This window comes from Hyperolius riggenbachi, chromosome 6, assembly GCF_040937935.1.
Source record: "Hyperolius riggenbachi isolate aHypRig1 chromosome 6, aHypRig1.pri, whole genome shotgun sequence".
NCBI lineage: Eukaryota > Metazoa > Chordata > Amphibia > Anura > Hyperoliidae > Hyperolius > Hyperolius riggenbachi.
In genome coordinates, this window is record NC_090651.1 from 66,307,295 (window position 1) to 66,451,473 (window position 144,179).

Below are 144,179 nucleotides of genomic sequence, written 5' to 3' on the forward strand. Positions count from 1 at the left end.
TATATCCACCACCCCTATAACCTTCACTACTCCACCCACCAGTTTTACAACCACCACTGCACCCGCCACCACCTCTACATCTACCACTTCTCCTTTTACCAGCCCTGCATCCACCACCTCTACATCCAACACTGCTTTCACTACCACTACTCCAACCACCAGCTCGATAACCACCACTGCTCCCACTGCCAGCTCTATATCGTCCGCTTCCCTATCTACCACCCCTATAACCTCCACTACTCCACCCACCAGCTCTACATCTATCACTTCTTCCTCTACCAGCCATGCATCTACCACCTCTACATCCAACACTCCTTTCACTACCACTGCTTTAACCACCAGCTCTATAACCACCACTTCTCCCACTACCAGCTCTACATTTACCGCTGCTCTATCTACCGCCTCTATAACCTCCACTACTTTATCCACCAGCTCTACAACCACCACTGCACCTACCACCAGCTCTACAGCTACCACTGCTCCCTCTACCAGCCCTGCATCCACCACTTCTGCATTTAACACTGCTTCCACTACCAAAGCTCCAACCACCAGCTCTACAACCACCACTGCTCCCACTACCAGCTCTATATCTACTGCATCTCTATCTACCACCCCTAAAATCATCACTACTCCACCCACCAGCTCTACAACCACCACTGTACCTACCACCAGCTCTACATCTACCACTTCTCCCTCTACCAGCCCTGAAACCACCCCCTCTACATCCAACACTGCTTCCACTACCAATGCTCCAACCACCAGCTCTATAACTACCACGGCTCCCACTGCCAGCTCTATATCGTCCGGTTCTCTATCTACCAGCCCTATAACCTCCACTACTTCACCCACCAGCTCTACAACCACCACTGCACCTACCACCAGCTCTACATCTACCACTTCTCCCTCTACCAGCTCTACATCTACCGCTTCTATATCTATCACCCAGATAACTTCCACTACTCCACCCACCAGCTCTACAACCACCTCTGTGCCTACCACCAGCTCTACATCTGCCACTTCTCCCTCTACCAGCCCTGCAACCTCTTCATCTGCATCTAACACTGCGTCTACTATCATTTCTCCAACTACCAGCTCTACAACCACCACCACTTTGACTGCCAGCTCTACATATACCAGTTCTATATTTACCACCCCTATTACCTCCGCTAATCCACCCACTAGTTCAACAGCTCCCACTACGAGCTCTACATCTACTGCTTCTCTATCTATTACCCCTATAACCTCCACTACTTCACCCACCACCTCTACAACCACCACTGCTTCTACCACCAGCTCTACATCTACCACTTCTCCCTCTGCCAGCCCTGAAACCACCCCCCCTACATCCAACACTGCTTCCACTACCAATGCTCCAACCACCAGTTTTATATCCACCACTGCTCTCACTTCTAGCTCTACATCTACCGCTTCTCTATCTACCACCCTTATAACTTCCACTACCCTACCCACCAGCTCTACAACCACCACTGTTTTTACCACCAGCTCTACATCTACCACTTCTCCCTCTACCAGCCTTGCATCCACCACCTCTACATCCAGCACTGCTTCCACTACCACTGATTTAACCACCAGCTCTACAACCACCACTGCTCTCACTGCCAGCTCTACATCTACCGCTTCTCTATCTACCACCCCTATAACCTCCACTACTCCACCCACCAGCTCTACAACCACCTCTGCACCTACCACCAGCTCTACATCTACCACTTCTCCCTTTACCAGCCCTGCATTCACCACCTCTACATCCAACACTGCTTCCACTACCACTACTCCAACCACCAGCTCTATACCCACCACTGCTCCCACAACTAGCTCTATATCTACCGCTTCTATATCCATCACCCCTATAACCTTTACTTCTCCATCCACCAGCTCTATAACCACCACTGCACCTACCACCAGCTCTACATCTACCATTTCTCCATCTACCAGCCCTGCATCCACCACCTCTACATCCAACACTGCTTCCACTACCAATGCTCCAACCACCAGCTATATAACCACCACTGCTCCCACTGCCAGCTCCATATCGTCCGGTTCTCTATCTACCACCCCTATAACCTTCACTACTCCACCCTCCAGTTCTACAACCACCACTGCGCCTACCACCAGCTCTACATCTACCACTGCTCCCTCTACTAGCCCTGCATCCACTACCTCTACATCCAACACTGCTTCCGCTACCACTGTTCCAACCACCAGCTCTACATCTACAGCATCTCTATCTACCACCCCTATAACTATCATTACTTCGCCCACCAGCTCTACAAATACCACTGCTCCCACCACCAGCTCTACATCTACCACTTCTCCCTCTACCAACCATGCATCCTTCACCTCTACATCCAATACTGCTTCCACTACCACTGTTCCAACCACCAGCTCTACAACCACCACTGCTCTCACTGCCAGCTCTACATCTACCACTTCTCTATCTACCACTCCTATAACCTCCACTACTTCACCCACCAGCTCTACAACCACCTCTGCACCTACCACCAGCTCTACATCTACCACGTCTCCCTTTACCAGCCCTGCATCCACCACCTCTACATCCAACACTGCTTCCACTACCACTACTCCAACCACCAGCTCTATACCCACCACTGCTCCCACAACTAGCTCTACATCTACCGCTTCTATATCCACCACCCCTATAACCTTCACTACTCCACCCACCAGCTCTATAACCACCACTGCACCTACCACCAGCTCTACATCTACCATTTCTCCATCTACCAGCCCTGCATCCACCACCTCTACATCCAACACTGCTTCCACTACCAATGCTCCAACCACCAGCTATATAACCACCACTGCTCCCACTACCAGCTCTGCATCTACCGCTTCTCTATCTACCACCCCTACAACCTCTACTACTCGACCCACCAGTTCTACAACCACCACTGCACCTACCACCAGCTCTACATCTACCACTGCTCCCTCTACTAGCCCTGCATTCACCACCTCTACATCCAACACTGCTTCCACTACCACTGTTCCAACCACCAGCTCTACATCTACCGCATCTCTATCTACCTCCCCTATAACTATCATTACTCCTCCCACCAGCTCTGCTACAACTACCACTGCTCCCACCACCAGCTCTACATCTACCACTTCTCCCTCTACCAACCATGCATCCTTCACCTCTACATCCAATACAGCTTCCACTACCACTGTTCTAACCACCTTCTCTACAACTACCACTGCTCTGACTGCCAGTTCTACATCTACCACTGTTTCCAGATTGAATTCTAAATCTACCATTTCACCATTAACCAGCCCTACAACAATGACTGCTCCAACCTCAAACTCAATATCAACTACTTTTCCCACTACAAGCTCAATATCTATTACTTCTGTATCTAAAAGTCCTACATCCGCCAGTGCTCCAACCACCACTTCTACATCCAACACTTCTCCAACCGCTAGCTCAACATCTACCATTGCTCCCAGTATCAGTTCTATATCTATCATTTCTCCATCTAACAGTCCTATGACCACAATTGCTCCAGCCTCCAGCTCTGCAAGCACTGCTGCCTACTTTGCCAGCTCCATATCTACCATTTCTTTATCTACCAGTCCTACAACCACCAGCTCTACAATCACAACTGCTCCATCCACCAGCTCTACAACTACCACTGAAGGCAAGTTCTAAGTAGCATACATGCTATATGTTCATGTGCTAATCTCATCCTGCCACCTTTCACTCAGGTACCTGTTAGTTGTGGTTTAAGGGGACAAATGGCTACCTGTATTTTGTATCTGGGGGACACATGGATATTTAAATCTGGCATTTGAAGGCCACACAGCTACTTAATTATTGTGTATCAAGGGATATGGCTATCCAATTATTTTATCTACGGGAAACATGGCTACTTTATTCTGTCATCCTGGAGGCAAATGGCTACTTAATTCTGGATTAGGGGTGGGGCACACAGCATGTTATTTGTTGTATCTGGAGGCAGGTAACTGCATTATCCTTCTATCTGGAGATGGCACATAGATACTTAATTCTAGTATCTGGGGAACTAAGCTGTTTATACTAAGGGAAAGATGTATGTGATCCCCTGCTAATTTTGTTTGTTTGCTATCTGACCACTGAAAAGTAGTCAAATAATCAAATAAAAGGTAATAAATCAAATTCTCTATTAAGACCCCTCGGTTCCATTGTGTCCAGCTTTTTGATCCAAAATGCTTCTCTATATAACAATTTCCTAACTCTATCACCCCCTCTCCTCAATGGGCCAACTTGTTCAATGATCATAAATCTAAGTTGACTAACATGATGTTGGGCCTGCTGAAAATGATAGGCTACCGCTTGGTCAGTCAGGGATTCTCTAATCGCATGCTTATGCGACGACAGTTGGTGAGATGGGTGAGGCGGGGAATGCACTGTTTGAATTCTCCAATAGCAGAACCAGAAACACAGTCACCCATCAGGTCCGCATAAGGTGAGACTACAATGATTGGTTAGTTTGATAGTGGGATTTACTGATTGGCTGTTCTGGTGGGCTGCTGGGGTATATAAGGATGGTGATATCCATTGATAGATTGTCTCTTGTACAGCATAGCTTGATAAAGGGGCGGTTGCCCTGAAACGTCGCTTTTACTGCTGTTATGCCTTTGAAGAGCTAATAAAAGAGCTTTATTGCATACTGAATGGATGGTGCCGGTCTTCTTGCTTTTTGCTATCTGACCAAGAAATGATTAGTCCATAATTGTATTGGTAGGTTTATTGTAGCTGTGAGAGACAGAATAACAAGAGAACCCTCAAAAACCCAGTGCCTCCAAAGTCAGAGTTTGAAGTGCATTGTATTGAGTGAAATAGGAATTTGATCAAAAGATCACTTAGTACTTGGGGGCAAAACTCTTGTTGGCAGTCACAAAGGTCAGATTTTTCTAGTAGTTATCCACCAGGTGTGCACATATCTCAGGAGGGATTTTGTCAATCTTAACTTTGCAGACCATCACCAAGTCAGTAAGGTTTAAGTCTGTTATTTGGCAACTTAAGCTCTCTCCTCTGATTTGCTATTGTATTAATGTCTAAAGACTGGCTAGGCCACTCCAGGACCTTCATGTGCTTCTTCTTGAGCTACTCCTTTGCTGCCTTAACCATGTGCTTTGAGTCATAGCCATGCTGGAATACCCCTTTCAATCTATTTTGAATGCACTGGGAAGGAGGTGGTCACCCAAGATTTGACAGTACTTGTCCAACTCCATTGTCTCTTCAATGGGGTGAATGCCCTGTCTCCTTATCAGAAAAAAACACCAAAAGCAAAATGTGTCCACCTCTATGTTTGGCGGTGGGGATAGTGTTCTTGGGGTCATCTTGGCATTCCTCTTTCAAACACGGTGGGTTGAGTTGATGCCAAAGAGCTCAATGTTGGGTTCATCTGACCACAACATTTTAACCCAGTTTTCCTCTGGATTATTCAGATGTGCTTTAGCAAACTGCAGACAGGCCTGTACCTGAACTGTCTTGGGGGGACCTTGCAGGCTTTGTAAACTTTTACGTCCTTTACGGTGTAGTGTGTTACCGATTGTTTTCTTGGCGACTATGGTCCCAGCTGTTCTGAGATCACTTACAAGTTCCCCCAGTAAGGGGATGGCTTTGTCACTATTCTTATGATCATTTCAACTCAACGAGGTGAGATCTCAGATCTTGCATAGAGCCTCAGGCTCAGACCAAGGGAGATTAAACATTTTGGGCTTGATTTACAAAGCTGTGCTAACTGTTAGCACGCTGGTGAAAGGCCCATTATCACGCCTAAACTGAGCAAAGTTTACGCGCGTAACGCCATTAAACCCTATGCGACATTTCCCGTGCACCGGACTTTGCGCGCAAAACTTTTCGCTGGAGTTTTTCCCTCAAAGCGGTGCTAACCTACTTAGTCGTCTCGGTGGCAATCTTTGTGTAGTATGACGGTCGCCATGCTTGTGCGCACGTTTGTGGGAGTGCAGACGATCGCAGACTGGTTTTCTAGCCTCTATGATTGGGTTGAGGTAGTTCAATAACATTGTGGAGTGCCCATATCAGGAAGATGAGGATGTTGTGGCAAGGTTGCTAGCAGAAGCGGTAGAATATTGGGGGTGCTGCTGTGTAAGCCAGTCAACTACTTCTGTGGCATTTTGTGAGTTCAAGGTACGTGGTCTCTGAACACTGGGAAATATGCTAGGGCCACAGGAAATCACAGCAGCACGACCCCTACGACCCCTGCGGTGTGGCCTGCCCCTGCCTGTCATTTTTTAAGTTGTTTTCAATATTAATATTAAAAAAAACTCTGCCAGGGAGGAACTGATTGTCACTTCACACTGGTCAGGTGACAGGTTTATGCTATGTGCAACAACTACCTCAAAATATAGGCCCTACCAGTGAGGCTGTCTGCAGGGCAGTAGTGGATATTAGGTGCCAGTAGTGGTAGTGATGGATTTTTGCAAGACCGAGACAAGCTTCTCCAGCACTAGAGGCTGAGATTCCACAATGCGCCAAGCCCCCCCCCCTCCCCCGAACTGTGCTTGCACCAGTATTAGCCACCTCATTAGAACAATAGCCATATGTGCCCCCTATAGTATTAGGCAGCCCCTCTGACCAATATAATAGTATTAGGCAGCAGCGCCTGTAGATGTAGCATTAGCAACAGCAAGGGTTAGTATAATAGCCATATGTGCCCCACCTTCTCCAGTACAAATGCCAGATGTACCCCCTAATTTATCTTCCCCAGTATAGTGGCCAAATGTCTCCCCCCTCCCTCCCCCATATAGTAGCCAGATGTGACCCCCTAGCAACCCCCCCCCCCCCAGTATAGTAGCTAGATGGGTTCCCCCTACCTCCCAGTACAGTAGCCAGATGGTCTTCCCCTTCCTTCTCCCAACACACTACAATAGCCAGATGGGCTTCCTCTCCCAACCCACTACAATAGCCAGATGGGCTTCCCCTCCCCTCTCACAACCCACTACAATAGCCAGATGGGCTTCCCCTTCCTTCTCCCAACACACTACAATAGCCAGATGGGCTTCCCCTCCCCCCTCACAACCCACTACAATAGCCAGATGGGCTTCCCCTCCCAACTCACTACAATAGCCAGATGGGCTTCCCCTTCCCTCTCCCAACCCACTACAATAGCCAGATTGGCTTCCCCTCCCAACCCACTACAATAGCCAGATGGGCTTCCCCTTCCCTCTCCCAACCAACTACAATAATAGCCAGATGGGCTTCCCCTCCCAACCAACTACAATAGTGTGGTCGGGGGAGGACAAACTCCAACTCCAAGCCTGCTTCGACGGCACAGACTGGAAAGCCCTGGATGCACCAGACCTGGATGAGTGGGCGGACAATGTCTCCTCATACATCAGATTCTGTGAAGACTCCTGCATTCCATCCAAGTCCTTCAAGGTCTTTCCAAATAACAATCCCGGGTTCTCCAACAAACTACGGCAACTGAGGAGAAGCAAGGAAGCCGCACAAAACTCCGGCAACCAGGAGGATTTCAAGATGGCAAGAAACAACCTGAAGCGTGAGCTGAGAGCCGCCAAGAGGGAGTATGCGGAGAAGATGCGACACAACCTTCGCTCAAATGACCTACGCACTGTCTGGAAGGGTCTAAAAGCTGCCACAAACTACAAACCTCCCCCACAACATGTGACGCCCAGCCAGGGGCGGCGCTACACTGGGGCTTGCCGGGGCTGAAGCCCCAGCTGACAAACTGTAAGCCTCCCCCAGAGCTGAGTGTACTTTAAAAAAAAAAACCTTTCCCTCATGCTGCTGCTGCTTAAATGTTCTGCCCTCATCAGTGTCGTTGTTAAGCTCAATTTATTTGTAGCACGTGCCGGTATCAGCCCCATTGTGCCCCGAACGGGCATTTCCACTGTACAAAATAGTCCCGATCGCTGCATATTTACACTAGCTGACTCAAAGGCGTAAGGATACAGGATTTTGCAGCTGCAGGGCGGAAGGATACAGTTTCAGCTGACAGCGAGCGCGGGTGTTTGAAAAGCTTTTAATAGGAAGTAGAGATGGGAAGTTCGGATCTTTTCAATGATCCGGATGATTCGAATCGGATCATTGAAAAGATCCGGATCTTTGATCCGAATCTCGGATCATTTTACAAGGGAAGCATTCGGGGGGTGAAATGACTAGCAGGACAGGAGAAGGGGAGGGGGGTGGACACACAGAGAAGGGGAGAAGATGGACAGAGGGCAGGGAGTGGACAGAGAAGGGAGGAGGGACGAGCAGAGAGCAGAAATGTTTGCACACAATACCCACATGCTGCAATAATATGCTTTACATGTATTTCACCTATATGTTCATCTGTACACTCTGAATGAAAACGTCGCACAGTGAAAGAAAGCATTTCCCAAAGCATTCCCAGAAGTTACAGTGTAGCTGTTTAGAGCGGGTGCAGAAGGATCATCACAGTGCATCTGGCAGTGGCACCCATGTCCCCTCTCTCTGATCTACGGTAGATCATCTACCTGTCTCCCTGCAAGGCTGGCTCCCCTCCAACTCAGCGATCCATCCCTGCTCTGCTTCCAGGACCCCGCTGCCCGCTGAGAGGGGGGCGTGTCGCTCCTGGTCCCGCCCCTTTTGCGATCCGAATCGTTCATTTTGATGATTCGGATGATCGACTCATAAAATAGATTCGGATCAAAGATCCGAATCGTTCATGATCCGGACAACACTAATAGGAAGGAAGAATTGAAGAGAGGAGGAGGAGAAGCAGGAGGCTGGAGGAATGTCTGATGCTGCAGTAGTCAGAAATCAGCGGTGTCTGTGAGTGTTTCTCCCCCACGACTTCACTCACACCACCAGTGGACTAAAGGGCAGTTCATGGATGTCTGATAGCTGACACCACGGAGAGAAGCAGACACGGAGGGATTACTAGTGAAAAGTGTGAGTCTATGACGTCTAGGGGAAAGCAGCAGCAGGATAGATACTGTGAAAGCAAGCAGGGATTCTGGGCATACATTAGAATAGATGACAGATCACCAAGTACATTTCTCTTAGCATGCAGGGAACTTGGTTACTCTGCTGTGCAGGGAACGCAGTCACACATCCTCACCATACACTGAAAATAATGCACTTTACCTGACTGCTTAAAGGGAAGGTTCAGGGAGGGTGGGTAAAAAATAGAAATCAATTTCCACTTACCTGGAGCTTCCTCCAGCCCGTGGCAGGCAGGAGGTGCCCTCGCCGCCGCTCCGCATGCTCCCGGTGGTCTCCGGTGGCCGACCCGACCTGGCCAGGCCGGCTGCCAGGTCGGGCTCTTCTGCGCTCCAAGGCCCGGAACTTCTGCGTCCCACGCCGGCGCGCTGACGTCATCGGACGTCCTCTGGGCTCTACTGCGCCTGCGCAGTAGAGCCCGGAGGATGTCCGATGACGTCAGCGCGCCGGCGTGGGACGCAGAAGTTCCAGGCCTTGAAGCGCAGAAGAGCCCGACCTGGCAGCCGGCCTGGCCAGGTCGGGTCGGCCACCGGAGACCACCGGTGGCCGACCCGACCTAATTGCTGTGTGCTCTGCTTCCTTTCTACTTCCTACTATCCTACTTCCTACTATCCATCTGCTACCTTGCTATGTGACGGATGCCTAATTACTGTACTATGTGGGACATATGCAGATGTATTACTATGTGGTAGATGTAGTGCCTAACTGCTAAATGGGGGATTTGCTGCCTATAAATTGCTATGTGTGAGATATTTTGGCTGTTATGTGGGAAGATTCTATAGGAGACTTCGGAGCTAGTCTACTTTAGGAGACCCAGCAGGAAATCTAGCTAACGTGATTGGGTGGACGGCATGCTCTTGAACTTATAGGTTTCAGATAGGTTGTAATAAACTACACCCACGTTGTTCAGCCAATCACAATGCTCTGTGCGGTAAAGGGTGCTGTGATTGGAGAGCTGTTCCCTATGAGGTTTCCTGCGGGGTCCCCTAAAGTAGACTAGCTCTGAGACTTCTAGCCTTATTCTTTTTTATTATGGTGACATATAACCTGTCATTGCCATGCCCACAAACACCACAGCATGTCACACGGTTTCGTTTTATTGGTGCCCAGAAGTGCCCCGAATCTTTTGGGATGCTGGCAACGCACCTGCCCTATTCTCCCCTGTGGTGGTGCTGCGGCCACCGCTAACACACCTCAGATCAGTAGATAGGAATCAGCCAGACCAGCGCATAGCAGCCGCACGGTGGACTTTAAATGCTGGACGTGACCGATGATGTCACTTCCTGCATTTGATTTCACCGCGTGGCTGCAATGCGCTGTTCTGGCTGACTCCTATCTCCTGCTCGCCGCCGATCTGAGGTGTGTTAGCGTCAGCAGCAGCACCACCACAGGGGAGAATGAGGGTGGGGGGTATATTTAAGCAGCGATGCAACAGCAGTAGATGGCTTCTTCCTCCTCCACACCCCCAGACGGACCCAGGACCATGGGAGCCACATACTTCTCTCGCTGCCACTCAAGTACCAGCTGCTCTGGAGTCCTGGGCTGAAGGATGGGGTCAGTGCTAGAGGGAGGAATGAGATGTGCTGCTGGGGTTACAGAGGGACAGGGGTGTGATATTCTGGGGGAGGGGGGTGGCTGGAGCGTGATGTTTTTGGGGGGACTGGAGGGGACAGGTGTGTGATGTGCTGGAGGGGACAGTGAAGTGAGGTGCTGGAGGGGACTGGGGTGTGATGTGCTGGATGGGACTGGGGTGTGATGTGCTGGAGGGGACTGGGGTGTGATGTGCTGAGAGGGACAGTATTGGCATGTTCTGGAGAGGACAGGGGTGTGATTTTCTGGGAGTACAGGGGTTTTGTGCTGGAGGGGACATGGGTGTCGTGCTTGGGAGACAGGGGTGTCATGACACCCCTGTCTCCCCAGCTCACAATACCCCCTGTCCTCCCAGCATGACACCCCTGTCCCTCGATTTCCTCAGCATACATTTACTGGTGAAAAGCTGTCTGTCATAATGTGCATTTACTGGTGAAAAGCTGTCTCTTATGTGCATTTACTGGTGAAACGCTGTCTCTCATTACGTGCATTTACTGGTGAAGTGCTGTCTGGGGAAACGCTGTCCCTCCTTACATGCAGTTACTGGTGAAAGGCTGTCTGTCATTACGTGCATTTACTGATGAAACGCTGTCTCTTATTACATGCATTTACTGGAAAAACCCTGTCTGTCATTACGTGCATTTGCTGGGGAAACGCTGTCTGTCATTATGTGCATTTACTTTATATTTTTTTTTATGCAACTACATTAGCTGGTACAAATACATTACAGTTAGCCCCTCCCACATGATGTCATGACCACGCGCGAGGCGCGCCGCAAATTCCCCCCATGAGCCCCGCCTGCCATCCATTGTGCCCCTCTTGAGCCCCCCCAAAAATCTGAAGCTGGAGCCGCCACTGCGCCCAGCACTGAGCCAGCCGAGAACCTCAGCAATTTCTATTGCAGGTTCGAGAACCAGGAGGTACTGGGGGGGCTAGCAACACCTTCAGTTGCTCAGCCCTCATCTGACATGATGATAATGACCGAGGGCTGAGCATACCACCTCCAGCTGTGAGCGAGGCAGTTGTCCTACGCCATCTAACAACTCTGAACGCCGTAAAGCCTCCGGCCCGGATGGCGTGTCACCAGCCTGCCTAAAAACATGTTTACGGCAGTTCGCTCCCATTCTCTCCTCCATCTACACCAGGTCCCTCCAGGAAAGCAAAGTCCCTGTGTGCTTCAAAAGGTCCACCATCATCCCTGTCCCCAAGAAGCAGGGAATCTCCGACCTGAACAACTACAGGCCCGTGGCACTAACATCGGTCATCATGAAAACCTTTGAGAGGGTGGTCCTGTCCCACCTTAAGATTTCTACCTCGGCGCTACTGGACCCGCTACAGTTTGTGTATAGAGCGAACAGATCCACTGATGATGCCATCAACATCTGCCTGGAGCTTACAAACAACCACCTGGACAAACCGAACTCATATGTCAGAATCCTCCTGCTGGACTTCAGCTCAGCATTTAACACCATCTGCTCCCGCATACTCCAAAACAATCTTATGGCACTGAATGTCCACCCCATACTTCACTTATGGATTACACACTTCCTGACCAACAGGTCCCAAGCAGTCAAACTGGGGGATATCTCGTCTCATCCCAGGACAACAAACACAGGGGCTCCACAAGGCTGTGTCCTGTCACCGATCCTCTTCTCCCTCTATACGAACAATTGCAGATCCACTCTGGACTCGGTAAAAGTCATCAAATTCGCTGATGATACCACAATTGTTGGCCTTATAACAAACAATGACGAGCAGGACTATTGTCGTGAGGTCGACAGAATTTGCCAGTGGTGTAAGGAGAACAGGCTGGTCCTCAACACAGCCAAGACTGTGGAGCTGATAGTGGACTTCAGGAAGAAGGCGCCCACTCCACCACCAATCTACATTGATGGCACAGAGGTCGAAAGAGTGGGCACTACCATCTCTAAGGACCTGAACTGGAAGGCAAACACCACCTTGACCCAGAGGAAAGCACAACAGAGGCTGTTTTTCCTCCGCCAACTGAAGAAGTTTGGCATGGCCCAGGAGCTGCTGATGAACTTCTACACAGCTACCATTGAGTCCGTCCTCTGCTCAACCATCCCAGTCTGGTACGCTGGCTCCTCCAACAGCGACAGATACAAGCTCCAGAGGGTCATTAGATCGGCGGAGAGAATCATCAGTAGACCTCTCCCCTCGCTCGACCTCCTCCACAACTCCAGATTACGATCTAGAGCACTGAGAATTGCCAGTGATCCCTCACACCCGGGACACCGCTTTTTCAGCCGGCTCCATTCAGGCCGCAGGTTTCGAGCCATTTACACCAGAACTTCGAGGCATAGAGACTCCTTTTTCCCCTCTGCCGTCAACCTTCTGAACTCCCTTCATCTCTAACGCCACCCCCCCACCCCCCCCCCACCCCAAATGCTACAGTTGCCGACTGAAGATCTGTCTAGTGTAAATCTGTTTAAACTGCACCCTGCAGATGACCACTATACCACTGCACATCTAACTATTAATATGTACTACTGATTATACTGTGTGTTTTTGTATGACTATGCCCTTATACTGTATGATTGTATGACTACCTTTTTTTTTTCTTATGTTGATACTATGCTAATTTCTTATGTTGATACTACTCTCAATCTCTCTCTGAGCAATTGTATGTGCCAAACCCAATTCCGTATACAACCCAGTCGTGCATGGCGATTAAAAGATTTCTGATTCTGATTCTGATAGCCAGATGGGCTTCCCCTTCCCTCTCCCAACCAACTACAATAGCCAGATGGGCTTCCCCTTTCCTCCTCCCAACCCACTAAAATAGCCAGATAGGCTCCCCCTTCCCTGTACCCCCATCCCTACTCCCTTCCCATTATGGAGAGCAGTGGGGAGGATGACAACCCCCCCCCCCCCTCTGCAAGTGTGAGGAGAGGAGGGTCGACATGTACATCTAACTTCTCCCTCTCATTGGACCCCTTCTGCAGATTGAGCAGTGTGTCATCGCCGCCTTCTCACCCAACCCCCTGGCAGTGTTAAGTAGTGCCATAGTGGGGAAGATAACAAGGAGCCCACATACAGTACACTCACCTCTCCTAGGTTCCAGGTGCTGGAGGCTCCACCGGTCTGCTCTGCAAAACCACTTCTCAGTATTTGAAGCAGAGCAAAAGTGTTGCAGGGCAGAGAGGTGGAACCTCCTGCGCCCGTAACCTAGGAGAGGTGAGTGTGTGTGGGCTGCTTGTAATCCTCCCCGCTGCTGCGCTGTGCTTTGGAACACTGCCAGGAGGAGGGGGGGGGGTGGTAAGCGCACCACACACAAACTGCTGGAGAGGGGCAGAGGAGAGGGAGATATTAGATAAAGATGTTGCCCCCCCTCCCCTCCACTCCCTTGCAGGTGTGTGCTCATAGGCTGGATCCTCGGAACATAGACGCTGAAGGTATGGAAAAATAGTACAATGAATTTACTTAGTTCTGTATTGTGGGGAAAGAGGAAGAGGCTGCTAAATACGTAATATTCAGTGGTGTAGCAATAGGCGATGCAAAGGTTGCGACCGCATCGGGGGCTTGGGCTAAAGGGGCTCCAATTCAAACACAGTATTAGTTCTTTATTGGTCCTGGGCTGGTAAAAATCACTTCTATAGATGCTTTGAATAGCAGTAATCATTAACCAACTGTTGTTGTAGTACTGTTCCCCATCCCCTCCTTGCACCTCTGACACTGTGGTTGACTTTGGCAGGTTTTGGTACGTCACATCACTTATGTATAGAATGCTTGGGGATCAAAAAGTAAAATTTGCACTGGGGCCCATAGCTCCTTAGCTACACCACTCGTAATATTACTGCATTTAACCACTTAAGGACCAGCGGTCTCTGGGCACTTAAGGACCAGAGATCGCTGGTCCAATCCTGACGGAATCCCGAAGAATCGCCGCACATACCCGCTGCAACCGCCGTCACCGCTGCTCGCCGAGACCCCCAGGACATAGACTGTGCTGTCTCTATGACGGCAGAGTCATGTGAGCCAGTCAGGAGCCGCTTTCATTGGCTCCTGACCCTGTTTTTCAATGTAAGCCAATGGGAACGGCTTACATTAAAAGACAGGGCCAGGAGCCAATGAAAGCGGCCAGTGCAGTTTCTAGGCTAAAATGCACCCAGGGCGAGGGTGTAAAAATTGCGCCCCCCCCTCTCCCCCCGAAGCAAGGTATGGGTGCCCACAGTGTAGGTTAGCCAGGTCTAGTTGCACTCAGTATAGATTCCCCCAGAATAGGTACCCCAGTATAGGTAGCCAGCTATAGGTCCCCCCAGTATAGGTAGCCAGGCATAGGTGAGCCAGTATAGTTGCCTCCGGTATAGGTTAGCCAGATAGGTGCCTCCAGTATAGGTAGCCAGTATAGTTGCCCACAGTATAGGTTAGATAGGCAGGCGTCCCCGTTATAAGTTAGATAGTTAGGTGCCCCCAGTACAGGTTAGCTAGGTGGGTGCCTCTAATATAGGTAGCCAGAATAGTTGCCCCCCGCATAGGTTAGATAGGTAGATGCCCCCAGTATAGGTTAGTTAGGTAGGTGCCTTCAATATAGGTAGCCAGTATAGTTGTCACCTGTATAGACTAGCTAGGTAGGTAGGTGCCCCCAATACAGGTTAGATGAGTTAATGCTCCCACTATAGGTTAGATAGGAAGGTGCCCCCCAGTATAGGTTAGATAGGTAGCTGCCCCCCAGTATAGGATAGGTAGGTGCCCCCCAGTATAGGTTAGATAGGTAGGTGCCCCCCAGTATATGTTAGATAGGTAGCTGCCCCCCAGTATAATTTAGATTAGGTAGCTGCCCCCTCAGTATAGGTTAGATTAGGTAGCTGCCCCCCAGGTTAGATAGGTAGCTGCCCCCCAGTATAGGTTAGGTAGGTGCCCCCAGTATAGGTTAGATAGCTAGCTGCCCCCAGTATAGGTTAGATAGGTAGCTGCCCCCCAGTATGGGTTAGATAGGTAGCTGCCCCCCAGTATAGGTTAGATAGGTAGGTGCCCCCCAGTATAGGTTAGATAGGTAGGTGCCCCCCAGTATATGTTAGATAGGTAGGTGCCCCCCAGTATAGGTTAGATTAGGTAGCTGCCCCCTCAGTATAGGTTAGATTAGGTAGGTGCCTCCCAGTATAGGTTAGATTAGGTAGGTGCCCCCCAGTATAGGTTAGATTAGGTAGGTGCCCCCCAGTATAGGTTAGATAGGTAGGTGCCCCCCAGTATAGGTTAGATTAGGTAGGTGCCCCCCAGTATAGGTTAGATTAGGTAGGTGCCCCCCAGGATAGGTTAGATAGGTAGGTGCCCCCAGTATAGGTTAGATAGGTAGGTGCCCCCCAGTATAGGTTAGATAGGTAGGTGCCCCCCAGTATAGGTTAGATTAGGTAGCTGCCCCCTCAGTATAGGTTAGATTAGGTAGCTGCCCCCCAGTATAGGTTAGATTAGGTAGCTGCCCCCCAGTATAGGTTAGATTAGGTAGGTGCCCCCCAGTATAGGTTAGATTAGGTAGGTGCCCCCCAGTATAGGTTAGATTAGGTAGGTGCCCCCCAGTATAGGTTAGATTAGGTAGGTGCCCCCCAGTATAGGTTAGATTAGGTAGGTGCCCCCCAGTATAGGTTAGATTAGGTAGCTGCCCCCCAGTATAGGTTAGATTAGGTATCTGCCCCCCAGTATAGGTTAGATTAGGTAGGTGCCCCCCAGTATAGGTTAGATTAGGTAGGTGCCCCCCAGGATAGGTTAGATAGGTAGGTGCCCCCCAGGATAGGTTAGATAGGTAGCTGCCCCAGTATAGGTTAGGTAGGTGCCCCCCATGATGGAGGGGGGAGCCGCAGCCGCGGGGAGGGCAGCCCGACCTCTCCCTCCCTCTCCCCGGGCCGCCCTCCATGCGATCCCCCCTCGGACGGAGTGCAGAGTAATGCACAGGGAAGCTCTATAGAAAACTACTCACCTCGCTGGCTCCACGTGCTGCTCTCTCGCCGCCAGTCTCATCTCTGCCTACACGCTGATACACACACACACGCTGCTAAACAGGAAGCAGCGTGTGTGTGTATCAGCGTGTAGGCAGAGATGAGACTGGCGGCGAGAGAGCAGCGCGTGGAGCCAGCGAGGTGAGTAGTTTTCTATAGCGCTTCCCTGCGCATAATAACTCTGCACTCCGAGTCCGTCCGAGGGGGGATCGCATGAAGGGCGGCCCGGGGAGAGGGAGGGAGAGGTCGGGCTGCCCTCCCCGCGGCTGCGACTTCCCCCTCCATCACAGCGCCCTCCTCCCAGCAGCGCCCCGGGCCGTAGAAACGGCCATGAAAGCGGCTCCTGACCGGCTCACATGACTCTGCCGTCATAGAGGCAGACAGAGCCTGTGAGATGCGGCGAGAATCGCCCGGTTTTAGCGGTGCGATCGTCGGGGAGCAGCGGAAACGGTGGATGCGCGCTGCTGACAGTGATTGAGATCTACGCCCTGCCAGGCACTGCAGCCAGGAGCCCACCAATACAGGGCGTAGATCTCAATCACTGCAGTCCTTATCTAGTTAAATTCCATCAATTGATTAACAGGATCACCGCTGGTTTAAAAGCACACAGGAATTCGATAAGGATACATCTTTGGGCTCCGATTCCACTTTTACATTAATCAGTTTCTCCACCTCTTGCACTTTTTCTCTATTATTAACTGCTAGAGTCTATGTTGTCTAAAGTAGTGTTGGTGTTCAAATTCATTTTATTGAAATTCAGAAGCCTGTATTCGCCCATCAGCACAATTCAGCACCCAGAAATGTGGACAGTGCCAGGGAGAGTTCACTTATCTGTGTTTCACATTGCGCTTCATGTGACTTGCGTGAATAGTAGCTACGTAAAGCGCAGATAAGTGAACTCTCCCGACACACTGTCCACATCTTCGGGTGCTGAAGTGTGCTGATGGGCGAATTCAGGCTTCTAAATTTCAGTAACATGATTCAAACCAGTGCTGGTCGTAATGGAAAAAGCTACGCTTACGGATCATTACGCGTAATTTTACGCTATTACGCATTACGAAATTACGCTTACGGCATAGACATTCAATTTCGGTACTTGTCTGTAATTACGCATTACGCGTAAGAATACCGTAATTCAAGTTGTTACGTTATAGGCTTACGTGTAAATTCCTACTTGCAATTAATGCGTAAGGTCATGCTGCCAAGCGGAAAAGTTGACGCATGGATCAATGTTAGGTAGCCGCCGACTTTAAGGGTTAATAGCAAAGCCCCCTTAAGTGCTAAGAGCCTCAAATTTGGAGAATATATTAAGGAGATCAGAAGGAATAAGAGGAAAATTTTTTTTTTCAAAAAGACCTTATAGTTTTTGAGAAAATCGATGTTAAAGTTTCAAAGGAAAAATAGATACATTTAAAAACCCGCCGACTTTAACGGTTAATAGCAAAGCCTGCTTAAAATTTAGAAACACCAAATTCACAGGGTATATTAAGGGGATCCGTGGGAATAAGAGGAAAAATTTTTTTTTCAAAAAGACCTTATAGTTTTTGAGAAAATCGATTTTTAAGTTTCAAGGGCAAAAATGTCTTTTAAATGCGGAAAATGTCAGTTTTTTTTGCACAGGTAACAATAGTGTTTTATTTTCATAGATTCCCCCAAGTGGGAAGAGTTTTACTTACTTCGTTCTGAGTGTGGGAAATATTAAAAAAAAAACGACGTGGGGTCCCCCCTCCCAGACCTCTTTAACCCCTTGTCCCCCATGCAGACTGGGATAGCCAGAATGCGGAGCACCGGCCGCGTGGGGCTCCGCACCCTGACTATACCAGCCCGCATGGTCCATGGATTGGGGGGTCTCGGAAGGGGAGGGGCAGCCAAGCTTTCCCCTCCCCCTCCGAGCCCTTGTCCAATCCAAGGACAAGGGGCTCTTCTCCACCTCCGATGGGCGGTGGAGGTGGAGGCCGCGATTTCCTGGGGGGGAGGTTCATGGTGGCATCTGGGAGTCCCCTTTAAAAAGGGGTCCCCCAGATGCCCACCCCCCCTCCCAGGAGAAATGAGTATAGAGGTACTTGTACCCCTTACCCATTTCCTTTAAAAGTTAAAAGTAAATAAACACACCGACACTTTGAAAAAGTATTTTAATTGAACAAAAAACATAACCACGAAAAAAGTCCTTTAATATTCTTAATTAACCATTAATACTTACCTGTCCCTTTAAAAGCCAGTTCCCACGCAATATCCTCGGATATATACTAATCAGTTACAATGTAACAAAGTTATTACAATGTAACAACTTAGTTACTTTGTAACACCACCGCACCCGACGTCACTCGCCGCCACCGCCGCACCCGCACGCACCCGACAGAGCTCTGAGCTATATAGCTCAGAGCTCTCTTAGCATCTTTGTATTTGGGCTCCAAGGAGCCCCATTGGTCCTTAGCAGACCAATGGGGTTCCTTTAAATCAGAAGGAACCCCATTGGTCTGCTAAGGACCAATGGGGCTCCTTGGAGCCCAAATACAAAGATGCTAAGAGAGCTCTGAGCTATATAGCTCAGAGCTCTGTCGGGTCCGTGCGGGACGCTAAGTCCCCGCCGCCTCCCGCTGTCAGCCCCGCCCACATCTGTCACCCACATGTCACCCACATGTGGGTGACATGTGGGTGACATGTGGGAGAGGCGGGGTGGACAGCGGGAGGCGGCGGGGACTTAGCGTCCCGCACGGACCCGACAGAGCTCTGAGCTATATAGCTCAGAGCTCTCTTAGCATCTTTGTATTTGGGCTCCAAGGAGCCCCATTGGTCCTTAGCAGACCAATGGGGTTCCTTCTGATTTAAAGGAACCCCATTGGTCTGCTAAGGACCAATGGGGCTCCTTGGAGCCCAAATACAAAGATGCTTAGAGAGCTCTGAGCTATATAGCTCAGAGCTCTGTCGGGTGCGTGCGGGTGCGGCGGTGGCGGCGAGTGACGTCGGGTGCGGTGGTGTTACAAAGTAACAAAGTTGTTACATTGTAATAACTTTGTTACATTGTAACTGATTAGTATATTTCCGAGGATATTGCGTGGGAACTGGCTTTTAAAGGGACAGGTAAGTATTAATGGTTAATTAAGAATATTAAAGGACTTTTTTCGTGGTTATGTTTTTTGTTCAATTAAAATACTTTTTCAAAGTGTCTGTGTGTTTATTTACTTTTAACTCTTAAAGGAAATGGGTAAGGGGTACAAGTACCTCTATACTCATTTCTCCTGGGAGGGGGGGTGGGCATCTGGGGGACCCCTTTTTAAAGGGGACTCCCAGATGCCACCATGAACCTCCCCCCCAGGAAATCGCGGCCTCCACCTCCACCGCCCATCGGAGGTGGAGAAGAGCCCCTTGTCCTTGGATTGGACAAGGGCTCGGAGGGGGAGGGGAAAGCTTGGCTGCCCCTCCCCTTCCGAGACCCCCCAATCCATGGACCATGCGGGCTGGTATAGTCAGGGTGCGGAGCCCCACGCGGCCGGTGCTCCGCATTCTGGCTATCCCAGTCTGCATGGGGGACAAGGGGTTAAAGAGGTCTGGGAGGGGAGACCCCACGTCATTTTTTTTTTAATATTTCCCACACTCAGAACGAAGTAAGTAAAACTCTTCCCACTTGGGGGAATCTATGAAAATAAAACACTATTGTTACCTGTGCAAAAAAAACTGACATTTTCCGCATTTAAAAGACATTTTTGCCCTTGAAACTTAAAAATCGATTTTCTCAAAAACTATAAGGTCTTTTTGAAAAAAAAAATTTTCCTCTTATTCCCACTGATCCCCTTAATATTAGTGTTGGGCGAACATCTAGATGTTCGGGTTCGGGCCGAACAGGCCGAACATGGCCGCGATGTTCGGGTGTTCGACCCGAACTCCGAACATAATGGAAGTCAATGGGGACCCGAACTTTTGTGGTTTGTAAAGCCTCCTTACATGCTACATACCCCAAATTTACAGGGTATGTGCACCTTGGGAGTGGGTACAAGAGGAAAAAAAAAATTAGCAAAAAGAGCTTATAGTTTTTGAGAAAATCGATTTTAAAGTTTCAAAGGGAAAACTGTCTTTTAAATGCGGGAAATGTCTGTTTTCTTTGCACAGGTAACATGTTTTTTGTCGGCATGCAGTCATAAATGTAATACATATAAGAGGTTCCAGGAAAAGGGACCGGTAACGCTAACCCAGCAGCAGCACACGTGATGGAACAGGAGGAGGCGCAGGAGGAGAAGGCCACGCTTTGTGAGACACAACAACCCCAGCCTTGCATGAGGGCAAGAAGCGTGCGGATAGCATGCTTTGTACCGCCATGCAGTCATAAATGTAATAAAGATAAGAGGTTCCATAAACAAGGACCGGCAACGCTAACCCAGCAGCAGCAGCAGCAGCACACGTGATGGAACAGGAGGAGGCGCAGGAGGAGAAGGCCACGCTTTGTGAGACACAACAACCCAGGCCTTGCATGAGGACAAGAAGCATGCGGATAGCATGCTTTGTACCGCCATGCAGTCATAAATGTAATAAAGATAAGAGGTTCCATAAACAGGGACCGGCAACGCTAACCCAGCAGCAGCAGCAGCAGCACACGTGATGGAACAGGAGGAGGCGCAGGAGGAGAAGGCCACGCTTTGTGAGACACAACAACCCAGGCCTTGCATGAGGACAAAAAGCGTGCGGATAGCATGCTTTTTACCGCCATGCATGCAGTCATAAATGTAATAAAGATAAGAGGTTCTATAAACAGGGACCGGCAACGCTAACCCAGCAGCAGCAGCACACGTGATGGAACAGGAGGAGGCGCAGGAGGAGAAGGCCACGCTTTGTGAGACACAACAACCCAGGCCTTGCATGAGGACAAGAAGCGTGCGGATAGCATGCTTTGTACCGCCATGCAGTCATAAATGTAATACAGATGAGAGGTTCAATAAACAGGGACCGGAAACGCTAAACCATCCCAGATGTTCATTGGTCATGTTACTTGGTTGGGGTCCTGGAGTGTTGCGTAGTCGTTTCCAATCCAGGATTGATTCATTTTAATTTGAGTCAGACGGTCTGCATTTTCTGTGGAGAGGCGGATACGCCGATCTGTGACGATGCCTCCGGCAGCACTGAAACAGCGTTCCGACATAACGCTGGCTGCCGGGCAAGCCAGCACCTCTATTGCGTACATTGCCAGTTCGTGCCAGGTGTCTAGCTTCATGCCCGGTTTCAGGTCCAGCGGTGCCAGCCACAAATCTGTCTGTTCCTTTATTCCCCTCCAAATTTCCTCCCCTGTGTTCTGCTTATCCCCAAGGCAGATCAGCTTCAGCAACGCTTGCTGACGCATGCCAACAGCTGTGCTGCACTGCTTCCACGATCCTACTGCTGCTGGTGCTGGGTTAGCGTTTCCGGATGAGGTACAGCTTTGAGATGCGTTGGAGGAGAAGGAGTCAGAGAGGTAGGTGCTGCTGTTGTTATCCAGTGGGAGGGACGGCGGTGCAGCTGTTTGCGGCGTGGGCAACACCCGCGCCGTAGCAGGTGAGGAATCGCTGCCAGGCTCCACAAGGTTCACCCAGTGCGCGGTAAGGGAGATGTATCGACCCTGGCCGAACGCACTCGTCCAGGTGTCAGTGGTGAGGTGAACCTTGCAGGCAACGGCATTCTTCAAGCTTCGGGTTATTTAGCTGACCACGTGCTCATGCAACTCAGGCACTGCAGAGCGCGCAAAGTGGTAGCGGCTGGGAACCACGTAACGTGGGATGGCCACTGACATCATGCCCTTGAAGCTGTTTGTCTCCACCACTCGATATGGCAGCATTTCGCAGGCCAGAACCTTGGCTATGCTGGCTGGCTGTTACTGCCACGGCCCGGGGGTCATTTGCTGGCAATTTCCTCTTGCGCTCAAACATCTCAGAGACAGACAACTCAACCGTAGGGCTGCACACCGAAGGGCTGTTGGTTGTTGTGTTTGATGAACACTGGGAGACCTCAAGAGCACTAGTCCGGAAAGTGACAGTGTCAGCATCGTCTGATGTTTGTGAATGTTGTGAACCACGCAATGGCTGGACTACTGCTGCTGCTGAGGCGGGTCTGGTGGTGAGTCTGGTGAACCCAAGGGAGGCAGTGTTGCTGGTGGTACCCTGTCCTGCCGCGTTTGCCCACAGTGTGGGATGTTTGGATAGAATGTGGCGGCTCATGCTGGTGGTGGAGAGGTTGTTAATACTTTTCCCCCTGCTCAGGCGGGTCTTGCACACCTTGCAAATCGCCATGGTAACATCCTCAGTGCAGTCTTCAAAGAAAGCCCAGACTTTGGAGCACCTGCCTTGCTGGCGATTTCTGTTTGCGCCTCTTTTGCCTCTCACTTGAACCATGCTTGCGGTGCCTGAAATTGCGCGCCGCCTACCTTGTGGCACAAGGCGAACTCGTGCAGCAGTGGGTTCCTCAACAGACTCATCTGTGCTGCTGCTACGACGGCGATGTTCTCGTTCACAAACAAAATCTGGGTCTATGTCCACATTGTCCATACCCTCCTCTTCCATCTCCTCAAACTCGTCATATGTCATTGTGGGGGGCCGCCGCCGTGGAGTAGAGCTCCCCAGAACAACCTCTGCGCAGCTCACTCCAACGTCGTCTGGTTATCTGGCAGTTGTGTGCGTGGTGTCGCTGCCGGTTGTGTCAGCTTTGTGCCCACTGGCTCCTTGTAACTGGCTGAGGACTCGGACCTCGTGCGTGATGTGCTGGTGCTGCTTAACCCACTGCTGGACGCTTGAGAGGTCATCCAAGTAATTATCTGGTCCTGTTCTTTTGGATCTGTGAGGGTTGTTGTCCTGGACAACACGGGCGGTATTGAGTGGGTTTTCTTGGGTGCTCCCCTGTGGCCTGTACGTGAACCGTCAGGGGAAACACCTCTTCCCTTGCCCCTCCCTCTTTCACCGGATTTCTTCCTCATTTCACTTATCCTTAAAGTACACGCTGACTGGCAGCAGTACAGTGGCAGTACAGAAATGCTATACAGTGGTGGGTGAGCGGTGTACCACTTTTGTCAGCAGCGACACAGAGCACAATGCTATACAGTGGCGGGTGAGCGGTGTACTACTGTTCCCAGCAGACACAGGGTGGAAGTAAACACAATGCTATATAGTGTGGCTGAGCCGTGTACACAGAGTGGCATTAAACACAATGCTATATAGGCTGCTATATAGTCACCCCGAACAGGGTGATGTTCTGCAGAACCCGAACAGTGGCAAACACTGTTCGCCCAACACTACTGGGAGGGAACGCAGATTTTAGTACCTAAACACACGATACAACATGTTTTCCGGGGTCAGACTCTGAGGCACATACAGATGGTCCCGATCATCATCCTCATCATACAACTCTTCTCCTGAGTCTGAACCACCCACCACCTCTGCCACCCCAACATCCCCAGACACAGACCCCTCATCGTCCTCAACATTAACTTGGGATGCTGGCCTGAGCCAGACCTCCTCCTCCACATCAGGCCCCATCATCTCCTCAATGGCAGCCCTCATTAATCGCTCTGGCGCCGGACCGATGGACACAACGTTCTCCTCCGGGGAGGGCTGCTGCTGACCACTGGCTGCTGGGGTGGATGTTATAGCTTGCGTGGGGCGTTGGCTGTTGCTGTTGTTGGGAGTGCTGCTCACAGCGGAGGTCTCTGGGGAACTCATGTTGAGCTCATATAGTGGTTGACGGTGAGTGGAGTATTACTGATCCCAGCAATATACACACTGACTGGCAGAGTACGCAATGCTATATAGTGTGGCTGAGCGGTGTACACAGAGTGGCAGTAAACACAATGCCATATAGTCTGGCTGAGCGAGCGGTGTACTACTGTTCCCAGCAGAATCAGAGTGGCAGTAAACAATGGTATATAGTCTGGCTGAGCAGTGTACACAGAGTGTCAGTAAACAATGGTATATAGTCTGGCTGAGCGGTGTACACAGAGTGTCAGTAAACAATGGTATATAGTCTGGCTGAGCGGTGTACACAGAGTGTCAGTAAACAATGGTATATAGTCTGGCTGAGCGGTGTACACAGAGTGTCAGTAAACAATGGTATATAGTCTGGCTGAGCGGTGTACACAGAGTGTCAGTAAACAATGGTATATAGTCTGGCTGAGCGGTGTACACAGAGTGTCAGTAAACAATGGTATATAGTCTGGCTGAGCGGTGTACACAGAGTGTCAGTAAACAATGGTATATAGTCTGGCTGAGCGGTGTACACAGAGTGTCAGTAAACAACGGTATATAGTCTGGCTGAGCGGTGTACACAGAGTGGCAGTAAACACAATGCTATATATAGCGTGGCTGAGCGAGGTGCACAGTGGCAGTACACACAATGCTATATTAGTCAGGCTAAGCCGTGTACACAGAGTGTCAGAAAACACAATGCTATATATAGCGTGGCTGAGCGAGGTGCACAGTGGCAGTACACACAATGCTATATATAGCGTGGCTGAGCGAGGTGCACAGTGGCAGTACACACAATGCTATATTAGTCAGGCTAGCCTAAGCCGTGTACACAGAGTGTCAGAAAACACAATGCTATATATATAGCGTGGCTGAGCGAGGTGCACAGTGGCAGTACACACAATGCTATATATAGCGTGGCTGAGCGAGGTGCACAGTGGCAGTACACACAATGCTATATATAGCGTGGCTGAGCGAGGTGCACAGTGGCAGTACACACAATGCTATATTAGTCAGGCTAGCCTAAGCCGTGTACACAGAGTGTCAGAAAACACAATGCTATATATATAGCGTGGCTGAGTGAGGTGCACAGTGGCAGTACACACAATGCTATATATAGCGTGGCTGAACGAGGTGCACAGTGGCAGTACACACAATGCTATATATAGCGTGGCTGAGCGAGGTGCACAGTGGCAGTACACACAATGCTATATATAGCGTGGCTGAGCGAGGTGCACAGTGGCAGTACACACAATGCTATATATAGCGTGGCTGAGCGAGGTGCACAGTGGCAGTACACACAATGCTATATATAGCGTGGCTGAGCGAGGTGCACAGTGGCAGTACACACAATGCTATATTAGTCAGGCTAGCCTAAGCCGTGTACACAGAGTGTCAGAAAACACAATGCTATATATATAGCGTGGCTGAGCGAGGTGCACAGTGGCAGTACACACAATGCTATATATAGCGTGGCTGAGCGAGGTGCACAGTGGCAGTACACACAATGCTATATATAGCGTGGCTGAGCGAGGTGCACAGTGGCAGTACACACAATGCTATATTAGTCAGACTAGCCTAAGCCGTGTACACAGAGTGTCAGAAAACACAATGCTATATATATAGCGTGGCTGAGCGAGGTACACAGTGGCAGTAAACAATGCTATATATAGTGTGGCTGAGCGAGCGGTGTACTACTGTTCCCAGCAGCGACACACAATGACTGGGGGGGACCCTGGCTAGCGTGGCTGGAGAGCGAACTACCCTGCCTGCCTACCCAAAGCTAAACCCACAGACAAATGGCGGAGATATGACGTGGTTCGGGTATTTATTTACCCGAACCACGTGACCGTTCGGCCAATCAGAGCGCGTTCGGGCCCGAACCACGTGACCCGTTCGGCCAATCACAGCGCTAGCCGAACGTTCGGGGAACGTTCGGCCATGCGCTCTTAGTTCGGCCATGTGGCTGAACGGTTTGGCCGAGCACCGTCAGGTGTTCGGCCGAACTCGAACATCACCCGAACAGGGTGATGTTCTGCAGAACCCGAACAGTGGCGAACACTGTTCGCCCAACACTACTTAATATACCCTGTGAATTTGGTGTTTCTAAATTTTAAGCAGGCTTTGCTATTAACCGTTAAAGTCGGCGGGTTTTTAAATGTATCTATTTTTCCTTTGAAACTTTAACATCGATTTTCTCAAAAACTATAAGGTCTTTTTGAAAAAAAAATTTTTCCTCTTATTCCTTCTGATCTCCTTAATATATTCTCCAAATTTGAGGCTCTTAGCACTTAAGGGGGCTTTGCTATTAACCCTTAAAGTCGGCGGCTTTTTTATATTATACGGGAGCGTAATATTACGCAATTACGGCAGACTGTGTAATTTCAATGGGAGTTTACTGTCTTACGCGTAATTTGTTACGCGTAAAATGTAACCCACGGTCTACGCGTAATTAATTACGCGTAATACCGTAACCTTACACGTAACGCTTACGGTGCATTTGTAGTGAATTACGATGCGTAATTACGCTAATGCGTAATTTCGGCCCAGCACTGATTCAAACACCAACACTAGTCTAAAGTCTCCCATCCACTTTATCATTTCAAAAATGATTATGTACTTGATTGATTTTAGATTATCTCTAAAATTAAATTAATATAAACTTTTAGTGTGTCATTTATTTCAGATCAGCCTGTGTTGTACTGAATATTTTTGTTACTACAATTTTACTACCATATTATTATGGACTGTGAAAGAACAGTGTGTTTTCACTTTCTAAGAAACCATAATATCATTGATGAAAAATGATTGCCTCTACCCATTAAATTCCAGTTGATTATTTGGCATATTGTAGATCAAAATCCACATGGGGCTTGATTCACAAAGCGGTGCTAACTGTTAGCATGCCTGTGAAAACCCCCTTAGCACGTCTAAACGAGCTTTTCGCGCGTAAAACTTTACGAGCGTAAAACTTTATGCACGCACTGCACAGAGCGCAGGGCGCTCCGCGCGAAGTGCTCATTAAAGCCTATGGGACTTAGCGTGCGCATAGGACTTTGTGCGCGCAAAACTTTGTGCACAAAACTTTGTGCACAAAACTTTGTGCGCGATCTGATTGAGAAATCTGGTGCTAACCTACTTAGCACCCTGGTTAGCACGTCTGAAGACTTTAGGGGCTTGATTCACAAAGCGGTGCTAACCTACTTAGCACGTCTAAAGTCTTTAGACGCGCTAACCAGGGTGCTAAGTAGGTTAGCACCGGATTTCTCAATCAGATCGCGCGCTAACTTTGCGCGCGTAAAGTTTTACGCGCGCAAAGTTTTACGCGTGATAAGTCCCATAGGCTTTAATGGGCACTTCGCACGGTGCGCCCTGCGCGTAAAGTTTTATGCGCGAAAAGCTTGTTTAGACGTGCTAAGTGGGTTTTCACAGGCGTGCTAACAGTTAGCACCGCTTTGTGAATCAAGCCCAAGACGTACTAAGTAGGTTAGCACCGCTTTGTGAATCAAGCCCCATGACTTATACTGATCAATGAGAAAATACCACCTACCTCAAAGAACTCACAAGGTTTAACCACTTCTGGACCAGCCTAAATGAAATCTATGCCTTGTGTGGGACCTGTTATCTCTGCCAGGGCATACATTTCAATTACCATACCACACGTAATTGCCGCTACCACCTATCATGCTGATCTTCCACTGCTGCAGCCCACTCAATCTACCATCACTGTGACAAGAGAGTGCCATGAGCTGGTCAAGAGCTGATTTCACTGGCTCCAATCACATTGGCTCACAGTGATCACAGGGTCAGGAACCAATGTAATCGGCTCCTGACCTGCTCACAGAACTCTGCTGCCATAGCAATGGCAGAGTGAGTGAGCATTAGTTATGGGAGAGCGCCGCCAACGGTGAGGGTGATGGGTCCTGCAGGGTAATGTCGATGAACCCTGTTTTTGCACCAGCAGTTTCTGGTCCTTAGGGGTGCGACCACCTTTCAGTAGTGGTAACCATTAACATAATGTTCTCCTCTCCTGCTTAAATAACTGCAGCTGTCCTTGTCAGGTTTAGATGGTCCATTTCAATTGTATAAACTAGTAAAAAAGCCCATCCATTAAAAAACGGGCGCTAGGCTACGGGCGCTTCCCCCCAGCAACGGGAGCACAGATGCGTCTCGCTCACCTGTCCTCCACCACTGTCTGCAGTATATGCACACAGGGAGATGTTGCTTGCTTGGCAGTTGGAAAAAGCCAAGTTATTTCCCACAATGCAATGAGGTTCACAGACAGCAAACTGTCAAGTCTGGAAGCACGGATACACACACACACATGGACAGGATGCAGAGACACAGGGGTTTTATTATATAGGGTGATGGCTCTGATCCTGTTGACGATACCAAAGATATATTTAGTAACAACAGGTGGCGGTACCACAAATGAGGGGTCACCCACAACCAGTATAGTAGTTACTGGTGTAAGTACTGATGTTAAGGATGAGCCACTTGATCATAAGTCTAGATAAGTGTACTTTGTGAAGGAAGGGAATAGAAGGCTTCTCTGCCCCCTGTTTACAAAGTAAACCTCAATCTTAAAGGAAGCATAAAGCAAATTTGGCTGTCCCGTGATATACTTACCGGAGGCTTCCTCCAGCCTCTTGAAGCCAACATGTCCCACACAGCATCTCCGCTCGCAGTTGCCGGCCCGGGGTCCCCGCTGATGCAGAGGCCGACCTCCTTCACTGTGTATGGGCAGTACGCTGCAGACAATATGGACTTGATTGACAGCGGCGCTTTACACAGACGCAGTAAGGACGACCATGAGGTCAGCCTCTGCACCATTGGGGACCCTGGGCTGGTGGCTGCGAGTATAGATGCGGCAAGTGACATGTCGGCTTCAAGGGGCTGGAGGAAGCCCCCAGTAGGTATATCATGGGGCAGCAAAATTTGCTTTATGTTTCATTTAACCTCCCTGGCGGTAAGCCCGAGCTGAGCTTGGGCTATGCCGCGCAGGGAGATATTTCAGCCCCTGGTGGGGCGATTTTGACCATGTAAAGTGCTGTGCGCGCAGCTAGCACTTTGCTAGCTGCGCGCACAGCTTGATCGCCGCCGCTCTGCGGCGATCGCCCGCATGCAGCGGCAGAAGAGGGCCCCCCCACCAGAGCCCTGCGCTGCCCGAACCAATGAGTTCCGGGCAGCGCTATGGGCTGGATCGAGTGCGCCTGACGTCAGGAAGTCGGCTGACGTCCATTACGTCATGCCGATCGTCGCCATGGCGACAGGAGAAGCCAAACAGGGGAACGCGTTATATACACGCTCCCCTGTTTGCTATTGATGCCGGCGACGATCGCACTAGAGAGCCACATGCGCCCTCTAGTGGTGTTTCATGTAGCTACCACACTGGTAGCTTTACATGAAACTAAAAAAAAATAATTAAAAAAAAAATTTTTTTGCCGAGTTGAAAAAAAAAATTAACCGCCAGGGAGGTTAAGGGTGACTGAAATGATGTAATCCATGCTCTCAATATTTTATAATGTGTGCTGAATTGCATTTTTTTAATCACTTTAATTATAAAAGTTTCCCGTTTGACTAAAACCTGTATTCCACTTTATAAAATAAAAAGTATTTTGCTATATTTTGATGAATTTCACTGAACTGAAAGTAAAAATTATAAAATGAAATTTAATATTACATTTATGAAAATTAAAAGTATACTAACTCAATGTTTTAATACTTCAGGAGATAAGCTAACATTGAATACAACTACTGCATCACCAACCCCAAATTATACCAGTACAACCCCCATAGCTACAACACCAACAGTCAGCACAGCACCCGCATCCAGTACTACCTCTGGAAGCAGGACAACACCTGAGGCCACTACAGCATTTGAATCAGGAACCACAGCGGAGACCAGCACATCACCAAAAGGCAGTACAACACCTGGATCCAATACAACACAAGGAGTCAGTAAAACTTATGAAACCAGTTTGTCACCAGAATCATCCAGTACAACAACTTTAATCAGTACATTGTCAGAAGCCAGTACAGCACCAGAAGAAACTACTACACTTGCAGAAACCAGTACATCACCTGTAATCAGCACATCAGTTGTAGCCAGTTCATCTTTGGGGGCCAGTACAACACCTGTACTCAGTACAACACTTGCAGGCAGTTCCACTTCTGGAATTAGTGCAACATCAGAAGCCAGTACCACAACTGATGTCAGTACCTCTTCTGGGACCACTCCAATGCCTGTGCCAAGTACAACAGCTGGCACCAGTTCCACTACTGGAATCAGTACAACACCAGAGATTAGAAGCATACCTGGAGCCAGTACCCTTTCTGGAATCACTTCAATACCTGTATCTAGTACAATGCTTGAAACCGCGTCCACTCCTGGAAAAACTACCCCTTCAGAAACCAGTGCCACAGCTGTAATCAGTCCAACTACCCCTTCTGGGACTGCTACAACACCTGTACTCAGTACAACACCTGGAACCAGTTCCACTACTCGACCTAGTACAATATCAGAGGTTAGTAGCACACCTGGAGCCAGTACCCCTTCTAGGACCACTTCAGGAACTAGTACACCTACAGCAGTCAGTACCACAACTGGTGCCAGTACCCCTTCTGTGACCAATACAACACCTGTTCTAAGTACATTTAAAACACCAGAAGCCAGCACTGGGACCACTCCAGGAACTAGTACACCAACAGGAGTCAGTACTACAACTGCAGTCAGTACTCCTTTTGTGACTACTACAACACCTGTTCTTAGTACAACATTTGAAACACCCGAAGCCAGTACTATATCTAGGACCACTACTTCAACACCTGCTCTCAGTACAATACTTGAAACTAATTCAATTTCTGGTATTAGTTCCATACCTGAAGTCAGTACCTTTTCTGAGACCACTGCAGCACCTGCACCTAGTACAATGCTTGAAACCAGTTCCGCTCTAGGAACTAGTACACCTGCAGGAGTCAGTACCACAACTGGAGCCAATACCCTTTCTGTGACCAATAAAATACTTGTTCTCAGTACAATTCTTGAAACTAGTTCAATTTCTGGTAATAGTACAACACTTGGTGCCAGTACTTCTTCTGAGACCACTACAGCATCAGTACCCAATACAACGCTTGAAACCAGTTCCAATCCAGGAACTAGTACACCTGCAGGAGTCAGTACCACAACTGGAGCCAGTACCCCATCTGGGACCACTACACCTGTACTCAATACAAAACTTGAAACTAGTTCAATTTCTGGAACTAGTACAACACTTGGTGCCAGTACTTCTTCTGAGACCACTACAGCATCAGTACCCAGTACAACGCTTGAAACCAGTTCCATTACAGGAACTAGTACACCAGCAGGAGTCAGTACCACAACTGGAACCAGTAATTCTTCTGTGACCACTACAACACCTGTTCTTAGTACAACATTTAAAGCACCTGAAGCCAGTACCATATCTGGGACCACTACTTCAACACCTGTTCTCAGTACAATACTTGAAACTAGTTCAATTTCTGAAATGAGTTCCACTCCTGAAGTCAGTACCTCTTCTGAGACCACTACAGCATCAGTACCCAGTACAACGCTTGAAACCAGTTCCACTCCAGGAACGAGTACACCAGCAGGAGTCCGTACCACAACTGGAGCCAGAACTGCTGAAGTCAGTATCTCTTCTGAGACCACTACAGCATCAGTACCCAGTACAACGCTTGAAACCAGTTCCAATCCAGCAACTAGTACACCAGCAGGAATCAGTACCCCAACTGGAGCCAGTACCCCTTCTGTGACCACTACAGCATCAGTACCCAGTACAACGCTACAAACCAGTTCCACTCCAGGAACTAGTACACCTGCAGGAGTCAGTACTACAACTGGAGCCAGTACCACATCTGGGACCACTACTAGAACACTAGTACTTAGTACAATACTTGAAACTAGTTCAGTTTCTGAAATGAGTTCTACACCTGAAGTCAGTACCTCTTCTGAGACTACTACAGCATTAGTATCCAGTACAACGTTTGAAACCAGTTCCACTCCAGGAATTAGTACACCTGCAGGAGTCAGTACCACAACTGGAGCCAGTACTCCTTCTGTGACCACTACAACACCTGTTCTTAGTACAACGTTTAAAACACCCGAAGCCAATAGCATATCTGGGACCACTTCTTCAACACTTGTTCTTAGTACAATACTTGAAACTAGTTCCATTTCTGAAATTAGTTCTATACCTGAAGTCGGTACCTCTTCTGAGACCACTTCAGCACCTGTACCTAGTACAATGCTTGAAACCAGTTCCGCTCCAGGAACTAGTACACCTGCAGGAGTCAGTACCACAACTGGAGCCAGTACCCCTTCTGTGACTAATACAACACCTGTTCTGAGTACAATACTTGAAACTAGTTCAATTTCTGGAAATAGTACAACACTTGGTGCCAGTACCTCTTCTGAGACCACTACAGCATCAGTACCCAGTACAACGCTTGAAACCAGTTCCACTCCAGGAACTAGTACACCTGCAGGAGTCAGTACCACAACTGGAGCCAGTACTCCTTCTGTGACCACTACAACACCTGTTCTTAGTACAACGTTTAAAACACCCGAAGCCAATAGCATATCTGGGACCACTACTTCAACACTTGTTCTCAGTACAATACCTGAAACTAGTTCCATTTCTGAAATTAGTTCCATACCTGAAGTCAGTACCTCTTCTGAGACCACTGCATCACCTGTACCTAGTACAATGCTTGAAACCAGTTCCGCTCCAGGAACTAGTACACCTGCAGGAGTCAGTACCACAACTGGAGCCAGTACCCCTTCTGTGACTAATACAACACCTGTTCTGAGTACAATACTTGAAACTAGTTCAATTTCTAGAAATAGTACAACACTTGGTGCCAGTACTTCTTCTGAGACCACTACAGCATCAGTACCCAGTACAAGGCTTGAAACCAGTTCCACTCCAGGAACTAGTACACCAGCAGGAGTCAGTACCACAACTGGAGCCAGAACTCCTGAAGTCAGTATCTCTTCTGAGACCACTACAGCATCAGTACCCAGTACAACGCTTGAAACCAGTTCCGCTCCAGGAACTAGTACACCTGCAGGAGTCAGTACCCCAACTGGAGCCAGTACCCCTTCTGTGACCACTACAGCATCAGTACCCAGTACAACGCTAGAAACCAGTTTCACTCCAGGAACTAGTACACCTGCAGGAGTCAGTACTACAACTGAAGCCAGTACCACATCTGGGACCACTACTAGAACACTAGTACCTAGTACAATACTTGAAACTAGTTCAATTTCTGAAATGAGTTCTACACCTGAAGTCAGTACCTCTTCTGAGACTACTACAGCATTAGTATTCAGTACAACGTTTGAAACCAGTTCCACTCCAGGAACTAGTACACCTGCAGGAGTCAGTACCACAACTGGAGCCAGTACCCCTTCTGTGACCAATACAACACCTGTTCTGAGTACAATACTTGAAACTAGTTCAATTTCTGGAACTAGTACAACACTTGGTGCCAGTACTTCTTCTGAGACCACTACAGCATCAGTACCCAGTACAACGCTTGAAACCAGTTCCTCTCCAGGAACTAGTACACCTACAGGAGTCAGTACCACAACTGGAGCCAGTACTCCTTCTGTGACCACTACAACACCTGTTCTTAGTACAACGTTTAAAACACCCGAAGCCAATAGCATATCTGGGACCACTACTTCAACACTTGTTCTCAGTACAATACTTGAAACTAGTTCCATTTCTGAAATTAGTTCTATACCTGAAGTCAGTACCTCTTCTGAGACTACTGCAGCACCTGTACCTAGTACAATGCTTGAAACCAGTTCCGCTCCAGGAACTAGTACACCTGCAGGAGTCAGTACCACAACTGGAGCCAGTACCCCTTCTGTGACCAATACAACACCTGTTCTGAGTACAATACTTGAAACTAGTTCAATTTCTGAAAATAGTACAACACTTGGTGCCAGTACCTCTTCTGAGACCACTACAGCATCAGTACCCAGTACAACGCTTGAAACCCGTTCCATTCCAGGAACTAGTACACCTGCAGGAGTCAGTACCACAACTGGAGCCAGTACCCCTTCTGTGACCAATACAACACCTGTTCTCAGTACAATTCTTGAAACTAGTTCAATTTCTGGAAATAGTACAACACTTGCTGCCAGTACCTCTTCTGAAAACACTACAGCATCAGTACCCAGTACAAGGCTTGAAACCAGTTCCACTCCAGGAACTAGTACACCTGCAGGAGGCAGTACCACAACTGGAGCCAGTACCCCTTCTGTGACCACTACAGCATCAGTACCCAGTACAACGCTTGAAACCAGTTCCGCTCCAGAAACTAGTACACCTGCAGGAGTCAGTACCACATCTGAGACCACTACACCTGTGCTCAGTACAATACTTGAAACTAGTTCGATTTCTGGAAATAATACAACACTTGGTGCCAGTACCTCTTCTGAGATCACTACAGCATCAGTACCCAGTACAACGCTTGAAACCAGTTCCAATCCAGGAACTAGTACACCAGCAGGAGTCAGTACCACAACTGGAGCCAGTACCCCTTCTGTGACCACTACAGCATCAGTACCCAGTACAACGCTTGAAACCAGTTCCACTCCAGGAACTAGTACACCTGCAGGAGTCAGTACTACAACTGGAGCCAGTACCACATCTGGGACCACTACTAGAACACTAGTACTTAGTACAATACTTGAAACTAGTTCAATTTCTGAAATGAGTTCTACACCTGAAGTCAGTACCTCTTCTGAGACTACTACAGCATTAGTATCCAGTACAACGTTTGAAACCAGTTCCACTCCAGGAACTAGTACACCTGCAGGAGTCAGTACTCCTTCTGTGACCACTACAACACCTGTTCTTAGTACAACATCTAAAACACCAGAAACCAGTACCATATCTAGGACCACTACAACACTTGTATTCAGTACAATACTTGAAACTAGTTCAATTTCTGGAACTAGTACCACACCTGAAATCAGTACCTCTTCTGAGACCACTGCAACACCTGTACCCAGTACAACGCTTGAAACCAGTTCTGCTCCAGGAACTAGTACACCTGCAGGAGTCAGTACCACAGCTGGAGCCAGTACCCATCCTAGGACTACTTTAATACCTGTATCCAGTGCAATACTTGAAACCACTTCCTTTCCTGGAAAAAGTACCCTTGCAAAAAACAATACCTCAAATGAAATCAGTACATCACCTGGAGCCAGCATGCCACCTCGGACCACTGCAAAAACTGTACCCAATACAATTCTTGAAACCAGTTCCACTCTAGGAACTAGTACACCTGCAGGAGCCAGTACCACACCTGGAGCCAGTACCTCTTCTGGGACCACCACAAGACTCATTACAACATTTGAAACCAGTTCCAGTCCTGGAACTATTACAACACCACAAGCCAGTACCCCATCTGGGACCACTACAACACCTGTACTCAATGCAACACTTGAAACAAGTTCCGCTTCTGGAACTAGTGCAACACCAGGAGGCAGTACCACACCAGGAGCCAGTACCCCATTTGGGATCACTACATTATCTGTACTCAGTGCAACACTTGAAACAAGTTCCGTTCCTGGAACTAGTACAACACCAGAAGGCAGTACCACACCAGGAGCCAGTACCCCATATGGGACCACAACAATACCTGTAACCAGTACAACACTTGAAACCAGCTCCACTCCGGGAACCAGTACACTTGCAGGGGCCAGAACCTCTACTCTAATCAGTACACCAACTAAAAGCAGTTCAACTTTGACGGGTAGAACAACACCTGGAACCAGTACAGGTTTTGAGCCCAGTACAATGTCTGGGGAAAACACACTTGTAACTAGTACAATTTCTAGTACCAGAATTCCTTTGGCCAGAACAGTTCCAGAGACCACTGTAACCACATTGCTAACCACAAGTGCTGAAACTCTAACAAGCAGCATGATAACAACAAGCAGTGTAAAGCTTCCAACCAGTATAACTGCACTCTCCAGCACTAATCTCTCAACCACTAAAACTCCTACCACAACCACAAAGCCTCATATAATACATCTCAGTTATAAAATAACAAACATGGAATTCAAGGAGGCCTTTGGAAATAAAAGTACAGAAGAATATAGAACTCTATCCTCAATAATGAAAACTGACGTGAGTAACTATAAGCTGCAGACAAGTTAATTTCTGCTTATCCTGCACAGCTTTACACCTCATTCCTGTCTCTTGTTTTTCTCAACAGACCATGAATGCCCTACAGCCCACATTTCCTACCCTTATGGATGTACAAAATGTAACATTTAGGTAAGTGATTTATGACTGTCCATAGAGCGCACACAAATAAATCATGTATACGGGATCAGTGAATAATGGCGCACAGAGCCTATGCATAAAAATGGCTCCGCATTAAAAAGATACGCTTATCGCTATTTATCGTTAGTACTGCATAATAATGACGCACAGGGAAAAAAGAAGAAAACGGCACACACTAACGTTATTTATCAATAGTGGCACGCACTAACGTTATTTATCAATAGTGGCACACACTAACGTTATTTATCAATAGCGCCCTACATAAGCCAAACTGCAGACGTTATTTAACTGCAAAACGGTGAATGGATTTAATGTAAAACTGTCAAGGTTAGGGTTAGGCACCACTGGGGGGGTCTTAGGGTTAGGCACCACCAGGGGGGGTCTTAGGGTTAGGCACCACCAGGGGGGTCTTAGGGTTAGGCACCACCAGGGGGGGGTCTTAGGGTTAGGCACCACTAGGGGGGTGGTTAGGGTTAGGCACCACCAGGGGGGTCTTAGGGTTAGGGATAGGTACAGGGAGGGTTCTGTGTGAGAGTAGGGTTAGGTATACAGTACAATATACACCACCAGGGGGTGGTTAGGGTTAGGCACCACCAGGGGGGGTTTGGGGGTTAGGGATAGGTACAGAGAGGGTTCTGTGTGTTAACGCTAAATAACGATAAGGCTTTAACGCTAAATAACAATAAGGCTTTAACGTTAAATAGCGATAAGCGGCAAACGGATTAGCGGCAACACTGTGCGCCATTATTCACAGGCGCCATTTTCAGATGGAAGCCATGTATACATCCTCCTATCAGGAGTTTGCAGACTGTTGAAAAAAAGAAATTCAATGATCTATTCCAACAAACAAAAACACATTAGATCTGATAGTCCATATTAATTGATAAACTGGTTTAAAGGGAATATATACATACAATATATTCTGTATATATATATATATATATATATATATATATATATATATATATATATATATATATATATATACATACATTATTAGGAAATAAAAACTTGCACCAAGATGTCCAGATTAGAGATGTGGCGAACGGTTCGCCGGGCGAACATCTCTGGGGGGTTTATTACCTCCGGTCGCTCTGACCCGGAGTAGTACGCCTGCGCTGGCCGGCGGAGCGCATCCTAGATCGCGCTCCTGTTGCCAGGCACTCTCTGCGCATGAGCAAAAAGTGTCCGGCAACAGGAGCGCGATCTAGGACGCGCTCCGCTGGCCAGCGCAGGCGTACTACTCCGGGTCAGAGCGACCCGGAAGTAGTAAACCCCCCAGGGATTCAGAGATGTTTGCCGGCGAACGGTTCAGGAACCGTTCGCCACATCTCTAGTCCAGATGTCCAGACTAAATGCAGGTTTTCTATTAATTACATTGTGTTTTTGTGAGAAAACATAAATTGTATATCTGTGTAAAAACACGTATAGTGAGCAGAAATATGCATGCAAATACACTGCTGCAAGTGGAAAAAGAGACCCAAATTGACAAGTGTCTGCTGGTCTGGACTAGCTTGAGCCAGTATAGAATGTACAAAGTGGCACATAACTCCTTTTTATTTCATTTTGAATGTTTTTTCTAGTTTCACTCTACCTCAACATTCTCTTAATAACAGCCTGAACGGCAGACATCCAGTGAAAAACAAAGCAGAGCTGCACCTTTGTAATGTAAGCTGGACCTCCTTGCAGCTCAGAACAGAAGTACTAAAAATTAACATTTGAAAAAACAGCATGGCCTGCCACCTTAGGGAGAACCTGAACTGAAAATAAAAAGTCAAAATAACCATATATAGGTCATACTTACCGTACCTCCCGTGTAGTCTACTCATCAATCTCTTTCTCCTCTCCTGCGTCCCATTTGTCCACTGTGATTAATGGAATTCTCCGTCCTCCATTTTTAAAATGGTCCTTACCCCATAACAGCTTCCTGGTCAGCATAATGGTAAACTGTAATATCCCTCACTTGAGCCATAGTGAAACATGGACATTACCTTGCACATTCAGTTGTAACCGACAGCTATTGATTTATACAGTAACTGTCAGCAACTGGTATATTTATGTTCTGACTGTACTGCAGCCTAGGAGCAGGAGATACAAATAGTACTGCTTTAACCACTTCTGTGCCAGGGGGTGGTTTTGCTGATCGTGCTGCGTGGGCTCTCCAGCCCGCAGCACCGATCAGCTAGCAGCCAGGGTGATCAGACTTCCCCCCTTTTTTCCCCACTAGGGGGATGTCCTGCTGGGGGGGTCTGATCGCCGCCGGCTGCTTGCGCTTGCGGGGGGGGCTCTTCAAAGCCCCCCTCCGCAGCGCTTCCTGGCCTCCTTCCCCTTCCCTCCCTCTCTCTCCCTCTGTGAGCGGCGCAGGACGAAGTTCCGTCCTGCGCCGGATAGGATAGGCTTCAGCCTATCAGGTGCCGGCGGTCCCCGGCCAATCAGAGGCCGGGGATCGCCGATCTCCTCTACGGCGCTGCTGCGCAGCAGCGCCGTATATATGTAAACACCGGGGAAGATCTTCCCCGTGTGTTTACATTTACCCTGCGAGCCGCGATCGGCGGCTCGCAGGGTGTTCACGGAGACACGCTCCGTGAACTGACATGGAACGGCCGCTCGTACGAGCGGCCGTTTCCATGCAATCCACTTCAGGATTCAGGGGCGTAGTTAAGCGTACGCCGAATCCTGAAGTGGTTAATGAATAACTTCACCAGAGGAGCTGGTGAAGTTATCACCTCACCAGTGGCGAGGGCCCACTGGTGAGTAGGGTGGTCTGACAGGCAAGGTTCGGCAACAGGGAGGCAAGTATCGGTACAGAATCGTGAGACAAGAGAGTAATCGGTAATCAAGCAGAGGTTCAGCAACTAGAAGACAGACAGGCGGAAGCACAGGACCAGAAAGCAGGATCAGAGTCAGAGTAGTTAGCTAAGAGTCATACACAGAAATCCATACAATACAATATCCTAGTCTAGGTGTGAAATCCTTAGCATCACACCTGGGATCTAGTCTAACAGATAACAGAAGCAATATAGCATATCCTAGTCTAGGTGTGAAATCCTTAGCATCACACCTGGGATCTAGTCTAACAGTTAACAGAAGCAATATAGCAATATCCTAGTCTAGGTGTGAAATCCTTAGCATCAACACCTGGGAACTAGTCTAAGGTCTGAGCGCTAACACGCAAGCATTCACGACAACAGACAAAGACAGAGTAACAACTTCAGGTTTAAATACTGAAGGCAGATTCAAGCAGCCCCGCCCAAGGGGCTGAACCAACCTGCAAGGTAGATTGACAGGTAGAAGTCAGCTGATCACAATGTCAGCTGATCTGTCTCCTACGCCCATAAAGGTCCTTTTGCTCCATGCGCAGGCGTGTGGACCTAAGCTGCTGTGCAACAGAAACCCCTGTCCCACCTGAGTCGGGAAGCGACACCCAGGATGGCGTGGCCCCAGAGGTGACATCAGGTGTGAAAGCAGCTGCGCTGCTTTCCACCACAGAGGTAACATCTTTGATCGTTACAGACTTCAATAACTTGCTATGTTTTATACATTTTGTAGTTAGTGTTTGGTTATTATTATTATTACTAGTAGACGCAAGCTTGTTTAAAAACGGGCTCTAGGGTCTGTCTCTCGCCGCCCGCCGCATGTACTGCGCACGCCCACACTCACCGCACGCGTGCATGTGCACACCCGCCCTACACCCGACCGCCCGCTCACACGCCCGCCCGGCTCCCTGGCCCCGTCCGCCTGTCTCTGTGAGGCTGGGTCCGTGCTGCGGATTATTATTATTATTACTGTTTTTATTAACACACTTTCTGCAGCACTTTACAGACAACATTGAACAAGTCACATTGGGGCGTATTCAATAAATCATGATAAAATTGGCGTGAGCAGGTAGCGCATATCAATTGTACTTACACCAGTTGTGTAGCACAGATTGCTAGTGTAATGCGCACTACGCTCACAGCCTAAGGCACATTATCCTCACAACATGGACTTGATTCACTAAACTGTGATAACCCATAGCAGGCCGCGCCAGCGTTTTTTACACGCGTTTTCGCGATTGCACATGAAAACGCACACAAAAACTCTAGCGCGGCCGTGCTATGAGTTATGAGTTATCACAGTTTAGTGAATCAAGCCCCATATGTGATATCTAGGTAACGTGGGCCATACTAATTGTGCAATGCGTGCTACAGAACTAGCATAACTGCTTTTACAATTGCTGTGCACTGCCTTAACTTTGCAATTTAACCACAATTTTGTGAATGTGCTCCATTGTTGCTTGTCTCTTAGTGGGGCTCCCAACCTCATTTCTGTACCACAATGTAGGGTAAATTATTACTACACACATTCATATAATATTAAAACTTCTGCTTTTAGGAAGAAAACCGATTAAACATACAAACTTTATACAGACACTTTCCTGCCTGACATTTGGACTCAGGACTCTGCTGCAACACATCACAACCAACCACTTAGCTGCCATTCTGTACTTCTGTTGTGAGTAGAGATGGCCCGAACGGTTTGCCTGAAAACTTCCGGTGGTTCGCGTTCGCCAGTGAACGCAAACTTTTCCGGAGGTTCGGTTCTCCCCCATAATGCACCATTAAGGTCAACTTTGACCCTCTACATCACAGTCAGCAGGCACACTCCCTCCTGGAGCCACTCCCACCCTTATAAAAGGCAGGCACCACCAGCCATTATACTCACTCACTGCAGTAAATAGAGAAGGGACAGCTGCTGCTGCTGACTCTCATAGGGAAAGATTAGTTAGGCTCCTGCAGGCTTCTTAGCTTGCTCCTTGCTGATTCTTATTGCTAAACTAGCACCCCACAACAGCTCTTTTGAGAGCTAATCTTGTTCTTGTGATCTATTTTTTTTTCTGTGTTTCCCACTGACACTTGTGTTGCATAGACAGCCTTGATAATTCATACTGTGTGTGCCACTGCCAGGCCCAGCACATTCAGTGACTACCTGTGTGTGTGACAGGTGCACATTGTAATACCCATTACTGCATATACCTACCTACCTGTTGTTCACAGTGCACCCACCTACCTACGTGACCTGAGCGCACGCAGTGTCACTGTGCCTGTCCGCTACCTGTCTGTGTGTGACAGGTGCACATTGTAATACCCATCACTGCATATACCTACCTACCTACCTGTTGTTCACAGTGCACCCACCATCCTACATGAGCGCACGCAGTGTCACTGTGCCTGTCCGCTACCTGTCTGTGTGTGACAGGTGCACATTGTAATACCCATTACTGCATGTACCTACCTACCTGTTGTTCACAGTGCACCCACCTACCTACGTGAGTTGAGCACACGCAGTGTCATTGTGCCTGTCCGCTACCTGTCTGTGTGTGACAGGGGCACATTATAATACCCATCACTGCATATACCTACCTAGCTGTTGGTCGCAGTGCACCCACCTACCTACATGAGCGCACGCAGTCTATATGAGCGTCTGGGGGGGGGTGGCACACCAAAGATAATAAGGTTGTTGCTTCATTGTGGACAGACCACATTTGTGGTTATGGAGGGCAGACTTGCCCTCCATAACAGATTCTCGTTAAAGGATTTAAAGTTGATTCATCTCATATACAGCAGGGCCTCGGAAGTCCTCCTGTATTGTTATTTTTGGTCACTACCTCGGGACGTGCATGTCATGCCTGCTGCCTATCTTGGATGTGTGGTGGTAGCCGTTCCTGCTCCTTTGCCCACAGCGTGCCTGCTTGCCTTCCTTAGATGTGTGGTGGTGGGAGCCGTTTCTTAGGCTCCCACTCCGGGCCGGAATCGAACCAGGATTCCCCGGCCATTACCCGTGGTCACTCGCAATGGCAGACTTGCCCTCCATAAAAGATTCTCGATGCAGGTATTGAAAACAGCAAGCAGAACAAGTATTTAAAAAAATAAATGTAAGCTTTAACAATGGTAGAGAAAGAACCATCAAAAGTTGATAAGGCAGTCAGACATTACCTGACCTGACAGTGAGGAAGAGCAATCTCGCCATGGTGCGCACCAGTCCAGCACGGCCGTCACTACGCAAACAGCTGTTTGCGGTGTGTTACACAGTGAGTTTGGTGTGTCAGTGTGAAGCAGTACTCTAATTACTCTCCCTGATTGATGTATACACATGCAAGATGTTTTGAAGCACTTTAGGCCTGCAACTTAGCATTCAATGTGATTTCTGCCCTTAAAACGCTGCTTTGCATCCAATCCAGATTTTTCCCTGGGACTTTTGGCATGTATCCCACTCCGCCATGCCCCCCTCCAGGTGTTAGACCCCTTGAAAAATCTTTTCCATCACGTTTGTGGCCAGGATAAATTTTTCTAGTTTTCAAAGTTCGCCTCCCCGTTGAAGTCTATTGTGGTTCGTGGAAGTTCGCGCAAACCGAACTTTCGCGGTGGGTTCGCGAACGGAAAATCTGAGGTTCGGGCCATCTCTAGTTGTGAGCAGCAGAGCACTATGTTGTGGCACTTCCACCGACTGTAATGTGTCAGTAGCAAGGGGATGGGCCGTATCCCATGTCCCTTATTGATACATTCTCTTTTATGTAAAAGAATGAGGAATTCAATAGCAAGAGAAAACCTCAGCAGGAAATGTTATCTGGAAATTGAATCCAAATGCATACCCAGCAGCTGATATGGCTGACCCTTTCACTAAACTTTCTCTTTCTCCTTTTCAGCAATGGATCAGTTGATGTGCATTCACTGTTAGTATTTGCACAGAATGATACCAGTAATACTACAGACCCAACCACTGATCCGGAAGAAGTGCTACAAACCTTTTATAAGAATAGGGATCAATTTGGCAACTTTACGTTGGATCCTTGGAGCATAAACGCTGATGGTAAATAAATGTATTACTGTGTATTTATGTAGGTCTGTATTGTGGGGAAATGTGTAAAAGAGAACCAGGCTGATAAAATCTGATATAACTGCATCCGAACTCCATCATTCAATTAACAGCCAAGCGAAGGTTTAACAGGCAGCCTAGTTTTTAGTTTTGACAAATGATCACGCTCCACTATGTCATTGAGGCTCCGGTTGAAATGAAATGACTGGGAAGGCCCCGGGAACAGTAGTGTAGCAATATAGGATGCAGAGATTGCAACTGTATGAGGCCCCCTAGATCAGAGCGGCCCACCAAGGGCTACCTTCAATTGCTGGGTCTGCAATCATCTTTAAATTGTGTTAACTATTAAGAAAATGTTCTCCTCTCCTGCTTAAATATTTTTGACACTGCAGTTGCCCTTGTCAGGTTTAGGTGGTAGATTGCAATTGTTACATATATAGTGTCCCAACTCCCAATGTAAAACTTGCACTAGATCTCATAGATCCTTAGCTATGCCATTGCCCATTGGGTGTCTTACATTGGCATCTGGAAGCCCCCTTTAACATCAAGGAGACCTCAATATGCTCACTCCCCTATAGTAATTAAATAAGTTTTGGGGTACATGAGTATCCCCTTCCTTTTAAAACCCATGAATATTTCTATACTTTTCATTAACAATACATACATGCTGAACAGTGTAATGGTTAAGGGTGTTGCCTTTCATGCAGGGTTTGAGCCTTTGATCAAGGCTAAATCCCTGGCTCAATCCAGTATGTAAAACAGTAAAGAGTATTTGGGCAAGGCTCCCTAATGCCCCTGGTCGCCCGGGGAGTGCACCCTAAGTAGCTGCATCTTTGAGTCTGCCAGGAGAAAAGCACAATATGAATGTTATGTGTCTTGTCTTATTAATGACCCCACAGTAATATCTTCTTTGATCTTGACTGAAGAACCCCAAATGAGTGTTTGTATTCTCTGCTGTCCTTCTCTACTTTGCAGATAAAATGATGCCCCTGGACCCTTTGACCATACTAGGCTAGGTATAGTAACCACAGCAGATTTTATCACTAATGAAGAGGCTCGGATTTACATCAAAGGAGCCTGTAGGCACAGATGTCCTGGCACCTTAGACTTCACCCTCCATGAACCTATAAACCCCAACAAAACTGCACCACAAGTGTTCCCTTGCCTGTTATAGGTAGCTGCATGTGCCCCCAAGTATTGGGTAGCTTGAGGAAGATCAGTATTAAGTAGCTAGAGGTGCCCGAGATTGAAGGGAGATCTTGTCAGTGGAATGCCAGAGTTGGGTGAGTAACCTCTCATTTACACTCTTATCAGGACTCAGCATATGGGAGGGGAGTGAGCCTCCTTTCCATCATCAGACACCTGTAGGCACGAGCCTACAGTGCCTTATGGTAAATCCAGCCCTGGTCCCACATAACTAGGAGTGTAAATACCCCCATCTCCTCCTGAGCACTGAAGGTAGGAGATGTGCCCCTTGTCCATAACTCTCAACAAAAGTGCTCTGTGAAGGAAGGGAAGACTTGTCCACCCCCTAGTAGCATATTACCCACCAATCTTACATTGAACCCAAGTTGATAGTGATATGGAGTCTGCCATATTTATTTCCTTGTTTTATTATTATTATTGGTTTATAAGGTGCCGACATATTCTGTAGTGCTGTACAAAGTAAGAAACAAACATGGGGTAAATAGTAATACAGCCAAATGGTATACACCAACATATAAAATACTGTACAAAATAGGTGACAAAATACAGAATCAATACAAAATACAGAATTGGTCATTACAGTGACAAAAGTCACATACTGAATAAAATGTATAATAAATTCTAAGACACAAAAGGGGGAGAGAGAGCAATACTAGTTGCCTGGCTCTCCTGCTGATCATCTCTATCTAATACTTTCAGCCATAGACCCTGAACAAGGAGATCAGCAGATCAGATGTCAGAACTGACAAAATTAGCTGCTTGCCTGTTTCTGGTGTAATTCAGACACTTCTGCAGCCTAATAGACCAGCAGGGCTGCCAGGCAACTGGTATTGTTTGAAAGGAAATAAATATGGCAGCCTCCACTTCACTCTCACCTAGGGGTCACTTTAAGGACTAAGGGGTTGATTCACTATAACAAATAGCATGCCTTATCAGAGTTAACATGCCTTATCAGAGTTGATGTGCCTTTTCAGAGATAGCATGCCTTATCAGAGTAGCATAGCGATCGTTATGAGCATATGCCTGCTAATTGGCAATGACGAGAGCTCTACTCGTCCTGCCCTTAGCCCCTGCGGGTCCAATCCCTTTAAAGGACATTATGCCCGCACTTTTATTCGCCCAATAGGCTGCCTGTCAAGTTTCCTGTCAAGTGACAGGCAGCCTATTGGGCCAATTAAATGTCCTTTAACCACTTTATCCACCACTACAGTAATATCTACATCCTCTGTGACTTCATTTAAGCCATGAGTCAGTAGATATACGTCTTGTAGTAGAAGAAGTGCTGTGCAGGATTGGGCTTGCTCCTGTGCACATTTCTGGCACTATCTTATGCAGCACTAAGTGGTGAACGGGAATATATGTTCCCTGAGCTAATGAGATTGATTTTTACCATTAGAAATACTTTTATTTTCTCATTTCATAGTGAAAATACACTTTGTAGCATTATTTCAGAAACAAATATCTTCACCATAAATTGTGACAGGAACATAATCTAAGTTTTGTGATAAGCAGTAAGAATAATCAAACAAAATTTGTGTTTTTTATTTACAGTAGCACTTTTTGTTTTTTAACTGGAATTGGTAAAACTGAGAAATAATGTGTTTTTTCAATTTTTTTCCTTGTTTTCCCATTAGAACTCATAGAACACAAAACTGTTAGAGGGAAAAAATGGCATACAATTAAGGCCTACTTTGCCTTGAAAAAAACAATATATATTTCATTTCTGTGTCATAAGTAGGGATAAAGTTATTTCTGATTAAATAAGGACATAGCTAAACTGTCAAAACTGCTCTGGTCCATAAGTGGGAAACAAGGTCTGGATGTGAAGTGGTTAAAGTGATTGGACCCTCAGGGGCTAAGAGCAGGATGAGTGGAGCTCTCATCATAGCCAATTAGCAGACATAAGTTCGTAGTGCTCGCTATGCTACTCTGATAAGGCATGTTAACTCAGATAAGGCATGCTAAGCGTGCAGTAAGGGGGGCTATAGTGACAGTGAATCAACCCCTAAGTGTGCTGGTTTTGCTTAGAAGATGGAGCCCCATGCTTGCAGCCTCTGGATTCACTGTGTAATACAAGCCTGTATTGGTGAAGAGGTGTTAAAAGTATTGGGGTTGACAGAACCTATACAATACATTTTTAAAATGGATCTTTACATGTTTACTCTCACATTAATATTACAAGTTTCCTAGTTTAATGAAGAAAAAAAAGTATGTATTTTGAAGTACGGGGATGCCAATGAGCTAAAATTTCTCACAAAATGAAAATATGTCATATTCTAGGTTCTTCAAAGTAGCCACCTTTTGCTTTGATTACTGCTTTGCACACTCTTGGCATTCTCTTGATTAAAGGGGCACTACAGCGAAAAACTGTAAAATTTAAAATATGTGCAAACAGATTTTTTCCAGAGTAAAATGAGCCATAAATTACTTTTCTCCTATTTTGCTGTCACTTACAGTAAGTAGTAGAAATCTGACAGAAGTGACAGGTTTTGGACTAGTCCATCTCTTCATAGGGGATATTCAGCAAGGCTTTTATTCTTTATAAAGATATTCCCTAAAAAGGATTTAAACAATGATGCTGGCCAGCTTCCATGTTCGCTACACAGTTTTTGGCAGTTGGACAGAGCAACTGCCATTCACTAAGTGCTTTTGAAAATAAATACATCCCTGAGAATCCCCTATAAAGAAATGGACTAGTCCAAAACCTGTCACTTCTGTCCGATTTCTACTACCTACTGTAAGTGACAGCAACATAGGAGAAAAGTGATTTGTGGCTCATTTTACTCTGGAAAAAATGTACTTCTTATTGCACATATTTTAAATTTTACAGTTTTTCGCTGTAGTGCCCCTTTAAGTTTTAATACATTTACAAGATAATAAAACATTTACAAAAAAAAAAGACACCAAACTAATGCAATGTTTTAAAACTTCAGGGGATACTCTGAAATTCAGTACAAGTACTGCATCACCAACCTCGACCTATGCCAGTACAACTGCCAGAGCTAATACAACACCAACAGTCAGCACATCACCTGCATCCAGTACTACCTATGAAAGCAGGACAACATCTGAGGCCACTACAGCATTTGAATCAGGAACCACAGCTGAGACCAGCACATCACCAGAAGGCAGTACAACACCTGGATCCAATACAACACCAGGAGTCAGTAAAACATATGAAACCAGTACGTTTCCAAAACCCAGTACAACTGGAATCACTACATTGCCAGAAGCCACTACACCATTAGAAGGAACTAGGACATCAGTAGAAACCAGAACATCAGCTGTGATAAGTACATCAGTTGTAGCCAGTTCATCTTTGAGAGCCAGTACAACACCCGTTCTCAGCACAACACTTGAAACCAGTTCCACTTCTGGAACTAGTGCATCACCAGAAGCCAGTACTACGCCTGAAGGCAGTACCCCTTCTGGGACCACTACAACACCTGTACTCAGTACAACACTTGAAATTAGTTCCACTTCTAGAACTAGTGCAACACCAGAAGCCAGTACCACAACTGAAGGCAGTACCCCTTCTGGGACCACTACAACACCTGTACCCAGTACAACTCCTGCAACCACTTCCACTACTGGAAGTAGTACAACACCAGACGTCAGTAGCACACCTGGAGCCAGTACCCCTTTTGGGTCCACTTCAATACCTGTACCCAGTGCAATACTTGAAACCACTTCCCCTCTTGGAAAAAGTACCCCTGCAGAAACCATTGCATCTTTGGTAGTCAGTAGATCACCTATATCCAGTTCTACTTCGGGGGCCAGTACAACACCAGGAACCAGTTCACCTGCACCTAGTACAATACTTGAAAACAGTTCCACTCCTGGAATTAGTACACCTGCAGAAGTCAGTACCTCAACTGTAATAAGTACATCACCGATATCCAGTTCAACTTTGGGGGCAAGTACAACACCTGTAACTACCACAACACTTGAAACCAGTGCCACTCCTGGAACTAATACACCTGCAGAAACCAGTAAATCAAATATATTCAGTACCTCACATGTAGCCAGATCAACTTTGGGGGTCAGTACAATATCTATACCCAGTACAGTACGTGATACCAGATCCACTTCAAGAGGTAGTGCAACATCAGAAGCCAGTACCACACCTGAAGTCAGTACCCCTTCAGGGACCTCTACAACACCTGTTCCCAGTACAACACCAGGAACCAGTTCCACTACTGGAACTAGTACAACACCAAAGGTTATTAGCACACCTGGAGCCACTACCCCTTTTGTGACCACTTCAATACCTGTAGCCAGTACAGTACTTGATACTAGTTCCACTTCAAGAAGTAGTGCATCATCAGAAGCCAGTACCACACCTGAAGTCAGTACCCCCTTAAGGACCACTACAACACCTGTACCCAGTACAACACCTGGAACCAGTTCCACTACTGGAACTAGTACAACACCAAAGGTTAGTAGCACACCTGGAGCCACTACCCCTTTTGTGACCACTTCAATACCTACACCCAGTACAGTTCATTATACCAGTTCCACTTCAAGAAGTAGTGCATCATCAGAAGCCAGTGCCACACCTAAAGTCAGAACCTCTTCAGGGACCACTATAACAGCTGAATCCAGTACAAAACCTGGAACCAGTCCCACTATTGGAACTAGTACAACACCAAAGGTTAGTAGCATACCTGGAGCCACTACCCCTTTTGTGACCACTTCAATACCTGTAGCCAGTACAGTACTTGTTACCAGTTCCACTTCAAGAAGTAGTGCATCATCAGAAGCCAGTACCACACCTGAAGTCAGTACCCCCTTAAGGACCACTACAACACCTGTACCCAGTACAACACCTGGAACCAGTTCCACTACTGGAACTAGTACAATACCAAAGGTTAGTAGCACACCTGGAGCCACTACCCCTTTTGTGACCACTTCAATACCTACACCCAGTACAGTTCATTATACCAGTTCCACTTCAAGAAGTAGTGCATCATCAGAAGCCAGTGCCACACCTAAAGTCAGAACCTCTTCAGGGATCACTATAACAGCTGAATCCAGTACAAAACCTGGAACTAGTCCCACTACTGGAACTAGTACAATACCAAAGGTTAGTAGCATACCTGGAGCCACTACCCCTTTTGTGACTACTTCAATACCTGTACCCAGCACAGTACTTGATACCAGTTCCACTTCAAGAAGTAGTGCATCATCAGAAGCCAGTGCCACACCTGAAGTCAGAACCTCTTCAGGGACCACTATAACACCTACATCCAGTACAACACCTGGAACCAGTCCCACTACTGTAACTAGTACAACACCAAAGGTTAGTAGCATACCTGGAGCCACTACCCATTTTGTGACCACTTCAATACCTAAACCCAGCACAGTACTTTATACCAGTTCCACTTCAAGAAGTAGTGCAACATCAGAATCCAGCACCACACCTGAAGTCATTACCTCTTCAGGGACCACCACAATACCTGTACCCAGTACAACACCTGGAACCAGTTCCACTACTGAAACAAGTACAACTGCAGGAGTCAGTACCACAACTGCAGCCAGTGCCCCTTCTGAGACCACTGCAACACCTGTTCTTAGTACAACATTTGAAACCAGTTCCACTCTAGTAACTAGTACAACACCAGAAGCGGATACCACATCTGGGATGACTAAAACAGCTGTACTCAGGACAACACTTGAAACCAGTTCCACTTCTGGAACTAGTGCATCACCAGAAGCCAGTACCACACCTGAAGGCAGTACCCCTTCTGGGACCACTACAACAGCTGTACTCAGTACAACACTTGAAACTAGTTCCACTTCTGGAACTAGTGCAACACCAGAAGCCAGTACCACAACTGAAGGCAGTACCCCTTCTGGGACCACTACAACACCTGTACCCAGTACAACTCCTGCAACCACTTCCACTACTGGAAGTAGTACAACACCAGAAGTCAGTAGCACACCTGGAGCCAGTACCCCTTTTGGGACCACTTCAATACCTGTACCCAGTGCAATACTTGAAACCACTTCCCCTCTTGGAAAAAGTACCCCTGCAGAAACCATTGCATCAACAGTAATCAGTAGATCACCTATATCCACTTCTACTTCAGGGGCCAGTACAACACCAGGAACCAGTTCACCTGCACCTAGTACAATACTTGAAAACAGTTCCACCCCTGGAATTAGTACACCTGCAGAAGTCAGTACCCCAACTGTAATAAGTACATCACCGATATCCAGTTCAACTTTGGGGGCAAGTACAACACCTGTAACTACCACAACACTTGAAACCAGTGCCACTCCTGGAACTAATACACCTGCAGAAACCAGTAAATCAAATATATTCAGTACCTCACATGTAGCCAGATCAACTTTGGGGGTCAGTACAACATCTATACCCAGCACAGTACTTGATACCAGATCCACTTCAAGAGGTAGTGCAACATCAGAAGCCAGTACCACACCTGAAGTCAGTACCCCTTCAGGGACCTCTACAATACCTGTACCCAGTACAACACCTGGAACCAGTTCCACTACTGGAACTAGTACAACACCAAATGTTAGTAGCACACCTGGAGCCACTACTCCTTTTGTGACCACTTCAATACCTATACCCAGTACAGTTCATTATACCAGTTCCACTTCAAGAAGTAGTGCATCATCAGAAGCCAGTACCACACCTGAAGTCAGAACCTCTTCAGGGACCCCTATAACACCTGAATTCAGCACAACACCTGGAACCAGTCCCACTACTGGAACTAGTACAACACCAACGGTTAGTAGCATACCTGGAGCCACTACCCCTTTTGTGACCACTTCAATACCAGTAGCCAGTACAGTACTTGATACCAGTTCCACTTCAAGAAGTAGTGCAACATCAGAAGCCAGTGCCACACCTGAAGTCAGTACCTCTTCAGGGACCACTATAACGCCTACATCCAGTACAACACCTGGAACCAGTCCCACTACTGGAACTAGTACAACACCAAAGGTTAGTAGCATACCTGGAGCCACTACCCATTTTGTGACCACTTCAATACCTACACCCAGTACAGTTCTTTATACCAGTTCCACTTCAAGAAGTAGTGCAACATCAGAATCCAGCACCACACCTGAAGTCATTACCTCTTCAGGGACCACCACAACACCTGTACCCAGTACAACACCTGGAACCAGTTCCACTACTGAAACACGTGCAACTGCAGGAGTCAGTACCACAACTGCAGCCAGTGCCCCTTCTGAGACCACTGCAACACCTGTTCTTAGTACAACATTTGAAACCAGTTCCACTCTAGTAACTAGTACAACACCAGAAGCGGATACCACATCTGGGATGACTAAAACAGCTGTACTCAGGACAACACTTGAAACCAGTTCCACTTCTGGAACTAGTGCATCACCAGAAGCCAGTACCACACCTGAAGGCAGTACCGATTCTGGGACCACTACAACACCTGTACTCAGTACAACACTTGAAACTAGTTCCACTTCTAGAACTAGTGCAACACCAGAAGCCAGTACCACAACTGAAGGCAGTACCCCTTCTGGGACCACTACAACACCTGTACCCAGTACAAATCCTGCAACCACTTCCACTACTGGAAGTAGTACAACACCAGAAGTCAGTAGCACACCTGGAGCCAGTACCCCTTTTGGGACCACTTCAATACCTGTACCCAGTGCAATACTTGAAACCACTTCCCCTCTTGGAAAAAGTACCCCTGCAGAAACCATTGCATCAACGGTAATCAGTAGATCACCTATATCCAGTTCTACTTCAGGGGCCGGTACAACACCAGGAACCAGTTCACCTGCACCTAGTACAATACTTGAAAACAGTTCCACTCCTGGAATTAGTACACCTGCAGAAGTCAGTACCTCAACTGTAATAAGTACATCACAGATATCCAGTTCAACTTTGGGGGCAAGTACAACACCTGTAACTACCACAACACTTGAAACCAGTGCCACTCCTGGAACTAATACACCTGCAGAAACCAGTAAATCAAATATATTCAGTACCTCACATGTAGCCAGATCAACGTTGGGGGTCAGTACAACATCTATACCCAGTACAGTACTTGATATCAGATCCACTTCAAGAGGTAGTGCAACATCAGAAGCCAGTACCACACCTGAAGTCAGTACCCCTTCAGGGACCTTTACAATACCTGTACCCAGTACAACACCAGGAACCAGTTCCACTACTGGAACTAGTACAACACCAAAGGTTATTAGCACAACTGGAGCCACTACCCCTTTTGTGACCACTTCAATACCTACACCCAGTACAGTTCTTTATACCAGTTCCACTTCAAGAAGTAGTGCAACATCAGAATCCAGTACCACACCTGAAGTCATTACCTCTTCAGGGACCACCACAACACCTGCACCCAGTACAACACCTGGAACCAGTTCCACTACTGAAACAAGTACAACTGCAGGAGTCAGTACCACAACTGCAGCCAGTGCCCCTTCTGAGACCACTGCAACACCTGTTCTTAGTACAACATTTGAAACCAGTTCCACTCTAGTAACTAGTACAACACCAGAAGCGGATACCACATCTGGGATGACTAAAACAGCTGTACTAAGTACAACACTTGAAATTAGTTCTGCTTCTGAAACCAGTACAACACCAGAAGGCAGTATCACACCAGGAGCCAGTACCCCTTCTGGGACTACAGCAACATATGTACCCAGTTCAACACTTGAAACCAGTTCCACTCTAGTAATTGGAACTAGTACAACATCAGAAGTCAGCAGCACACCTGGAGCTAGTACTCCATCTGAGACCTCTACAGCACCTGTACCCAGAATATCATTTGAAACCAGTTCCATTACTTTAACTAGTACACGTGCCGCAGCCAGTACAACTTTGGGGGCCAATACAACACCTGGAATCAGTACAATTTTTGAGACAAATACAACTCCTGTTGCCAGTACCCCTTCTAAAACTACTGCAATACTGGTACCCAGTACAGTACTTGAAACCAGTTCCACTACTGGAACCAGTAGAACACCAGAAGTTAGTACCACACCTGGAGCCAGTACCCCTTCTGGGACCACTACAATCGCTGTACCCAGTACAACACTTGAAACCAGTTCCACTCCAAGAAGCAGTACGCCTGCAGGAGCCAAAACCTCTAATCTAATGAGTACGCCAACTGCAAGCAGTTCAACTCTAATGACTAGAACATCACCTGGAACCAGTACAAGTCTTGAGACCAGTACAACGCCTGGGGAAAGCACAACCTCTGGATCCAGTACAATTTCTGGTACCAGCACTCCTCTGACCAGTACAGTTCCTGAGACCACTGTAACCACTTTGCTAACCACAAGTGCTGAAACTCTAACAAGCAGCATGATAACAACAAGCAGTGTAAAGCTTCCAACCAGCATGACTGCACTCTCCAGCACTAATCTCCCAACCACTAAAACTCCTACCACAGTCACAAAACCTCACATAATGCATCTCCGTTATACAATAACAAACATGGAATTCAAGGAGGCCTTTAGAAACAAAAGTACAGAAGAATATAGAACTCTATCCTCAACAATGAAAACTGACGTGAGTAACTGTAAACTGTAAACTGCATACAAGTTAATTTCTGCTTATCCTGCACAGCTTTACACCTCATTCCTGTCTCTTGTTTTTCTCAACAGATCAGGAATGCCCTAAAGACTAAATTTCCTACCCTTAGGGATGTACAAAATATAACATTTAGGTAAGTGTCCTGTACATAGAGTGCACACAAATAAATCATGTATACATCCTCCTATCAGGAGTTTGCAGAGGGTTGAAAATTATTTCAATAATCTATTTGTCAATATCTGAAGAATACTGTTCCCACTGGTGCTAGTAACTGTCAGTGAATGTTGTTAGGCTTTTTGTACATTATTTGCATTGTTTTAACAAACAAAAACACATTATATTTGACATTCCATATTAATGAATCAACAGGTTCAAAGGGAATATATTTGTACCAGTAAAAAGGCCCATCGTTAATAAACAAGCACTACATCTGCACAGAGCTTGTATGTTCTCCCTGTGTCTGCTTTTCCTCCGGGCACTCCGGCTACCTCCCACACCCCAAAAACATACAGATAAGTTAATTGGCTTCCTCCTAAATTGGCCCTAGACTACGATACATGCACTACATGATACATACATAGATATATAACTATGGTACCGATTAGAGCCCCTCTGGAATAGGCCACAGCTGTAAACCTCCCATCCCCCCGCAATGTGCGTGGGGCATATTCAGTAAATCATGATAAAATTGTCATGCGCAGGTAGTGCACATCAATTGTACTCACAGCAGTTGTGTAGCACAGAATGCTAGTGTAATGCGTACTATGCACACACCCTAACACACATTATCCTCACAACATATGCGACACCAAGGTAACGTGGGCCATGCTGATTGCACAGTGTATGGCATGTAGCTAGCATAACTCCTTTAAAACTGTGCTGCATTGCTTTATATGGCAATTTAACCACGATTTAATGAATGTGCCCCATTGCTGCTTACCTCTTAGTGGGAATCCCAACCTCATTTCTGTACCACAGTGTAGAGTAAATTATTTCTATACATATTAATATAATATTGACGCGTCTGCATTAGAGATGTAGCGAATGGTTCGCCGGCGAACGGTTCCAGGCGAACTTTGGTGGTTCGCGTTCGCCTGGACAGGCAAACTTTTGCGGAAGTTCGATTCGCCCCATAATGCACTATGAGGGTCAACTTTGACCCTCTGCATCACAGTCAGCAGGCACATTGTAGCCATTCAGGCTACACTAAGCCCTGGAGCCCCCCCCCCCCCCCCCCTTATATAAGGCAGGCTCGCTGGCCATGACACTCACTCGTGTGCCTGCTGCAAATAGACAGACTAGGGAGAGCTGCTGCAGATTTTTTTCTCCTAGGGAAAGATTAGTTAGGCTCTTGGCTTTCTCCTGGCTGATTGTTATTGCTAAAATAGCACCCCTCAACAGCTCTTTTGAGAGCTAATGTTTTCCTGATGTGTTTTTTTTTGTTTGTGTGTTGCTCACTGACACTGACATTATACAGCCCTATCTGTTGCAGCTGGACCTTGGTAATTGTTATTACTGTGCCAGCCAGGCCCTGCCTAACTATCTATACTGGGACACCTACCTATGCCTACCTAACTACAGGGTTCGCGAACCGAAAATCGGAGGTTCGCGACATCACTAGTCTGCATTAGGGTCACTGAGGAAAACCAATTCAGACATGCAAACTTCATACAGACACTGTCCTGCCTAGGCCCGGATTTACATCACAGGAGCCTATAGGCACAGATGTCCTGGCAACCTAAACTTCACCCTCCATGAACCTACAAACCCCGCACTGAACCACACCACAAGTGTGCTGGCTGTCCCTGCTGTCACTTCTTCCTTACTTCCCTTGCCCGTCATAGGTAGCTACAGGTGTCCCTTAGGGCCCTTCAGACTGCACGCGTTTCCAGCCGCGTTTTGGAAACCGACACGCACGACATCAGACAGTGCATAGAGTGCACTGTCTGATGTTCACACTGCATGCGTTCCGGACCTGTGCGGTCCGGGAACGCATGCTGCACGCAGATTTTGCAAAAATGCGTGGCTGTCCCATTCACTTTTCAGTGATGGGATCAGCCACGCAACGCACACAAACGCGGATGGCCTGCGTTCGCATGCGTTGCGTTCCGCATGCGTGGCTGTCCGCGTTTGTAATGTGAACGGCCTCTTAGCATTAGGTAGCCAGTATTAAGTAGCTAGTGGTGCCCCTGACTGAAGGGAGATCTCGTCAGTGGAGCTCCGAGAGCTGGGTGAGTATCCTCTCATTTGCGCTCTACATAGGGAAGGAGGGAGGCAGTAGGGGAATGTGCCGCCTTTCCATTATCATGCGCCTGTAGGCATGTGCCTACAGTGCCTTATGGTAAATCTGGACCTGGTCCTGTCTGACATTTGGACGCAGGACTCTAACACTACAACACAACACAACCAACCACTTTGCTACCATGCTGTACTTGTGTTGTGAGCAGCAGAGCACTATATTGTGGCACTTCCACCGACTGTAAGGTCAAATGCATTCAGGTGATGTCACAAGTCTGTCACTGGCAAGGGAGTGGTCCTTGTCCCATGTCCCTTACTGATACATTCTCTTTTATGTAAAAGAATAAGAAAGTCAATAGCAAGAGAAAACCTCAGCAGGAAATGTTATCTGGAGATTGAATCCTAATGGTGCCCATACACGATGCAATAAAAACATTCGATTTCCCCGTTTATTAGACCAAAACAATTGAATCAAATGAAAGTTTAAAAGAATCTTTTTTTCGATCAAGAAAAACGAATGATTATCCCATTATTTTTTTTTCAATTAAAATCCGATCGGACATGTTGGATAAATCTTTATATTCGATCTAATGGAATATTTGAATGAAATTATTTGATTGAAAATTTTTTTTTTTAAATTGCACCATGTATGAGCACCATAAGACATACCTAGCACCAGATATAAAGAGTAAGAGGATTGCATAATTTACTGTTTCTACAAAAGTACATTTATCAATTATGGCTGACTCTTTCACTAAACTTCCTTTCTCTTCTTTCAGCAAAGGATCAGTTGCTGTGCAATCATTGTTAGCATTTGCACAGAATGAGACAGCCCCAAACTCTACAAATGTGCTACAAACCTTTTATGAGAATAGGGATCAGTTTGGAAACTTAACGTTGGATCCCGAGAGCATGAACGTTGAAGGTAATGAAATGTATTTAGTTCTGTATTGTGGGGAAATGTGCAGAGCAAAAGAGGAAGAATATGCTAAATATGCAATACACTGCCCAATCTAACTTTATTGGAGCAAGGTGATTGTGTTAGATCTGATATCCCAATCATATCCTGGATTGGCCAGACATGATCCAGATTCTTAAAAATATATATCCGTACCTTTGTCTTTTCCACATCACACTGTGGGAAGGGTTTCATCACAATACCAGCTACACAGATGATCTATTAGAGAAAAAGTTAGGATTTCTCATGGAAAAGGGCATATTGGCTACTGATTGGGATACAGATCAATCCTTCATTAAAATTCTTCTTTATGATCCTATTCAGGGCCGGATTACCGACCAGGCAACAAAAGCAGTCGCTTGGGGCCCCATTCAGAGTCAAAGGGGCCCCATCAGCACATAAACCAGCCCTCGCCATCCTGTCAGCGGTGGCTGGATGGTATAATGATTAAAGGGTCTGCGAGCAGTGCAGTAACTATGGAAAGATGCATATCATTTTAAAGCTCTCTTTGTCCTCTTTCCGAAGATATATAAACGGCCACCCTATGTCTTTTAGTTTTCGCTATTTTCGCGATTGAAAAGGACGACTTTTCTCCAAAGTCGGCAGCTCAATTCAGCACAATACAATGAAATATAAGGAACCCAGGGGGATATAATTACAAACATCATGCTGGTAGGTGTGAGGATGTGATTAGTTGTGGGTATGCTTAAAGGAATACCCACAGGCACTGCTCGGAGTCCCTATAAGGGCTCTGCCTCTGACACAGGAGACCAGGGTTCGAATCTCGGCTCTGCCTGTTCAGTAAGCCAGCACCTATTCAGTAGGAGACCTTAGGCAAGTCTCTCTAACACTGCTACTGCCTATAGAGCGCGTCCTAGTGGCTGCAGCTTTGGCACTTTGAGTCCGCCAGGAGAAAAGCGCAATATAAATGTTATTTGTCTTGTCTTGTCAAATGATGCCGTGCACTGCTGATTGTCTTCAGAGCCAGGCTCTCCTCCTAGGTCCCCCTCCTGCTACTGTGCGCTCTGCCGCTGCCCACTCCTCCCTCCCTTCCCACAGAGAACCACAGCTGCAGCAAGAATGATAGCAGCAGATGGCAAACGCTCACTCACCTATCCATGATCCAAGCGATAGAGATCCCATCATCTGAAACCCATCTGTCTCTTCTACAGTGCAGCTGCTCGCTCTGAACTTCCTAATTCTCAGATCAGACAGGAAGTAGTAATAGTAGTAGTAACAGAGTGGCAGCACTCTAGAGGAGACAGATGGGCTCCGGATCGCAATAGGTGAATGTGAGTCATCTGGTGCTGTCAGTCTCCCCCGTTGTGGCTGCCTTCTCTGCTGGACTATCGTATTCACTGGGATGGAGGCTGCATGGTGGCTGTCTAGTTTGGGAGGAAATCGGTTGTTCGTTGGTGGGGGTGGTTATGTAATTCTGTCTGGGGAACGGCTTCCGGTTTGGTGGTGTCCAGAGCTTTCTGCTATTGCCAGGCTGGAGATGCAGGGGGAAGTGCTGCTGCTGTGATATCTGGCTCACTCTTCACAGGGGTGCCCCAGCCCCTGAGTGCAAATGTCCCAGCCATTCATCTCTCACTCTGCATTTTGCCGCTGCTATTTCCTGCATTGTGCACCCACAGAGGAAAGCGGGCTGTTGTCCATAGCAACCAGTAGCTCGGCTGCCCCGGTGTGTGCGGCATGTTGCTGTGCAGCTACATCTTCTGATTCTATTACGACATGATGGGGGGCCCAAATCAGTTACTTTGCTTAGGGCCCCATTTAGCCTTAATCCGGCTCTGATCCTATATAAACACTTAAATAAATAAATATTCAAAACGATTTGGCAACTTTGCTATGGATTCTAAGAGTATAAACGCTGAAGGTAAAGAAATTTATTACAGTGCATTTATTTAAGTCTTTATTGTGGGGAAATGTGTAAAAGAGAACCAGGCTGCTACATTTTTGATATAACTGCATCTAAATTCCCTCATTAAATTAACAGCCAACTGAAGGTTTAACAGGCAGTCATGTGTTGACAAATGATCACGCTCCACTATGTCATTGAGGCCCCAGTTAAAATGAAAAGACTGGGAAGGCCCCGGGAATAGTAGTGTAGCAATATAGGATGCAGAGATTGCAAATGTACCACGCCCCCTAGATCAGAGAGGCCCACAGGGGCTTCCTTCAATTGCTGGTTCTGGAATCACCTTTACGTTGTGGTAAACATTAACAAAATACTCCCCTCTCCTGCTTAAGGGCTGGTTCAGACGGGCGTTTTTGTGGCGTTTAACGCAGCGTTTCAGACGCAGCGTTTTTTGGGATCTACTGCCATCCCATGCAAGTGAATGGGAGCGTTTAGAGCTGGCTTTTGCAGGCTTTCATGAAAGCCTGGCAGTAGATCCCAGCGTTGCGTCTAGTCTCAAAAGCAACATGCTGCTTTCAGAGGCGGTAGACGCCAGGAAACAATAGCAGAGACCAGAACTGCTAGCCTTGAACGCTTTTCAAAAGCTTTCAAAAGCTAGCTTTTAAACGCTGGCGTTTAAACGCTGGCGTTTGAACGCAATGCCAAGCAAAAGCTCAGCAGACGCCTGTGTGAACCAGCCCTAAATCTCTCTGACACTACATCTTCCCTTGTCAGGTTTAGGTGATAGATTGCAATTGTTACATACAGAGTGTCTCAATATAAAACTTGCACTTTATCTCATACTCCTTAGCAGAGCCGGGACAAGGTCCTCGGCACACAAGACTGAGACACCAAAGTGCGCCCGTCCATCCCTCCCACCCCAGCCGCCACACACTGATTGCTATGACTAAGTGGCGCCCCAGGGCCCCCAACACCTTAATCTCTAGTTATCTGGCTTGTAGTCACTGACATGTATCCCCTTTTATTATTTTTCTCTGCTTCAAACACATTAGGAGGATGATAGCTAAGTGAGTTGTGCGTCCCCTTCTTCACTGCTCCCTGAGACTGGAGCCTCTCTTGCCTCTGCCTTGGCCCGGCCCTGCTCCTTAGCTATGCCATGCACAGTGGGTGACTTATGGTGGAAGCCCCCTTTAACATCAAGGGAACCCGAATATGTCCAAGTTAAATCCATATTAGGGTACATGAGCATCCCTTAGCTCTGTGAAGCTGGCTCCCGGCCCCCCTACAATCAGCACAAATAAAAATTCCATCATGCTTGGTTAGTGCTACGCTTGTGCCTATTTGTGCTGCAAAAATTAAGATTTGTGCTTTCATTTTGAAGATAATAGCACTTATTATTTCCAAAACAATACCATCACCCAACCCCCATACAACAACCTACAGACAGGGGCATAACTATAGACCCTGCAAGAGATGCAGCCACAGGGGGCCCAGAAGCCACAGGGGGCCCCATGGGTGGGAGAGTTTCTTCTCCCTGTCCCGAGAGATCAGACAACTAAGGGCACTGAGAGAAAAAGCTTTCTGCTCTCTGCACAATTGTTCTAATGACTGCATCTGCTCAACCACAAATAAGGAATCATACAAAGTTTTGTAGACAAAGATTTGCAGACAGTCCCTATTCAGTGTGCAGCAGGGACTTGTGTACAACGCCAAGCCTCCAACCTCTCTATCCCTCCCCAAGTGCTGTGTACTGTAGTGATGCTGGAGGGGTCTGCAGAGCCAGTTTTGCTCCATCAGAGATGGACAAAGTGAGTGTAATAAGATGAGGCTGGGAGCACACTCATCTGTCAGTTTTCTGTATGCGTTTTCTGCACACCGTATGTGTGTGTATGTGTGAAGACATATGCACGTCTTATCACAGAAGCTAATGTAATTGATAGAGAAAATGCTTCCAGTGCTTCCTTGCTGTCTGTTTGTATCTGCAAAACACATTAACAAACGCATTCAAGTGTGCACTAGCCAATTGAATAGCATTGGTTCTCAGTATATCTGTGCAGAAAACCCGGGGCGGGTAGGGTGGGGGGCTTGTCAAGGTCAGGGGGCCCCATCCAAAGTTTTGCAGGGGGGCCCAGTGATTTCTAGTTACGCCCCGGAAACTGGTATGGGTGGGCAGTGCTGTGCATGTGCTAAATTGTGCTGCAAAAATCATTTTCTATCTATTAAAGTTTTTGAGATATTTACATTTTTTTAAAGGTCAAAAGTTCACTCATCCCCCCCGACAACATCGCAAAGGCTGAGTGAGCCTGAGTAAACTTTTGACCTTATAAAAACGTGAATATCTCAAAAACTATAAAAGATAAAAAGATGATTTTTGCAGCACACATGAGCACTTGCACAGCACTACCCACCCACTACAGTTTCATGTCTGTAGGTTGTTGTATGGGGGCTGGGTGATGGTATTGTTTTGGGAAAAAAAAGTGCTATTATCTTCAAAATGAAAGTAGCACAAATCTTTTTTTTGTGTGTGCACAAATGGGCACAATCGTAGCACTAACCAATCATGATGGAATTTTTATTTGTACTGATTGTAGGGGGGCCAGCTTCACGGAGCCGTATCCATTTCATCTTAAAAGTGAAAACACCTACACCATGAAGAATATTTCTATACTTTTCATTAATAGTCCATACATACTGGATAGTGTAGTGGTTAAGGGTGTTGCCTTAAAGTGAACCTCTGGACTAAAAATCTACTCAGCAGCACTGAAAAGGCCTGGTGTTTCTTTAACAGTTTCACAGCATCAGAACTTTGTTTTTCTTACCAAAGCATCATTTTTAGCTGCATTTTTAGCTAAGCTCCACCCATCAAAGAAAACTGCCCGGGCTTTTTTTCCCTGATGCTGTGCAAAGCATGAAGGGATTTCCTATGTTATTCACGTTGCCTAGTGAAACGATCGGTGTCAGCACGCAGAGAGAATCTGATGATTGATGATCTGCAGAATCACCGATAATACAGATATATTGCTAACCTCTGGACACCTGGATAATGTGAGTGTTTGGTGTAACGGTAGTACTTTGAGTATAGCACAGGAAATTAGAGAAAGTATGGGCAATACTGCTCTAGAGATAAGGACACCTTCCAGTAGCCTGAGACTCCCCAAGGGGCAGAGTCAGGCTGGAAGAAGGAAGGTCCAGAGAGTGAGTGACAATCAAGATAAATGTCACTGAGTGATCTGGAGACAATCTCTTAATAGTAGAGATAGCTCTTGAGGTCGGGCAAGCCAGGTCGGGCAACACACGGTCAGATAAGGTACATAGACAGAAGGCTGATTCGGTATCCAAGGCTAGCAGGGTTTGGCAACAGAGTATCAGATATGCGAGGTACAGAATCAGAGATCAGAGGAGTAGTCAGGAAAGCAATAAGTCATAACAGATATCAAACAATGCCTAGTCTGGGTGTGAGGTCCTTGGTCTCTACACCCTGGAACTAGTCTGATGTATAAGAGAATGGTAACACACGTTTCCTAGTCTGGGTGTGAGGTCCGTGGTCTCTACACCCTGGAACTAGTCTGATGTATAACAGATTGATAACACAAGTTCCCTAGTCTGAATGTGAGGTCCGTGGTCTCTACACCCTGGAACTGGTCTAAGCATAAACAGATTGATAACACAGGTTCCCTAGTCTGGGTGTGAGGTTCGTGGTCTCTACTCCCTGGAACTGGTCTAAGCATAAACAGATTAATAACACAGGTTCCCTAGTCTGGGTGTGAGGTCCGTGGTCTCTACACCCTGGAACTGGTCTAAGCATAAATAGAATACAATACAAGTAATCTGGCTCAGTGTGAATTCCCAGGTCCACCTGGTTCAAACACACTGTTGGATCTGACTAAGGTCTGAGTGCTTCCACGTAGTGTTCGCAACGGCAGACAACTTGTGACTGGCCAGCAGCAACTATATATAGTGTAGCGCTCTCTGGCGCCACCTCTAAGTGATGGACCAATAGAAACTTGCTCTGGCGTCAGCTGACCAGCCTGGTCAGCTGGTCCCCTCTTGGCCGTCATAAAAGTTCTGCCTCTCAGTGCGCGCGCGCGTATTCCTAAACCTGTGTGAACTAACAGACTCAGCCACACCACGATGCTGCGTGCAAACCGCCGCGCTGGACGCAGAACCAGCCGCCTCGCTGTCAGTACATGCGGCGGCTTTTCCGCGTTCTGCCATGTTACCAGACGCACGCCTCCACGTGCAAAGCGCCGCGTTGGACGCGGAATCATCCGCCTTGCTGTCAGAAAGCGCGGAGGCTTTTCCGCGTTTTCTCACACCTAGCAACTGGAAGGGGTGATCAGCACACAGGACAGTTGGAACTGTGTCTCATGCTCCCTGTCACCTCCTTTCAACCAAAAAGATGGCTGCCCTCATGAAAGCAAACATTTGCCTGTTCTTTTAAAACAGGGTGGGTAAGAGATTATATAACTCAGGGCCAGGCCAAGGCAGAGGCGAGAGAGGCCCCAGCCTCAGGACGCAGTGTAGGAGGGGGCGCACAACTCACTCAGCTATCATTCCCCTATTGTGTTTTAAGCAGAGATAAATAATAAAAGGGGATACATGGCAGTGACTGCAAGCCAGGTAACTAGAGAATTAATGTGTTGGGGGGGGGGGGGGGTTTGGAGGCCCTGGGGCGCCTCTTAGTCTAGTAGCAAGCAGTGTGTGACGGCTGGGGTAAAAGGGATGGAAGGGCGCATTTTGGTGTCTCAGCCTTGGGTGTTGGAAGATCTTGTCCCGGCTCTGATATTACCTATCTATTTTAATTAAGATAACTAATGTAACTTAATGACAGTATGTTTGTTTAGGCTGAAGTTCCTCTTTAATGCCTTCCATGCAGGGTTTGAGACTTTGACTAAGGCTAAAACCCTGGCTCAATCCAGTATGTAAAACAGTAAAGAGTCTCTGGGCAAGGCTCCCTAATGCCCCTGGTCACCCATGGAGTGCACCCTAAGTAGCTGCAGCTTTGAGTCTGCCAGGAGAAAAGCACAATATAAATGTTATGTGTCTTGTCTTATTAATGACCCCATCAGCAATATTTTCTTTGATCTTGAGTGATGAACCACCCCAATGAGTGTCTGTATTCTCTGCTGTCCTGCTCCCCTTTGCAGATAAACTCTCTTATCAGGAAGTTTATTGGCAATAACATCAACGTCATTAAAATGATGCCCCTGGACCCTTTGACCATACTAGTGTTAGGTATAGTAACAGCAGCAGATTGTATCACAAATGAGGAGTCCCACATAACTAGGACTATAAATACCCCCATCTCCTCCTGAGCACTGAAGGTAGGGATGAGCCCCTTGTTCATCACTCTCAACAAGTGTACTCTGTGAAAGAAGAGAAAACTTTTCTGCCCCTTAGTAGCACATTACCTATCAATCTTAAAGGATACCCGAAGTGACATGTGACATGATGAGATAGACATGTGTATGTACAGTGCCTACACAAATGACTATGCTGTGTTCCTTTTTTTTTTCTCTGTCTGAAAGAGTTAAATATCAGGTATGTAAGTGACTGACTCAGTCCTGACTCAGACAGGAAGTGACTACAGTGTGACCCTCATTGATAAGAAATTCCAACTATAAAACTCTTTCCTAGCAGAAAATGGCTTCTGTGAGCAAGAAAGAGATAACAAAGGGGAATTTCTTATCAGTGAGGGTCACACTGTAGTCACTTCCTGTCTGTGTCAGGACTGAGTCAGCCACTTACATACCTGATATTTAACTATTTCAGACAGAGAAAGAAAAAAAGGAACACAGCATAGTTATTTGTGTGCTAGGCACTGTACATACATATGTCTACCAGTTTGGGTATCCTTTAACCAGAGCCGAGACAAGGTCCTTCAGCACCCAAGGCTGAGACAGCAAAGTGCGCCCCTCCATCCCTCCCACCCCAGCCGTCACACACTGATTGCTATTAGACTAATAGGTGCCCCAGAGCCCCCAACCTCCCCAACACATTAATCTCTAGTTATCTGGCTTGCAGTCACTCTCATGTATCCCCTTTTCTTATTTCTTTCTGCTTCAATTACAATTGGGAATGACAGCTGAATGAATTGTGCACCCCCTTCTACACTGCGCCCTGAGGCTGGAGCCTCTCCAGCCTCGGCCCGGCCCTGCCTTTAACCCATTCGCGTTCCGTCGTTTTCACTTGAGAAATGTTCACCTCCCATTCATTAGCCTATAACTTTATCACTACTTATCACAATGAACTGATCTATATCTTGTTTTTTCCGCCACCAATTAGGCTTTCTTTGGGGGGTACATTTTGCTAAGAGCCACTTTACTGTAAATGCATTTTAACAGGAAGAATAAGAAAAAACGGAAAAAAATCATTATTTCTCAGTTTTCAGCCATTATAGTTTTAAAATAATACATGCCTCCATAATTAAAACTCACGTATTGCATTTGCCCATATGTCCCGGTTATTACACCGTTAAAATTATGTCCCTATCACAATGTATGGCGACAATATTTTATTTGGAAATAAAGGTGCATTTTTTCCATTTTGCATCTATCACTATTTACAAGTTTAAAATAAAAAAATATAGAAATATATCATCTTTACATTGATATTTAAAAAGTTTAGACCCTTAGGTAAATATTTAGGTTTTATTTTTTTTTTTCAGCGGGGGAGAGGAATCAGTGATCGGGCACCATAGCCCGATTCACTGATTGCCTGGCTAACGAACCGCGGGCCGGGAGCGCGCATCCACGCGCGCGATCGGCCGCGGGAGCACACGGGAGCACGCATGGTTCCTGGACGTAGTTTCTATGTCCAGGAACCAAAATAGGTTAAAGAGAGTCTAAAGCATTTTAAAATACCTGTTTTTATTGCGCAGGCCACTGCAGCAGTAGAGATGGCTCCAACTTCAGATTTTGGGTTTGCGGACCGCAGACATGAACGTCCGCAAATGTCGGCGAACCAGTGAACTTGGCGAACCCCAATAGACTTCAATGGGCAGGCGAACTTTCAAAACTACAAACACTGTTTGGAGGCGTAAAGTGCTTTAAAACATCTTGCATGTGTATACATGGATCAGGTAGTGTTAGGGCTCGTTTCCACTATTGCGGTGCGGAATCGCCTGGATTCCACCACTGATGAAATCGCATTCCCCATGCGTTTTTTGCCGCGAATTTGCATGCGAATTCGCATAGGTGAGAGTATATGCGATTTTAACCATGTCACTGCTTGTGTGAATTTACATTGGTACCTATGCGAATTTGCATGCAAATTCGCGGCAAAAAACGCATGGGGAAACCGCATGCGATTTCCATATTAAATACATTGCATGCGACTCGCATGCATTCCACTCGCAGGCGAATTCTGCGGCTCTTTTGTGCGTTTTTTCATCGCTGAAAAAAACGCACCTCAACAACGCTACAGTGGAAACAGGCCCATCCACTTGCATTACATGTGCGAATCCGCATGCGTTGGACGCATGCGGATTCGCGATAGTGGAAACGAGCCCTAAGTAGTGTACTGCTTCAATGTAGAATAAAATACTTCAGCGCAGATTCACTTATGTCCACCACCAAGAGCACCATAAAAACAGATGCGCTTACCAGATCCTTACAGACCTTAACTACAGGGTCTGTAATATGGCTATATGAGGTTGCGCTGATATTAATTTGATTTTAGTGTACTGCTTCACACTGACAGACCAAACTCACTGTGTAACGCACTGCAAACAGCTGTTTGTGTAGTGATGGCCGTGCTGGTGTGCACGATGGCTAGAGTGCAGGTGACGGCGGTTTTCCAGCCCATATGGATCGGGCTGAGGTAGGGTAGCTCAATGACAGAACAACAGTGACGGTCCAGCTGATTGAATTTAGTCTGTCCACAATGAAGCAACGACACCAACGACAGTGGTGGGACTACAAATCCCAGCTTGCCTGGCTGGAAACTGTCTGTGGGCTGTATCTATACGCAGTGTCAACCACAAAGACAGCTATGCTTTAGTAAGTTAAATCACAAATAAGTAAAAAGATATGCAATTGTATGGTAATACAGTGTGCTGCCAGTGGTGGGACCAGGGCCGGGCCGAGGCATAGGCTGGAGAGGCTCCAGCCTCAGGGCGCAGTGTAGGAGGGGGCGCACAATTCATTCAGCTGTCATTCCTAATTGTGTTTGAAGCAGAAATAAATAAGAAAAGGGGATACATAGCAGTGACTGCAAGCCAGATAACTAGATATTAAGGTGTTGGGGACGTTGTGGGCCCTATGGCCGTCTTAGTCTTATAGCAATCAGTGTGTGACAGCTGGGGTGGGAGGGATGGAGGGGCGCACTTTGGTGTCTCAGCCTTGGGTGCTGGAGGACCTTGTCCCAGCTCTGGGTGGGACTACAAATCTCAGCTGGCCTGGCAACTGTCTATGGGCTCTATCTATGCAGTGTCACCCACAAAGACAGCTATGCTTTAGTAAGTTAAATCACGAATAGAGTGGAAAGATATGCAATTGTATGGTAATACAGTATGCTGGCAGTGGTGGGACTACAAATCCCAGCTGGCCTGGCAACTGTCTGTGGGCTCTATCTATGCAGTGTTAACTACAAAGACAACTATGCTTTAGTAAGTTAAATCACACATACAGTGGAAAGATATGCAATGGTAATACAGAATAGGGATGCTTGGATACCCCTTTTCAAAATCCGGGTTGGCCCGGATCCGGATACCCAGATATCCGGGTCCAGACCGGATATCCGGATCTAAACTGTTGGGTATCCAAATAGAATCAGGTATCCAACCCTACTATCTGGGGTATCTGGGCAAATTCGGATATCCGGGTAGAAAACCCGGAAGTGGCCCTTTAAATTGCTTTAAAAACGTTTTTGAGGGTATATGAGGCATGTAGCGTCATTATTTTTTAAAGGGAAACAATAATTGATGATATGGGGACTTCAAATCCCCCCCCCCCCAAAAAAAAATGGCTGTCAATTAACATCAGGCCTATGTTCCAGTGTCCAAAGTCCAACGTACAAAGTGCCATGTGCGAAGTGCCATGTACAAACACGGGCGAAGTGCCACATGCAAACACGTGCAAAGTGCCATGTGCAAAGTGCAAAGTGCCACGTGCAAACATGTGCAAAGTGCCAAGTGCAAATACGTGCAAAGTGCCATGTGCAAAGTGCCAAGTGCAAAGTGCCAAGTGCAAAGTGCCAGGTGCAAACACGTGCAAAAGGCCATGTGCAAAGTGCCAAGTGCAAACACGTGCCAAGTGCAAAGTGCCACGTGCAAACACGTGCAAAGTGCCATGTGCAAAGTGCCAGGTACAAACACGTGCAAAGTGTCACGTGCAAAGTGCCAGGTACAAACACGTGCAAAGTGCCAAGTGCAAAGTGCCACGTGTGTACAGCCCTTGGCCCAGCAGCACTGCAGCACAGACTAACTGTCACACTATGAGACATCAATCAAGCTAATTAACGATTTAACTATAGAGTAGTGAAGGGGTTAATCACTGAACAGCTTTAGGTTTATAACTGTGTACAGCCCCTTGTAGGGTACTAGCACTGGAGCATGTCTCTCAGTGTGCATTCAGCAAGCCAGGACGATCTGTCTCATCATGGCAGCCCTCCTTATCATACAGGGGGGCTGGCCAGTGTTTCTTTCTGTGATTGGGTGCCAGGGCTTAGGCTGGGAGGCCTCTGATTGGCTCAATGAGGTCAGGTGGTGCCGGCCAGGGTTCCCCTCTGTGATTGGTTTCTAGGGCTTCTGCTGGGAGCCCTCTGATTGTCTCCAGGACATCATCACCTTAGTTACAGTATTTTGGATCCGGATATCCCCGGATATCCGTGGATATCTGGATTATGGCCCCAACTATCTGCAGATAGCTATCTGGATTTCCCCAGGTATCTGGAATCCAGAATCCGATCCGGATAGGCCCGAAAAGGTCGGAATCCGGATGAGCACCCCTGATTAGAGTGACCAGATTTTTGTAGGCTCAACCTGGGACGCAGGAAATTGGGGGGGGGGGCCGCGGCGAAAAATAGGGGGTGGCGAAAAATGTGGTGTCTGCAGCGCGCTTGAAAAATGGGCGTGGCCATGACATTCTATGGGCGGAGCTAACATAATGATGCAACAGAGAGGCATAAGAAAGCAGTGTTTACGCCGTGATGTGGTCAAACGTGGATTCACATCATAGGTGTGCAGAAACTGTGTGATGCTATTTAATAGTATGTCATAACCCCAAAGCAGCAAACATAGCCAACTATGACCATTAAATAATAAATGCAGCAACAGTTACCCCAGACACCACAAAATAAACGCAATGTGGGCAACATGTCAGCACAAAATAAACGCATTGCGGGCAACATTTCAGCACAAAATAAACGCATTGCGGGCAACATTTCAGCACAAAATAAACGCATTGAGGGCAACATGTCAGCATAAAATAAACGCAATGGGGGCAAACATGTCAGTACAAAATAAACGCAATGAGGGCAACATGTCAGCATAAAATAAACGCAATGGGGGCAAACATGTCAGCACAAAATAAACGCAATGGGGGCAAACATGTCAGCACAAAATAAACGCAATGGGGGCAACATTTCAGCACAAAATAAACGCAATGGGGGCAAACATGTCAGTTCAAGATAAACGCACTGCGGGCAAACATGTCAGTACAAGATAAACGCACTGCGGGCAAACATGTCAGTACAAGATAAACGCACTGCGGGCATACATGTCAGTACAAGATAAACGCACTGTGGGCAAACATGTCAGTACAAGATAAATGCACTGCGGGCAAACATGTCAGTACAAGATAAACGCACTGCGGGCAAACATGTCAGTACAAGATAAACGCACTGCGGGCAAACATGTCAGTACAAAATGAACACAATTTGGGCAAACATGTCAGTACAAAATGAACACAATTTGGGCAAACATGTCCGTACAAAATAAACGCACGGCGGGCAACATGTCAATACAAAATGAACACACGGCGGGCAAACATGTCAGTACAAGATAAACGCACTGCGGGCAAACATGTCAGTACAAGATAAACGCACTGCGGGCATACATGTCAGTACAAGATAAACGCACTGCGGGCAAACATGTCAGTACAAGATAAACGCACTGCGGGCAAACATGTCAGTACAAGATAAACGCACTGTGGGCAAACATGTCAGTACAAGATAAATGCAATGCGGGCAAACATGTCAGTACAAAATGAACACAATTTGGGCAAACATGTCAGTACAAAATGTACACAATGTGGGCAAACACTTCACCTGCAAGAAAAAGCATTTACTCAGCTGGCAGAAGACGTCCCCTCACGCAGCCGGCCTCTGGTGTGTGCAGCTCCCCCTGGCCTGGACGATCTTCAATCTCCCGCTCAGCCTCTCACAGGCAGAGCAGGGCTACGGCAAGATGGCGTCCGGAGGCGGAGCCCTGTACTGGAGACAAATAGTCTCCAGTACAGGGCTCCGCCTCCGGACGCCATCTTCCCGTAGCCCTGCTCTGCCTGTGCCTGCCGGAGGAGGACAATGCAGGCTGGAGCGGGGCTGCGGGGAATGAACTAGCGCAGCGTCTACTAGACGCTGCGGCTAGTTCATTGTACGGTGGCCAGAGTCCCAAGGCCGGGACGTCCCGCTGCTAAAAGCGGGACGTTTCCCGGGACCTCATGCAGCCTGGGACAGCGCCCCCCGAAGGCGGGACGCGTCCCGGGTAAAGCGGGACGTATGGTCACCGTACCCCTGATACAGAGTGTGCTGGGCCTGGTACAGTACAGCAACAAGGCCCAGCTGCGACAGGGCTGTATCTATGCCTGTCTGTGGTCACACACTATGGGAGTGGTTTCTGGGGAATTAGGATCTGTATATAAGGCCAGTGCTTTCAGTCATTCACTGGCCTTAATACTAATCAGTTCACTGGTTTTAGGTCTAGCTAGAAAGCCTTTCTGAGATACATCACACGGGGGCGATGTACTAGCTTCTAGGGTTGTACTGGATGAAGGAGTTAAACTGGACCCAAGTGTTGTACTGGATCCAGGTGATGTACCAGCTTCAGGGGATGTACTAGCTTCTGGGTTTGAACTAGATTCAGGAGCTGAACTGGACCCAAGTATTGTACTTGCTTTAGATGACAAGCTGGCTCCAGGCGATGTACTAGCTTTTGGGGTTGAACTAGCTACTGGGATTGTACTGGCTTCAGCATTTGAGCTAGACTCAAGTGTTGTACTGGCTTCAGATGATGAACTAGCTGCAGATGTTGCACTGGCTACAGATGATGAACGGGCTGCAGGTGTTGTACTGACTTCAGACGATGAACTGGCTGCAGGTGTTTTACTGGCTTCTGGGGTTGAACTGGATCCAGGAGTTAAACTGGATTCAATTGTTGTACTGGATTCAGGTGATGTACTGACTAGGGGTGAGGTCAGGGCAGTTTATAGGCTAAAATTCACCCAGGGCGAGGGTGTTAAAATTGCCCCCCCCCCCTCGCAGAGCCAGGTATACATGCCCGCAGTATAGGTTAGCCAGGTCTAGTTGCACTCAGTATTGGTAGCCAGCTATAGGTTCCCCCAGTATAGGTAGCCAGGCATAGTATAGGTAGCCAGGCATAGGTCCCCAGTATAGTTGCCCCCAGTATAGGTTAGCCAGGTAGGTGCCTCCAGTATAGGTAGCCGGTATAGTTGCCCCCAGTATAGGTTAGATAGGCAGGCGCCCCCGGTAAAGGTTAGATAGGTAGGTGCCCCCAGTACAGGTTAGCTAGGTGAGTGCCTCTAATATAGGGAGTCAGAATAGTTGCCCCCTGCCTAGGTTAGATAGGTAGGTGCCCCCAGTATAGGTTAGGTAGGTGCCTCCAATATAGGTAGCCAGTATAGTTGCCACCAGTATAGGCTAGGTAGGTAGGTGCCCCCAAATACAGGTTAGATAGGTAGGGGCCCTCCAGTATAGGTTAGATTAGGTAAGTGTCCCCCAGTGTGGTTAGATTAGGTAGGTGCCACCCAGTGTGGTTAGATTAGGTAGGTGCCCCCCAGTTTAGGTTAGATTAGGTAGGTGCCCCCCAGTATAGGTTAGATTAGGTAGGTGCCCCCCAGTGTGGTTAGATTAGGTAGGTGCCCCCCAGTGTGGTTAGATTAGGTAGGTGCCCCCCCTGTATAGGTTAGATTAGGTAGGTGCCCCCCAGTATAGGTTAGATTAGGTAGGTGCCCCCCCCCCAGTATAGGTTAGATTAGGTAGGTGCCCCCCAGTGTGGTTAGATTAGGTAGGTGCCCCCCAGTGTGGTTAGATTAGGTAGGTGCCCCCCAGTACAGGTTACATTAGGTAGGTGCCCCCCCCCCAGTGTGGCTAGATTGGGTAGGTGCCCCCCAGTGTGGTTAGATTAGGTAGGTGCCCCCCAGTATAGGTTAGATTAGCTAGTGACAATAGAGGGTACAGCGACTGGCACTACGGCGGCACTCAAAATATATCACAGCTTGCAAAACAGAGGGGTATAGATTCCACCAGGTATCCGCACATGTACAGCACGGCGTGCTCAGGATCAAGAGAAAAAAGGATATCAAGCTCATTCACAACATAGATATATGAAGATCCGGCACTGCTTCTAGCTTTAAAAAGAGCTTTATTGCCAGCGGCTCTTTCAATATGCAAAAAAGTTTCCAACAAGTTTCCAACAAGGTAATCAAAAGATATTCATGCGGTAAAAATATGCAAGGTGCACATACCCGTTGTGGTTAGTGAAGGCTGTGGGGCATGGTGGTAGGAACGGCCCGCCTAACGTCCGTTTCGCTTCAGTAGCGTCTTCAGAGGCAGTGTGGCAATTCACGACTGTCCGTTTCCGGGTTAAATACTGTATACTATATACTATAGTACTATATACTATACTATACTATATACTATATACTATACTATATACTATACAGTATTTAACCCGGAAACGGACAGTCGTGAATTGCCACACTGCCTCTGAAGACGCTACTGAAGCGAAACGGACGTTAGGCGGGCCGTTCCTACCACCATGCCCCACAGCCTTCACTAACCACAACGGGTATGTGCACCTTGCATATTTTTACCGCATGAATATCTTTTGATTACCTTGTTGGAAACTTGTTGGAAACTTTTTTACATATTGAAAGAGCCGCTGGCAATAAAGCTCTTTTTAAAGCTAGAAGCAGTGCCGGATCTTCATATATCTATGTTGTGAATAGGTTAGATTAGGTAGGTGCCCCCCCCAGTGTGGTTAGATTAGGTAGGTGCCCCCCAGTGTGGTTAGATTAGGTAGGTGCCCCCCAGTATAGGATAGATAGGTAGCTGTCCCCCAGTATGGAGGGGGGAGTCAACCGCGGGGAGGGCAGCCCGACCTCTCCCTCCCTTCCTCTCCGCGGGCTGCCCTTTGTGCCCCCCCCCCCCCCCCCCCCCGAGTCTGACTGCAGGGAAGGGAAGCGCTGTGTACAGAGCGCAACTCACCTCCCTGATTCCAATCTCCGCCGGTCTCCTCTTCTGTCTTCTCCTCACAGCCGCTGATACACAAGCTGCTTCCGGCTAAACAGGAAGCAGCGTGTGTATCAGTGGCTATGAAGAGAAGAAGATGAGACCGAACCTGCTGCGATTGGAACCAGGGAGGTGAGTTGCGCTCTGTACACAGCCCTTCCCTTCCCTGCAGTCAGACTTGGAGGGGGGAGCACGGAAGGTGGCCCGCGGAGAGGAAGGGAGGGAGAGGTCGGGCTGCCCTCCCCGCTGCTGCGTCTCCCCCCTCCTTTACAGCGCCCACAACTCCTTCAGCGCTCAGGGCGCCCGCACGGGCCAGACGGCCCTAGAAACGCGCCTGGGTGAGGTACTAGCCTCAAGAGTTGTACTTAATGTTGGGATTGTAAGGGGGGCTATTATTGATGTACTTTGATCCAGGTGTTGCATTAGATCCAGGTGTTGTACTCGGGTCCGTTAAAAATGGCGCCAGTTATCGTAGTTAAAAAACGGCGCCCCATAGAGAACCACTATCGCTAGTTATTTTTCGTTTTTGACAGCTAAAAAACGGCGCCGGCTTTAAAAACGATATTTATCGTTTATATTTGTATTGCTCCCAAACGATCATTTTCGTTTTAACCCTTGCTTTGCTGCCGTTTTGAAAATATCTGCCCGCCGGCTTTAATGTAATCGATTCATTTGATTCAATACCCAAAAAAAAACTGAAAATGAGCCGGTTCTTTTTGTATTGAATCAAATGAATCGATTCATTTGATTCAATACAAAAAGAACCGGCTCATTTATGAGCCGGTTACTATACCTTAGGATGCGTCCTGTGCAGGACGTATAGCGCTGGCTCCCGCGATCTCTCCCCACCAGCCTGCATCTGTCACCCTCACCTAGGGTGGCACCCGGTGCACCCATGGGTGCACCAGGTGCCAGGCTAGGTGAGGGTGACAGGTGAGGAGGCGGGGAGGACAGCGGGAGCCGTGCTATGCGTCCCTACGCAGGACGCATTGTAAGGTATAGTATTTTAATTGGCGTGGGAGATCTTCAATCAAGTTAATTGAAGATCGCAAGATAAGAGGATATTGTTATTCGTTGGATCATTTCCGAGGATATATTGGCGTGGGAACATTTTTTAAAGGTACAGGTAAGTATTTGTGGTTAATTAAGATTATTAAAATACTTTTCTCGTGGTTGTGTTTTTATTTCATTTAACCCTTTGTGGAAATGGGTAAGGGGTACTCCTGCACCCCTATACTCATTTCTCCTGGGAGGGGGGTGGGCATCTGTGGGTCCCCTTCTTAAAGGGGACTCCCAGATGCCACCATGAACCCCCCCCCCAGGGAGTCGTCGCCCCCACCTCCTCCTGGGGCACCGGAGGTGGGGAAGAGCCCCTTGTCCATGGATTGGACAAGAGCTCCGGGGGGGAGGGGGAGGCTTGGCCGCCCCTCCCCCCCAGAGCCCCCCCATACCATGGACCATGCGGGCTGGTATAGCTCAGAGTGCGAAGCCCCAGTCGGCCGGGGCTCCGCATTCTGGCTATCCCAGCCTGCATGGGAGACAAGGGGTTACAGAGGCTCGGGAGGGGGGGACCCCACGTCGTTTTTTTTTTATTTATTTCCCACACTCAGAAGATTAAAAAAAAATTGATAGCAAATTTAAAAAAAAAAAAATGACGTGGGGTCCCCCCTCCCGAGCCTCTGTAACCCCTTGTCTCCCATGCAGGCTGGGATAGCCAGAATGCGGAGCCCCGGCCGACTGGGGCTTCGCACCCTAAACTATACCAGCCCGCATGGTCCATGGTATGGGGGGGCTCCGGGGGGGAGGGGCGGCCAAGCCTCCCCCTCCCCCCCGGAGCCCCTTGTCCAATCCATGGACAAGGGGCTCTTCCCCGCCTCCCTTGCCCCAGGTGGAGGCGGGGGCGACGACTCCCTGGGGGGGGTTCATGGTGGCATCTGGGAGTCCCCTTTAAGAAGGGGACCCCCAGATGCCCACCCCCCTCCCAGGAGAAATGAGTATAGGGGTGCAGGAGTACACCTTACCCATTTCCACAAAGGGTTAAATGAAATAAAAACGCAACAACGAAAAAAGTCCTTTAATGTTCTAAATTAACCACAAATACTTACCTGTACCTTTAAGAAAAAATCCCATGCCAATCAGGTCCCACGACAGTATCCTCTATCTTGCGATCTTCTGATACATGTTGATTGAAGATCTCCGCCGCCCCGACGCCACACACGCCGCCTCCGCCGCACTGCTCTCAGCTATACTAAGTATAGCTGAGAGTTGCGTCTATGCGTCTATACAGACGCATTAGCGCTAGCTGCCGCTGCCCTCCCTGCCTCCCCCCACCTGTCACCCTCACCCATGCTGGCACCCAATGCACCCATGGGTGCCAGCATGGGTGAGGATGACAGGTGGGGGGAGGCAGGGAGGGCAGCGGCAGCTAGCGCTTATGCGTCTATATAGATGCATAGACGCAACTCTCAGCTATACTAAGTATAGCTGAGAACAAAAAGCATCTTTAAATTTTGGCTCCAAGGCTCCCCATTGGTTCCTTATCGACCAATGGGGATCCTCCTGATCCCCATTGGTCTGTTAAGGAACCAATGGGGACCATTGGAGCTAAAATTTAAAGATGCTTTTTGCTCTTAGCTATACTAAGTATAGCTAAGAGCAGTGAGTGCGGCGGAGGCGGCGTGTGTGGCGTCGGGGCGGCGGAGATCTTCAATCAACATGTAACTGAAGGTCGCAAGATGGAGGATACTGTCGTGGGACCTAATTGACGTGGGATTTTTTTCTTAAAGGTACAGGTAAGTATTTCTGGTTAATTTAGAACATTAAAGGACTTTTCTCGTTGTTGTGTTTTTATTTCATTTAACCCTTTATGGAAATGGGTAAGGGGTACTCCTGCACCCCTATACTCATTTCTCCTGGGAGGGGGGCAGGCATCTGGGTTCCCCTTCTTAAAGGGGACTCCCAGATGCCACCATGAACCCCCCCCCCCAGGGAGTCGTCGCCCCCACCTCCTCCTGGGGCACCGGAGGTGGGGAAGAGCCCCTTGTCCATGGATTGGACAAGGGCTCTGGGGGGGAGGGGAAGGCTTGGCCGCCCCTCCCCCCCCCCCGAAGCCCCCCCATACCATGGACCATGCGGGCTGGTATAGCTCAGGGTGCGAAGCCCCAGTCGGCCGGGGCTCCGCATTCTGGCTATCCCAGCCTGCATGGGAGACAAGGGGTTACAGAGGCTCGGGAGGGGGGACCCCACGTCATTTTTTTCAAAACTTTTCCCACACTCTGAACATAACCCAAAAATTTTAATTTAAAAAAAAAAAAAAAAATTTCAATTTTTTTTTTAAAATATTGTTTCCCAGTATCTTTTTAACATATCCTGCAAATTTGGTGTTGCTAGGATTTAAGGGGACTTTGCTATTAACTGCTAAAGTCGGCGGGAAAAGTTTCCATGGGAATGTCAGTACGCAATTTAAATAGTTACATTACCTTTGAAGATTTAAGATCGATTTTCTCAAAAACTATAAGGTCTTTTTAAACAATTTTTTTTTTCGTGTTCCCACTATTTTTCTTAACATTCCCTACACATTTGGTGTTTCTGGCATTTAAAGGGGCTTTGCTATTAACCGCTAAAGTCGGCGGGCGTTTAATTTTCCCACGGTCAGAAGAAGAATATTCAAAATCGATTTTCTCAAAAACTATAAGGTCTTTTTGAAAAAAAAAATTTTCCTCTTGTTCACAATTTTCTTCTTAACATTCCCTGCAAATTTGGTGTTTTTAGCTTTTAAGGGGGCTTTGCTATTAAACATTAAAGCCGGCGGGCAGATATTTTCAAAACGGCAGCAAAGCAGGGGTTAAAACGATAAATATCGTTCAGGCAGGACCCAAAAAAAAAAAAAAAACAGTTTTAAAACGATAAATTTCGTTCTGCACTATTTTAACCTTTAAAACGATTAATATCGTTTTAAACATATATCGGGCAGAAGGGGGCGCCATTTTTTTGCCGGCGCCATTTTTCACTAGACGCGTTGTACTGCCTTCTAGTGGTCTGCTTGTCTTAGCTGTGGTTCAAAACGCATAGGTTTTTTCCATTAGCGAACCGCAAACGCATTAAAACGCACGCAAAATGCATAAAAAGAGCATCTGTGTAAAAGTACACAAAAGCAATATGCACCAAAAACGCGGTAAAAACACAATAGCAAATCGCAAACGCACTATCCTACTTTTTCATGCTATGCCATATGTGAACTCAGCCTCAATCATTTCAGGTTTCCTTTAAAGTGGTATAAGACCTAAATTTCATCTCTCGTGAAAAACATAAAACACAGTATAAAAGTATTAGGGAAAAAGTTATGACTGGTTTCCAAGTTACTGGAAATGATAGTTAATCAAACTTCCATTTTACGTCAAAGCTAATTGATAACATTGCCTTTCCAAAATGATCGGATTTTGTTGAGCTGTACTGAGCTGAGTAAACAATGCAGACAAGAGTCTGCTGTAACCAGGGGGATGCAGGGAACTTTCTCTGATTTATTTGCTCAGCACTTAATTACAAGACAATTTAATCATTCGTCTTGCAACCAATAATGTTATCAGTTATGCCAGGTACACACAATGCAATTTTCTGAAAGATTTAGGGTGCGATTCCACTTGAGCGCCGGCTCTTCCGGGTCTGCGGGGAAAGCAGACGTGCCATGCATGGCTATGGGATCCGCAGCCTCCCGCGCCGATTCGGATGGAAAAGCCGGACGAATCGCTAGCGGTAGCGATTCGGCCAACGTTACCACTGCACCCTATGGCAGAGTTTCCCCGCACTATTTGCCTGCGGGGAAACTTTGCGGATTCGCGGCGGTTTCCGCTCAAGTGGAAACGCGCCCTCACTTTACCAACATGTCCAATCTGATTTTTTATCAATTTTTAGAACAATTTTTCATAGGAGTGAATGGAAAATCGATCACAAATCAGATCAGACATGATGGAAATAATCGATCTGACAGTAAATCTGTCAGAAAATTGCATAATTTGTATCTAGCATTATCTTCCTTTTAGTGACATATACTGTACAGTCTATATAGTCTATATAGTCTTCATACAGTGCTGCCCATAATTATTCATACCCCTGGCAAATTTTGACTTAAAGTAATTTTTATTCAACCAGCAAGTCATTTTTTGACGGGAAATGACATAGGTGTCTCCCAAAAGATAATAAGACAATGTACAAGCGGCATTATTGTGGGAAAAAAATGATCAGCTTTTATTTACATTTGAGCAAAAATTGTCCAGTTCAAAATTATTCATACCCTTCACAAACTTTTATAGTCTCTGGGGAAATTTAATGTTCTATACCATGCCAAATAGTTTTTCTAAAGCATCCTAATTACCCTGATTAATTGGAAACAGCAGTTTTAATCAACTCAACAAGTGAAAAACAGCAGCTCTCTGCAGTTGTTTTGTGGACAGACATGGCTAATGCTACGTACACACATGCGACAACGATTGTTCGTTGAGGACGACGAACGAACTTTTAATTGATGAAAGAACGACCGAAGTAAAGTTAGTTGTAAAAAGTGTGTAACGATCACATCGTTAGAACGAACGTTACACCACGTAAAAGCACTTAATGCGCCTGCGCATAAAATTGTGAAGTTCCTTGGAGAAAAAGTGAAATATGCATGTCCAGCCTGGTACGAACGATCGTTTCCAACGATGTACCACTTTTGCTAACGATCGTCGGTGGTAAAAATCCGCCAAGACAGAACTTTGTTTTGTAGCGATTTGCCTCGTTCGTCGTTTGCCTTAATAGTCGTTGGTTCGTTTTTTGTAACGATCGTCGTTGGTAAAGATCGGGGAACGATCGTTACAAACGACTATAGTCGCATGTGTGTACGCACCTTTAGACAGAGGAGCTCACTGGGGACCTGCGGCTGTGCAAAAAGCTAGTCTGCAATTATAGGAAGTGTTTGATTCCTGTAATAACCAATAAAGGCTTTTCTATGGATTATTGAGAAGGGTATGAATAATTTTGGACTGGACACTTTTTGCTCAAATTTAAATAAAGCTGTGAAATGTTTTTTTTCCCCACAATAATGTCTCTTGTACATTGTCATATTACTTTTTTGGGAGACATCTATGTCATTTCCCGTCAAAAAATTACTTGCTGCTTAAATGTAACTTTAAGTCAAAATTTGCTAGGGGTATGAATAATCATGGGCAGCACTGTATGTTCTCTCAGCTATTTTTTTTTTTTTGCTGTGTTTCACCACTTCAGTAGAGTTGGGCCGAACCTCCGATTTTAGGTTCGCGAACCGGGTTCGCGAACTTTCGCGGAAGGTTCGGTTCGCGTTAAAGTTCGCGAACCGCAATAGACTTCAATGGGGATGCGAACTTTGAAAAAAAAAAAAAATTATGCTGGCCACAAAAGTGATGGAAAAGATGTTTCAAGGGGTCTAACACCTGGAGGGGGGCATGGCGGAGTGGGATACACGCCAAAAGTCACCGGGAAAAATCTGGATTTGACGCAAAGCAGCGTTTTAAGGGCAGAAATCACATTGAATGCTAAATGACAGGCCTAAAGTGCTTTAAAACATCTTGCATGTGTATACATCAATCAGGGAGTGTAATTAAGGTACTGCTTCACACTGACACACCAAACTCCACTGAACAGAACAGGTATGCAGTGGCGGGTTCACTGAACAGAACAGGTATGCAGTGGCGGGTCCACTGAACAGGTATACAGTGGCGGGTCCACTGAACAGAACAGGTATGCAGTGGCGGGTTCACTAAACAGGTATACAGTGGCGGGTCCACTGAACAGAACAGGTATGCAGTGGTGGGTTCACAGAACAGGTATGCAGTGGCAGGATCAATGAACAGGTATGCAGTGGCAGGATCACTGAACAGGTATGCAGTGGCAGGATCAATGAACAGGTATGCAGTGGCAGGATCAATGAACAGGTATGCAGTGGCAGGATCAATGAACAGGTATGCAGTGGCAGGATCAATGAACAGGTATGCAGTGGCAGGATCAATGAACAGGTATGCAGTGGCAGGATCAATGAACAGGTATGCAGTGGCAGGATCAATGAACAGGTATGCAGTGGCAGGATCAATGAACAGGTATGCAGCCAGGGACAAGCTAAGGCTAACTAATCTTTCCCTATGAGAGACTGCAGTAGCTCGCCCTACTCTAACTAATGCAGGCACACGAGTGGCCACGGCCGCCGCTGCCTGCCTATATAAGGGGGGGTGGGGCTCCAGGGGCTAGTGTAGCCTAATTGGCTACACTGGGCCTGCTGACTGTGATGTAGAGGGTCAAAGTTGACCCTCAGTGCATTATGGGGCGAACCGCAATGGGGCGAACTTTTCCGCAATAAAGTTCGCGTGCGGTACCCGCACGCGAACCACCTAGGTTCGCGCGAACCAGGTTCGCCGGCGAACCGTTCGGCCCAACTCTACACTTCAGGACCACAGCCTTAAACCACCCTTGTGACCTGGCGATTTTTTTTACAATTCAGAACATTGCAGCTTTAACATAGTGCTGCAGGGCCATACAACTTAGCACGCAAATTAAACTGCCCTCCTTTGCTTGCCACCAACAGAGCTCTCTGTTGGTGGCATCTGATTGCTGCTGCGACGGTTAGGTTTTGTCTATTGAAAAAAGGGCCTTTTTTTAATTACTGTAGTCCCCACTTCCTCCCTAAATTGTACCTAGGCAGCGATCTATACTTTTTCCCCCACTCGGAGGGACAGTTAAGTGTCCCTTGTACAGCGCTTTGCTAGATAGCAGCATTGTACAGATGTAAACAAAGAGGGTTTTTGTTTTTTTGTTAATAGCCTGCCAGCCGCACTCAGGGGGTCTCTGCAGGGAACGATCGTGCATGCGCACGTGCGTTCCCTGCTAGACCTCACTTCCAGGACTTGACAATGATCGGCGTTAGGCGGTCCTGGGGCTACCACCCTCCCGCCACCGATCGGTGTTAGGCGGAAGGGGGTTAATGTTTTTGACCAAAAAAAATGCAGTTTTGAGTTTCATTCTACTTTAAAGGATACTGCAGCCGAAAGGCTGCTGAGAGATAGAAACCTGCAATGTGTAGGGAAAGAAAAGTACATACTCACCGCTCCCCTCGCTCCCTGCCGTCGGGACCCGCTCGTCAGCCACAGCTCCCGGTACTGGCCGACTCTCTTGACCCCTGACCCGGGCATACTGCGCCGCGAATGCGTAGTATGTCCTGTAATCTTCGCTTCTGGCGTCGCATCATGACGCCAGAAGTACAGACACTCCTCCGCCTCCTGCGTGTGCGCTTCAGCGGCTCCACTATAAAGCTTTAAAGTGGAGCCGCTGGAGCGCACACGCAGGAGGCGGGGGAGTGTACGTACTTCTGGCGTCATGATGCAACGCCAGAAGCGAAGATTACAGGACATACTGCGCATGCGCGGCGCAGTATGCCCGGGTCAGGGGTCAAGAGAGTCGGCCAGTACCGGGAGCTGTGGCTGACGAGCAGGACCCGACGGCAGGGAGCGAGGGGAGCGGTGAGTATGTACTTTTCTTTCCCTACACATTGCAGGTTTTATCTCTCAGCAGCCTTTCGGCTGCAGTATCCTTTAAGTGATTCATCATTCCATTGCTATTCACAAAAACACAAAATAAATTGTTAAAACTAAATAAAAAACATTCAGAAAGCCTACCAAAATTACAACTGGCTTTGATGATTGACAATAAACTTAAATGTGTTAAAAGTAAATGTATACTAATTAATTGTTTTTAATATTCCAGAGGAGGTACTGCATTTCACCAGCACTGCATTACCAACCCAGACGTTTACCAGTACATCTCCCACAGCTACTTCAACACCATCAATCAGCACATCAGCTGAATCCAGTACTACTACTAGTGGCAGCACAGCACCTGAGGCATCTACATCATCTGAATCTGGAACCACGCCAGAGACCAGCTCATCACAAGAAGTCAGTACAACACCTGGATCTAATACAACACCTGGATCAAGTACATATTCAGAAGCAAGTACATCACCTGAAGCCAGTTCATTATCTGCATCCAGTACAACAATTAGATCCAGTTCAACTCCTGGAGCCAGTATATCCCCAGAAGCTAGTACTTCACCTGCAGCTAGTTCATTATCTAAAGCCAGTACATCATCAGTATCCAGCATTACAATCACATTCAATACAACACCAGAAGTCAGAACATCAACTGAAACTAGTATTAGGTCCACTTCAACTTCTGGATCTACTTCAACCCCTGAAACTAGTACATCACCTGAATCCAGTACCAGTACATCAATTGGATCCAGTTCAGATTCTGGAACCAGTACATCCCCAAAATCTAGTACACCACCTTCAGCCAGTTCATCCTCTGAAGCCAGTACAATACTTGAGTCTAGTTCAATCGCTGTTGCCAGCACAACACCAGAAGCTAGTACATCCCCAGAAGCTAGGACATCACCTGAGACCAGTACAACTATTCAATCCAGTCCAACTCCTGGATCCAGTACAAGCCCAGAAGCTAATACATCCCCAGAAGCTAGTACATCGTCTGGAGCCAGTTCATCACCTGAAGCCAGTACAACAATTGGGTCCAGTTCAACTCCTGGAGCCAGCACATCCCCAGAAGCTAGTACATCACCTGGAGCCAGTTCATCATCTGAAGCCAGTACAACAATTGGGTCCAGTTCAACTCCTGAATCCAGTTCAACTCCAGAAGCTAGTACATCACCTGAAGCCAGTTCATCATCTAAAGCCAGTACAATAATTGGGTCCAGTTCAACTCCTGAATCCAGTACAACTCCCGAATCCAGTTCAACTCCAAAAACTAGTACATCACCTGAAGCCAGTTCATCATCTGAAGCCAGTACAACATTTGGGTCCAGTTCGACTCCTGGATCTAGTACAACCCCAGAAGCTAGTACATCATCTGGAGCCAGTTCATTGTCTGAAGCTAGTACAACACTTGGGTCCAGTTCAACTACTGCATCCAGTTCAACCCCAGAAGATAGTACATCACCTGGAGCCAGTTTGTCATCTGAAGCCAGTACAACACTTGGGTCCAGTTCAACTCTGGGATCCAGTCCAACCCCAGAAGCTAGTACATCACCTGGAGCCAGTTCATCATCTGAAGCCAGTACAACATTTGGGTCCAGTTTAACTCCTGGATCCAGTACAACCCCAGAAGCTAGTACATCACCTAAAGCCATTACAGCATTTGAGTCCAGTTCAACTACTGCATCCAGTTCAACTCCAAAAGCTAGTACATCACGTGAAGCCAGTTCATCATCTGAAGCCAGTACAACATTTGGGTCCAGTTCGACTCCTGGATCTAGTATAACCCCAGAAGCTAGTACATCACCTGAAGCCATTACAGCATTTGTGTCCAGTTCAACTCCTGCATCCAGTTCAACCCCGGAAGCTAGTACATCACCTGGAGCCAGTTTTTCATCTGAAGCCAGTACAACACTTGGGTCCAGTTCAACTCCTGGATCCAATACAACCCCAAAAGCTAGTACATCACCTCAAGCCATTACAGCATTTGGGTCCAGTTCACCTCCTGCATCCAGTTCAACTCCAAAAGCTAGTACATCACCTGAAGCCAGTTCATCATCTGAAGCCAGTACAACATTTGGGTCTAGTTCGACTCCTGGATCAAGTTCAACCCCAGAAGCTGGTACATCACCTGGGGCCAGTTTGTCATCTGAAGCCAGTACAACACTTGGGTCCAGTTCAACTCCTGGATTCAGTTTAACCCCAGAAGCTAGTACATCACCTGAAGCCAGTACAGCATTGGGGTCCAGTTCAACTCCTGGATCTAGCACAACCCCAAAAGCAACTACATCCCCAGAAGCAAGTACATCGTCTGGAGCCAGTTCATCATCTGAAGCCAGTACAACACTTGGGTCCAGTTCAACTCCCGAATCCAGTTCAACCCCAGAAGCTAGTACATCACCTGGAGCCAGTTTGTCATCTGAAGCCAGTACAACACTTGGGTCCAGTTCAACTACTGCATCCAGTTCAACCCCAGAAGCTAGTACATCACCTGGAGCCAGTTTGTCATCTGAAGCCAGTACAACACTTGGGTCCAGTTCAACTCTGGGATCCAGTTCAACCCCAGAAGCTAGTACATCACCTGGAGCCAGTTCATCATCTGAAGCCAGTACAACACTTGGGTCCAGTTCAACTCCTGGATCCAATACAGCCCCAGAAGCTAGTACATTATCTGAAGCCATAACAGCATTTGGGTCTAGTTCAACTCCTGCATCCAGTTCAACTCCAAAAGCTAGTACATCACCTGAAGCCAGTACATCACCTGAAGCCAGTACAACATTTGGGTCTAGTTCGACTCCTGGATCAAGTTCAACCCCAGAAGCTGGTACATCACCTGGGGCCAGTTTGTCATCTGAAGCCAGTACAACACTTGGGTCCAGTTCAACGCCTGAATCCAGTTCAACCCCAGAAGCTAGTACATCACCTGGAGCCAGTTTGTCATCTGAAGCCAGTACAACACTTAGGTCCAGTTCAACTCCTGAATCCAGTTCAACCCCAGAAGCTAGTACATTACCTGCAACCAGCACAGCATTGAGGACCAGTTCAACTCCTGGATCTAGCACAACCCCAAAAGGAAGTACATCCCCAGGAGCAAGTACAATGTCTGGAGCCAGTTCATCATCTGAAGCCAGTACAATACTTGGATCCAGTTCAACTCCTGGATCCAGTTCAACCACAGAAGCTAGTACATCACCTGGAGCCAGTTCATCATCTGAAGCCAGTACAACACTTGGGGCCAGTTCAACTCCTGGATCCAGTTCAACCCCAGAAGCTAGTACATCACCTGGAGCCAGTTCATCATCTGAAGCCAGTACAGCATTGGGGTCCAGCTCATCATTTGGATCTAGCACAACCCCAAAAGCAACTACATCCCCAGGAGCAAGTACATTGTCTGGAGCCAGTTCATCATCTGAAACCAGTACAACAATTGGGTCCAGTTCAACTCCTGAATCCAGTTCAACCCCAGAAGCTGGTACATCACCTGGAGCCAGTTCGTCATCTAAAGCCAGTACAACAGTTGGGTTCAGTTCATCCCCAGAAGCTAGTACATCACCTGGAGCCAGTTCATCATCTGAAGCCAGTACAATACTTGAATCCAGTTCAACCCCAGAAGCTAGTACATCACCTGAAGCCATTACAGCATTTGTGTCCAGTTCAACTCCTGCATCCAGTTCAACCCCAGAAGATAGTACATCACCTGGAGCTAGTTCATCATCTGAAGCCAGTACAACATTTGGGTCCAGTTCAACTCCTGAATCCAGTACAACTCCTGAATCCAGTACAACTCCTGAATCCAGTTCAACTCCAAAAACTAGTACATCACCTGAAGCCAGTTCATCTGAAGCCAGTACAACATTTGGGTCCAGTTCGACTCCTGCATCTAGTACAACCCCAGAAGCTAGTACATCGTCTGGAGCCAGTTCATTGTCTGAAGCTAGTACAACAATTGGGTCCAATTCAACTCCTGGATCCAGTACAACCCCAGAAGCTAGTACATCGCCTGAAGACATTACAGCATTTGGGTCCAGTTCAACTCCTAGGTCCATTTCAACTCCAGAAGCTAGTACATCACCTGGAGCCAGTTTGTCATCTGAAGCCAGTACAACACTTGGATCCAGTTCAACTCCTGGATCCAGTTCAACCCCAGAAGCTAGTACATCACCTGGAGCCAGTTTGTCATCTGAAGCCAGTACAACACTTGGATCCAGTTCAACTCCTGGATCCAGTTCAACTCCTGGATCCAGTTCAACCCCAGAAGCTAGTACATCACCTGGATACAGTTTGTCCTCTGAAGCCAGTACAACACTTGGGTCCAGTTCAACTCCTGAATCCAGTACAACACCAGAAGCTAGTACATCACCTGAAGCCAGCACAGCATTGAGGACCAGTCCAACTCCTGGATCTATCACAACCCCAAAAACAACTACATCCCCAGGAGCAACTACATCGTCTGGAGCCAGTTCATCATCTGAAGCCAGTACAATACTTGGATCCAGTTCAACTCCTGGATCCAGTTCATCCTCAGAAGCTAGTACATCACCTGGAGCCAGTTCATCATCTGAAGCCAGTACAACATTTGGGTCCAGTTCAACTCCTGGATCCAGTACAACCCCAGAAGCTAGTACATCACCTGAAGCCATTACAGCATTTGGGTCCAGTTCAACTACTGCATCCAGTTCAACTCCAAAAGCTAGTACATCACCTGAAGCCAGTTCATCATCTGAAGCCAGTACAACAATTGGGTCCAGTTCAACTCCTGAAACCAGTTCAACTCCAGAAGCTAGTACATCACCTGAAGCCAGTTCATCATCTAAAGCCAGTACAATAATTGGGTCCAGTTCAACTCCTGAATCCAGTACAACTCCTGAATCCAGTTCAAACCCAGAAGCTAGTACATTACCTGCAACCAGCACAGCATTGAGGACCAGTTCAACTCCTGGATCTAGCACAACCCCAAAAGGAAGTACATCCCCAGGAGCAAGTACAATGTCTGGAGCCAGTTCATCATCTGAAGCCAGTACAATTCTTGGATCCAGTTCAACTCCTGGATCCAGTTCAACCCCAGAAGCTAGTACATCACCTGGAGCCAGTTCATCATCTGAAGCCAGTACAACACTTGGGGCCAGTTCAACTCCTGGATCCAGTTCAACCCCAGAAGCTAGTACATCACCTGGAGCCAGTTCATCATCTGAAGCCAGTACAGCATTGGGGTCCAGCTCATCATTTGGATCTAGCACAACCCCAAAAGCAACTACATCCCCAGGAGCAAGTGCATTGTCTGGAGCCAGTTCATCATCTGAAACCAGTACAACAATTGGGTCTAGTTCAACTCCTGAATCCAGTTCAACCCCAGAATCTAGTACATCACCTGGAGCCAGTTCGTCATCTAAAGCCAGTACAACACTTGGGTTCAGTTCATCCCCAGAAGCTAGTACATCACCTGGAGCCAGTTCATCATCTGAAGCCAGTACAATACTTGAATCCAGTTCAACCCCAGAAGCTAGTACATCTCCTGAAGCCATTACAGCATTTGTGTCCAGTTCAACTCCTGCATCCAGTTCAACCCCAGAAGATAGTACATCACCTGGAGCCAGTTTGTCATCTGAAGCCAGTACAACACTTGGGTCCAGTTCAACTCTGGGATCCAGTTCAACCCCAGAAGCTAGTACATCACCTGGAGCTAGTTCATCATCTGAAGCCAGTACAACATTTGGGTCCAGTTCATCATTTGGATCTAGCACAACCCCAAAAGCAACTACATCCCTAGGAGCAAGTACATTGTCTGGAGCCAGTTCATCATCTGAAACCAGTACAACAATTGGGTCTAGTTCAACTCCTGAATCCAGTTCAACCCCAGAAGCTAGTACATCACCTGGAGCCAGTTCGTCATCTAAAGCCAGTACAACACTTGGGTTCAGTTCATCCCCAGAAGCTAGTACATCGCCTGGAGCCAGTTCATCATCTGAAGCCAGTACAATACTTGAATCCAGTTCAACCCCAGAAGCTAGTACATCACCTGAAGCCATTACAGCATTTGGGTCCAGTTCAACTCCTGCATCCAGTTCAACCCCAGAAGATAGTACATCACCTGGAGCCAGTTTGTCATCTGAAGCCAGTACAACACTTGGGTCCAGTTCAACTCTGGGATCCAGTTCAACCCCAGAAGCTAGTACATCACCTGGAGCTAGTTCATCATCTGAAGCCAGTACAACATTTGCGTCCAGTTCAACTCCTGAATCCAGTACAACTCCTGAATCCAGTACAACTCCTGAATCCAGTTCAACTCCAAAAACTAGTACATCACCTGAAGCCAGTTCATCTGAAGCCAGTACAACATTTGGGTCCAGTTCGACTCCTGCATCTAGTACAACCCCAGAAGCTAGTACATCGTCTGGAGCCAGTTCATTGTCTGAAGCTAGTACAACACTTGGGTCCAGTTCAACTACTGGATCAAGTTCAACCCCAGAAGCTAGTATATCACCTGGAGCTAGTTCATCATCTGAAGTCAGTACAACAATTGGGTCCAATTCAACTCCTGGATCCAGTACAACCCCAGAAGCTAGTACATCGCCTGAAGCCATTACAGCATTTGGGTCCAGTTCAACTCCTAGGTCCAGTTCAACTCCAGAAGCTAGTACATCACCTGGAGCCAGTTTGTCATCTGAAGCCAGTACAACACTTGGATCCAGTTCAACTCCTGGATCCAGTTCAACCCCAGAAGCTAGTACATCACCTGGAGCCAGTTTGTCATCTGAAGCCAGTACAACACTTGGATCCAGTTCAACTCCTGGATCCAGTTCAACTCCTGGATCCAGTTCAACCCCAGAAGCTAGTACATCACCTGGATCCAGCACAGCATTGAGGACCAGTCCAACTCCTGGATCTATCACAACCCCAAAAACAACTACATCCCCAGGAGCAACTACATCGTCTGGAGCCAGTTCATCATCTGAAGCCAGTACAATACTTGGATCCAGTTCAACTCCTGGATCCAGTTCATCCTCAGAAGCTAGTACATCACCTGGAGCCAGTTCATCATCTGAAGCCAGTACAATACTTGAATCCAGTTCAACCCCAGAAGCTAGTACATCACCTGAAGCCATTACAGCATTTGTGTCCAGTTCAACTCCTGCATCCAGTTCAACCCCTGAAGATAGTACATCACCTGGAGCCAGTTTGTCATCTGAAGCCAGTACAACACTTGGGTCCAGTTCAACTCTGGGATCCAGTCCAACCCCAGAAGCTAGTACATCACCTGGAGCCAGTTCTTCATCTGAAGCCAGTACAACATTTGGGTCCAGTTCAACTCCTGGATCCAGTACAACCCCAGAAGCTAGTACATCACCTGAAGCCATTACAGCATTTGGGTCCAGTTCAACTACTGCATCCAGTTCAACTCCAAAAGCTAGTACATCACCTGAAGCCAGTTCATCATCTGAAGCCAGTACAACAATTGGGTCCAGTTCAACTCCTGAATCCAGTTCAACTCCAGAAGCTAGTACATCACCTGAAGCCAGTTTATCATCTAAAGCCAGTACAATAATTTGGTCCAGTTCAACTCCTGAATCCAGTACAACTCCTGAATCCAGTTCAACTCCAAAAACTAGTACATCACCTGAAGCCAGTTCATCATCTGAAGCCAGTACAACATTTGGGTCCAGTTCCACTCCTGGATCTAGTACAACCCCTGAAGCTAGTACATCATCTGGAGCCAGTTCATTGTCTGAAGCTAGTACAACACTTGGGTCCAGTTCAACTACTGCATCCAGTTCAACCCCAGAAGATAGTACATCACCTGGAGCCAGTTTGTCATCTGAAGCCAGTACAACATTTGGGTCCAGTTCAACTCTGGGATCCAGTCCAACCCCAGAAGCTAGTACATCACCTGGAGCCAGTTCATCATCTGAAGCCAGTACAACATTTGGGTCCAGTTCAACTCCTGGATCCGGTACAACCCCAGAAGCTAGTACATCACCTGAAGCCATTACAACATTTGTGTCCAGTTCAACTCCTGCATCCAGTTCAACCCCAGAAGCTAGTACATCACCTGGAGCCAGTTTGTCATCTGAAGCCAGTACAACACTTGGGTCCAGTTCAACTCTGGGATCCAGTTCAACCCCAGAAGCTAGTACATCACCTGGAGCCAGTTCATCATCTGAAGCCAGTACAACACTTGGGTCCAGTTCAACTCCTGGATCCAATACAACCCCAGAAGCTAGTACATCACCTCAAGCCATTACAGCATTTGGGTCCAGTTCAACTCCTGCATCCAGTTCAACTCCAAAAGCTAGTACATCACCTGAAGCCAGTTCATCATCTGAAGCCAGTACAACATTTGGGTCTAGTTCGACTCCTGGATCAAGTTCAACCCCAGAAGCTGGTACATCACCTGGGGCCAGTTTGTCATCTGAAGCCAGTACAACACTTGGGTCCAGTTCAACTCCTGGATTCAGTTCAACCCCAGAAGCTAGTACATCACCTAAAGCCAGTACAGCATTGGGGTCCAGTTCAACTCCTGGATCTAGCACAACCCCAAAAGCAACTACATCCCCAGAAGCAAGTACATCGTCTGGAGCAAGTTCATCATCTGAAGCCAGTACAACACTTGGGTCCAGTTCAACTCCCGAATCCAGTTCAACCCCAGAAGCTAGTACATCACCTGGAGCCAGTTTGTCATCTGAAGCCAGTACAACACTTGGGTCCAGTTCAACTCTGGGATCCAGTTCAACCCCAGAAGCTAGTACATCACCTGGAGCCAGTACATCATCTGAAGCCAGTACAACAGTTGGGTCCAGTTCAACTCCTGGATCCAATACAGCCCCAGAAACTAGTACATCACCTGAAGCCATTACAGCATTTGGGTCTAGTTCAACTCCTGCATCCAGTTCAACTCCAAAAGCTAGTACATCACCTGAAGCCAGTTCATCATCTGAAGCCAGTACAACATTTGGGTCTAGTTCGACTCCTGGATCAAGTTCAACCCCAGAAGCTGGTACATCACCTGGGGCCAGTTTGTCATCTGAAGCCAGTACAACACTTGGGTCGAGTTCAACTCCTGGATTCAGTTCAACCCCAGAAGCTAGTACATCACCTGAAGCCAGTACAGCATTGGGGTCCAGTTCAACTCCTGTATCTAGCACAACCCCAAAAGCAACTTCATCCCCAGAAGCAAGTACATCGTCTGGAGCCAGTTCATCATCTGAAGCCAGTACAACACTTGGGTCCAGTTCAACTCCTGAATCCAGTTCAACCCCAGAAGCTAGTACATTACCTGCAACCAGCACAGCATTGAGGACCAGTTCAACTCCTGGATCTAGCACAACCCCAAAAGGAAGTACATCCCCAGGAGCAAGTACATTGTCTGAAGCCAGTTCATCATCTGAAGCCAGTACAATACTTGGATCCAGTTCAACTCCTGGATCCAGTTCAACCCCAGAAGCTAGTACATCACCTGGAGCCAGTTCATCATCTGAAGCCAGTACAGCATTGGGGTCCAGCTCATCATTTGGATCTAGCACAACCCCAAAAGCAACTACATCCCCAGGAGCAAGTACATCGTCTGGAGCCAGTTCATCATCTGAAGCCAGTACAACAATTAGGTCCAGTTCAACTCCTGAATCCAGTTCAACCCCAGAAGCTAGTACATCACCTGGAGCCAGTTTGTCATCTAAAGCCAGTACAACACTTGGGTTCAGTTCATCCCCAGAAGCTAGTACATCACCTGGAGCCAGTTCATCATCTGAAGCCAGTACAATACTTGAATCCAGTTCAACCCCAGAAGCTAGTACATCACCTGAAGCCATTACAGCATTTGTGTCCAGTTCAACTCCTGCATCCAGTTCAACCCCAGAATATAGTACATCACCTGGAGCCAGTTTGTCATCTGAAGCCAGTACAACACTTGGGTCCAGTTCAACTCTGGGATCCAATTCAACCCCAGAAGCTAGTACATCACCTGGAGCTAGTTTATCATCTGAAGCCAGTACAACATTTGGGTCCAGTTCAACTCCTGAATCCAGTACAACTCCTGAATCCAGTACAACTCCTGAATCCAGTTCAACTGCAAAAACTAGTACATCACCTGAAACCAGTTCATCATCTGAAGCCAGTACAACATTTGGGTCCAGTTCCACTCCTGGATCTAGTACAACCCCTGAAGCTAGTACATCATCTGGAGCCAGTTCATTGTCTGAAGCTAGTACAACACTTGGGTCCAGTTCAACTACTGCATCCAGTTCAACCCCAGAAGATAGTACATCACCTGGAGCCAGTTTGTCATCTGAAGCCAGTACAACATTTGGGTCCAGTTCAACTTCTGCATCCAGTACAACCCCAGAAGCTAGTACATCACCTGAAGCCATTACAGCATTTGGGTCCAGTTCAACTACTGCATCCAGTTCAACTCCAAAAGCTAGTACATCGCCTGAAGCCAGTTCATCATCTGAAGCCAGTACAACATTTGGGTCCAGTTTGACTCCTGGATTTAGTAAAACCCCAGAAGCTAGTACATCACCTGAAGCCATTACAGCATTTGTGTCCAGTTCAACTCCTGCATCCAGTTCAACCCCAGAAGCTAGTACATCACCTGGAGCCAGTTTGTCATCTGAAGCCAGTACAACACTTGGGTCCAGTTCAACTCTGGGATCCAGTCCAACCCCAGAAGCTAGTACATCACCTGGAGCCAGTTCATCATCTGAAGCCAGTACACCATTTGGGTCCAGTTCAACTCCTGAATCCAGTACAACCCCAGAAGCTAGTAAATCACCTGAAGCCATTACAGCATTTGAGTCCAGTTCAACTACTGCATCCAGTTCAACTCCAAAAGCTAGTATATCACCTGAAGCCAGTTCATCATCTGAAGCCAGAACAACATTTGGGTCCAGTTCAACTCCTGGATCTAGTATAACCCCAGAAGCTAGTACATCACCTGAAGCCATTACAGCATTTGTGTCCAGTTCAACTCCTGCATCCAGTTCAACCCCAGAAGCTAGTACATCACCTGGAGCCAGTTTGTCATCTGAAGCCAGTACAACATTTGGGTCCAGTTCAACTCTGGGATCCAGTCCAACCCCAGAAGCTAGTACATCACCTGGAGCCAGTTCATCATCTGAAGCCAGTACAACACTTGGGTCCAGTTCAACTCCTGGATCCAATACAACCCTAGAAGCTAGTACATCACCTCAAGCCATTACAGCATTTGGGTCCAGTTCCACTCCTGCATCCAGTTCAACTCCAAAAGCTAGTACATCACCTGAAGCCAGTTCATCATCTGAAGCCAGTACAACATTTGGGTCTAGTTCGACTCCTGGATCAAGTTCAACCCCAGAAGCTGGTACATCACCTGGGGCCAGTTTGTCATCTGAAGCCAGTACAACACTTGGGTCCAGTTCAACTCCTGGATTCAGTTCAACCCCAGAAGCTAGTACATCACCTGAAGCCAGTACAGCATTGGGGTCCAGTTCAACTCCTGGATCTAGCACAACCCCAAAAGCAACTACATCCCCAGAAGCAAGTACATCGTCTGGAGCAAGTTCATCATCTGAAGCCAGTACAACACTTGGGTCCAGTTCAACTCCCGAATCCAGTTCAACCCCAGAAGCTAGTACATCACCTGGAGCCAGTTTGTCATCTGAAGCCAGTACAACACTTGGGTCCAGTTCAACTCTGGGATCCAGTTCAACCCCAGAAGCTAGTACATCACCTGGAGCCAGTACATCATCTGAAGCCAGTACAACACTTGGGTCCAGTTCAACTCCTGGATCCAATACAGCCCCAGAAACTAGTACATCACCTGAAGCCATTACAGCATTTGGGTCTAGTTCAACTCCTGCATCCAGTTCAACTCCAAAAGCTAGTACATCACCTGAAGCCAGTTCATCATCTGAAGCCAGTACAACATTTGGGTCTAGTTCGACTCCTGGATCAAGTTCAACCCCAGAAGCTGGTACATCACCTGGGGCCAGTTTGTCATCTGAAGCCAGTACAACACTTGGGTCCAGTTCAACTCCTGGATTCAGTTCAACCCCAGAAGCTAGTACATCACCTGAAGCCATTACAGCATTGGGGTCCAGTTCAACTCCTGGATCTAGCACAACCCCAAAAGCAACTTCATCCCCAGAAGCAAGTACATCGTCTGGAGCCAGTTCATCATCTGAAGCCAGTACAACACTTGGGTCCAGTTCAACTCCTGAATCCAGTTCAACCCCAGAAGCTAGTACATTACCTGCAACCAGCACAGCATTGAGGACCAGTTCAACTCCTGGATCTAGCACAACCCCAAAAGGAAGTACATCCCCAGGAGCAAGTACATTGTCTGGAGCCAGTTCATCATCTGAAGCCAGTACAATACTTGGATCCAGTTCAACTCCTGGATCCAGTTCAACCCCAGAAGCTAGTACATCACCTGGAGCCAGTACAACAATTGGGTCCAGTTCAACTCCTGAATCCAGTTCAACTCCAGAAGCTAGTACATCACCTGGAGCCAGTTTGTCATCTAAAGCCAGTACAACACTTGGGTTCAGTTCATCCCCAGAAGCTAGTACATCTCCTGGAGCCAGTTCATCATCTGAAGCTAGTACAATACTTGAATCCAGTTCAACCCCAGAAGCTAGTACATCACCTGAATCCAGTTCAACTCCAAAAACTACTACATCACCTGAAGCCAGTTCATCATCTGAAGCCAGTACAACATTTGGGTCCAGTTCGACTCCTGGATCCAGTACAACCCCAGAAGCTAGTACATCGTCTGGAGCCAGTTCATTGTCTGAAGCTAGTACAACACTTGGGTCCAGTTCAACTACTGGATCAAGTTCAACCCCAGAAGCAAGTACAACGCCTGAAGCCATTACAGCATTTGGGTCCAGTTCAACTCCTAGGTCCAGTTCAACTCCAGAAGCTAGTACATCACCTGGAGCCAGTTTGTCATCTGAAGCCAGTACAACACTTGGATCCAGTTCAACTCCTGGATCCAGTTCAACCCCAGAAGCTAGTACATCACCTGGAGCCAGTTTGTCATCTGAAGCCAGTACAACACTTGGATCCAGTTCAACTCCTGGATCCAGTTCAACTCCTGGATCCAGTTCAACCCCAGAAGCTAGTACATCACCTGGATCCAGTTTGTCCTCTAAAGCCAGTACAACACTTGGGTCCAGTTCAACTCCTGAATCCAGTACAACACCAGAAGCTAGTACATCACCTGAAGCCAGCACAGCATTGAGGACCAGTCCAACTCCTGGATCTATCACAACCCCAAAAACAACTACATCCCTAGGAGCAACTACATCATCTGGAACCAGTTCATCATCTGAAGCCAGTACAATACTTGGACCCAGTTCAACTCCTGGATCCAGTTCATCCCCAGAAGCTAGTACATCACCTGGAGCCAGTTCATCATCTGAAACCAGTACAATACTTGAATCCAGTTCAACCCCAGAAGCTAGTACATCACCTGAAGCCATTACAGCATTTGTGTCCAGTTCAACTCGTGCATCCAGTTCAACCCCAGAAGATAGTATATCACCTGGAGCCAGTTTGTCATCTGAAGCCATTACAACACTTGGGTCCAGTTCAACTCTGGGATCCAGTCCAACCCCAGAAGCTAGTACATCACCTGGAGCCAGTTTGTCATCTGAAGCCAGTACAACACTTGGGTCCAGTTCAACTCTGGGATCCAGTTCAACCCCAGAAGCTAGTACATCACCTGGAGCCAGTTCATCATCTGAAGCCCGTACAACACTTGGGTCCAGTTCAACTCCTGGATCCAATACAACCCCAGAAGCTAGTACATCACCTGAAGCCATTACAGCATTTGGGTCTAGTTCAACTCCTGCATCCAGTTCAACTCCAAAAGCTAGTACATCACCTGAAGCCAGTTCATCAGCTGAAGCTAGTACAACATTTGGGTCTAGTTCGACTCCTGGATTAAGTTCAACCCCAGAAACTGGTACATCACCTGGGGCCAGTTTGTCATCTGAAGCCAGTACAACACTTGGGTCCAGTTCAACTCCTGGATTCAGTTCAACCCCAGAAGCTAGTACATCACCTGAAGCCAGTACAGCATTGGGGTCCAGTTCAACTCCTGGATCTAGTACAACCCCAAAAGCAACTTCATCCCCAGAAACAAGTACATTGTCTGGAGGCAGTTCATCATCTGAAGCCAGTACAACACTTGGGTCCAGTTCAACTCCTGAATCCAGTTCAACCCCAGAAGCTAGTACATCACCTGGAGCCAGTTCATCATCTGAAGCCAGTACAGCATTGGGGTCCAGCTCAACATTTGGATCTAGCACAACCCCAAAAGCAACTACATCCCCAGGAGCAAGTACATCGTCTGGAGCCAGTTCATCATCTGAAGCCAGTACAACAATTGGGTCCAGTTCAACTCCTGAATCCAGTTCAACCCCAGAAGCTAGTACGTCACCTGGAGCCAGTTCGTCATCTGAAGCCAGTACAACACTTGGGTTCAGTTCATCCCCTGAAGCTAGTACATCACCTGGAGCCAGTTCATTGTCTGAAGCTAGTACAACACTTGGGTCCAGTTCAACTACTGGATCAAGTTCAACCCCAGAAGCAAGTATATCACCTGGAGCTAGTTCATCATCTGAAGCCAGTACAACAATTGGGTACAATTCAACTCCTGGATCCAGTACAACCCCACAAGCTAGTACATCACCTGAAGCCATTACAGCATTTGGGTCCAGTTCAACTCCTAGGTCCAGTTCAACTCCAGAAGCTAGTACATCACCTGGAGCCAGTTTGTCATCTGAAGCCAGTACAACACTTGGATCCAGTTCAACTCCAGGATCCAGTTCAACCCCAGAAGCTAGTACATCACCTGGAGCCAGTTTGTCATCTGAAGCCAGTACAACACTTGGATCCAGTTCAACTCCTGGATCCAGTTCAACTCCTGGATCCAGTTCAACCCCAGAAGCTAGTACATCACCTGAATCCAGTTTGTCCTCTGAAGCCAGTACAACACTTGGGTCCAGTTCAACTCCTGAATCCAGTACAACACCAGAAGCTAGTACATCACCTGAAGCCAGCACAGCATTGAGGACCAGTCCAACTCCTGGATCTATCACAACCCCAAAAACAACTACATCCCCAGGAGCAACTACATCGTCTGGAGCCAGTTCATCATCTGAAGCCAGTACAATACTTGGATCCAGTTCAACTCCTGGATCCAGTTCAACCCCAGAAGCTAGTACATCACCTGAAGCCATTACAGCATTTGTGTCCAGTTCAACTCCTGCATCCAGTTCAACCCCAGAAGATAGTACATCACCTGAAGCCAGTTTGTCATCTGAAGCCAGTACAATAAGTGGGTCCAGTTCAACTCTGGGATCCAGTCCAACCCCAGAAGCTAGTACATCACCTGGAGCCAGTTCATCATCTGAAGCCAGTACAACATTTGGGTCCAGTTCAACTCCTGGATCCAGTACAACCCCAGAAGCTAGTACATCACCTGAAGCCATTACAGCATTTGGGTCCAGTTCAACTACTGCATCCAGTTCAACTCCAAAAGCTAGTACATCACCTGAAGCCAGTTCATCATCTGAAGCCAGTACAACATTTGGGTCCAGTTCGACTCCTGGATCTAGTATAACCCCAGAAGCTAGTACATCACCTGAAGCCATTACAGCATTTGTGTCCAGTTCAACTCCTGCATCCAGTTCAACCCCAGAAGCTAGTATATCACCTGGAGCCAGTTTGTCATCTGAAGCCAGTACAACACTTGGGTCCAGTTTAACTTTGGGATCCAGTTCAACCCCAGAAGCTAGTACATCACCTGGAGCCATTACAGCATTTGGGTCCAGTTCAACTACTGCATCCAGTTCAACTCCAAAAGCTAGTACATCACCTGAAGCCAGTTCATCATCTGAAGCCACTACAACATTTGGGTCCAGTTCGACTCCTGGATCTAGTATAACCCCAGAAGCTAGTACATCACCTGAAGCCATTACAGCATTTGGGTCCAGTTCAACTCCTGCATCCAGTTCAACTCCAAAAGCTAGTACATCACCTGAAGCCAGTTCATCATCTGAAGCAAGTACAACATTTGGGTCTAGTTCGACTCCTGGATCAAGTTCAACCCGAGAAGCTGGTACATCACCTGGGGCCAGTTTGTCATCTGAAGCCAGTACAACACTTGGGTCCAGTTCAACTCCTGGATTCAGTTCAACCCCAGAAGCTAGTACATCACCTGAAGCCAGTACAGCATTGGGGTCCAGTTCAACTCCTGGATCTAGCACAACCCCAAAAGCAACTACATCCCCAGAAGCAAGTACATCGTCTGGAGCCAGTTTATCATCTGAAGCCAGTACAACACTTGGGTCCAGTTCAACTCCTGAATCCAGTTCAACCTCAGAAGCTAGTACATCACCTGGAGACAGTTTGTCATCTGAAGCCAGTACAACACTTAGGTCCAGTTCAACTCCTGAATCCAGTTCAACCCCAGAAGCTAGTACATTACCTGCAGCCAGCACAGCAAGTACATCGTCTGGAGCCAGTTTATCATCTGAAGCCAGTACAACACTTGGGTCCAGTTCAACTCCTGAATCCAGTTTAACCTCAGAAGCTAGTACATCACCTGGAGCCAGTTTATCATCTGAAGCCAGTACAACACTTGGGTCCAGTTCAACTCCTGAATCCAGTTCAACCTCAGAAGCTAGTACATCACCTGGAGACAGTTTGTCATCTGAAGCCAGTACAACACTTAGGTCCAGTTCAACTCCTGAATCCAGTTCAACCCCAGAAGCTAGTACATTACCTGCAGCCAGCACAGCATTGAGGACCAGTTTAACTCCTGGATCTAGCACAACCCCAAAAAGAAGTACATCCCCAGGAGCAAGTACATTGTCTGGAGCCAGTTCATCATCTGAAGCCAGTACAATACTTGGATCCAGTTCAACTCCTGGATCCAGTTCAACCCCAGAAGCTAGTACATTACCTGGAGCCAGTTCATCATCTGAAGCCAGTACAACACTTGGGGCTAGTTCAACTCCTGGATCCAGTTCAACCCCAGAAGCTAGTACATCACCTGGAGCCAGTTCATCATCTGAAGCCAGTACAGCATTGGGGTCCAGCTCAACGTTTGGATCTAGCACAACCGCAAAAGCAACTACATCCCCAGGAGCAAGTACATCATCTGGAGCCAGTTCATCATCTGAAGCCAGTACAACAATTGGGTCCAGTTCAACTCCTGAATCCAGTTCAACCCCAGAAGCTACTACATCACCTGGAGCCAGTTCGTCATCTGAAGCCAGTACAACACTTGGGTTCAGTTCAACCCCAGAAGCTAGTACATCACCTGGAGCCAGTTTGTCATCTGAAGCCAGTACAACACTTAGGGCCAGTTCAACTCCTGGATCCAGTTCTACCCCAGAAGCTAGTACATCACCTGAATCTAATACAACAATTAGACTGAGTTCAACTCCTAGATCCAGTATAAGCCCAGAAGCTAGTACATCACCTGGAGTCAGTTTATCACTTAGCACCAGTACAACACTTGGGTCCAGTTTAACCCCTGGAGCCAGTACATCTCCAGAAACTAGTACATCACCTGGAGCCAGTTTATCATATGGAGCCAGTACAACATTTGGGTCCAGTTCAACTCCTGGATCCAGAACAACCCCAGAAGCTAGTACATTACTTGAATCCAGTACAATTAAATCCAGTTCAGCTCCTAGAACTAGTACATCCCCAGCAGGTATTACATTTACATTGCCTAAAGGCAGTTTATCACCTGAAGTCAGTACAACACTTGGTTCCAGTTCAACTTCTGGAGCCAGTACAATCATAGTATCTAATACATTTCCTGGAGCCAGTTCATCATCTGAAACCAATGTAACACCTGCAGCCAGTACAACACTCTGGTCCAATATAACTTCTGGAGCTGCAAATTCCATTTCCAGTACCAAATTTCTTGCCAGTACAACAACTGGAGCCAGAATGACTCTTAAAACCCTTACGACACAGGGAGCAAGAACGGATCTAAAAGAAAGTACAACACTTGAAGCCAAAACATCACTAGGAACCAGTATCAAAACCAGCATAAAACCAGGTGCAAATACACAACAAAGAGCCAGTACAACTCCAGGAGCCAATTCATCATCTGTAGCCAGTACTAAAACAGCAACCAAAACAACACTTCAGTCTAATACAAAACCAGGGGTCCGTGCAACACCTAGAACCAATACATCATCTGCAGCCAGTACAACTTTAAAGGCCAATACAACTTCTATTGCCAGAACAACTCCTGCAGGCAACTCATCACCTGTTGCCAGTACAAAGACAGCAGCCAGAACAACACTACAGTCTAGTACAAAATCAGGAGCCACATCAATACCTAAAGGAAAGACAACAAGACCTGGAGCCAGTTTTACAACATCTGCAATCAGTACTACACACAGACCCACAATACAAGGTACTACATTAACTACATTCTACTAACAATTTCATCATGAAATTTCATAGTTTCATAGTCATAATGTAGTACAGTTTTCACTGTTAAAGTATAACTACGTGCAAAACATTTTTTAGTTCAGGAGACTGATCTAAACATAAAAAACATAGAATTGGAGTTTCTGTCAGATTTGTACAGGTCTCTAGTTATGTATATTTATCTTCCTGTCTCAGTGACAGAGTCACTCAGAACAGGATGAAAGAAAGATGACATCACTCCAGTCCATTGGTATAAAGACATGAAACATCTTACACATTTCCCACTTAGTTGAAGCGAACCATGATTACGTGAGATGAGTAAGATGATTCTTTTTATTATTATCATGGACTGCTTGAGCATGCTGTAACTAGCAGGACGCTATGAGACGCTTATGTAAGGTTTGTTTTGTATTAAGAAGTCCCTTCTCACTTTATTCTTCCAGGAATCCAGGTTAATGCCCGGTTCACATTGGAGTAAAAAATGGTCCGTTTAGGGGACCGTAATCGAGCAGACCCTAGCGGAGGTGAACAGATCCTATGTTAATAATCAATAGGATCCGTTTATATTGCTTCAATACAAATGGACCACAAGTTTGGGTCTGCAGCAATTTTTCCGGATCGATGCGTCTGTTGCATTGACCACGCCCTAACGAAATGGAGTACCATGGTTGGAATACTGATGCCTTTTAAAAACTGATCCATTCCACAGATCGTTTTTTACACGGGTCAGTTTTCCATCCATGCAAGTGTAAACCAGGCCTAAGAAAGTAAATGGGAATCTGCCTAGGAGAGAAGCATATTATGAAAAATACATTCTAGCCTTTTCCCACACCTTCAGAATAAAATAATTTTTTTGCCTATAGATGCTCTTTGAACCTCTTTCCCTCCCCAGGATGAGTAACCAGTGCTGCTCATCCGGATTCTGGATATCCGGGTAACCCGGATAGCTGACCATTTTTCAGCTATCTGATTCGGATTCCAGGTTCCGGATTTCTGTAGAAATCCGGATAGTTATCTGCAGGTATTTGGGCGCATAACGCGGATATCCGCGGATTTTGCGGATATCCGGATCTGAAATACTGTAACTAAGGAGATGACGTCCTGGAGCCAATCAGAGGGCTCCCAGCAGAAGCCCTAGCAACCAATCACAGAGGGGAACCCTGGCCAGCCCCACCTGACCTCATTGAGCCAATCAGAGGGCTCCCAGCCTAAACCCTGGCACCCAATCACAGAAAGGAACACTGGCCAGCCCCCATGTATAATAAGGAGGGCTGCCATGATGAGACATATCGTCCTAGCTTGGGAATGCTCACTGAGAGACATGCTCCAGTGCTGCTGGCCTAGCAAGGGCTGTACACAGTTATAAACCTAAAGCTGTTCAGTGATTAACCCCTTCACTATCACTACACTATTGTTAAATCGTTAATTAGCTTAAATTGATGTCATTGGGCTTGATTCACAAAGCCGTGCAAACTGTTTTGCACGGGTGTGCTAAACAATTAGCACGTGAAGTGCCGTTCGCGGACTTTTGTGCGCACAAAGTGACGCGATTCGCGCAATCACGGACTTTTGCACGCGCAATTTGTGACAAATTGCGCGTGCAAAAGTCCACGATCGCACGAATCGCGGCACTTTGCACGCGCAAAAGTCCGCGAATGGCACTTCACGTGCTAACTGTTTTGCACACCCGTGCTAAACAGTTTGCACGGCTTTGTGAATCAAGCCTACTGTGTGACAGTCAGAATGTGGCACTTGCCACGTGTCACATGGGACTTGCCACGTGTCATGTGGGCCTTGCCACGTGTCACGTGGCACTTGGCACGTGTCACATGGCACTTGGCAAGTGACACGTGCCAAGTGCCATGTGACACGTGCCAAGTGCCACATGGCAAGTGTTACATGGCAAGTGACACGTGGCAAGTGCCAAGTGGCACGAGCCAAGTGACACGGGCCAAGTTCCAAGTGCCACGTGACAAGTGCTGTGAGCAGTGCCAGTGTGACAGTTAGCGTGCACTAGTGTCTTCTCCTCTGCTGTCTGACTGTCACTCGGCACTTGGCATGTGTCACGTAGCACTTGGCACGTGTCCCGTGGCACTTGGCATGTGTCACGTGTTACGTGTCACTTGGCACGTGGCACTTGACATGTGTCACGTGAGACGTGTCAAGTGCCACGTGACACGTGCCAGGTGCCACGTGACATGTGCCACGTGCCAGGTGCCACGTGACACATGCCAGGTGCCACGTGACACGTGCCAAGTGCCACGGGACACGTGCCAAGTGCCACGGGACAAGTGTCAAGTGCCACGGGACACGTGTCAAGTGCCACATGATACGTGCCAAGTGCCACATGCCAAGTGCCATGTGACACGTGCCAGTTGCCACATGACACGTGACAAGTGACAAGTGCCACGTGACACGTCCGGCATGCTCCTGGCACATGTTACACCTGCCGCTGCATTGCCCTGCTCCTGCTGCCTGTGTTGCTCACACCACCAGGGTGCCACAGGCCACTGCTGCTGTGCTGATACCACCTATATTTAACCCAAAACACAATTGCTGAGTAATTTTTTGGAGGTTTCTAGGCTGAAAAATGTCATGTCCCAGTTGTGCGTTTGGACTTTGGACACAATGTGGGCTGCACGACCGCTGTCTGGAACCTAGGCCTAATGTTAATTGACAGCCATTTTTTTTTTGGGGGGGGGGGATTTTAAGTCCCCACATCATCAATTAGTGTTCCCCTTTAAAAAATAATGAGGCTACATGCCTCATTTACCCTGAAAACCGTTTTTAAAGCAATTTAAAGGCCACTTCCAGTTTTGTATCCGGATATCCGAATTTGCCTGGAAACCCCAGATACTGAGGTCGGATATCCGATCTGGATTGGAAAGTCTTGGAATCGGATATCCAACCCGAATCGGATATCTGGGTATCTGGATCCGCATCAGATCCGGATTTTGAAAATAGGTATCCGAGCAGCAATGCGAGTAACTACATCCCTGCAAATTCCCTCTTTCCCTTGACAGGATATAGCTAATACGTCCCTTGCCGCCACCCATTCCTGCTCACCCCCCTTCTCTCCCGCACTCATTATCACTGCAGATCGTTAGATGGTAGATGAATGAATGGAAGCACAGTTCTCATTCATTAATCTCTGTTCCCGTGTGAATGATTGCAGGCATCAAAGAGAAGCGATCATTTGTTTACTTCTGATGCACGCATTACTTCCTATTTAGCGCACTATAGGTACGCAATAGTAAGTGATGCGTGAGGACATCTTGTGGCCAAATAGTAAAATGACACCTACCCACAATTACTTTTTTAAAAAGACCCACAAGTACATTTAAACTTAACACTTAACCTCCCACACTATCTTATAATCACCCAATTTTTTTTGTATTTAATTATACATTTTTTTAAAAATTACATAAATAGTTACCTTAGGGACTCGCAAAACTGAAAAAAAGAACCTTTATTTCCAAATATAATATTGGTGCCATACATTGTACTAGGGAAAAAATGTAAATGTTGCAATAACTGGGACAAATGGGCAAATAGCATGTGTGGTTTCTAATTATGGTAGCATGTATTATTTTAAAACTATAATGGTCAAAAACGGAGAAATAAGGGCTGGTTCAGACGGACGTTTGCAGAGCGTTTACTGCCAGCGTTCGGGGCTTTGCGTTAAACGCTCCTATTCAAGTGAATGGGAGCGTTTGTACCAAGCTTTTATGCGCGTTTGCACAAACGCGGTGTTCGGGTCCCGATTTTCACTGGCGTTCAAGGAGCCCCTGGAAGCTTCATGTTGCTTCCAGGGGCGGTTAACCACGACAGGTAATGTCCCCCTAGGGGAAGAAAAAACGCGACCGCATCCGAACGCAATGCGAACGCTGCTGAAAGCCTAAACGCATCACGAACGCAACGCCAATGAACGCGACACCTCCAAACGTCCGTCTGAACCAGCCCTAATGATTTTTTCAATTTTTTTCTTATTATTTCCATTAAAATGCAGCTAGAATAAAATAATTCTTAGCAAAAAGTACCCCCCCAAAGAATGCCTAATTGGGGGTGAAAAAAACAAGATATAGATTGTTTTGTTGTGATAAGTAGTAATAAAGTTAAAGGCAAATTAATGGAATGGGCACTGACAAGTGGAAATTGCTCCGGTTTGTAAACTGGAAAAACTGGAAATAGCTGTCATTATAGCAGAGCCACAAGGGGGCAGGCTTGGGCTTGAAAAGACACCAGAGAAGACAGACTCAGCTATAATTTTTCCATAGCAAAGCTAGACTGAGCAGCCTGAGTGCTAAGGCGGGGATTCTTTTCAGAGGTGATAACAGTCAGATTAAACAGAGAACAATGAAACAAAGAGCAGATTAGGTGTTTACTGTCATGTCCACTGATTTATAAGGTAAAATACAAGAGGGTGCTTCATCTCTGGTTCTCTTTAAACACTTTAAAGCATGAATGTATTTTATTAACATGATAAATGAATGCAGTGATAATCTCTTACTTATATTTACCCCAGTGGAGATCTGTGCTCCGTATGAAAAATGTGCTGAGATTTGTTAAAGGTTTTTTTCCTGTGGTAACGGAGCCCAAAGGCTTGTTCAGCCGGAGAACAGATTGAGCAATGCTGTATCCCTACCATACATACTGACTAACCTATTTTAATGTATTGTTAAAGGATACCAGATGCAAACGAAGTAGGAAAAGCATCTGGGTCGCCGGAGTAGGGCAGTAGTGTGCAGCAGGCGCTAGCCCAGCTGCACGCATCCTACAGCGTGTGCCCACAGCCAGGAGCACAATGCACATGCGCGAGACGTCATGTGCATGTGCAGAGTGCTCACGGACACAAGTGCGCAATGTAGGATGCGCGCAGCCGGGGCAGCACTTGCACACTAATGCCCGACTCCACCGACCTGGAAGGGGGTGCCGGGGGGAGGGCATTTAGGTAAGATTGGAGGGGCAGAGAGGAGAACGGGAGAGCACATGTCTGATCCCCGTTTTTTTTACTTCTTTCACATCTGGTATCCTTTAATGAATCAGGATTGCAGTAAGCTGTGCTAATAAATGCTCAAATTACTGCAATCTTATTGAATCGACTCCGATTTAAGGTCACCCATAAATATGTAAAAAAATTCATCTATGTGAGTGCAGAAGTGTGAATGGAACTGTGTTTTGCATTGTGGTCTTAGCGCCAGAGCCGGCGCTACCATAGAGGCAAAGGGGGCAATTGCCCCAGGGCCCCAGAGCTTGTAGGGGCCCCCAGTGGCTACAAGAGGAAAAAAAATTCAAATCGACCTTATAGTTTTTGAGAAAACTGATTTTAAAGCTTCAAAGGAAAAGAAATACACATTTAAAAACCCGCCAACTTTAATGGTTAATAGCAAATCCACTTTAAATGCTAGAAACCCTAAATGTGCAGGGTATGTTAAGGAGATCATTGGGAATAAGAAGAAAAAAACAATTTTTCAAAAAGACCTTATAGTTTTTGAGAAAATCGATTTTAAAGTTTCGAAGGAAAAAAGTATACTTTTAAATGCGGTAAATGTCACTTTTAGTAGCAAACCCAACAGTAGTGCAGTTTTACATGTATCAAAAGAAAGAGCAATACATTTCCTGACGGGGTTTCCAGGGGTCCATACGCAGCTGCAGCGCTTTGTCCAGGGATCGATATACAGCTGCAATATGGCTGTATGAAGATCCCTGGCATTTTTTCCTATTTTCCCAATTTTTTTTTATGTTTAGAGTGCGGGAATTTTTTTAAAAAAAACTATGTGGGGTCCCCCCTCCTGAAACTTTTTAACCCCTTGTCCCCAATGCAGGCTGGGGTAGCCAGAATGTGGAACTCCGACTGATTGGGGCTTCACACCCTGACTATACCAGCTGCAAAAAAAGTCCCTTAATGCCGATTTTTGTTCCGGGGTATCTGTTGGGGGGCCCCCCAGGTTTATTTTGCCCTGGGGCCCCATTGTTGCTTAAACCGGCCCTGCTTAGCGCAATATGCGTCACTGCTAGTGTGGAACTACAAGGGTAACCAGCAAAATGAAGGCAGTTTCAATTATTCACTTAAAGGAAAGGTCCAAGGTAAAAATAAAATCAAAATCCACTTACCTGGGGCTTCCTCCAGCCCCTGGCAGCCATCCTGTGCCCTCACCACAGCTCCTCTCACTGCTGGTGTCCTCCGCTGAAGAAGCCGACCTTGCCAGGTTGGCCTCATGTGTGCTCCATGGCGCGGGTCACGTGGTGTAGCCGACGTCATCAGGTATCTACTGCGCAGGCGCAGTAGTTATTTGGCTGCACAGTAGAGACCTGATGACGTCGGCTACACCATGTGACCTGGGCCGTGGAGCGCACATGAAGCCGACCCGGAAGCCGACCTGGCAAGGTCGGCTTCTTCATCGGAGGACACCAGCAGTGAGAGGATCTGTGGCGAGGGGACAGGACGGCTGCCAGGGGCTGGAGGAAGCCCCAGGTAAGTGGATTTTGATTTTATTTTTACCTTGGATGTATCCTTTAACCACTTTTTTTTACATCTGAGCAACTTTCACCTCGCATTCATTTGCCAATAACTTTATCACTACTCATCACAATGCATTGATCTATATCTTGTTTTTTCCGCCACCAATTAGGCTTTCTGTGGGTGATACATTTTGCTGATAATTAATTTATTCTAAATCCATTTTAACAGGAATATTAAGAAAGAAATGGAAAAAAATCATTATTGCATGGTTTTTGGCCATTATAGTTTGAAATTAATACATGCCACCATAATTAAAACCTATGTACTTTATTTACCAATTTCTCCCGCTTATTACACCATTTAAATCATGTCCCAATCACAATGTATGGTGCCGATATTTAATTTGGAAATAAAGGTGCATTTTTTCAATTTGCATCCATCACTATTTAGAAGCCCATAATTTAATAAATCATATTGATATACTCCTTTGACATGAATATTTAAAAAGTTCAGACCCTTAGGTAACTATTTATGTTTTGTTTTGTTTTTTATTATTGTAATTTTTTATTTTTTATTAAAATTTTTATGTGGGTATTTTTTGGTGTGGGAGGTAAACAGGGGATTTTAAATGTTTAAACATGAATTTATTTAATAAAATGTGGTTTGGGGTGTAGTTTTACTATTTGGCCACAAGATGGCCACAGTCAAAAAATCCTGGGAGTGATCGATCTCGCTCCCAGGAAGAAGAAAGAAGACCAGGAACTTTTTTTTAGCTCAGAAAAGTCGCAGCGTCTGAAGAGACACTGTCGGCTTTTCTCCGGGGGGGGGGGGGGGGGGGGTTCCGATCAATGAAAGGGATCTATAATCCCTTTCATTGATCGCTGGGCTAACGGCCGGCAGCGGGAGCGCACACGGGGGGGCCGCGTGAGCACGCGCGACCCGCGGGAGTGCGCGCAGCCTAACTGGACGAAACTTTTTGTCCAGTTAGGCTCAAGTGGTTAACGAAACATTTATATACTGTATATTGTTTTAGATACGCTGGGCCCAATACAATTCACCTTTTCTCCTACCCAAAACAGTGGGAAGTGGTATATAAATAGCTGACTAGTGTGATATAAATATTTAATACCCAACAGCTAATTCAGTATAGAAGAACTTTTATTGGTACAAATTAATACTAAAACAATTAAAACCGCATGGGATGGCACCTTTTCTCCTACGTTTTCTCCTAGGAGATGATTTTTCATCTTCTGTGTAAAATAAGGTTTGCACTCTGTAATTGAAAAAGTACCCAAAAAAAGTTAAAAAGGTACTGTCAAAAGTATTTTCTTGATTGCTTATGGCTTAACCACTTGAGGACCGCAGTGTTAACCCCCCTAAAGACCAGGCCATTTTTTGTTAAATAGGCCACTGCAGCTTTAAGGCCAAGCTGCAAGGCCGCACAACACAGCACACAAGTGACTCCCCCCCCCCCCCCCCCCCCCTTCTCCCCACCAATAGAGCTCTCTGTTGTGGGGTCTGATCGTTCCCGCTGTGTTTATTTTTTTAATAAATATTTTTATGTTTATTTTATAAATAAATTTGCCTATGATTATTTTTTTTCCCCTCCCTCCCACCCTCCCCTCACCAGCCAATCAGCGTGATCGGCTGTCATAGGCTTCAGCCTATGACAGCAGATCACTTTTGGATCACTGGAGGGGACAGCCGTGTCCCTAGTACAGCGCTGCTGTAGGTCGTAGCATGGTACACCCTAATTGGACGGCGTCTAACAGTCTCCGAGCGGCGATCGCTGCTGGGAGACTGAAGGCGGAGCAGAGCTCCACCTTCCAAGCAGGAGATGCGCGCACAGCCTGCACGCGCTCTCCTGCTAGCCCCATAGAAGGCCGTTCATGCCAATTGGCGTGGAGCGGTCGGCAAGTAGTTAAAATGCCCTTTATTTGTATTGTGAAAATGTCACCAAGGAGAAAACTTAGAAAACAGTGAATTGGATTGGGCAGTCACACTGTACCTTCTGATTATTTCCCCACATAGCCCCCTTTTATTTCATAATTTAACAAATTATTTTACTAGGCTTTCAATCACCTATGGGTTGAAGAAATTAAGGGGAGAGGGGTACCTACATGTTAATGCTGCTGAACAAACAGTTACTGGCATTGTAAAGTCATGTGACAAGCTGTGCAGGGAGAGAAAAGGTTAACTTGTGGAATGCAAATTCAATTACACAGAGAGAATACCCTGTGTGGCAGATAAAAGCAAATGGCTGGTACTTTCTGGAGGACCCTCTTGATTCTAGCCAAATGTTAATTTTTTTATTATTGGCCTGTTAAAAGTGATTCTGCCATTGTTTTCACCCCTAACCATAAATTGAAACAGAAGTGAAAAAAACAAGATACTCACACAAGCAAGTAAAAGTAAACTACTGTACGTCACAATCTACTTTAGTTCAGCCAGTCTTGTGTATCACAAATTTGCTGCACAACCAGCAGGTGGCACCAACATCTTTCTTTTGAGATGAATCCATCATTACAGTGCTCATTCATTGTCCAGTGAGAAAACATTTGAAGGTGCAACACTGAAATAGGGAATAGTGGCTTCACCTGAACAGGAGTGACTGAACATGATCACTACTCCATTGTTTTGTAAAGCACTTCAGATATGTATTTAACAATTTACCTGGAGTTTCCTTTTAAATACAAAACATATCTTTGCATTTATTGTTGTTACACATCTTTTATTTTATTTTTTTCTGTACAGGGATGACTGGTGAATCTGCCTCTATTCCCCTTTATGGAATTGTGCTCATTGCATTGCTGGCTGTGCTATTTGGTGGTGTAGCTGTAACAGTATGTCTGGTAAGTAAAGTACAACAGAGAACTATACATAAAAAAGCAATTGATTCGCTTGAGAAGGGGCTGGGCTTAATGCAAAAAGGGCAGGGCTTTGCTGAAAGTAAAGATCATTTTCTGCAATCGCTTTGTACAGAAATAGATCCGGGGTCTGTAATAGGCCCTGCATATTGGCCATATTGAAACGTGGTCACCCCATTCTATATTACAGGATCCCCCCCCCCCCCCCCCCCCCCCCCAAATGAACTATTCTAATAACTATGATCCATAGGGATCAAAAGTAATAAGTGGCAAAGATTTAGGCAGTTAAAGAGACACTGAAGCGAAAAAAAATATATGATATAATGAATTGGTTGTGTACTATGAATAATTACTAGAAGATTAGCAGCAAAGAAAATATTCTCATATTTTTATTTTCAGGTATATAGTGTTTTTTCTAACATTGCATCACTCTATAATATGTCCAGATTACACAACACTCAGCATTCAAAATGAGTCTTTCAGAGCAGTCTGTGAAGTAATGACCTCTCCTCTAGCAGAGGAAAAGTAAACAGTTCAATTACAGTTGAGATAATAAAAGTCAGATAACAGCCCTCTCCACGACCAAGTTGGTCGGAGAGCTTAATAGCTTTTTTGCATAGAGATAACAACTGAAGTTTCTCAACTCTTCCTGCACTGGAAACAATTAGACTGATGTATCTGATCTTAATGTTTTTTTTCTTAGCTGTAACACACATACAAATCATAATAGCATCATTTTTTTTTCGCTTCAGTGTCTCTTTAAGAGTGGGACATTGCTTTGTGTTGCAGCGGTAACGTTGCAATACAAAATTACAATGCAATGCAACAATAAAATTGCAACACACATTAACACTGTGTTAATGTCACATACAGTAGGTACAGTGAAGCATACAGGCAATTAAAAGTTTGTGTAACACTAACATCGCACTGTGAACTTTGTATAACCTAACATTGCAGTGCGGTAAGCAGCGTTATAAGACTTTACAAAGCAGCTCCGCAATGACCTACTGTGAATATAGCCTCTGGAAAAAAAATGTCACGCCATTCAAGTGATTGGTGCTTCTGATTACTTATTATGATTGATTAGGCAGGGAGATGAAACCACTAATTGGCAATTAATATGTTTGCCCTTTTATAAATGTGTCATTATGAAAGTGGTATTCGGATTTCTTTTTTTTAAAAAATTAGTTTTTTTTTTTTTTTTTAATAAACAGGGCGCTTAAAGTATTTAAGACAGATATATTAGAATGAGTGCAGCTATGCATATCCTATTAACAGATGACAGTCTAAGTATAACTGTTATTCTTCTTTCTCATTTTATTATCATTTAAGCTACAAAAATATAGCAGCGCTCTTACTGTGGTCATAGTTAGGTGATTATGCCAGTGCCTCCCAGAGGTACGCTGGGAAGGATGTCACTAGAGGCTGCTGGGAGATCCAGCAAGTCTCCTTCTTATTAAAAGAAAAGCTTTGTTTGAATAAAACAAGACCCTTCAGGCAAATGGAAAACTATACGGTATACTTATTAGTATGTTCTCCCATTGGCTAGATAGAGCGATGTACTAAGCTCTTCACAGACATTTGACATCAAGCTAAACAAAACAGTTTAAGTGAAAAACTGGAATAGGCTAAAATCAACAGGCCCCTTTTACACTTATTCAGTTGCTCTTAGTTATAACTGAAAGAAAACTGATTTCCAAAGTAATGCCCATGTTTTCCTATGGAACCTTTCACACTTAACGCATTTTAACTGAAATCTTCTTCCCAATGCACTGCAATGGAAAAAACGCATCCCAAGCGCACTAACGTGCACTAACGCATACTAACGCATAGCAACTGCTTTAAGTGTAAACGGGGCCTTAGGAGAAACTTTTGTAGCAGGTTGTGCCATGCAGTCAGCAAACATGGCTGCTTCTATCCTGATTGCATCCAAATAATGTGATTCAAGTGTAGTGTGACTTAAAGCCCCATCTACACTATACAATTTATTGTGCGATTTGATTCATCAATTCGATTCGATTCAATCAGACATGTCCGACCGGGATTCGATTCGATTCATTGTGCCATTGCAGAACAATGGCAAAATGAATCGAATCGAATCCCGATCTAACATGTCGGATTGAATCAAATCGCACAAAAAATTGTATGGTGTAGATGGGGCTTAAAGTGGAATGAAACCCAACATTTCTACTTTGCTCTAATAGATTATTTACAGCATATTATATACAACCAGCATTTTTTTTTTACTAGAACTGCATTCAAAGGGTTAACACAGGATTTAGAAGCTTCCCTTCCAGCAGAGCTGGCCACTTCTGAGCCTTACATAATGTTATCCTGTGTTTAATTGTATCAAGTGAGAAATGTAAACAAAGCCTTCTTTCACACTGCCAGGTCCCCTGAACAAAGTCAGTCAAGCATAAATGCTTTCTGATGCTTTCTGATTAAGTTAGAGGATGAATAAAGCAGTTATAAATAAAATGCAAAGGCAGCTCTCAAAGTAAAATAAGTGTACTTTAGGAACGTATAATTTCTAAATGAATAATAATACTTATGCACAAAAGCAAATATGCTAACCGTATGGTATATAAAAAGTAAGAAAACATATTTTTATTGAATATTATGTCAGGGTTTTATACCGCTTTAAAGGTGGCCATACACTGGCCCGATTCGCGGCCGTTTCGACAGCAGATTCGATCCTGGGATCGAATCTGCTGCCAATCGTTCGCGCTAAACGCACCCGCCGATCCGATTTCCTCCCGAAATCGGATCGGTCCGTCAATCGCGCCGTGCGGGAAATTACCCTCGATCGCCCGCGGGTAGGGAGCGCGTCGCTAGCGGCGGCCGATCCGATCAGGTATACATTACCTGACGCTGGCTCCCGGGCGTCTTCTCCGCATCTTCTCCACGCTGCACCCACTCCATCCCGGCGCTTCCTGTCACTGCAGTGACCAGGAAGTTCAAATAGAGGGCGCTCTATTTGAACTTCCTGGTCACGGAGTGACACAGGAAGCGCCGGGATGGAGCAGGTGCAGCGTGGAGAAGATGCGGAGAAGACGCCCGGGAGCCAGCGTCAGGTAATGTATGCGCGGGGGGGGAGGGGGGGGACAGGCGGCAGCGGCGGCTCCACAGATTGTGATCGGTTTCAGGCTGAAATGGATTCACAATCTGTTTGCAGTAAAGGCAGCCATACGATCCCTCTCTGATCAGATTCGATCAGATAGGGATCTGTCAGCTGGTCGATCTAATGGCAAATCGACCAGTGTATGGCCACCTTAAGAGAACAAGCTCAGTTATATTGCATAATTATCACAATAGTTATAGCTGATAGCCAAGGTAAGGTTCACAAAGAAATGCAAGCTGATTATTTATCTTTACTTTATTTATCTTAACAGCTAGCTCAATTAGGAGCATTTTCTGGTTTCACTACTGCCGTTACTGGAATCCCTATGGGTGCACCAGAGATTGGAATCCCTGTACACAGTGTGGAACTATCGATGCCAACATCTAGGGTAAGAGTGCTCCTTCTTTTCTTTGTTTGGGTAGGAGGGTGATAAAGTGGTAACCAGTGTTGCTTGTACTGTATAGGTGGATGATAAAGTGGTCCCCAGTGTTGCTTGTACTGTATAGGTGGATGATAAACTGGTCCCCAGTGTTGCTTGTACTGTATAAGTGGGTGATAAAGTGGTAATCAGTGTTGCTTGTACTGTATAGGCGGGTGATAAAGTGGTAACCAGTGTTGCTTGTACTGTATGGGTGGATGATAAAGTTGTAACCAGTGTTGCTTGTACTGTATAGGTGGGTGATAAAGTGGTAACCAGTGTTGCTTGTACTGTATGGGTGGATGAGAAAATTGTAACCAGTGTTGCTTGTACTGTATAGGTGGGTGATAACGTGGTAACCAGTGTTGCTTGTACTGTATAGGTGGGTGATAAAGTGGTAACCAGTGTGTTGCTTGTACTGTATAGGTGGGTGATAAAGTTGTAACCAGTGTTGTTTGTGAGTTTTCGCCAAAGTCATTTTTGCTGCGAAAATGCTATTTTCAATAACAATATTTTAATGCAAAAACTTGCAAAAACTATATTTTTAAGGCAAACATTTTTATCGCGAAAATGCAAAAAAATCTATATTTTTACCACAAAAATTTAGAAAAAAAAACAGCAAAACGTATTTGCAATTGGCATTTTCGCTCGAAAAATCGAATCTAACATTATTTTCATAAAAATTAAGTAAATGCAATAAAAATATTGGCATTTTCACTCATCTCTGGTCGTAAAAGACTGGGCTTGCATTTAGCCCCACGCAATGGAACAGGGCTGCCTGCAAGAGTAAATACTATCTGATATGAATCATTTTGTTTTTGCTGTTATGTTTGCCACAGACAGGTAGATTGATATAAATGATTACATTAAATCAACGTACCAAAAGTGGAGGCAGACAGACATTTCCTCCCAGGCCCCACCCACACTTACAATTTTGTCTGCTTGAGCTGTCACAATGTGGAAGGGGCAGCACCACATGTTATTTTTGAGTAATTGGGCAGGGTGGCTGTCACTGTTGACTTGGGAGCCCCAGTGTGTTCTGGGCTGGCAGGCTATCAGATCACATGACAGCAAAGACATTCACAAAAGCAGTGTTCCATTACTTTTCTTGTGACTTGTGCAGCATCAATCTCTCTCATTCAGCCTATCCTAGTCACTGTGCCTTGTCCACAGACTGAAAAGTGCTGCTAGGGAGTGGAATGATGGGTACTGCACGCATTTTCTGAGGGGCACTTGTAGAAGTAAAACAGAAAAGGACACGAGAGCTCAATACAGGGTAGTATGTAGTATAACCAGGTTATGGAGAAAGACAAAATGTGTGGGTTACCTCAGAGGCAACCACTGTATAGGCAGGTGGGCAGCATTAGGACCTGACCCCACTCAGGTTAAGAAGTCGCTCTCTGTAGATAGGAGACAAGGAGTAACACCGTTCCATCGAGGGTGGACTCAAGAGTGTAGCAAGGATGGAACAGAGGTGCCAATAACAGAATAAAACTGTTAAAAACCTTTTAAAAGAGGAAGTAGTGGTGGACTTACCTCCTTAGTAAGTAGACACCAAATTGGTTTATTTAAAAGTCAACAATGAAATTTATGTATACACTCACAATGCAATGTGTTTCACAGGATCAAACCCACTTCATCAGGCAATAACGAGAGCGATAACTAGTACCGGTCAGTGCAGCTGCCAAGCACCTCTGTGCGCCTCTTTTCGCAAATTGATGGTTTATAGCAAATCCCCCGTACATGCTATTGCTGCCAGAATTGCTACACATGTTAAGGAGAATAGTGGGTGCAAGTAAAAAAAAAAAATTCAAAAAGACCTTGTAGTTTTTGAGAAAATGGATTTTAAAAAAAGGCAAAGAAAAATGTTTTTTAAACCCCCAAAAATAACAGTTTAAAAACCATTTTTCTTTGTATTTTTAAAATTGATTTTCTTAAAAACGAAGGTGTTTTTTAACAATTTTTTTAACTTGTACCCACTAATATACTTAACATATTTAGCAATAGCATGTATGGGGGCTTTGCTATTCACCTCTAAAGTCGGCATGAAATTACGCATAAATTACAAAACTGTAAATTCATGCGTAATTACGAATTCTTATAATTAACTATGAAATTTATTACGCGTTGTCCCTGAATTTTCACATTATGATGCGTAATTGTGAATTACAGTGTGTAATTACGCATAGGCATCATTTCTGCTCATCACTAGAAGCCACTGGATCCTCCTGAGGTTTTCCACCTCCTCCTCGAGACCAACGCTCCTCTTTGTTCTCCAGTGGCCATACTGTGCCTGTGTGAGTACAGCAGTACATGCGCAGTAGCACAAAGCTGCTTGTGGATGAACGGCTTTGGCTTATTCTGCAGGTGCAGTACAGCCGTGCTCCTACAGGGCGGGAAGCTTGGCCACAAGAACATATCTGCCAAGCTGTTGTTAGATATGTTCAGAGTGTCCATGCAAGGAAAAGGTGGGGTTGAAAAGGAGGTGGGAATCCTTTCAACTATGCCTCTTCTTCCCTCTACCTTGGTAAGTATCTAACCACTTCACCCCAAAGGCATTTTTACCCTAACGGACAAGAGCGATTTTCACCTTTCAGTGCTCATCCCTTTCATTTGCCAATAGCTTAATTGCTACTAATCACAATGAAATGATCTATATCTTGTTTTTTTTTACTACCAATTGGGCTTTTTGGGGTTGATATTTGTTTTCAGTAATTACTTTATTTTCTATGTATTTTAAAGGGAAAAACAAGGAAAAATTGAAAAAATACAATATTTCTCTAATTTCATCCCTTATAGTTTTAATATAAATACTGCCACTGTGCATAAAACCCACACATTTTATCTGCCTATTTGTTCTGGTTATCACTAGATTTTAATTATATCCCTAGTACAAAGTATGTTGACAATACAGTATTTGGAAATAAAGGTGTATTTTTTCTTTGGTGGGTTTTTTCTCCACTATTTTCACGTGCACGCCTGGGAGCGCGCACGTGCACACACGGTGGGTGCACACGTGCACGCGCTCAGCAGCAGCAGCACTGTCTAATTTATAAAAACGTCCTGGAGTCATTAAGAGGCTCTAGCAGGAGGTTTTTATAAGTCAGCTTGTCATTAAGTGGCTAAACTTACATAAAAAAAATGGAGTTCACCTTAATCTGTCAGTGTGTGGTTAGTGATGGTCATGTCTAGAAAAAACTCATGGAGAAGCATGTGATTTGCTTGATCAGCTGATAGATTTGAAAAACTCTGATTTACTGTGATCACATCCTGCATTAGCACATGATCAGGACTATCAAATCAGAGACTTACATATCTATCACCTGACTGATCCTGACATGACCATCACAGTGTGTGGCCAGTACATACACACATTCATACTCCTCTTATAGCCTGATTCATTTTTCTATAGTAACTTTAAATGCACTATTACATTATTACTCACTAGTTCATATTCTGATAGTTGCAAGTGTGATGGTTGGTGGAAGCCCTATATTTGCAGGCTTGGGGCAAATATTTTTTACATACATCGCACATGGCGTTACAGCTTTGCTGAAGACTCCTACAACAAACTTCACATACAGCAAAGTCCCCGATATCCAGCACTGGTGGTGTTCACCTGGTGCTGGATACATGTGCTTGCCAGTTAGCAACTGTCCGAAAAAGCATGGGAAAACCAACATCCCACCCCTACCCGTACAGAAAAATACTCAATGAGAATCCAGTGCCACCTTCTAACCTTCCTGTAGCTCATAGCTGCTTTCTGAGGTCCTCCGTGAATTGCTCCCGGCGTGTCGTCTGACCTGCGTCATACCGGGGCCCGTGCACGGATGCCGGTGAGTATTTTTTGTCCTCCAAAACGTTTTCAAAACTCCCAAATTATAGTTCCTGTTATACCCTTAGTTGAGACTTCCGGTTGCCTGAATTCTGGATAACGAGGACTTTTCTGTATTATCTACATGTCTTCAAGTACGAGCTGGGCAAAATAAGTCAATTCCAAGAATGTTCCTTATTAACATTATTATTTTATTATTTTCTCAGACTGGAAGCTACACCCTGCCTCATGCAAACATACCTTAAACCTTGAGAAGAACACCTGAGGATCCTGCAGAAACATGAGTGCTAAACCCCAGTCAGGGTCAGATGCAACAGCGAATTGTTATATTGCCATGAGATATCCCTGAAGAGATATTCCTGCCATGAGATATTGCTGTGGTGTACCGCATACATGACTGCTGCTATTTATGAGTCTGGTATGTTAGGATCAAAGCACTTTGGTGTAGAAACGTCAAAGCCAGTGCAATGAAAATTGGCAAAAATCTGATACAAAACTGGAGCAGTTGCTAAGAGCAACCAATCACATCTTTAACCGCCTTACCGGCCCCACTTTTTGGATCAATTTTGTTCCAATTTTCATTTCACTGGTTTCAATAAATTAACCCTGTCACTGACGAATCAGTGTAAAACGAGGTGATATTTTATTTTCTGATGCAGGGAAAGATGACATAGCGTACAATGTTGGATTGTACAATTTTACTACTTCCATGTATTTTGAGAGTTTACTGACCCAATTAGTTCATTGGATTCCTTGGGTGTTGGTCCTAATAAATGTGATAAGATTGTACAATCGTGTGTGTGTGTTTGTGTGTGTGTGCGCGTACGTGTGTACGCGTGCGTGCGTGTGTGTGTGTTTCAAATGCAATATTTTGCACTCCAAAAAAGAGTTTGTTAATTAGTACATATTCTAATTTATTTTTTATTATGTGATTTTGTATTTTATGATTTGTATTATGCACTTGAGCAAAAATGTAGGCTTTGCACAAAATGATCTTATTTATTGTAATATTAATAAACAATTGGCATAACAAGAAAGGTTGCTGGCTGTTATTCCTAGCACAAATATTGCTTTTTACAAAATCGGGAAAACATTTCTCCCCCAACCAAACACTTTGAAGACTTCATGAAAAAGATAACCTTCATATATCTTGTAAGTAAATTACTCTCCCCCAACCCCCAGCCCCCCATTTAGCTTGTAGGGAATATAACATGAAATCTAAATTTCCATAAAAAAAGGAAAATTACACAATACAAAAACAAACAGACAGCTGGAGTCACGGTCTATGCTGGGCGGGCAACTGATAATTAGGCATGGCCAAACACCAAGATTTTGTGTTCGTGAATGAGTTTGTGAACGTCTGCAAAAATGTTCGCGGAATGAGCGTGAACTAATGAGCCCCATTGTTTTTAATGGCAGGCCAAAGTTCTGGCACCTTCAGGGCATAGCTGCAGCCACAGTTCCCTTAAAAAAGAGGTATACAAAGTGTACGCAAACTCGGACAGTGGTGGTGGTGGAGGGGGGTTAAGGGCAAAAAGTTCTGCAAAAATTACGTATTTTACACAGAGAATTTTTGTTCATGGGAAAATAACAAAATTAAGCAGGCATTAATGACATTCTGTGATACTGATTGGCTGCTGTGTGCTGTGACTCTGCTTGTCTGTCATCTTCATCCAGCTGTACTGAATATCCGAGACTCCCCCAGGCTAACTAGTTACATCACGTGACCATTCAGACACACAAGCTTGCTGACAGGTAAGAGATCTGTAATACTCTTAGGTGTCTAGAGCTGCATGTGCACTACACTGAATGGATGCACTTGTGTATGTGTACACTTTGGAGACTGGTAATTACTCAAGCACCATGCTGATTCAGTCAATCAAGCACCTCTTCTGCATTCTGGGAACTGATAGCTTTCTTCAGCATAAAATCAAACATGCCACGGCCATGGGATGATGCACCACCACAACCCCAGGTACCTGTTAGGTACCTAGTACCTCAGAGGAACATTAGAATTAGAAATGGCAGCCACACTAGGTGAGGCTAGAAAAACTGAGCCGTTACCTGTATAAACATTGGAAATAACAGCCACACCAGGTGAGGTGGGTTAAACCTGCTGGATAAATATTTGACTTTGAGCCTTTGTTCAGGCAATAAAAATTGGGCAATTACCAGCCAGCAGGGGCGTAACTAGAAATCCCCGGGCCTCCCTGCAAAAAAGAAATCCCCCCTCCCCGCCAATGTGCGGCCACGCTCTCCTCTTATGTTGAAACCCCTCCTGCCCTAGGGGGGAGGGGTTGCATCCCCTATTGTTACGCCGGTGCCAGCCAGTGAAATATTTGACTTCCAGCCTCTGTATTACACAGAGTCCTGGAGTAACCAGAATGCACCAGAGTAATGCCTTGCCTGTTATCGCTGGCTTATCTCCTTTTCTGAACAGTCGGTATTCTCCGTTCCCTTCCGCTTGCTCTAATCTTTATGAATTGACATTAGTGACGTGTTGTGATAATTACAGCATAAGGAGGTAATTTCCCGCACTGCTCAGGAATGTCAGCTTTTCATGCGGAAACAGCTTTTATGAATGGACACTTTGCTAAATGGTCGGTAAAGTTAGCTGTTTTGAGCATTACGGCATGCGGGAATGCTTTATGAATAGAGGCCTATATGTTCCTCTCGCCAGTAGCCTATATGTTTCCTACTAAGCTGTGTTTATATTAAGATAGCGCCGGAAAAATGTTTTGACTTCACTCACTTGCTGCGGGAACAGCAACGCTTAGCAAGGCCTAACAAATTATACCAGAAAGCTACGGCTTGCTATAAGCTAAAATAACGCTTAATACATTGAATACTTATGTATAGTGATTATAGAGCTATTAATTAATGATTTGATCAATAAGAGATCTATATAGTAAGGTGAATAAGTGTTTTTTTTATATATTTTAAAGAGAGTCTGAAGCGAGAATAAATCTCGCTTCAGACCTCATAGATAGCAGGGGCATGTGTGCCCCTGCTAAAACGCCGCTATCCCGTGGCTTAACGGGGGTCCCTTCACCCCCAAATCCCCTCCGTGCAGCCGGGGAGCGCTTCCGCATTGGGGCAGGGCTAACCGCCGCAGCCCTGCCTCATGCGCGTCTATCAGACGCGTACCTCCGCCTCTCCCCCGCCCCTCTCAGTCTTCCTTCACTGAGAGGGGCGGGGGAGAGGCGGCGATGCGCGTCTGATAGACGCGACAGGAGGCAGGGCTGCAGCTGTTAGCCCTGCCTCCAGGAAGAGAAAATTGTACGACCAAGTTTACGACCAAGTTTTGCGGGGGTGGGTTTGGGGGTGAAGGGACCCCCGTTTAGCCGCACGATAGCGGCATTTTAGCAGGGGCACACATGCCCCTGCAAACTATGAGCTCTGAAGCGAGATTTATTCTTGCTTCAGAGTCTCTTTAATGTGAATCAGCATTAATGGCTGTTTGCTATGAATCCAAGCCAAATAAGATCAAGTGACTGTACAAACAAGATCATGTGACTATACAGATGATGTACAAAAAAAATCCCCATTAATTAATGATAAAACCAAAGAACATACCAACTTCCTAGAATAAAGATAAGCTGTGAACATACTTGATATCTTGGCTTACCTCACTCCAATTAAGAGTATCAGATCTAGAGAGATGTCATAGGAACACCACCTGTGTCATAAGATCTACGGTAATTAAAATGTTTATTGAGGTCATTGGCCTCAATTCACTAAGCTTATCTCCTGTCTTTAATAACGTTTCTAGAGTTATCACCATGGTGACGAGGCATGTAGTATTTAGGAAACATTTTACCTCAGGCAAACCTAAAGTTAACTCTTCTGTCTTTAAGTTAACTCTTCAATCCTTAAAATAACTCCAGAAATCTAGACAGGCTGTTAAGTAACCACGTGTGAAAATAACTACAGAGGAGGCAACTTAAGTACAGAGGAGGTAACTTAAGGAATGCAGAGATAAGATAACCCTCTTACTGTGTGGAGGTAAGTTTTCTCTTGCCTTATTATTTCCAGCATGATCTTAGTGAATTGAGGCCAGTATGATTTAAAAATGTGGAGGTTGTTTATGTTAAATAAGCCAAGTGGCGTCAGATATATACACAGCGGCTTTGATAACCTGATAATTTAAAATGTCATAATATGGAGAATGTAAAAACTAAAAATAAGTAATAATTATTGTGTGCCACACACCCCCCCCCCCCCCCCCCCCCCTAAAAGACACCACCTTAGAAACATTCATTCTAAAAAGGCCCGGCAGGCTGATATATTTTAATCATTAAGCCTGGAAACTCTACTGAGATTGATTGAGACCTAGCTGAAAGATTGACTACCTTTCACAGTGGTTCTAGAATCCAAAAGAGGTAATATGCACTATTCTATGTGATTTAGTGAGAAGCAATCTCTTGGGAACACACTAGGCAGTCCGTGAGAGGTTGCGTTTTGCTGCACATGCGCTTGTGCATTTTTTGTCACAATGACGTGCGTTTTGGGTGCGTTTTGTGATTGCATATGCATTTTGCTTGTTTTTTTTCTGCGTTTACATTTCACACTTATTAATCGCAAGTGCGGCTTTGTGCATTTTATATCTGTTAATGAAATGCTTTTTACACATTTTCAATGTCCTCCCTGGCTCATCACTAGGTAGTCAACAGGAAGTGGAAATACATCATCAAAGTTGTTTTTTATACAAAAACACATTTAAAAAAATGAAATAAAAACACAATAAAACGCTATATCTCTGGGTCACCATTGACATGCATTGTATGCATTTTAGGTGCATTTTGTAAAAATATGCAGCAAGTTTTGCATTTCAAAAACGCACATTACAGAACGCAAATTAGTTTTTTATGCAGCCCATTAACTTACATTATACGTATTAATACTAGCATTTTATGCAATGCTAGCATTTCTGCCTAGCGTGTTCCTACCCTAAAGCTTCAGCATTTTAAGTTTTTTAGACAATATTTTTATATCATTCTTATTATATACCAATCCGTAAGCATTACTATATAAATGGAATTGAAACCTTTGGGATAACTACCCAGCTTTGTCTGATTTATTTATATATATATATATATATATATATATATATATATATATATATATATATATATGTATATATATATATATAATTCAATTGGCTCAAACACAGTGAAATAATGACCCGTTGAACTTTGCGGCACTGTTGTGTTATCAGGATTGTTTGTTCAGCCGGATACGAGCGTTTTGGCTTCTAACTAATTTTTAAGGACAGCTGCCACATGACATATTTGACTGCAGTTTGACTTCTCTCACTGTACAGAGAAAGCACTAGTTTATTAACACTTGAAATGTAAATATAATAAGATAGGAACACAGCCAAATTCTAAGTAGGTACTATATGTACCCATGTTTATCTCATGTCACATGTCACTTCAGCTATGCTTTAACAATCAAAATGGCTTCTTGCAATGGTTTGTGGCCTGCTGTCGTCTTAAAGAGGAGCTGTCAGCCATACTATCTCAGAAAAAAAACACATATATATAAGTAGATAAATACTTGCTCTACTTACATAACTTATGTATTGCACTGTCCACGGTTTGATTTTAGTGATTTTTCTACAGTAAAAAAAAGAGTAAATCCTTCTTAGCATTTCCCGTTTTAACTGTGGCTATTTTGAAGCCAATCCTGATGTAATTTCCTCCCTCACTCTCCTTTGCCTGATTTGCTTGCCCTTTACTATAGAACGTGCATTGTCTCAGCATGAGAAATATTGGCCAATCAGAGAGGAACAGAGGTGTGGGAGGGGAAAACAGGAAGGAAAGAGGCTTCAGCCAATCAGACTGCATTAGTTAAGTCTGAGAGGTAAGTAGAGAAGCAAAAAAGGACAACCCAGCATGCCCTGCAACTTCCTTTTTGTGTACCAAATTTTTTGAGTATCAAATAAGAGTCAGGTAAACTGGGGAGTGATCATTTATCAACAAGAAAAGTAACAGTGATTTTTAACTTTTGGATTGCCTAGTTAGCATCTTTATTACTTGTTTACCAGATAAAATAACACATTTTTGATTTTATGTCCGACAGTTTCACTTTAAAGCAAACCTGAAGTGAAACAACATATGATATAATGAATTGTATGTGTGGTATTAATAGTAGTAAAGAAAAGTCTCATATTTATATTCTAGTTGTATAGATTTTTTTATAACATTGCATCATTCTGTCATATTTGCAGTTTAGGAACCACACTCTGACCCATATGCAATTCCCTTTTTCTCCTTAGTTTTCTACTTTGTGATATTTTAAAACTTGTCAACAAAAGGCCTTTTGCACCACCAGCAAGCAAGAAAACACTCAAAACTATTTTGCTAGAACTTTTCAACTACTTTTTGATACTTTTTCAGTTGCAGAGTGCTGAAAGTTATTTTAAAGAGAAGATGAAAAATGATCTCTTAGGAGAAAACTCGGGAGAAAAAAATGAATTGCATATGGACCTCTGTATTTTAAGCTATAAAGTGCCTCAGAAAACAGGACTGTTTACACCCCCAGTGGGTCGAATAGCTCAGAAAAGCATTTTTGCATAGATAGCAACTGGTGTTTTCTTGTACTGGAAAACACCACAAGACTCTCTTCTTTGCTACTAATGTTCTATTTCTTAGCTGTACTACACATACAATTCATTATTTTGCTTAAGGTTTGCTTTAAAAGGCCTTGAATCTCAAATGCCAAAATGCATAAAGAAATTAAAGTGCATTTTAGAGCTCATTTAAGGCCTCTTTCACACTTTTTTTTTTAATGTAACGCATGCGCCATTTTCGTTCCATCAGTATGCGACGAAAACGGCGCACCAAGAGACACATAACGCAGTGCAAAATAACGTCCAATGTCATAACCTACATGCGCTGCGTTAGGGGCACGTTGTGCGACTTTAACGTCGCATCAAACTCTACGTCCCACTGGGAAATCGGCCTAAAAGTGCTAATGCTCCAGTATCCTCAAGATCCTTGCATGTATAATAAATTGCACAAAACAGGGACAATTTCATATCTAGAGTAGTGTTGGGCGAACATCTAGATGTTCGGGTTCGGGCCGAACAGGCCGAACATGGCCGCGATGTTCGGGTGTTCGACCCGAACTCCGAACATAATGGAAGTCAATGGGGACCCGAACTTTTGTGGTTTGTAAAGCCTCCTTACATGCTACATACCCCAAATTTGCAGGGTATGTGCACCTTGGGAGTGGGTACAAGAGGAAAAAAAAATTAGCAAAAAGAGCTTATAGTTTTTGAGAAAATCGATTTTAAAGTTTCAAAGGGAAAACTGTCTTTTAAATGCGGGAAATGTCTGTTTTCTTTGCACAGGTAACATGTTTTTTGTCGGCATGCAGTCATAAATGTAATACATATAAGAGGTTCCAGGAAAAGGGACCGGTAACGCTAACCCAGCAGCAGCACACGTGATGGAACAGGAGGAGGGTGGCGCAGGAGGAGAAGAAGGCCACGCTTTGTGAGACACAACAACCCCGGCCTTGCATGAGGGCAAGAAGCGTGCGGATAGCAGGCTTTGTACCGCCATGCAGTCATAAATGTAATAAAGATAAGTGGTTCAATAAACAGGGACCACGCGGCAACGCTAACCCAGCAGCAGCAGACGTGATGGAACAGGAGCAGGCGCAGGAGGAGAAGGCCACGCTTTGTGAGACACAACAACCCAGGCCTTGCATGAGGGCAAGAAGCGTGCGGATAGCAGGCTTTGTACCGCCATGCAGTCATAAATGTAATAAAGATAAGTGGTTCAATAAACAGGGACCACGCGGCAACGCTAACCCAGCAGCAGCAGACGTGATGGAACAGGAGCAGGCGCAGGAGGAGAAGGCCACGCTTTGTGAGACACAACAACCCAGGCCTTGCATGAGGGCAAGAAGCGTGCGGATAGCAGGCTTTGTACGGCCATGCAGTCATAAATGTAATAAAGATAAGTGGTTCAATAAACAGGGACCACGCGGCAACGCTAACCCAGCAGCAGCAGACGTGATGGAACAGGAGGAGGCGCAGGAGGAGAAGGCCACGCTTTGTGAGACACAACAACCCAGGCCTTGCATGAGGGCAAGAAGCGTGCGGATAGCATGCTTTGTACCGCCATGCAGTCATAAATGTAATAAAGATAAGTGGTTCAATAAACAGGGACCACGCGGCAACGCTAACCCAGCAGCAGCAGACGTGATGGAACAGGAGCAGGCGCAGGAGGAGAAGGCCACGCTTTGTGAGACACAACAACCCAGGCCTTGCATGTGGACAAAAAGCGTGCGGATATAGCAGCAATGCTTTTTGCCGCCATGCAGTCATAAATGTAATACAGATGAGAGGTTCAATAAACAGGGCCCGGAAACGCAACACCATCCCAGATGTTCATTGGTCATGTTACTTGGTTGGGGTCCTGGAGTGTTGCGTAGTCATTTCCAATCCAGGATTGATTCATTTTAATTTGAGTCAGACGGTCTGCATTGTCTGTAGAGAGGCGGATACGCCGATCTGTGACGATGCCTCCGGCAGCACTGAAACAGCGTTCCGACATAACGCTGGCTGCCGGGCAAGCCAGCACCTCTATTGCGTACATTGCCAGTTCGTGCCAGGTGTCTAGCTTCGATACCCAATAGTTGAAGGGTGCAGATGGATGGTTCGACACAGCTACGCCATCTGACATGTAGTCCTTGACCATCTTCTCCAGGCGATCGGTGTTGGAGGTGGATCTGCACGCTTGCTGTTCAGTGGGCTGCGGCTGCATGGGTGTCAGAAAATTTTCCCACTCCAAGGACACTGCCGATACCATTCCCTTTTGGGTACTAGCTGCGGCTTGCGTTGTTTGCTGCCCTCCTGGTCGTCCTGGGTTTGCGGAAGTCAGTCTGTCTGCGTACAACTGGCTAGAGGAGGGGGAGGATGTCAATCTCCTCTCTAAAGTCTCCACAAGGGCCTGCTGGTATTCTTCCATTTTGACCTGTCTGACTCTTTCTTCAAGCAGTTTTGGAACATTGTGTTTGTACCGTGGATCCAGAAGGGTATAAACCCAGTAATTGGTGTTGTCCAGAATGCGCACAATGCGTGGGTCACGTTCAATGCAGTCTAGCATGAATTGAGCCATGTGTGCCAGAGTCCTACCAGAATCCTCATCATCCTCTTGTGAGCGTTGTGATAGTTGTTGTGATGCATCATAGTCGTCACCTTCCTCCTGGTCTGCTTCTGCTGACCATTCGCGTTGAATTGTGGAAGTCCAACGTGCACCGCTCTGGCCCTCGTCAGTGGTGGCATGAAATTCCTGCTCCAACTCCAGCTGTTCCTCCTCCTCTTCTTCGTCATAGCTGCTGGGGCCAGCGTTCCCTGAGGCGGATGGCCTGATGTTGGTACCATCACGCTGATCGTTTTCTCCTTCAGATTCCCCCAGTTGCATCATGACAGCTGTTTCCTTGATTTTTAACATCGACCTCTTCAGTAAACACAGCAGTGGTATGGTAATGCTGACTGAAGAGTTGTCACTGCTCACAAGCAACGTGGATTGCTCAAAATTTTGGAGGACTTGGCAGAGGTCCAACATGTTGGCCCAATCGGATCCACAGAAGCTTGGCAGCTGGCCGGATGCGCCTCGGTACTGCGCCGTCATGTACTGGACCACTGCACTCTTCTGCTCGCAAAAGCGGGCTAGCATGTGCAGCGTAGAATTCCAGCGCGTAGGGACATCACACAGCAAGCGATGGTGGGGGAGATTGAAGCGCTCCTGCATCTTGGCGAGTGCCCCCGAAGCAGTACTGGAATTTCTACAATGTTTGGACACTCGACGCACCTTCAACAGCAGATCGGGCACGCCTGGGTATGTCCTCAGGAACCGCTGAACTACTAGGTTCATCACGTGCGCCAGGCAAGGGATGTGTGTCAGCTTAGCCAACCTTAAAGCGCGAATGAGATTACTCCCATTATCACACACAACCATGCCCGGTTTCAGGTCCAGCGGTGCCAGCCACAAATCCGTCTGTTCCTTTATTCCCCTCCAAATTTCCTCCCCTGTGTGCTGCTTATCCCCAAGGCAGATTAGCTTCAGCAACGCTTGCTGACGCATGCCAACAGCTGTGCTGCACTGCTTCCACGATCCTACTGCTGCTGGGTTAGCGTTTCCGGATGAGGTACAGCTTTGAGATGCGTTGGAGGAGAAGGAGTCAGAGAGGTAGGTGCTGCTGTTATCCAGTGGGAGGGACGGCGGTGCAGCTGTTTGTGGCGTGGGCAACACCCGTGCCGTAGCAGGTGAGGAATCGCTGCCAGGCTCCACAAGGTTCACCCAGTGCGCGGTAAGGGAGATGTATCGACCCTGGCCGAACGCACTCGTCCAGGTGTCAGTGGTGAGGTGAACCTTGCAGGCAACGGCATTCTTCAAGCTTCGGGTTATTTTGCTGACCACGTGCTCATGCAACTCAGGCACTGCAGAGCGTGCAAAGTGGTAGCGGCTGGGAACCACGTAACGTGGGATGGCCACTGACATCATGCCCTTGAAGCTGTTTGTCTCCACCAATCGATATGGCAGCATTTCGCAGGCCAGAAGCTTGGCTATGCTGGCTGTTACTGCCACGGCCCGGGGGTCATTTGCTGGCAATTTCCTCTTGCGCTCAAACATCTCCGACACAGACAACTGAACCGTAGCGCTGCACACGGAAGGGCTGTTGGTTGTTGTGTTTGATGAACACTGGGAGACCTCAAGAGCACTACTCCGGAAAGTGACAGTGTCAGCGTCGTCTGATGTTTGTGAATGTTGTGAACCACGCAATGGCTGGGCTACTGCTGCTGCTGAGGCGGGTCTGGTGAACCCAAGGGAGGCAGTGTTGTTTCTGGTACCCTGTCCTGACGCGTTTGCCCAAAGAGTGGGATGTTTGGATAGCATGTGACGGCTCATGCTGGTGGTGGAGAGGTTGTTAATATTTTTCCCCCTGCTCAGGCGGGTCTTGCACACCTTGCAAATCGCCATGGTAACATCCTCAGTGCAGTCTTCAAAGAAAGCCCAGACTTTGGAGCACCTGCCTCCTTGCTGGCGATTTCTGTTTGCTCCTCTTTTGCCTCTCACTTGAACTTCCACGCTTGTGGTGCCTGAAATTGCGCGCCGCCTACCTTGTGGCACAAGGCGAACTCGTGCAGCAGTGTGTTCTTCAACAGACTCATCTGTGCTGCTGCTACGACGGCGATGTTCTCGTTCACAAACAAAATCTGGGTCTCTGTCCACATTGTCCATACCCTCCTCTTCCATCTCCTCAAACTCGTCATATGTCATTGTGGGCCACCGCCGTGGAGTAGAGCTCCCCACAACAACCTCTGCGCAGCACACTCCAACGTCGTCTTCCAGATCTTGTCGGCCGACCTCCTGCAATTGCAACCCCTCCTGCCCAAATTGCTCTGGGATTTGGGTTTCCGAGTCCTCTTCGGACTCGCCTCGTATTTCAGTGCGCGGTACATTTCCCACAGTTAACGGTTGTGAATCCAGGCACAACATTTCTGGCTGTTCCTCCATTGACCTTTGAAAGGTGGAAGTTTGTTGGGCTGGGAATAGCTCCTGCGAATACCCCATTGTGTCCTGAGGTAATTCATCGGACTGGTTATCTGGCAGTTGTGTGCGTGGTGTCGCTGCCGGTTGTGTCAGCTTTGTGCCCACTGGCTCCTTGTAACTGGCTGAGGACTCGGACCTCGTGCGTGATGTGCTGGTGCTGCTTAACCCACTGCTGGACGCTTGAGAGGTCATCCAAGTAATTATCTGGTCCTGTTCTTTTGGATTTGTGAGGGTTGTTGTCCTGGACAACATGGGTGGTATTGAGTGGGTTTTCTTGGGTGCTCCCCTGTGGCCTGTACGTGAACCGTCAGGGGAAACACCTCTTCCCTTGCCCCTCCCTCTTTCACCGGATTTCTTCCTCATTTCACTTATCCTTACAGTACACGCTGACTGGCAGCAGTACAGTGGCAGTACAGAAATGCTATACAGTACCACTATTCCCAGCAGCGACACAGAGCACAATGCTATACAGTGACGGGTGAGCGGTGTACCACTATTCCCAGCAGACACAGAACAGTGAACAGAATGCTATATAGTGTGGCTGAGCGAGCGGTGTACCACTATTCCCAGCAGACACAGAACAGTGAACAGAATGCTATATAGTGTGGCTGAACGAGCGGTGTACTACTGTTCCCAGCAGACACAGAACAGTACACAGAATGCTATATAGTGTGGCTGAACGAGCGGTGTACTACTGTTCCCAGCAGACACAGAACAGTACACAGAATGCTATATAGTGTGGCTGAACGAGCGGTGTACTACTGTTCCCAGCAGACACAGAACAGTGAACAGAATGCTATATAGTGTGGCTGAGCGAGCGGTGTACCACTATTCCCAGCAGACACAGAACAGTGAACAGAATGCTATATAGTGTGGCTGAGCGAGCGGTGTACCACTATTCCCAGCAGACACAGAACAGTAAACAGAATGCTATATAGTGTGGCTGAGCGAGCGGTGTACCACTATTCCCAGCAGACACAGAACAGTGAACAGAATGCTATATAGTGTGGCTGAGCGAGCGGTGTACCACTATTCCCAGCAGACACAGAACAGTGAACAGAATGCTATATAGTGTGGCTGAGCGAGCGGTGTACCACTATTCCCAGCAGACACAGAACAGTGAACAGAATGCTATATAGTGTGGCTGAGCGAGCGGTGTACCACTATTCCCAGCAGACACAGAACAGTGAACAGAATGCTATATAGTGTGGCTGAGCGAGCGGTGTACTACTGTTCCCAGCAGACACAGAACAGTACACAGAATGCTATATAGTGTGGCTGAACGAGCGGTGTACTACTGTTCCCAGCAGACACAGAACAGTACACAGAATGCTATATAGTGTGGCTGAACGAGCGGTGTACCACTATTCCAAGCAGACACAGAACAGTGAACAGAATGCTATATAGTGTGGCTGAGCGAGCGGTGTACCACTATTCCCAGCAGACACAGAGTGGCAGTAAACAGAATGCTATATAGTGTGGCTGAGCGAGGTACACAGAGTGGCAGTAAACAGAATGCTATATAGTGTGGCTGTGCAAGCGGTGTACTACTATTCCCAGCAGACACAGAGTGGCAGTAAACAGAATGCTATATAGTGTGGCTGAGCGAGGTACACAGAGTGGCAGTAAACAGAATGCTGAGCGAGCGGTGTACTACTATTCCCAGCAGCGACACACAATGACTGGGGGGGACCCTGGCTAGCGTGGCTGGAGCGCGAACTACCCTGCCTGCCTACCCAAAGCTAAACCCACAGACAAATGGCGGAGATATGACGTGGTTCGGGTATTTATTTACCCGAACCACGTGACAGTTCGGCCAATCAGAGCGCGTTCGGGTCCGAACCACGTGACCCGTTCGGCCAATCACAGCGCTAGCCGAACGTTCGGGGAACGTTCGGCCATGCGCTCTTAGTTCGGCCATATGGCCGAACGGTTTGGCCGAGCACCGTCAGGTGTTCGGCCGAACTCGAACATCACCCGAACAGGGTGATGTTCTGCAGAACCCGAACAGTGGCGAACACTGTTCGCCCAACACTAATCTAGAGGTGTATCTGCTCCACTAACCCAATTCTGCTATTGATTGTGCTGGCAGGAAGACTGGGCTATGCTTGTGCCTCACAGATGGATTAATGGGGCCCTCGGCAAGGTAGTCGATTTGGGGCCCTCTTGTAGTCCTTTTGGGGCCCCTTGTGGTCCTTTTGGTAAGCTGAAGTGAAGAGAGGTCAAATAAGGTGGCAGGTGGACCCCTTGACACCCACTGGGCCCCAAGCACCTGCCTAGGTTGGTGGATAATCCTGCTCTGATGTTACTCTGCAGATAAACATATCTATCATATTGGTGGTAGAAAGGATTAAAAGTGGCTGCCGTGTAGTGTAGTTAAAAGTATTTATTCTAATAAACAGCAACGCGTTTCCGAGAGCTCAACTCTCTTTCATCAGGCTATCTACCATGCACTTGCTTGTCAGCTCACAAACTTACCTCCAAGTGCCTGCTGCATGCTTGTGCAAGACACGCAGAGTGGAGTTTCTCTCAGCCATTACTCCTCACACAAACAGCCAGTTCCTGGCTCCAAGAGATCCTGCAGCCTGTGGCTTACAAGTGTAAAGCATACAGAGCTGCGTGGAGTATTATAGGCACAAACCTGATCCCTTCTGCACATCCAAGACACCTCTGTGCAGACACTCCTATGCATAAATGCGGCCGCCTATAGCGGTAGGTAGCATCTGCGAGGAGTGGAAATACATCTGATCCAGGACTGAAGTTCAGTGGACGGAGGAGCATATGTGCCAGTACATCTTGTGGAGGAAGATCGCTGGAAAGACCTGGACCCCGGTTCTGAGTGGGACAAAAGCTCTTCAGCCGACCAACCCATATGGGCTAATCGGCAAGAATCTCAGGTGAGATTATTTCACGGTTGGCTAACCAGTTTTCTCAAATTGTCTATTGAGTGCGCTCTCCCCCTCCTTTTCCCCCCTTGTCCTTTACAGATTGCTTTAAAGAGAACCTGTAACAAAAAAGTTCCCCTGGGGGGTACTCACCTTGGGAGGGGGAAGCCTCAGGGTCCCAATGAGGCTTCCCCCTCCCCTGTAGCTGCAGGCAGTCCAGTGCTGGCTCCCCCGAAGTGTCCAGGAATCCTCCCTCAACAAGCCTGACAAGCGCTGATAAGGGCTGATGTATTTACCTTTTCTGGCTCCAGCAGGGGCGCTGTTGCGGCTCTCTCCGCATGGAGGTAGGTGAAAATAGCTGATCTCTGTCGGGTCCGCTCTACTGCACAAGTGCAGGAGACTTGCGCCTGCACAGCAGAGCGGCCCAACAGGGATCGGCTATTTCCGCCTATCTCCGAGCGGAGAGCCGATACTGCGCCTGCGCTGGAGCCAGGAAAGGTAAATATTTACATCCCCGCTGTTCGGGGAGCTTCATCTCCGCCGCCGTGGGACCGAGGAGGAAGCCTCAATAGGATCCGGACGCTTCCCCCACCCGAGGTGAGTAGTTCCCAGGGGAGGTTTTTTCGTTACAGGTTTTCTTTAAAGAGAGTTCATCAGAGTTCTTGTAAATTGGTAAAGCAGATTATAATCCAATATCTCAAAAAAGTGTAATTACCTTTAATATCCTCCAAATCAGAAATTGCTAAAGTCCCAGAATATCTGGACCACATCTGGGCAGCAATGGAAGGGTAATTATGTGGTGCACGAAGCAGTGGCATGATACTGTAATCAGTCGATAGTGATGATCATATCTAGGAGAACTCATGGAGAAGCATACGATCAGTTTAGTCATTTGATAGACATGAAAGTCTCTTTGCAAATCTATCAGTTGATCAACCAAATTACCGGTTTCTCCATGAGTTTTCCTACACTTGACCATCACTATCAGTGGACATGATCATGTCAAATTGTAAGAGAAGCCAAATAATGTACAGTAACCTAGTAAGAGTGCAACTATCAGTCAGTGTTTCTCACAAAAATTTAGGAAGAAAAGATAATTCCCTAATTCCTAGCTATTGTACAGGCAGGCAGCCATATGAGATGTAATAAACATTGTATACTGTTTTCCAAAACGATCACTGCTACAATCTTAGATCATAATTAAGTAGGCATATACAGTTATGTAGCATAATTATGCCATATTTCCCCTCCTTAAAATATAATGAGGAACTGCCGACCCCCTAACAACATAATTAGGCAGATTGTCTCTCCAAACAGCATAATCAGGCAGCTTGATACCACAGATCACATAATTAGGCAGAGTGTGCCCTCAAATAACAGAATGAGGCATGTGCCCCAAAATAACATAGTTAGCAGAGTGTTCACAAACAACACAAGTGTCAAATAATGTAATTAGGCAGAAAATTTAACCAAAGACAACCCGCTCCCCTCTCTGTGCCAGAAATGTTGCAGAGGAAGCGGATGCTCCCTGCAGCTGATCCGTTCGTTGTTAAAAATAACGCGCTCCTGGCAAAGCTGTTAGGCCAACAGCTGCTGCCCTACCAGTTTGTGGACTGTGCCCCCTTGCGCAGACTGATGAACAGTGTTGCTCCACAATGGCAGATCCCCAGCCGCCATTATTTTGCTAGGAATGCTATCCCTGCCCTTCACCAGCACATTGTGGAGTGTGTCGGACTGTCTATGGTTCACGCTGTAGGTGGAAAGGTGCACTTCACCATAGATGGCTGGAGCAGCAGGCATGGGCAGGGAAAGTATCTGACTTTTACCGCCCATTGGGTCACCCTCCATGTTGCTACTGAGGAGGGTGCAAGATCTGGGGCATCTCAGTTGGTGGTGCCGCCATGTGGGTTGAAGGGGATTCCTGTTCCACTTCCCTCTGCTACCCATTCTGTTCAGGGCCAGTCTGCCGTTGCTGACCCTCCCAGCAAGTGGCCCCGCTCCTACACTGGTCTACAGCACCATCGATGCCAAGCAGTGCTGAAAATGGAATCCATGGACGAGAACAGGCAAACCGGATCTGTAATCCTTGCAGCCTTACAGGGTCAGATTCGGCAGTGGCTGACCCCCCGAGAACTGGACACAGGTGTAGTGTGTCCAATAATAGTGCCAATATGCTGGCCACAGGTGGCTATACCCTCTTACCTTGCTTTGCCCACGTCTTCAACCTTGTAGTCCAGAAATTTTTAAACACTTTTCACGGGTTGAAGGACGCTGTGGCCTCAGCACGAAAGGTATCAGCCCACATCCGTTGCTCCGCAATTGCTGCAGCGCCGCCATAGCCTGCCACAGCACAGGCTTATTTCAGATTGCCTGACGCGGTGGAACTCCACCCTCCACATGCTGGAGAGGCTGTGGGAGCAGCGCATGGCGGTCAGGCTATACCTGTCTGAGGCATCTTCCACCAGAACAGGGCCACTGGACTACATCACTGGGGACTAGTGGCAGCTGAATAGACAGGTGTGCAAAGTATTGGAGCCGTTTGAGCAGGGAACAAAAGCGGTCAGTGAGGAGCACTGCAGCATATCGGAGGTGCTCCCTCTTGTTTTGATGATGGAAAAAGCTCTTGAAAAAATGCTCGAACAGGGGGAAGAGGCCCTACTGAACAGTGGTCAGTCAAGTGGGGGAGTGAGTGGGCATGCTTCAGTCCTGGATGAGGAGGCAGAGCTTGTGGAAGCGGAAGAGCCCATTGTCCAGGGTGGGAAGAAGATTTTGATGTGGAGCTGGAGCATGACGAATCCGACAACAGTTCTGACAGCCAGGAAGAGGTGACTCATGGCAGACAGCTCTTCCCCATGGCTGCACATATGATCCAGTGTCTCCGTAAAGACCCCTGGATTAAAAAATTTAAATCAAGGCTCGACATGTGGGTGGCCACCATCTTAGATCCCCAGTGCAAGGAGAAAATGCGCCATTTCATACCCCCCTCCCAAGCAGACGCTAGGATGAGCCAGATCTGGGATGCCTTTCTTCGTCACTCTCCCACCTTTGACATTTTTAAACGCTCCCTCAAAACCCACCTTTTCCGACAAGCATATTCTCTAGCTTAGGCCATGCACCCACTAAATAACCTAATTGCGCACTGCCTGTACATATACTGTATACATCCCCACCTCTTGTTTCCACCCCATTCCTTTAGATTGTAAGCTCGCAAGGGCAGGGCTCTCATCCTTTTGTGTCATGGACTGTTATTAATTTAATTGCTTGCACACTGTTAGACATTTATACACTTTAGTCATCATATTAAATCAAATTGTAATCAGCAGTGCTGTATTTTGTATCAGTGTTCATATTTGATGTATATCATTGTCTGTATCGTTATGTATCCCTTGTTTGTTTTCTTACATTGTACAGCGCCACGGAATATGTTGGCGCTTTATAAATAAATAATAATAATAATAATTCGTTGGGTAGAAGATGTGTTTCCTGCACCTGTATCCCGGGCCCAAGCTACCAAGCCTCGTCATCATCATACCCAGCAAATGTCTGGTGGTCCAACTCCCAGCAGCAGCACCATTACCCAATCTGTGAACCTGCTGAGTATGCTGAAGGAATTTTACCCGCCAATGCCAGATACTCCTAGCAGCAGCACCACCAGCGGACAAAGTGGTCACCGCAGCTGGCCCGTATGGTGAATGATTACTTGGGGTCGGCCAGTGCTCCAGACAATATGGAGAGTAACGATGACTCCATGGAGTATTGGACCAAACAACTGGATGCCTGGCCTGAACTTGCTCAGTATGCACTGGAGGTCCTTGCATGCCCTGCCGCCAGTGTTCTTTCTGAGCGAGTATTTAGCACTGCAGCTGGGGTGGTCTCCGACCAACGGACCCGTCTGTCCACAGGCAATGTGGACATACTAACCTTCATAAAAATGAACGAGTCATGGATCAGTGACAAATACAAGGCCCCTCTCACTGATTCATAAGATGACTATTATACTGACTACAATAATTGGCCTACGACAACTCCTGCTACTCACAATTTTTTTATGGCTGCCATGGAACCAGTAGGTCCCATGGCCTATGACAACTCCTGAAGCTCCAAACCAAACTTATAATGATCGCCGTGGAACCACCGCTAGGTCCCATGGCTTACGCGAGTCGTGAAAACTCCTGCGGCTCCAAACCAAACTTATAATGACTACCGTGAAACCACCGCTAGGTCCCATGGCCTACGTGAGTCGCGACAACTCCTGCGGCGCCAAAAAAAAAAAATAATTTCCGGTGGAACAGCCAGTAGGTCCCATGGCCTACGCTTGGCAAAAGCAAGGTTTCCATTTCAATATCTTTAATTTCACTAGCGGAAAGCGGAATTCCGCAGAATTACACAGAATACCGCCGGAATGCCATGGCGACGGAATTTGGTTCTGGCGGAATTCCGGCAGAACAGGAAATTACACTTTCCGATCATCCCTACTCACAAAATTGTGTTACAAGACCAACAACCACAATATAACAGCCTGTGAGTATAACAGCCTCACTCAAGTTCTTTATTCAGCCATGTGGGTTGTGCTCCAACAAAAGAATAAAAAAGTGTGTGGGCTTAGGAACCCACAGACATGATCAGCCTCCCAAAGGTCTTGGGTGCTGGGTCACATAATCACAAGGGAGGGAGGAGGTGCCCCATAGTACATAGTAATAATATTATCGGGGATTACCATACATGAAAACATAGATAAGAGGCTTACCTCACAAATGAAGGGGCAGGTCCAATTAAAATAATAATTATTTAATTGAATACCAGACCCTTGAAAGATAACGTGATTCATGAAACACAGTCATAGTTACATACTTACATATAGTAAATGTGAATTTAATTCCCTAGAATCACCTGTGAGTTTGTCTAATAAATTGGAGGTGGTGGTATGTCAGTATGATCTAAATGAAGAAGATGCATGTGCTCTCCTAAAGGCCTGGTTGCCAGGACTAGTGCTGCTCATAAGGATTCTGAATATCCGGGTGACCCGGATATCCAAACTTTTTTCCGCTATCGGATTCGGATTTCGGATTTTTTAAAAAGTCCGCATAGCTACCTGCAGATATTTGGGCGCATAACACGGATTTCCGCAGATATTGTGGATATCCGGATCCGAAATACTGTAACTAAGGAGATGACGTCCTGGAGCCAATTAGAGGGCTCCCAGCAGAAGCCCTAGCAGCCAATAACAGAGGGGAACCCGGGCCAGCCCCACCTGACCTCATTGAGCCAATCAGAGGGCTCCCAGCCTAAACTCTGGCACCCAATCACAGAAAGGAACACTGGCCAGCCCCCTTGTATAATAAGGAGGGCTGCCATGATGAGACATATCGTCTTAGCTTGCTGAATGCTCACTGAGAGACATGCTCCAGTGCTGGTGGCCTAGCAAGGGGGCTGTACACAGTTATAAACCTAAAGCTGTTCAGTGATTAACCCCTTCACTACTATCACTACACTATTGTTAAATCATTAATTAGCTTGATTGATGTCATAGTGTGACAGTCAGAGTGTGTGCTCCAGTGCTGTACACAGTAATTAACCCCTTCACTACTATCACTACACTATTGTTAAATTGTTCATTAGCTTGATTGATGTCATTGTGTGACAGTCAGAGTGTGTGCTGCAGGCAGCTGCTATGTGTCTGTGTGTGTGATGTGCACAGACCAGGCCAGTTGCTGTTTGCTGGTCAGCTATTAGCATTAGGTATAGGTTAGGTTAGGGATTAGAGGATAGGATTACTGTGTTATTGTGTAGTACTGCAGTCAGTGCTAGTAGTTGTTAGAGTAGTAGTACTACTGTGTTAGCTTTCTACAGAACTGCTGTGCTGTGAGCAGTGCCAGTGTGACAGTGTGCACTAGTGTCTTCTCCTCTGCTGTCTGACTGTCACTCGGCACTTGGCATGTGTCAAGTGCCACTTGGCAAGTGCCACGTGACACGTGCCAAGTGCCACATGACACGTGCTAAATGCCAATTGCCACGTGCCATGTCCGGCATGCTCCTGGCACACGTTACACCTGCTGCTGCTGCTGCATTGCCCTGCTCCTGCTGCCTGTGCAGCTCCCACCGCCAGGCCAGGGTGCCACAGGCCACTGATACCACCTATATTTAACCCAAAACACAATTGCTGAGTAATTTTTGGGAGGTATCTTGGCTGAAAACTGTCATGTCCTAGTTGTGCGGTTGGACTTTGGACACAATGTGGGCTGCACGACCACTGTTTGGAACCTAGGCCTAATGTTAATTGACAGCCATTTTTTTTTGGGGGGGGGGGGGGGGGTGTTAAGTCTCCACATCATCAATTAGTGTTCCCCTTTACAAAATAATGATGCTACATGCCTCATATACCCTAAAAAACGTTGTATAAAGCAATTTAAAGGCCACTTCCGGTTTTTCTATCCGGATATCCGAATTTGCCCGGATATCCCGGATACTAAGGTCGGATATCCGATTCGGATCGGAAAATTTTGAACTCGGATATCTGACCTGGATCGGATATTGGGGGTTTTGAAAAGGGGTATCCGAGCAGCACTAGCCAGGACCCTTAGTCACTCAGATACCTCTGGAGGATAGTGGTTGTGTAGCAGATGCAGGAGGCAGGAGACAGGAATAACAGCATATATTGGGAAGCCGTGATGAAAGAGGTATGCGGGCTTTGACAAAAATTAGATTCAGGAAAACAGATGATCCTGTGATTTTCTACAATGGTACCTTTCACTGTATAGAGTGCTCAATAATTGCCAAGATATCTCATCTGATGAATGGGAGTTTCTATATTCCATGGCAAATAAATGTATTGTAAGCCACTCCATTTTTTGAATCCTCTTTCTCCAAGGGCATTTACATTGACATTTGTAATTATGTTCTGGGTGTATCCATTATAAAGTAACTTCAGGATGTTAACAATTGGTTTGTAGCTATGGTACTATGAGCTCATGAGTTAGATTCTAATTAATGCAAACAGTTAAACAATAGAAGGTAATGAGTCAAATTAAAGCAGAGCGGTTAGTAATCAATTACTAGATTCTGTGTGTATTTATTTCCTGTGTTTGGCATTTTGTTTCTGTGGCAGATGTGAGTGGATTCCCCAGTTGGTGGGAGCACTTTGTCTCAAACTTCCATATGCCCGCCGTCCTTTTTCATGCAGAATAGATAATCCCAGCATATAGATAATGACAATAAATAAGCAGATCTAAGTGTTCTCCATTTAAAAAGGATCACTATTTATTAAGCGTAAAAACATATACAAACACTCACTTCCGGGCCCTTGTGACAGGGACCCGTAGTAGAATAGCGCGTGTATACATGTATAGGTCAATGGGGTGCCGCTCTCCCATCCGCCCGCTTGACCAGGTTTTGCTAACACGTTATCAGGGGCCCGTAAAATAGGAATGGCTAGAAGACCAGCACTTTATCCGTGATCATCTCAAGCTGGAGGAAGCCTCAGGTGCATAGCTGAATGACGCACGAGAGGCAGCATGTTTTGAAAGGAGGGATCTATTTAAGTGCCTGTCTTCTAGCCATTCCGATTCAACAAGCCCCTGATGATGCCTTAGCGAAACCTGGTTGGGCGGACGGGAGAGTAGTACCCCATTGACCTATAATTGTGTACACGCGCTATTCTACTAGGCCCGGAGGGCCCGGAAGTGAGTATTTGTATATGTCTTTATGCCTAATAAATAGTGATCCTTTTTAAATGGAGAACACTTAGATCTGCTTATTTAATGTAATTATCTATATGCTGGGAGTATTTATGCTGTATGAAAGAGGACGGCAGGCATATGGAAGTTTGAGACTAATCCCGGAAACTCTGATCGTGATGGTTACCATACAAACGCTTAGACCTTATGATTTGGGTCTTTCTGGAAGCCGGCGAGCCTGCACTTTGAAGGGTGTTGGTGATGGAACAAAATACCGGAAAACCATATAGCGCTGAAGTTGTTTTACTGGTCTTTGGGTTAGGCAACACCAGGGGGGTATTAAGGTTAGGCACCACCAGAGGCGGTCTTAAGGTTAGGCACCACCTTGGGGTTCTTAGGGTTAGGCACCAGCAGGGGAGTCTTAACCACTTAACCCCCCCAGTGCTAAATTTCTCCGTCCCTCTGCGCACCGCTTCACCCCCAGGGACAGAGAAAGACGCACTTGTTTGTTTACTGGCTGGGAGTGGGCGGGGGACTCGCACGCACACTCCAGCCAGCCAGCACAGCAGGTGACTAATTGGACGTTAGGAACAAGCGTTCCTAAATCCAATTAGACTCGCCGATTGCGGATAGAATGAAGACTGCTTGAAACAGAAGCAGTCTTCATTCATAACAATGTAAAGTAAACAAACGTGCAGCGCGCGATCGCGTGCCCCGCGACCCGCGCGCGCGCGCACACACACCCTCGCTCTGCAGTCCAATGATTGGTTATGGGGACCCCAGTCCCCAATAACCAATCATATTACAGAAATAAAAGAATGGCAGCAGCGCTGAAAGGTAAAAATCGCGCTGGTGTTTCAGGGGTAAAACCCCTCAGTTGTGAAGTGGTTAAGATTAGGCACAACCAGGGGGGGAGTGTTAAGGTTAAGCACCACCAGGGGGGTCTTAGGGCTAGGCACCACCAGGGGCGGGTTCTGTGTGAGAGAAGGGAGAGGTTAGGTTATAGTAAAATATCAGTAAAGATTAAAAATATTTTACTATATGAATAAAGTAGTACAATATCAGTATATTAAACAATATTTTATCACTTTTACTGGTCCTCATTTTAGTAAACGTAAAAATACATGTTACAGTGGGGAATAGTAGAATATCAGTATTATAAACATAATAATAACAACTACTTTATGGTATATTATGGCGCCCATTTTACTAAACGATCACTTTAATATTGTTTATATCTGGTGCCCTTTTTAGCTGGGGCCCTTATTATATCCACGTATTAAGCTAATGAATCAAGAAGAATTGAAGTCATTTTTTTCCCTATACATCTACGTTGTTACCAGTCCACGGTAAATGAGTCAATGTAGGTAATCAGATGTAAATGTGTTTTGCAGCAAGATTAGACAAGTAAAAAGTACTGACTCAATTAAAAGAATACAGTATGACCTACAATAGTACAGTATAGGTCGTTTTTGAATGTTAGCGTATTTTCATGTACATAATCTACCTACACAGGTGAACTCATTGAGAGATACATTAGTGATAATAGGTTTCAATGGATAGTCCATGATTATGATGTGTCTGTAACGTAAAGCTATAAATAGATAACAATAAACCTGTATAGAAAACTAATATTAATTCACACGATGAGAGGATGTAATTTGGTAAATGCATGTGCTGCAGGAAGGGTATATCTTTACCCTTACTTTACTATTAGTGGCATATCGGTGTACTTATTAGGTGTGCGTGAGATGGATGGGTTCCTGATGGATGGTCGGTCCTTTTAGCTCGATGCCTCCAAAGATCATGTCTACAGGAAATATGACTCCCGGTAACCATGGAACTATGTCCTTGTTACACTGCCTGGGGGAAATATTGTTTGAGTAAGGCCAATGGTGGCTTTAATCCAGCAAGAAAAATGTTGTGACTCGATGTAGCCGTGCTGCACAAACAGAAGCTCTCCGCTGACAGGTACATATTCCAGGTCCCAGCTGCCTGTGAGTGTGGTGCCATTTAGGCACAACAGGGGGAGATGTTGTAAGTTAAAACTCCTAATTGAATGTAAATTATATTATTTTGGGTGTGCCTTCATGGATAAGCCTGGCCAATCCTGTGACGTACAACAGAGCATTTATCAGGAAATCATTTGACCTGATGGTGACGGTATACCAAGATGAGAACAATACACCAACCCCCAACTGACAGGCACTGGTGATTTAGCTGATGACCACACTAGGTCACAGGAATCTGTTTGTCATCATCACAGATGGACTATTCAGCTACTATCCACCCCCAATTGCTAAGTACAGAGGTACCTGCTGTACACCAGGGAGGAGTGGTCTTCCTTACCTGAAATATGTCAGAGGAATTGTTTGGGCAGGGCAAGGTAGGGAGATGACTCCTGAGCTCAGCTGATGCATGAAGTATTGTATAAGCAGACAGAGGTGCCAAAAGGATAAAATATCCTAAAATGTTTAAAATGAGAGGTGGCAGAGGTGGACTTACCTCCCCCAAGCAGACACACACAAGTGTTGTGTATATTTAAAACAACAAAAAATTATTTATATACTCCAGAAAGAACAACGCGTTTCGCGGGCATTTCCTGCTTCATCAGGCAATAGAAACGGAGCATAAAACTTAAATAAGTCTGGTGCAAAGCTCAGCGCCTCTGACAGACAAATAAGACTCCTATGTCCCTCTAAGCGTACATGTTACGCTTAGAGTGACGTCATGTAAACAAACTCAAAAAAGTAAAAAGTAAAACTACATCTAAAAGTAAAAAAAAAATTAAAACACACATATATTTACCTAAATCAAATACTATTTACATCCCACCCTCCCAAAAATACCCACATAAAATGTTTGATAATAAAAAAAAAAACATTACAATAAAAAAAAACATAAATATTTACCTAAGAGTCTAAACTTTTTAAATACCTATGTAAAGATGAAATATTTTTTTTTTTATAAGCTTGTAAATAGTGATGGATGCAAAACGGAAAAAATGCTCTTTTATTTCCAAATAAAATATTGTCGCCATACATTGTGATAGGGACATAATTTAAACAGTGAAATAACCAGGACAAATGGGCAAATACAATACGTGGGTTTTAATTATGCAGGCATGTATTATTTTAAAACTATAATGGCCGAAAACTGAGAAATAATGATTTTTTTTCCGTTTTTTTCTTATTCTTACTGTTAAAATGCATTTACAGTAAGGTAGCTCTTAGCAAAATGTACCACCCAAAGAAAGCCCAATTGGTGGCGGAAAAAACAAGATATAGATCAGTTCACTGTGATAAGTAGTGATAAAGTTATAGGCTAATGAATGGGAGGTGAACATTGCTCGGATGCATAAAGTGAAAACGACCAGGGGCTTGAGTGGTTAATTAAGAGGGGTTAAAGTGTACCCGAGGCAACATGTGACATGATAAGATGAAACATGTGTAAACATATTAATAACCAGGCTGTTTTAGTTTGCTGCCTGAAAGAGACGATTTCTAGGCATGGAAGTGACAGCTTCTGACTTGCTGGTAGCTTGCCTGTAATATAGTACACCTCAATGATAAGCAAATTACAGCCATACAAGTTTTCCTGGCAGAATACATCTTCTGAGAGCAGAGGAAAATAAAATACATGAATTATTGATCTTTTTCTAACTCTGGGACACTTATTAGGCTGGCAGTGAGCAGAGTCCACAAAACATTCAATGTGGTTTGTAAATGTTTAAATATAAAATAAAACCATGAGCTATCTGAAAAGTCATTTGAGGAGAGGAGCATAAATACAGTTGTTTATCTCATCAGTTTATTTTCAGCTCGGATTCACTTTGAGCATCAGTTAAATCTAAAGAGCAGAGATGACGCAGCAATATACATAAGGGAGTGTTTCGACGGCTTTCTACTGATATTATCTGGTTTCCAAATGATGCACATGGCAGGAATCCTGGACAGGATTAACAGAAAATATTTCTGTCAAAAGGGACCCTTAAAGTGGACTTAGGCCTCTTTTCCACAAACTGTTGAGCTGTGTGCTCAGCAAGCAGTTGCCAGGCAGCAGCAAGCAGTTACCAGGCAGCAGGCAGTTACCAGGCAGCAGCAAGCAGTTGTGAGAGTTTGAGAGGCATTTCACTGCCTGTAAACAGTTCGTGGAAAAGAGGCCTAAATCCACACTTCTTATGTTTAGAGTGAAGAGCCTGTCTAATTCCCCCTCAGCTGAAAGTAAACACAATTGTAATTTGAGCTCTCAGCTGTGTCAGCATAAGAAGCTCAACAGCCTTAGCTAATTTGGAAACACAGGAGGTTAACCCTTTGTCTGCTTCCATGAAAGAAGGAAATAGATGCACTGCAGATATGTTGCAGGAGTTCAGGGCTGGGCCGAGGCAGTGGCGAGAGAGGCTCCAGCCTTAGGAGCAGTGAAGAAGGGGGCGCACAACTCACTCAGCCATCATTCCCCTATTGTGTTTGAAGCATAGATAAATAAGAAAAGGGGATACATGGCAGTGACTGCAAGCCAGATAACTAGAGATTAAGGTGTTGGGGGCCCTGGGGCTCCTCTTAGTGTAATAGCAATCAGTGTGTGATGGTTGGGGTGGGAGGGATGGGGGGGGGGGGCGCAGTTTGCAGTCTCAGCCT

The 144,179-nt window shown here is 46.3% G+C and overlaps 4 protein-coding genes across 4 annotated transcripts in view; all 4 read left to right on the forward strand.

Annotated features, from left to right (window-relative positions):
• Positions 1 to 3,682, forward strand: part of LOC137522046 (pneumococcal serine-rich repeat protein-like) — an 11,937-nt gene extending 8,255 nt beyond the window's left edge. The window contains exon 1 of the mRNA XM_068242066.1: positions 1 to 3,682. This exon is cut by the window's left edge and continues 8,255 nt beyond it. Coding sequence (XP_068098167.1) covers positions 1 to 3,682 — 3,682 coding nt within the window.
• A 27,456-nt stretch (positions 3,683 to 31,138) lies between these two features.
• Positions 31,139 to 43,256, forward strand: LOC137522047 (uncharacterized). Its single transcript, XM_068242068.1, has 4 exons — positions 31,139 to 32,479; positions 36,486 to 36,547; positions 39,918 to 40,047; positions 43,242 to 43,256. Exons 1-4 carry the CDS (start codon positions 31,139 to 31,141, stop codon positions 43,254 to 43,256), a joined length of 1,548 nt encoding a protein of 515 aa, XP_068098169.1.
• Positions 43,257 to 54,095: 10,839 nt separating this feature from the next.
• Positions 54,096 to 85,883, forward strand: LOC137522048 (streptococcal hemagglutinin-like). The gene is made up of 6 exons (XM_068242069.1): positions 54,096 to 54,170; positions 54,266 to 54,327; positions 57,212 to 57,357; positions 71,280 to 71,639; positions 82,484 to 85,782; positions 85,866 to 85,883. Exons 1-6 carry the CDS (start codon positions 54,096 to 54,098, stop codon positions 85,881 to 85,883), a joined length of 3,960 nt encoding a protein of 1,319 aa, XP_068098170.1.
• A 3,607-nt stretch (positions 85,884 to 89,490) lies between these two features.
• LOC137522049 (pneumococcal serine-rich repeat protein-like) lies at positions 89,491 to 118,314 on the forward strand (the record flags this gene model as incomplete). The annotated part of the gene is made up of 6 exons (XM_068242070.1): positions 89,491 to 90,034; positions 90,137 to 90,700; positions 90,731 to 100,690; positions 109,925 to 110,022; positions 113,430 to 113,546; positions 117,618 to 118,314. Coding segments are annotated over 6 exons (11,322 nt in total), but the record flags the coding sequence as incomplete, so codon positions are not given.
• Between the last annotated feature and the right edge of the window lie 25,865 nt (positions 118,315 to 144,179).

Bases quoted from the DNA above. Each gene is read 5' to 3' on its own strand.
- LOC137522048 (XM_068242069.1), top strand. From the start codon at position 54,096: ATGGAATTCAAGGAGGCCTTTAGAAACAAAAGTACAGAAGAATATAGA. The intron at 54,171-54,265 runs GTGAGTAACTGT...TTTTCTCAACAG, and splicing joins CCTCAACAATGAAAACTGAC to ATCAGGAATGCCCTAAAGAC. The intron at 57,358-71,279 runs GTAATGAAATGT...TACTGGATCCAG, and splicing joins CGAGAGCATGAACGTTGAAG to GTGATGTACCAGCTTCAGGG.
- LOC137522047 (XM_068242068.1), top strand. From the start codon at position 31,139: ATGCTTGAAACCAGTTCCGCTCTAGGAACTAGTACACCTGCAGGAGTC. The intron at 32,480-36,485 runs GTACCTAGTACA...TTTTCTCAACAG, and splicing joins CTGAGACCACTTCAGCACCT to ACCATGAATGCCCTACAGCC. The intron at 36,548-39,917 runs GTAAGTGATTTA...CTCCATGCGCAG, and splicing joins GTACAAAATGTAACATTTAG to GCGTGTGGACCTAAGCTGCT.